The following is a 144,179-nucleotide window of genomic DNA, read 5'->3' as shown; positions in this document are numbered from 1 at the left end:
TTCCATATCGCTAAGTACAAGTTGACCTAAGGAAAACATTTTGGTAGGTTTATGACATGTGTGACATTTTCTAGGAGCACTATAATGAATTCAACCTAGATTTTTTTGAATGCCCTCAACAACTAGTTTTCAAAACCGAAGTTGTGATACTGATAACTTGCAAATCAGCTACAAAATTTGTGTGTGTGGGTAGCTATATACGGGTTTTCAAACCCCCATTTTTATAATTTTCACCTCCATGAATAGTTCTTATAAATATTATTGTGTGTATCTTGTATTCATAAATTCTAGATTTTTTATCTAGAATGTAAAAAGCTATGAAATCCTAAGAATCTACTCTATGAGTGAAATCCTAACATGTAAGTGTAAATGTGTCTACGATATGAAGAAACATACCAATCTCCCAAGACTAAATTTCTCTACCCATATTCATGATCCCCTTGCATCTCCATGATGTCATGCAGTGCTCAAAAGCTTGAATTGATTAATATAAATGGAAACATGTACTTGACAATGAATGAATGGGATCCAACCCTTTGCTTCCACCTTAAAATTGCTCTATATCATATCAGGGTTTCCATATGTGCTTGTATTATGCTTCCATTTATGTCAAATGAGGCCAAATTTCTGTCTTTTATAATAAATGTCTAAGATTACCCCTATTGGAGCTAACTACAATAGGCAAGAAATCACTTAAGTTTTGAATTAGAATTGGGGCCCAAGATTTAGAACCCTAGGAGTAAAGTTTATGGTTCACCTATACCTTGAGATACCAAATTCTTAGGGAGATACCCCAAGATAATATGACTATAGAAGGTATAGATGTAATGTGTATTGGGTACTGAGAAATTGAGACCAAAATTAGGAAATTGGACCTCAAAAGAGAAGGATGCATAGAAATTATCATACCTTGGTCCCTAAATGAAAAGAAAGAGGAAAATCAAGAAGGATGTGTTACTATGTTAATTTAACCTAGGAGAGAGAAAGAGAAAGAAAATGTATGTGCTCTAAGTGCAAGTGTACAATGAAAACACACCAAAGATGAGCTAAAAGGTCATAAATTGAAGTGCTTCCGATTTAAGATAGTATAATTAGTTCAATTAAAATATATGTGGAATAGAAGTACACCCTTAAAACTCAATGAAAAAGTCTATAAGTAGAAGTAGTCACACCATTATGTAGATAAATCTATATAAGCAAGAAGAGGATCATGATTGGAAATTTCTTAATCTATAATAAAAAACCAAGATCTTATTGAAGAAAACCATTCCTAACGACATAAATTATTACATATTCACATGTGCATCAAATAAAAAATACCAAATATAATGATTTTTATCCATTTTCCTATAACTTGTTATAATGTTTTCACTTAATACATTATGTGACAACAACACTCATCTACCATAACTCTCTCACAACAAGGGTTGCAAACATAACTACATTCCAAATTACAATAGCCCCTTCATACATTAGGATTCAGGCTCTTTTAGTATGGTATTAAATAGAGTGACCATCCCTTTCTTTGTTCTAATTAACTTCTTATATGAGGTCTTCCCTTCACTCTAACAAATAGTGATACTCTTATGAATTATGAACATTAATGAAGAGATTAAAAAGTGGGTTTTCAAAAAATTCAAGAATGCCATGTGGACAAAATAACCTAGTATGAAAAAAGTATATTATGTCAAATAATGTAATCCCTATCTAGAAACATGATGATAAAGACTATTTAAGATTTACAAAAAAAGTAAGGCCAAAATTCTACTTGTACAACTAAGCACTAACTCTCATCATTTGATATGTAAATTTGGTAGATGGATAGTACTTAAAGAGTTGTGGGAGAAAAGAATATATATTTTTTGCATCAAAATGGTGGTGGAAATGGAATGCCCTTTTATAAAAGAACATGGATATTTATTGTCAATACAAAAATAACTTAAAGATGAACATTCTAAATGAACTTTTTGAAAAGACTAGATTGTAGAAAATTGAAGTTTCTTACTTTAGATCCACAACAGAAAAGTCAACATGCAGAAATTTCAACTGCATATTATTGTTATCACCTGACTCTTTAGACTACTAATCTCATAAATATTATTCAGTCAATCACTCAACTCTCCCACGTCAAGGAATTTTAAAACTGAATGTGCCAAATTCCGCAACCTCTTCCTAATTGTGCCAAAATGGAAGAAGCATAGGGGATGCAAATACCATGGTAGACATGCCTATAGAAATTATTTGGTGTAGAGTTTCTTAGTGTAGAGCCAGATTTTGACATTTTCCAGTATTCTCCCTACCTCTACAAATTGGGTGAGTGGAACAAAGAATAAAATGAGTGGGGAGAAGATTGAGTGGCATCATACCTTCTTCAGGAAAGAATGGCATGAGATGACCAAGACTATGGAAAGCTATGCATAGGTAATGTCCTAGTGCTTTTTAAATTTTCCTACGTGTTAATCAACACTTAATTATATAGTAAATTAATTTAATGTTGTGGTTTTTTTTCTTTTTAGATGAAATTTTTTTTTTTTTTTCTAAATTGTTAATAGTTATACATTCAAATTGAGTATGTATGTAATATTAAAAATAAATAATTTGTTATCTAGCTAATGATTTTTATCTAATCAAACAATAAGATATCTAAACAATGACATAATATGGATAAATTGGCATTTAATTATATAGATAAATTAATTTTTAGCTAACTAATGTAAAACATAAATTGATCTTTTAAAAGATTATTCAATTATTATATGTTTTTGTAATCAATTATTATATTTTTTTGTGATCATACTTTTGAATTTTCAATCATGTAGATAAAGAAACCTCATTTTAGGAAGGTGCATAATGATTTCTTAGCTACAATAGAGATCTCGATTTACATATTTTATTGGGTTATTTTCATCTAAATAGACACATGTGCATTCTCCATTTATTCACCTCTAAGATTATTACCTTAGCACTCATGCACACACATATAATTTCTACTTGATAATAGTTTTGATTGTTCCAATTATGTAAACTTTTATATAGAAGTGTCTATGCATTTGTCCATATCTACACCTTTTCAAACAAAATATGTTAGATAAATATATAATTAGGTGATACCATTATCGCAAAAGTAAGCATAGCATCCACTCTACAAATAATTGTGGTTGAGCTTCATATTTTGCAATTATAGTTTTAAATATTAGCATAGGTATTAATCATCAAGGTATGAAAACCTGTAAAATGATAGACATGATAACTTGGAATTTATCTTTCTATCACAATGGGTAGACTCATGATACTTATTAGTTCATGATAACCTATTTTAAGTATTGTATAATGCTACAATTATGAGGAAATTGTGTATAGGTTGATTTATTATATGTACATTAGTAGGAAACTTAAGGAATTCTCACTTATGATCAATATAATATAGGTAAAGAAATATATGTTGCATGCTTATCAAGGTACAACTGGGTAAATGTAAGGAGTTGAGTACCAAGACCAAAAGTCTTTAAGGAAAAACCTATCACTAGAAATAGGTATCGATTTTAGCCCTAGGTGCTCGATCCTAAATACAAAAAATGGGTACCCATTATTGTCCAAATTGGTACTTGTTTCTAAAAAAAAAGTTTTAAAAATAAATTTTGGTGCCTAAAATTCATTTTTACCCACTTTTAGAAATGGGTACCTATTTGAAATGTGTACCCATTTCTTTAAATTTGATTTTCAAAAGACACAAATTGTATTGGGTTTTGTCTTGGGATAGGCTTGGTAAGACCAAGTTTGTGCTTGTGCTAGCAAAAATTTGGCTAAGACACAGGAACATAAAATTTTTGAATTGTCATAAATTTTCGGAGGACTTTTTGAATGAATTTTTTGACAAAACAAAAGCCCAATGTAGTACTCTTTGTCTAGATTCTAAAAATATAATTTTAATAGTGATATAATTTATTTTGGTAATTAGCAATATTTATTAAGCCAAAGTGGTAGCTAAACTTTAAATCGTATGGTTAACTCAAATTTTAATAAATTTTTTTGATTTTACATGTTTTGAAAATTAAATTATATTCCATCAATCTATGTTGATTGTACTTCATTATAAAAATAAAAATAAAATATTTTTAAAAAGTGAAGTGTTCATCAAATTATGGTGGTCGTACACTAAAGGTTTTCAAAATCTACTTTATGCTCAAATAAAAATTAATATAAAAAACATTCAATAAAAAAATAATATTAAATATTCTCATCAATCTTTGGTGTGTTAACTACATTTACCCAAAAGGAATAACACAAATTCATTTTCTGCTCCAAAAAAGGGTGGTCATACACATGTGGTATGGTCCTGAAATAGGTATTTTGAAAAAGTGGTTTTTGAACATGTCTACCACAACATAATTTATACCATATTGGTATTCTAAAAAATTACATATTTGAAAACTAGACTCTGAACACTACATTTTCTATTAGTTGATTTTTTTGATATTTAATCTTGAAGTGTCTCAAATTTTGACAAGTGACAAGAAATTTTAAAAAATAAGGAAAAACACTTCCACTTTTTACCCAAAAGTAGGACTCAACTTCTTGCACCCATCCAATTGATATAAATAAATTTGATATAACATAGTTATTGTAAATGTTGTAACTGTATATTAATATAACTAAAAAAATCTAATATAGGTTTATAGAGTACTTAATCTCATCTTGGACAATTGAAACCTACCTAGACGAGTTTAGTTGTTGGTGACCCACTCCACTAAATGTACCTTGAATACAAATTGATATATTCAATAATAGTTTAATTTAATGATAAATTATAAGGTATTTTTACTATAATAATCCTAACATTTGAACTATCAAGGGAAACAAGGGATGTTTAATATAGTTACACTAGATCATGGCAACATTAAATAGAAGGAAACTATTACTTGATTGAATGAGAACACTTCATGGCATAAACCATATTTATTCATGTGGTATGGCCAGTCCTACTATATTATTATTGCTTACTAAGATAAGTGGAAAAAGTGAATGTTATGTATATTCAAAGAATCAAAACTGATACTTTGCTCTCATTACTTCAAGATAAACCTCATAAACATTTGATGGTCAAAAGTTGAGTCAAAGAATGAAATAATAGTTCTCATTATTGTGAAAGTCTATAATAAATAAAATGTGTTATTTAGGTTGATTTAACTAATCCATTTCATTATGGAATTGGATTTGCATGAATTAGGACTATTGTGAATTGAGTAACAAGCCTAATATATATGTTGGTAAGATGAAACTTATGATGTTCAAGCTAGATTGTGAATGCTAATGGGTGGAGTTTGACCAAGGACCTTTGTAACTTTAACTTAAGTGGAATAGTAAAGGTTGATAAGTAGTGTTCGAATCCCTTATTTATTGTTAATTGTCAATGACTATTGGGAATTTCAAAGGAGATATTGATTATGAGAACATGTGTATAGGTTTTTCTTTAAAAAATCTTTCAAGATGAACTATGCATAATTTTGACCCATTTGGAATTAGGAATGTCGACAATCCTTTGGTGAAGAATAACCTTGTAACATCAAGTCCATAGGGGGAGGATTCAAGGGTAAGTAAAGGTATTGGATTTGTTATGAGTTTATATGACCTTCCACCTTTGTAGGCTTTAGAGGAGGTCATATTGTGTTGGTTTTATGTGTTTGTTATGTGTTCGAAATGCTTAACCCCTAACTTATAAAACTTTGTGCATATGCTTATCCATTTGTTTAGTACTATGATTTTTTGTTGTATGACCCTTACAAGTTTGAATCACTGGAACATTTACGTAGTGATAAGAAGTCATTAGACCATGTCAATGATAGATGTCCATGCTACTGCAAGGGAATAGTTGCAACCACCTAGTTCATGGAGGTGAAATTACCAAGGTTTTCCTAGACATTATACAATAATAGTTTGCAAGTTGTCACCAGACCATGCCAATGGTGGATTTGTATAGCTACTCTTGTATCTTTTGGATTACCCAATATTCAATAGGTTCATAGAGGTGAATGATTATTAAGGGCTATATGACATTTTATATAATAATGGTTACATGGGTAGTTTCCTTAGCATGTAGGTAGTGGTAACTATAGCTAGTTGTTGTATTAGGAGGGTTTTGATTGAAAATCATGTATAGTATGGGCATGATTAATGTCAACTATTTCTTGGGATTGTGAAGAAAATAGTTGATAATATCACTAAAGTCACCAAGTGGTATGTGTTAAAAGATACTTCTTCCTAGTTTGATAGACATGTCGCTAGTGGCCTATAGGCAATTGTAGTTGGTATCCACCAAACTAGGTCATTTTTATACTTGTAGATATCCTTGGGATTAAGGATAGACCCATGATCTAGCATGGGATGCACCAAATCCTCTTCTCGATTGTTTGATGGTATACTTGATCTTACTAGGTTGAGACAATCTCCTAGTATGAGATGCATTAAGTCCACTTCCCATGTACCCACTAGTGAAAATGACCAACGAAAGGAATGAGGCCCAAAATATAGTGTTTCATGTACCAACAATCCCTCTCTTTGGGATGCACTACGAATGGGGATTGGTTATCCATCGTACATGAGTCAATAACAAATTTATTTGTAATGCTTGTATGACCCATTAAGTATTGGCTTTGTAATTCATGGATTATCCAATAATTATGCTATTCATGATGCTTGTAGGAGCCAATAACTATTGTCTATGTGATTAATGGATGATCCATTCATTATGTTATTCATGATTTTTGTATGAGCCAACCACTATTGTCTTTTTGATTTATTTATGGCATAATAATTATCATCTTTGTGATGTATGTTTCAGCTACTCATGTTGAATATGATGTATGGTAAAGCTATCCATCTTGTGTACATGTGATGTGTATGAGCTAGTCCTTTTTGTATATATGATTTATGTTAGAGATAAGAATATGTGGTGCATGAGGTACACGAGGCATTAGCTTACTGTTTGTAAGTGGGAAACCTCTAGGTTAAATTTATTGACCTAGACCTAGATTTGTATCTTACCATTAGAGGATACAATATCTTAGTATATAGATACGTTACCCCAAGTCCCAAGGATAGGGACAAAAAGGCATAGAGGGATGTATTTTGAGGAAGGGGATGGGAGGGAGTCATCTTTTGCAGATGACTATTAAAATCAGGGATTTTTTTAAAAGGATATAAAATATTTCCAAATATTCATATGATAGCATTAAAAAGGAAAATATCATATACATAATTAAACCTTAACACATAATATTAGAGTTAAATTGATATTTTCATATATCTAAACACAAACCTTAAGCAAGCCTTTTATTTTCAAATATTGAGCAATATTGAAAAGTCATACTCAGTTACCTATTTAAATTATAAATGAGTACCATCATGCACCCATCCTTCAAGTCACTTAATAGCTTGCATTTGAAAGTCGATGATCATAAAAATTGTCTCATAGTTTTTTTTCATAGTAGCAGGTATGTACTCTTCATTCATTCACTTACAAGGGCTTCTTGTAGTCACTTATTCTTATATTATTTTTCCCCATCTTTGATTCCTTCATGATCCTCTTTACTCAAATATCACTTCTTTAAATAAGCTTAGACCATTGGGTGTCTTAACATTTTATCAACGTTGTTTGTTCCAATTTTTGGTTTTTGTTCTAATTCTTATTTGAAATTTTGATATACCAGTTTGGCTAAGGTTTTGTATTTATAGCCTAGAATTACATTGATTTAAGATTAGAATATCACATAGCATCATATAAACAAAAAACCTACCATATTCATATAAATTTCAAAATGTGCACATTAAATAATTTTTGCTCCAATCTCAAGTTCAATATCAAAATGAAAACATCAAATTTCAACAATTAATTTTTAATTTTAATCATCAAATGGATTCTCTACATCATAGTTGAAAAATCCAGACTTGAGAATAACTTGGTCAGCCCAAAAATATTAGAAAACTTAGTCTCTCTAAAAATAGTGTAAAAATACATAATTTTACTAAACATTTGAAAATATATAATTTCTTAAAATATTCTTCAAACACACACACATATACACAAATTTGTCAAATGCATATTGATTTGAGATTTTTATCATGTATTAATCAAAGGTTTGAGTTAAATAATACATAGAATTTAGACCTTAGCAAATTAAAATAGAAACATATACCTAAAAAAAAGTGCAACATTTAAATAAAACTGATTTCAATACATATTGTTGTTGTTAGACAATAGATTGGTAAGCTAAATACCTTAGTAATAAAGGATTGGACATTCTTCTACATTGACTCCATGACTAAACAGAATCATGTATTTTCCTAAGAATAACATATTGACTTCATTTAATTTGTCAACCTGTGAGTATAATCTTGAGAGGGTGGCTGCAAAGTATATGCTTTGATTTCTCTTTAAGTCATTACAACTACAACAGAAAAGGAATGCTAAAGGAAACTAAGCTAGGAATTGAAATGACATTTTCCTTAAAGCTTAGAGTAATGTTGTAAATAGTAAATCTATTTAAACACCTACGTTGTAGGAATAGTTCAATTATTCTATTACCAATGGTTGCAAGAATAGAAGAAGTCTACTTTGCAAAGAAATAAACTAAGAAAGGAAATATATTCTAACAAAGTAGTTCACTCACCAAGTGGGCCCTGTTGGATGAGTGAACAGAAAACAATCAAGTCTGAAGGTGGAAACTTGAACTCTATATTGTATTCATTCATAATAAGAAATTACATTTGAAAACAAAATTCTACTTTTCTAAACAAAGCAATCTACTCTATTTCCTTTTGGTCAAACCAAGAAAAGATCAAAATCAAAAAATCCCTTTTCAAGGTTATAGCGGAAATTATTTAAAATAAAACTTCAACAACTTCCTACTCCCATAATCACTCCATTAATGAGGATCAATTACAAATCATAAAGTTAACTATAGAAACACTATTAACTACATCTTAACTCTCCCAGGAATATAGCAAGTTGAGGAAGCTATCTTTGTGCACAACCATAACAGAATTCGCACCATAATCTACTTACATGATGATTCATTAATCATCTGGTTGGTTGTGACATAGCACTAAAATTGTTGGAAATATAAGAGGAGCAACTGAGAAGGGAGTGGTGAATCAGTTGCCACAAAAATAAATCCCAAATCCCTTAGATACCAGTACAAAATAAACTCTGAAAACTAAATATAGCTAATGCTCAGAAAACACACATAAAATGGTGTAACTTGGTAAACACTGAATATGCTCAGTAAGTACTTGACATGCAAATATTTAAATGTTATCTATGATTAGCATTACTTTAATTTAGTTTCAAATACATAAAAGAAAATAGCATGAACACATTTGACACCAGGATTTTAATGTGAAAACCCAATTTGGGAAAAACCACTAATTACAATTAGTTACTATTTTCACTCTTTTGAAGTGAGCCCTATTAGGAGCCAACCCTATTAAAGGTTACAAAACACATCGTTAAGTGTGACCTTATTAGCGAATTTAATCACTCTATTAGAAGTGGCCTTGTTAGAGATCTTTAGACAATTTGATAGAACTGCCACCTTATTAGAGGATTTACAAATAGCTATTAAGCCAACTCTGTTAAGAGATTTAGATCACCATTACAATGGTTAGAGAGTAACAATGAGATGACCTAATTTGTTATGCAACTAAATTACTGATTACATATCTCTATTATGGCTTGTACTTGATCCTTTCTAATTGAATATATCTTTTCAACTCCATAAGGATATTTTTCTTATCCTTCTAATTCGCTTCCTCTCTTCATCATTAAATCTTCAATACATTCACAACTTATTTTTACATTTTAACCCACAACTTGACCTTATAATTACATCATCCATATTGTTAAGTCAGCTAAAATACAACTTAGAATAACTTATATTCAGCTTCTTAGTCGACTAGAACCAATAGATAAATCAATTAAATTCAATATGCCAAAACAAGAAAATCCTTAGTTGGTTAACCTTGCTCAGTAGACACTAACTCAAAGAAAAAAAAATTGTGTTAACCAAATGAACTCAGTTAACATTGCATATTCAGAAAGTTCCTTTGGTAACTAAGTGAGCTCAGTTAACACTAGTTCCATCCAACATTTACTTCATTAACCAAGTGCAGACTTTCCTTAGGCACTCAAGTGAACTCGATAGACATAGAAAACTATCTTCACTACCCAAGTGAGCTTGGCATGCACTAACTAATAATGATATTGCATTTGTGTAACATCAAAGACAATACACAATTAATCAAATTGTATCCAACAATCTCCCTCTTTGGCATTGATGGCAACACAGCGTGTCATATCACAATAAAAATTTTGGAACAAGAATAAAGTAAGGAACATATTCTTAGTTTTATTCATGAGAACTCCCTTTCTTAGTGTGAACTTTTTCTCCCTTCAATTTCTCCCTCTGTTAGAAAACTTTTGTCAACAATTTTTGCCAAGTTCATTCTCCCTCTTTTGACATCTTTATGATAGCACACTTCTCTCTCTTATAACAAACTTCTTCTTCTTTATAATAAAAATTTCTTACGAGATATGATAGTAAACTTCTCCTTCTTTGACAACACATGCCAAAGACAACAACTCTATTAATATCAATGTACCTTAAGTATTGATTTGTTTGCAATATGCCCTTATCAATTTTGTACTAACTGATTGATCTTCAACTTTCTCTAGTTGATGCATCACTAAACTTCATTTAGTGAGCTTCAAATAGGGGAATGACCCCTATCTTACCTCTTAGATATAGCAACCTATCCTTAGGTAATGGCTTGGTGAAGATGTTTTGCAATCTATTCTTTTATATTTACATATTCTAATTTGACTTCTTTATCTTGCACCAATTCTCTTAAGAAGTGATATTTTATAGCAATGTGTTTTTTTTTGGTATGCATCACTATATTTTTTGATATATTGATTGCACTGGTGTTATCACAGTATATGCCTACTGGATCTTTGATCTCTATCTTCATTCCTTCCAATAGTTGTTTGAACCAAATAATGTTAGAACAATTAACTATTGCTGCCACATATTTTGTCTTTGTTGTGGACCAAGAAATATAATTTTGTTTCTTGCTTGTCCAAGACACTAGTCTTTTACCAAGAAAGAATGCTCCACCACTAGTGGTTTTTCTAGCATCAAGACTTCCTGCCCAATCAACATCAGTGAACACCTTCAAGTCCAAATTGCCTCCAAGTTTATACCATAAGCCATAGTTTTTAGTATCTTTCAAATATTTCATGATTCTCTTAATTACCATCATGTGATTTCTTCTACGATTTGTTGAGAATCTTGCCACCATACCAGCTATTAATGCGATATCAAGCCTTGTATGCACTACACGCTACAATTTTTCAATCATTGATTTGTGTGTGGTCTAATCTACTTCTTTAAAATCATCATTCTCGAAAAGTTTATGTCTAGTAGACATAGTGGTTCCAACTAGTGTTGAATCTTCCATTCCAAACTTCTTTAGTATCTCCTTGATATACTTAGATTAAGTAATGTAGATAACATCTTTCTTCTATTGAATCTGTAGTCCAACAAATAATTTTATCTCACCAAACATGGACATTTCAAATTGTTTATGCATTTCTTCTAAAAATGTTTTGCACAAGTCATCATTCTCTATGAATAAAGTATCATCAACAAATATTTCTCCCAACACAATCTTCTTGTCTGGTCCTTCTTTGATATACAAACTACTATAATCATTTGTTCTTTGAAATCCAATCTGTATCAAGTAATTATGAAGTCTTTCATACCAAGCTCTGGGAGCTTGCTTGAGACCATACAATGCCTTGTGTTGTTTTTGGACCATGTCATTTTTGCTAAGAACTACAAAACCTTCTAGTTGATCAATATAGTCTTCCTTATCAAGAATTCCATTCAAGAATGTATATTTAACATTCGTTTGATACACTTTAAATATTTTGTGTTGCATAACCTAGTAGAGTTATAATAGCTTCTAGTCTTGTAATAGGAGAAAAAGTTTCACCATAATCAATACCTTCTTCTTGAGAATAGCCTTTACATGCCAATCTTACTTTATTTCTGAAAACTTCTCCATCTTCATTTAGCTTTTTTTTGAACACCCACTTTGTGTCAATTAAATTTTTTTGCTTGGGTCTAGGAACAAGAGTCTAGGCTTTTTTCTTCTCTATATATTATATTTCTTCATTCATTGCTTCAACCCAACTTTCATTATTCAATGCATCCTTAATATTTCTTGGTTCAAATTCAGCAAGTAAACATGTACCTTTCAATTTGTTTCTTGTCATTGTTTCCTCATATTTATCTCCAATGATCTAATTAGGTGCATGATCCCTTCTAACATATCTTTCTAACACAGGTTCTTTGGATTTGGAATGAGTTTCTAATTTCATCATGAACTCCAGTATCAGGCTCGGGTCCCACTATCTATGATTTAGTTCTTTCAGATTGTGACTAGGGTTGCACTATCTATAACTCGATAACTATTGGAGATTTTGGAGACTTGGGAGGTGAAGCCTCATTTCTTTCAAATAGGTTTGGCAAGGTATCAGGTACATAGTAAACAAATCTTTTGTAATCCTTTGGCTCTTTGTTGCTTTCTTCTTCACTCTTTTCTGCAACCTCATCAATTCTCACATGTGCACTTTCTATGATTTTATCAATCGACAAATTCAAACATTTGTATGCTTTACTTCTATAGGAGTATTCTAGAAATATGCTTTCATCACCTTTGACATCAAATTTTCCTTTTCTAGATTCTTTCAAAATATAAAATTTTCTACAAATACTTTCAAGTAACTTACATTAGGTGTTTAGCCATACCACAGTTCATAAAGAGTTTGATTTGAATCTTTCTTCAACTAAACTCTATTCAAGGTATGAGTTGCAATGTTGATAGCTTCCTTCCAGTATTTGATTGCAACATTCTTTTCTATCATTAATGTTCTTGCACAATTCATGATGGATATGTTCCTTCTTTTAGCTATACCATTATGTTGAGGTGTACTAGGGATTGATATTTATCTTTTAATTCCTCTTTCAATGCAAAAATTATTGAATTCATTAGAGATGAATTCGCCACCTCTGTTTGATCTTAAACATTTCAATCTCTTTACAATTTCTTTTTCTACTCTTGTCAAATACCACATGAACTTTTGAAAAGCTTCTAATTTTTCTTTTAGATACATTATAGTCATCATTCTAGAATAATCATCAACAAAAAGAATGAAAAACTTTTCTCCACTATAACTCTTTATTCCAATAGGTCCACATAAGTCAGTATGCATAATTTCTAAGACTTCTTCTGACTGATAGTTCTTTCTTTTGAAACTAGTCATTCCCATCTTACCAATTTGGTAATTCTCGCATAAACCCATTTCAAGTTTCTTCAAACTAGGAAAACATCTTACTCTTCTATGTTTTCTTATCTTAACTAGATTATCAAATTTTACATGACATAGTCTTTTATGTCATAACTAGCTTTCTTATACTTGAGCAATAAAACATTAACTTTCACTGAGATCAAGATAAAATAGATTACCTTTTGTTTTCTTGCTAGATCCAACCAAATTTCCTTTTCCATCTAGTAGTTTGGCCTTTCCATCCATGAATTCTACCTTAAATCCAATGTTATTCAATTGTACCACACTCAATAGATTATGCTTCAATCCTTCAACCCAATAAGCATTGTCACATACAAGTTCCTTTGTCAAAGAAATACATCCTTTTCCTTTTATGTTACAAGGTTCATTGTTTTCAAATCTCACACTACCTCCATAATAATATTTCATGTGCTCAAATTTTGTTTTATCTCCAGTCATATGATGTGAACAACCACTATCAATAATCCATGTATCATTTTTGCTAACATGAGAGATAAGTTTCATCTTATCTCCTTCATGATTAGATTCATCCTTTACAGCAATATATACCATTTCATCTTCACTATTATCAAAAAAATTAGCCATAAAACAAGATTTCTTACCTTTGTCCTTGAAGTTCTTGAAGTTCTTGAAATCCTTCTTGCCTTTGTGCTTATTGCTTTTCTTTTTATCTTTCTTTTCTCTATTTGGACACCTTTCAGCAATGTGACCAACTTCTTCACAAGAAAAACATATCAAAGGAACTTTACCTTTGTACTTTCCTCTACCTTTGGAATACTTCCTTGCAAGTAGGGCTTCAAAAACTTCAAGATCATTGTCTTAACTCTCTTTTGATTCTTATTCTTCACTTCTTGATTGACTAGACTTTGATTTCTTACTCTTTTTCTTGAGTGGGAGTTTAGCTTCAAATGCAAACGTAATAACTTTTGAACTAGGAACATTGTTATCAAAGTCATCTAACTCAAAAGTTGTCAATCTTCCAACTAGAGCATCCAAAGATATTTTATTATTTAGATCACATCTCATCTCTTCAATAGTAGACACTCTATTGCATAAATAGGAAGAAGAGTTCTAAGTACCTTGTTACAACTATTCTATCTTCAATGTCTCCTCTAGATGCTTTGATTGCACTTACACTTGCTTTGATTATTTCCACATATTTTGCAATGTTCTCATCTTCTCTCATTTTCATCTAATCAAAATGGCCTCTAAGAATTTCAACCTTAGCTCTTCTTAAATTTTCATCTCCTTCATAAATGTCTTTTAGTTTGGTCCACATTCCATGAGTTGTTTTGTAGTCTTCAACTTCATCAAATTTAGCATAACTGAGAGCAAATGTAATATCAATCATCATGATGTTATTATTCTTCTTTTCAGAAATATCTTCAATTGATAATGTTCTAATAGGAGTCTTGTATTTGGCATCAAGATATTTGCAACCTAAATCACTTATAGTTGCCAGATGTAGTCTCATAAGTCCTTGCCATGCTGCAAAATTGTCTCTAGTCAGCTTGGGAATCTCTCTTCTATAAGACATCCAGAACTTTAGCTTAGGTACTTGAAACCTTCTTTGTAAGCACCAAAATCTTTGATACCAATTCTTGTAAATATAAGAGGAGTAACTAAGAGGGGAGGGGTGAATCAGGTACTACAAAAATAAATCCCAGATCCCCTAGATGTCAAGACAAAATAAACTCTAAAATCTTAATACTAATCCAATGAGTGCTAAGTGTTTCATTTATTCTCATGAGAGATGGATTCATTTTGAATAACTACTCATGAAACATGGATCAATGATTTTGACTCAAAATACACAGTTAAATCCTAATAGCAATAGCACGACTAAATATTGTTGATGCCTGAAAAACACATATAAAATGTTGTAACTCAATAAATATTGAATGTGCTTCGTAAGTACTTGACATGCAAATATTTAGATGTTATCTATGATTTCCATTACTTTGATTTAGTTGAAAACACATAAAAGAAAACAACATGAACACATTTGACACCAAGATTTTCATGTGGAAACCCAATTTGGGAAAAACCACCAATTGCAACTAGTTATTGTTTTCACTCATCTAAATTGAGCCCTGTTAGGAGCCAACCTTATTAAAGGTTAAAAACACATCATTAGGTGTGACTCTATTAGAGGATTTAATCACCCTGTCAGGAGTGGCCTTGTTAGAGGTCTTTAGAAAACAATAGATTTTCCACCTTGTTACAGGATTTACAAATAGTTGTTAAGTCAACTCTATTAAGAGATTAGATCACTACTACAATGGTTAGAGAGTAACAATGAGATGAACTAATTTCTGATGCAACTAAATTGCTGATTACAGATCTTTGTTCTAGCTTGTACTTGATCCTTTTTGATTGAATATATCTTTTCAGCTTCGCAAGGATATTCTTCTAATTCACTTCCTCTCTTCATCATTAAATCTTCAATACATTCACAACTTTTTTTTCACATTTTAACCCACAACTTGACCTTATACTTAAATCATCCATATTGTCAAGTTGGCTAAAATACAACTTAGAATAACTTATATTCATCTTCTCGGTTAGCTAGAACCAATAGATAAATCAATTAAATTCAATATACCAAAACAAGAAAATCCTTCGTTAGTCAACCTTGCTCAGTAGACACTAATTCAAAGATGATTTTCCTATGTTAACCAAGTGAACTCATTTAACACTACATATTTGCAAAGTTTCTTTAGTAACAAAGTGAGCTCAGTTAACATTAGTTCCATCCAACATTTCCTTCATTAACTGAGTGAGCTCGGTTAACACTTATCTTTTGCTAACTTTCCTTTTGGCGCAAGAGTGAACGTGGTAGACATAGAAAACTATCTTCACTACCCAAGTGAGCTCGGCATGCACTAACTAATAATGATATGAAATTTGTGTAACATCAAAGATAATACACAATTAATCAATTCTATCCAACAAAAATATTATCTTCAATATGTGCGGCAACATCTACAAAGCATTAAACGCAACAAATTCTACATACATGCATTCATTTCATCATCAATGTTACAAAAGGTATAATGTTCAAATTATCACTCTTGCAAATCCTATGGCTACAGAAAAAGGAGCCTACCCAAACATAGGATAGAGTAGGAAATGTTTATTAGCATGTAATATCCTTCATTAAACCATAAAAAACCATAGATTCAAGCAAAAACAGTATAACTATTCAATCTATACTTCAATCTTCATGTCTTAGCATATACATAGCATATTCATAAAACATAAGTTCTTTTTCTTAAACCATAGAGTCATAAATTGTTTCTTGCAAGATAACTATTGAAAAACAAGATAAAAAGTTCTCAAAATAATGGCCTTTTAGAGGCTCATCATTCCCCCCAACTAAACTATTGCTAGCACCCAGCAATCATAAAATTCAAGAACCTAGCCCACACTCTCTAGTCACTAGGTGTTCTTTAACCTAGTTCACTCCTCACATAGTCAAAGTAACCATAATTTTACTTGAGCCTCTTTCAGTGCCAAACTTTAGTAGTCATTTCATGATCTTCTGCATTATAATTTATTGCTAGTAGTGGCTACAAGAGAATTGGGGGTTGATACCTTAATGGTAACCAATGTTTGCAATGATTTCTCCCCAAGTCGATATACCAAGGAATCCTTATTGTAGCAAGAGTCAAATTTTGTAGCAAGTGGGGTTATCTTATTTTTAGATCATGTGGCATTCTAACCCATTTGTGTCTTGAGGCAATGATTTTTGCTTCAATATTCTGAGATAAATGTTGTTCCTAGTCTATAAAAGCCCACTCTCTGACTGTACTCACCTTACCATGTCCTGCAGGATTGTCCAAAATAGAAATCCAATCCAGATTTTTTTGTCTAGAATGTTGGACTTTTGGCCTCATGAACAAGGGTGTTGTCATCTCACTTTCCCTGTAGGGTGCAACTTGATGTTCTCTACTTATTTTATTTTGCATCCATGACATTGCTACCCTTAACTGCACATCCCCTATATATAGGACTGGGTTCCATTCAAGGTCATTAGGCACCACCAAATTGTGAAGATACAATTCACACAGTAAATTTTTCAAGGCCATAGGAACATATCAAAATGCATCATAAAATTCATGTGTGTAGAGACAAAAGGGTTTAAGACCTCCTACAATTTTAGTTAACTTATAATTTGCAAATTGTTCTTTAAGAAATAGAGCATATAGTGGCGATGGTGACCTACATTTCATTAACTCAGGAATCAATCCTATAATTTGCTCAATTCTCCTCTTCAGAACTTCATTCGGATCTAAACTTTGTTTCAACTAGCAACTCTTCTCATCAATAACATGCAATAATTTTCTTTTCTCCAAGTTCCATTAAGCTCTTTCCCATAATAGTTGTTAAAACAAATTAATTCCTACAGACAAAGGTGTGGATAAATCTAGTGGTGGCAATGGCTCATGATGAAAGAAGTCTATCCATTTAGGCGCCAAATGATGAGTTTTGTTGACATTATGTGGTGTGGAACTCCCTCTTTTTCTTATGATAACAATTGTTTCCTCTTTTTCTTACTTACTAGATTCTATGGTTGTTAGCTAATGTGTATAACCCTTCTTGATCCAATTTTTCCAATACTTCTTTAACAATTTTAGGTTTAAATTCAAGATAATTTTCTAAAGGGATTTCTACAAAAATTTCACTAATGACTTGCATAATAGGGTTTTCTTCAAATTCCTCAAATATTTCAATCTCATCAAATTCCTTATTGCTATTGATAAGCACATAACTAATACTACACTCAACTTCAGGTGGCAAATTTTGAGTTTTTCTCTCATTTTCACAGGCTTCAATTTGTGGCAGTTTTTCCCCTGAAGAGAACTCCTTTTTCACTTTCAAACACTTCATGGGTAATTATGGGAATAGAGGCCTCTGGAACCCTACTCTCAGAGATTTTTGCACTTCACCTCATGGGTAGTGTTGATAGGGATGTGGAACTTTTTCGTTTCTACTTGCTTATAGGTGTTTCTACCATGGGTGCTTCAAGAGGTTTTTGTAGGTCTTCCTCCACACGAGAGTGCAAGAGTTCATTAGGATATATTACTCTCCTCATCTTATTGTTCTAGCCTTTCTATTTCAGGTTCTAAAATTTTACCTTTTTCCTTCTCAGTGGAAGACCTAGTTTTAATAGATGATGGGGCTTTGGGAGCACTAGCAATTTCTACCTCTTTACTTTTCTTATTGCTAAAAATGGAGGATTTAGCCTTGTAAATCTATTTCCTAATTGGTTTAAGACTAGAGGGAGAGACTTTAGGAGCATTTTCAGCTCTAGGGACAACTTTAAGAATATTATAGACATTCTTTCCCTTCATCCTACACCCTGGCCTCTAGGGCCAACCAACCTAGGTTCCACCTCTTTTAACTGCAAGAATTCCTCCCATGACCCAATTTTTTTTTTTTTTTAATTCTCTATCTACAATTAACTTTATCAAACTATGATGAGAGATCAACTGATTACTTCTTGACTGCACTAGAGAAGCTTGCTTCTTAATAATGTTAAGCAGGAAGTTAGGAATTTTTGCCTATCTATAATCATGTCGTAGGTGATCCAATAGCTTTAAATGTAGGGCATGTAAATATTTATATCATCCCTCACACATGAAATATTGAATGATAAATGCAACAAGTTGAATAAACTTCATTGGCAAGGATGGCCTCAAAGTTCCTTGTTTCTTATCAATGTCCAATGGTGGGTCCTAGTGTATGGTGAATTATGCCCTCGTCATCTTTAAGTCAAACTCTTTCTCCTAGTTTTTCCCCTCCTCGGGCAACCCAGTGACTTTGGCTATCACTTTCTCTAAGAACTCAATTCTCAGACCTTTAATCATTGCAACTCCATCTCTTAAGGTGGTCATAAATTTAAGGGCTACATCTTCATTAAATTCGTTCAAACTAAGGAAATAATCTAGCCATCCCCTTCTCCTAAACATTTCATAGCTAGCTACATCTCCTAAAAGAAATCAATGATCAATAGGCTCATTCCTCTATATACCTCCGCCCATGGTTGATTACAGCTGAATTGTGGAAAAACTCTAATGTTCAAAGCTTAGGAAATCAAGGCTTACAACATTGGCTCTGGTTTTTCAAAAAATAGCATGTACTTGAGAAGTTAAATGCACCATATCTCATAATATCCTTTTGCATCAAATTTCATGATTTTCATGTGTGTACATGTCCGTCACCCAAACATGTTGCAAATCATCATTAAAAGTTAAATAACTACTTTTAATGTTCATAATTGCATAATGACGCAATTGTAGAAGGACAAGTCACCAACATGTGATATTAAATATGCACTTATTTCCAGTCATCTCAATGCACTTTGAAGGTACATGAGATTTTTGAAAAATTCTTTTAAAAAGAAAATCAAACATCCATTTGAATGTTTCCCTCCCCCAAACTAAATGAAAGCATGGGTCCCACTAGGCCTAGATAAGAAAGAGTGAATAAATATAAACAATACCAAATCATAAAAAAGCATGAATAAAATAAAATGCATGCAAAGTTATGTGGAAGGTACCTGGCAACTACTGCAGGAAAGATTTTCTGAAATGATCATTGGAATTGATAGAGTGATGGGATGGAATGGTAAGATGGAAGAGAGAAAAGTGGAAGTGGAATAGATGTGAAGAAAGTACTTAAAAAAGAAGTGTTTATTATGAATTTCTTGATCAGAGTCAAGAACTAGCAGGAGTTAGGGTAGAAGACCTAAACTCAGTGGCTACAAGAACAATGATACCCTCATTGTGCTAGAATTGTTGCAAGAACTCTTCACGACTAGCTAGTTTATGGTAAAGCTTGATGTGGTGCCCATTGACAAATAGTTTGAAGTGAATGGGATCAATGGTAGATAACTAAATGACACCATTTGGAAATATGAAAACAATCTCATAGGGTCCTAACCAGCGTGTTTGGAACTTTCCTAGATTATGTTGGTATCTTGAGTCATAAAGAAGTGCCCAATCACCTACAAAAAACATTTTCTATTTGATAAACTTATCATGCCACTTTTTCCTTTAGTGTTGAATGAGCTCAGTATTTTTTAATGAAAATTTCCTCCATTTATCAAGATTGTTTAAACTTAGGATTTTTTCCTATTGGGAAATATTGAGTTCTATTCCAAGCTCTAATGCAGTCTTCAATGTTTTATATTTGAATTCAATAGGCATTAAAAATGACTTACCATAAACAAGTTCAAATGGACTAAAACCAATTGTGGATTTCTAGGTGGTTCTATAAGCCTAGAGAGCTTTAGGAAGGCATGTTGCCTAGTCCTTCCTATGAAATGTTATAGTCTTGGTGAGAATAGATTCTAGCTCCCTATTAGTAACTTCAACTTGACCATTAGCTTGAGGATGATAAGGTGATGATTTTCCATCCCTAATAGTATACTCCTTCATAAGAATAGTTATCAAATTTGATGTAAATTGAGTCCCTTTATCAAATGTCAATTTCCTAGGAACACCAAACCATGTAAAGATGGATTCATACAAAAAAAAATCCACATTGATATCCCTTGGGTGCTTCATGGGTTTAGCTTCCACTCATTTAGCAACATAGTCAATGGACACCAAAATGTAGGATTTGCCTTGTGAAATAGGCTCAATAGGTCCTACAAAGTCAATTCCCCATTTGTCAAAGGGTGTGACAAATACTTGAGGCTACAAGAGCATTTCATCTGACTTAGTGGAGCTTCCCATTTGTTGACACTTGTCACATTTCTTTGTATATTTGGCTACATCCTTATGTAGGCTTGGCCAATATTACCTAGTTGTTAAGATTTTGAAGGCTATTCTTTTGGCTGCAAAGTGACCTCTATAGGGTTCATCATTATAGGCCTTCAGGACATCATAAGTTTCATCTTCTCTTAGACACCTACACATGACTTGATTAGGACCAATATAGAACATAAACCCAGTAATATATGAATAATTAAAGCTCCTTTCTACTAGTAGCTTTCTAGCTTGAGTAGAGAAGTATATTGGCATTTTTCCTGTGGTGAGGTAGTTAGCAATATCTGCATACCAAGGGTTTTATGCGGCTAATAGAAAAAGGTGCTCATCTGGAAAACTATCATCAATGGTTATAGGATTGTCAAGGAGATGTAACCAGGAGAGAAAGTTAGCTACCACATTGGCTTTACCAGTTTATCAACTATGGTGATGTTGAATTCTCGCATGAGCAATAGCCATTGAGCAATCTCCCTGAAATTGTAGGTTTGTTCACCAAATATTTTATAGTAGAAGGGTCAACATGAACAAATATCTCATATCCAATGATGTAATGCCTGAATTTATTAAGAACATAAATGACCACAAGTAGTTTCTTTTCAGTGATTGTGTAAGTAAATTCTACACCTTGCAAATTCTTACTAATGAAATAAACGGCATGTTTAACATAGTCCATTTTTTGTCCTAGCGTGGCACAGATAGCATAGTTTGAGGCATCCATATGAATGTGAAAAGGTAAGCCCCAATTGGTTCCTCTCAAAATAGGCACTATGGTAAGAACATCCTTAAGCTATAGGAAGGGTGTTGCATAGTCAAAATCCCAAACAAATTCAAAATCCTTTTTGAGCAAGTTGTAGAATGGTTCTGCAAGTTGACAAAAGTTTTTAATAAATCTTCTGTAATATCTAGTGTGTCCCAAAAAATTGTGTACCTCCTTTTGCTTTTCTGGTGTCGACGAGGTATTGATAACTTCAATCTTTGTTGGATCTACTTGGATGCCCTTTGATGAAATGAAATGGCCTAGAACTACCCCTTCCTCCATCATCATAAAATATTTCTCACTATTTAAAGATGGATTATAGTCTTGACATCTTTTAAATATTGTTTCTAAATTTTCTTTTGCTTCTTCAAAAGTAACACCATAAATAGTGAAATCATCCATATAGATCTCTATACAATCAGCAAAAATATCTTTAAAAATACTGATGACAACTCGTTGAAATGTGATTGGGGCATTGCACAAGCCAAAAGGTAATATTGAATAAGAAAACATTCCCCATGGTTAGGTAAAAGTTTTTTTTCTCTTTATCTTCTTAGGCTATTTGAATTTGATTGTAACCACTCAAACCATCCAAAAAAGAAAAATACTTTTTACTAGCTAAGTTGTCAAGGACTTTGTCTATAAATGGTAATGAAAAATGGTCCTTCTTAGTGGCTGAATTAAGCTCCCTATAATTTACACAAACTTGACATTTTCCTCCCTTCTTGGGTACTATGACCAAGGGTGAAAGCCATTGACTATCAGAGATGGGGTATATAAAACTAGCACCTAATAGTTTCTACAATTCATTCTTAACAATACCTTTTAAGATCGGATTAACTCTCCTCTAAGGTTGTCTAACAAATTTGAAGTCAAGGTTGATATAAATTTTGTGAGTAGAGCATAGGATCTAATCCTTTCATGTTTGTGTAATCCCAAGAAAATGCACTTTGATTCTCTTGTAGTAGCTACAACATAGCTTCTTGTTGGGAGTGTGATAAGGCATTGTTTACATTCAGTTCCTTACCTAGACCAATTTCCATCTTAATAACCTTATCTACCATGAATATTTGAGCAATGGGAGAAGAATCCATTTCATGAGGTAGTAATGAACAGAGAAAGTTTGAAGCTTCTAAATGATCGAATGAATTTAAAGGTGGTACAATGGTTTCTAAGATGCATTCAACTTGAGGACATATTGGAGATTGTGTTCCATATTCACTATGAATAATAGATGAAATTATTTCATCTTCTTCTCAGTCAACTATGAATTATTCTCTTCCTATCATCATCAACTAATGGATGGAATTGGCTTCAAGATCATCATCACCCAAGTCTAGCCAAACTACTTGGCCATCTAGTAACAATGGTTTTGCAGGGGAGTATAAAGTTAGGTTCTTGGTATGAACTCCATTGGATGTTGTCATCTTCCTAGATCAGCAAGCTATATAAGAATCTTTAGTGGCTAACCATGGCCTACCTAAGATTAAAGGATATCCTCCCATACTATCTTTTGGGGAGAGAACAACAAAATCAACCGAATACTCCCAAGAATTTAGGGTGACTATAACATCTTCTATCATCCCATCTGGTTTAATGGTAGAGCAATCAGCAAGTTAAAGGATGGTGGGTGTCTCTTTGAGGCCAACAATATGGAACCGAGATAATACCTCCTTTGTCATGACATTAATAGATGCTCCTAGGTCAACCAAAGCATTTTTAACTTGAATACCATGAATAGTAATTATAACTATAGGATTCCCAAGGTCGGAGTATTTAGGTATAGCTAATTTCTCCAGCATTAAGTCAGACAATTGTCCTAGGACATGAATGGTTTTTGGATCTTTCCTCTTCCTTCTTGGCTTCTTACTGCATGCTTCCTTAATAGCTTTAGTATAGGTAGGGACTTCTTTAATAGCATCTCTTAATGGTATTTTTACTCTCATTTGTTTTAGTTGATTAAGAAAATCAATGATTGCATGGTTCTCCTTAGACTGGCCTTGTTTTATCAACCTATGGGAAAATGGAGGTTCTTTAGCTATAGGAGAGGTATGCTGATTTGATTCATCTATATGCTCAGTCAAATGATCCTCAATTTTAGTTATTAAAGGTTTTTGGGGTGTAGGAAGAGTAGTGTCTGATCTTAAGTGAATATCATTCAATGAGATGGCATAGCTTTGTTGTTGAGGCTGATGTTTAGTATTATTTGGATTTGGGTTAGGTTGAACTGGTAGTTGAGTTTACTTTGAAGGAGTACTAGTGGCTACAAGAGGAGGCATTAGAGCTTATCATTGAGTTGGTGGCAATACGGTTGGTTGACTAAATTGGGGACTCCAATTCTAAGGTTAAAGCCAACCCTGTTGAGGGTGTTGCCAACCCTGCTGAGGTTGTTGCCAACTATGATTCCACTAAAACTAGTATTTTGAAAAAATTTCCATTAATTTTTATTATGATAACTTTGAAGAGGATCTTGTGGCATGCCTTTTCTTTGATCCCATGGCCTTCTTTGAGTGACATAGAGTACCTCTCCATTTTCATCAATGGCTTTAAACTTAGTTGGCATTGGTTGTGTCTCCATAATTGCAACAGACTTACATATACAGTGCTTTTTCTTTTCTCTACAATGTGGACAGTATTCGATCAACATGGCATCAGCTTCATCTTCCTTTCTTTGAGCTTGCATGGTGTCCAATTGAGTGGCTACATTTTTAATGATGTCTTGCTTGAAGTTTGATAACAAATTAGATAACTCCATCTTGGACACTCTTGAACTACCATTGGACTTATGTGGTAGGTCTCTAAGTCCCCTACCTTTCTTCACAAAAGCTCTGAAATAGTTCAAGCATATGCTATGTATCTCAGTCCAAGTCTTTTGAATAATGTCCCCTCTTTCCATAAGATTTAGAGCTTCAATGCTTCCTTCATTTACACCTCTCAAAAAAAGATGTTTCTTTGACTCCTCATTTAATTGATGTTGTGTTTTTCGCTACAAGTTGAACATAAACTAGGAAACATAGTCTTCTAGTGTTTCATCATCCTTTTGGGACATTTTGAAAATGTTATGCCCCTTTAAATCTCAACCCTTGTAATATTCCTTATACTTTGCGAGAAACAGATTGCTCATTACAAGCCAATCTACTACAGCGTTGGCACCTAACCCCATGAACCATCTCATAGTAGCTTATTTGAGAGTAGAAGGAAATAACTTCAATTTGTGGCATTAGTTGTATAGTCATAGCTTCTACATAGTATGTCAAACTCAAAGATAAAGGTTTTAGGGTCTTCGATGATCAAGCCATAAAACTTGGGAAGAGCAGTAGCAGTATATTTTTCAAATTTTGGTTACCTTGCTGAGGAGGGATAGGAAAGAGAAATGTTGGTTGAGGCTGAGGTTGAGCCATTCCTAGAGGAGGTACTATTAATGGTGCTTGATATATGAAAAGAGTAAGTGGATTATCTTGGTATTCAAGTTCAGCAAAGAGATCATTTAGATGCAAGGATTCATCAAAGGATGAGGGTATTCATTCTTGAGCAATAGTGAATGGATTTTCAAAAGGTTCTTCTTCATTCTCATTGTGTGGTTCTTTAGGTTCAACATTAAAAATGTCTTCCTGAATATTACAGGGAAGAAATCTCCCAAAGGGGTCTCTTCTTCTATGCATACAAAATAATACAAAATCTAATCTAACATAATGATTTCAGGGTTGAATTAGATTGACACCTTCCCCAGCACTAGTGCCAAAAATGGTCAATCAACTAAATACCTTAGTAATAAAGGATTGGGCATCCTTCTATGTTGACTCCATGACTAAAAAAAATCATTTATTTTCCTAAGAATAACACACTAACTTTATTTTATTTGTCAACCCAAGAGCATAAGCTTGAGAGGGTGGCTACAAAGTATATGCTCTGATTCCTCTTTAAGTCATTACAACTACAACAGAAAAGGAATGTTGAAGGAAACTAAGCTAGGAACTAAAACAACATTTTCCTTCAAGCTTAAAGTAATGCTACAAATAGTAAATCTATTTAAACACCTTTGTTGTAGGAACAGTTCAATGATTCTATTATCAATGGCTGCAAGAATAGTAGAGGTCTACTTTGCAAAGAAATAAACTAAGAAAGGAAATATATTCTAGCAAAGCAGTTCACTCACCAAGTGGGCCCCCTTGGATGAGTGAACAAAAAATAATCAAATCTAAAGGTTGAAACTTGAACTCTATGTTCTATTCATTCATAATAAGAAATTACATTTGAAAACTAGATTCTACTCTACTGAATAGAACAATCTACTCTATTTCCTTCTAGTCAAACCAGGAAAAGATCGAAATGAAAAAATCCCTTTTCAAGGTTACAACAAGAATTATTTAAAGGAAAACTTCAACAACTTCCTACTCATATGATCACTCCATCAATGAGGATCAATTACAGATCATAAAGTTTACAACAAAAACATTATTAACTGCATCTTAACTCTCCTAGGAATGTAGCAAGTTGAGGAAGCTATCTTCATGTGCCACCATAACAGAATTTGTACCATGATCTACTTACATGGTGATTCATTAATCATCTAGTCGGGTTTGACTCAGCACTAAAATGTTGTCTTCAATATGTGTGGCAACATCTGCAAAGCATTAAGCACAACAACTTCTACATACATGCATTCATTTCATCATCAATGTTAGAAAAGGTATAATGTTTAGATTATCACTCTTGAGAATCCTATGGCTGCAAGAAAGGAGCCTACCCAAACATAGCATAGAGGAGGAAATGTTTATCAGCATGTAATATCTTTCATTAAACCATAAAAACCCATAGATTCAAGAAAACATAGCATAACTGATCAATCTATACTTCAATCTTCATGTCTTAACATATAGATAGCATATTCATAAATCATAAGTTCTTTTGCTTAAACCATAGAGTCATAAACTATTTCTTGCAAGATAATTGTTAAAAAATAAGATAAAAGGTTCTCAAAATAATGGCCTTTTAGAGGCTCATCAACAACTAAGAGAGGAGGGGTGAATTAGTTATCCTCAGGTTCTTTATAACTTTTCAATAACTTCAATACTTTATACTTTCAATACATCAACTTGGTAATAGATCTAAAATTCATAGTAACATCCAATTTGATCATTACTAATAAACTTTTAACTTTGTTAACTTCATCTATTGAGTATCAAAGCAATAATCTATGTGTGTATACCAAGTTCCAGCATGAAATAGTAAATATGAAATAACATGCAACACAATCAACATCCACATATTTAAACACAAGTATTTTAATGTGGAAACCATGTTAAGGGAAAAACCACCTAGGAACCAACAACTCAAACTTTTCACTTTTCTAAAGAGAGCTCTATTAGGAGTCAACCTTGTCAAAGGTTCCATACACATTGTTAGATGTGATCTTATTAGGAGATTTGCACCAAAGATCATCTAGACCTTATCGCTCCTCATTTGATTAGCCTTCTCTAAAGGGCTTACAAGCATTCACAAAAATATTACGAGATAAATGGATTTACAAATAAGATTGTTAAGTCTACTCGGTTAAGAGATTTTTTGCTACAATAGTTAGAGAGTAGCAGTGAAATGATATGATAAGTAATGCAACTATCTTTGTTATTTTAGATCTCCATTTCACTCATTTTTCTTCTTCTATTCATCCTCTTCCTTCCTTTTGACTTATACTCTTACATACATATCAGTTTTGCACTTCATTTACCTGATTTCACAATGCAATTCTTGGTTTCATCTTCTATCTTCTTCTTAAATTACAACTTGGTTAGCAACAATAAACAACTCGTTCATCCCTTACATAGACAACTTATTACCTCTTCACCAGATTCTCCAATTTTTTTTCACTTAATCACAATCATCTAGTCTTCATCCAATTCAGATTCATTGAAACTAGACACTCGAGTATCATGCTTTGACCTTGAACTTTGTGCTTCATTTCAAATCATTAAATCTCCTTCATCATATCTTCTTTGATTTTCTTTAGCCATAGATCTCATTACAAACTTTTTCATTTTATTAGAAAATTCTCAATCAATCCCTATTTTCATCAAATGTTAGCCTCAAATTGGTTCTTCTAGGAACTATTCAACTTTGTCTTTTTTGGCTAACACTTTACTCATTTGGTCAATATTGTGATCAGTTACTACTATTCTTGCATAGTTAATACTACTCATCCTTCATGTGTTATCTTGTGCTCGATTACTACTTTGAATGCTTGGTGAATACTAGGCCTTCCTTTAGCAACCACATTTGTCTAGCTCAGTGTAACTTATTGATTCCTTGTCTTCTCAATTTATAGCTACTTTCCTTTTTTTTCAACCTACATATTGTGCTTATACATGATCTTGACACTTAACCAAATCATGTAAAATAATCAAACCAACTTTATACTATCAAAGTCTAACTAATTAGGTGCTCATTGAAATCCACACACTAATCAACACTTTCTTCATCATTATACTTTCTTCAAATCATGGCACTCTATTGAATTAGCATAATGTCTTACCAATTTAGGCTTGACATCAATGACAATATATCTGTTATTATGATTCTTTCACATACATTATCTCCCTATCTTCAACATTAGTAGTTGGTTCTAATAGTCTCTCCATTTGTGATTGATGGTAATAAATTATCACATATTATTACATTATGAAAAAAACCATATAATTAAGTTATGTCTTCAGTGGGTTCTTTGCATAAGGAAACTCAGGTGCGGAAACAGCTTCCTACACTAATCTCTTAAGAGAAGTATGGTGCAAATCCTATTAAAATATTTTACACTTATAGATTCAATATCATGTAAACAATGATATTTCAGCCAACCAAGCATAAAGAAAATAGATAGAGAAAGAAACACATAACACAAAGATTTGTCGATGGGGAAAAACCTTTCGGTAAAACAACCCCACCCCTCCAAAACTTGCACAATGTATTATCTTCAACACAAGGTTACAATACACTTGCAATGCAAATTCAAGAACAACAACAGAAGACTCCAGTAGCAACTCACAGTACCAACAATACACTTTCTCGCATCCCACCTCTTTACAACCCTAAAAATGCTTATAACATGTGCTTCACTTTTAGGGCTACTCCCAAAGGTAACCGTATTAGGGAACCCCTTGCCACATGTCTTCACCTGTCATTGAATCTTCCTGACATAGCTCTTACATGACATAGGAATCTGTCATAACCGTTTTAGCGATGATCTCCTTATATACAATTCAAGATGCCCACACATCAACATTATCTGCAAGAAATACATTTTACAAAACAAATAATAAGAATAGGAATTATCCAAGGTTGAGACACCTTATTCCTAACACTTTGCAACCTCAGGTTCTCTACTCTTCATCAGGTTTTCTATTCTTCATTAGCAACTACTCCCCCTTAGGATATACTTCATTGTTTAGCAACTTATCATACTCATTCTCTTTCTTTTTCCTTATTCACTGAATCACTTCCATCTACAACATGTTTCATATTATCTCCTCCCTATTGTACAACTTGTTTCTCAGATTTCAACATTCCCTTTACTTATTTTGAGTCTTTGATGAATTTTTTTATGTCTTGACCTTACACCATTAATCCTTGTGTACAACTTCATACTCGCACATCACATATTTAATACTTCTCCTCCTTTTGTACAACTTCATACTCATCATCCCAAATTCAATACTTCTCCCCCTTTAGTAATCTAATCTTCTCCCCCTTTTGATAGCAATACCAAAGGTAACTATAAGAAGTAATGAGAAAATTATAAAACCTTATAGTACCTTATACCTTTCTTTTATTGATTACATCTTTTGCATCAAAAATGTTTTCACAACTCTAGGACAATTGCCAAAGTATGAACTCCTACATCAAATCCATAAATATATTCTAATCAACCATGAATCGATGCAACATGCATCTTCGCTTAGTGAAAATTGGATAAGGGTAGGACCCCTTGTTTACCTCTACGATCCTCAAAAGAATCCTTAGGTAATGGCTTAGTGAATATATCTTCTAATTTCTCCTTTGAATTCACACTCCAATCTGGATTTTTTTTCTTTAACTTGCTCTCAAGTAGTAATACTAAATAGATATGTTCTTTGTCTTTGCATACATCATAGGGTTCTTTGACATATTAATGGAACTTGTATTGTCACAATAGATAATTACAAGTTGTGTGACTTCCTCTTGTATGTCTTTTAACACTTGTTTTATCCATACAATATTTGAACAATTGATTGCAGTACCTACATATTCAGCTTCAATAGTGGGTTGTGAGATACAACTCTATTTCTTGCTTATCCATGTCACATGTCTTTCTTCTAAAAATAAATCTCCACTATTGGTTCTCTTCATGTCATCACTATTTTCTTCCCAATCACCATAAGTGTAGACTCTTAACTCAAAATCTCCTTTTTTCTTGTACCATAATCCATAATCTTCAATTCCTTTCAAATATCTAAAGATTCCTTTTATTGCAGTCATATGTGTCTCCTTAGGATTGGTTGAGACTCTAGCAACTATTCCAACAGCATGTACAATATCAAGTTTTCTTTGAGCAACATATCGCAGCTTTCCAATCATAAATCTATACAATTTCTCATTCACTTCAACTAATTGTCCTCTTTAGACAGTTTACATCCAATGACCCTAGGTGTACTCACTAGTCTTGACTCATCTGTGCCAAAAAAAATTAATATGTCCTTTATGTATTTGGACTGAGTAATGTATATTCCTCCTTTAGTTTGATGAACTTGTAAACCAATAAATAATTTTATCTCACAAAACATTGACATTTCAAACTCTTTCCTCATTTCATCGAAAAATGACTTACATATCGACTCATTTCCTCCAAATATAATGTCATCAACAAATATTTTAGATATTAGGACCTTGTTTTCAACTTTACTTTTCAAGTATAGAATATTGTTGTCACTAGTTCTAACAAAACTAATTCTCATCAAATAGGAATGTATCTTTCATACTATCATCAAATTTATTTCTTCAATCCATACAAAGCTTTGTGCAGTTTACATACCATGTTCCTCTAATCTCGGTCAACAAATCCTTCACGTTGTTCAATTTAAACCTCTTTCTCTAAAATTCCATTTTAAAATGCATCATATTTAACTTTTAGAAACATTAATGCTATCATTCTTGAATAATCATTAACTAATATAATGAATTATTAATCACCAAAGCTTTCAACTTTCAAAGGTCAATATGAAACAAATCCAATATATCATTAGATAAATGTGATTTGCTTGAGAAACTTGACTTAGCCATTTTACCAAGTTGATATTCTTTACACATAGCATTTTTGGGCTTATGCAAACTCAGTAAACCTCTTACTTTATTTCTCCTACTAATTTTAGTCATACTATCAAAGTTTACATGTCTGGGCCTCTTATACCACAACCAAACCTCTTCAACACTAGCAAACAAGAATGTATTTGTAGTGGAATCCAAATAGACTAAGTTACTTTTTATTTGATCACCAATTCCAATCAATTGCACATTACTATTAAATATTTTCACCTTTATGTCCTTGAATTCCAGTCAGTGACTTGTGTTATTCAATTGTACAAAACTAAACAATTTGTATTTCAAACTTGGAACCCAATAAGCATCATCACATATAATCTAATCATTCAACATCAGTGAACCCCGTCATTTCATAGGATATGGAACATCATTTCCAAGTTTAAAAAATCCACCATCATACTCTTCTAGTTTATCAAAATTATCTATATAATTAGTCATGTTGTAAGAAATCACTATCAATAATCCAAGTATCATTCCTACTAACATGAGATATAAGGGATTTTTCTTCTTCATATCTTTCCTCCTCTAAATCTTCTTTCATAGCAACATAAACAACTTCCTCACCTCTATTTTGATCATCAAATCTTGAATCAGTGTGTTCTTCCTCAACTAGATAACAAGACTCATTTCCCTTGTCTTTATAATCTTTATTCCTTCAATATTCATTCTCTCTCTTGTCACTCTTGCCATTCCTATTCTTTTTAGGACATCTAGATGCAATATGATCAACTTCATTACACTTGAAACAAATTAGAAGTAGTTTACCTTTGAACTTTCCTTTTACTCTTGGCAACCTTCTAGCCAATAGTTCTTCAAGCTCTTCTTGATCTTCCTCATCACAATCATAGTCACTTTCATCTTTTCTATTGTGAATATTATTATCTTCCCTTGAACTTCCAATCGTTAGATGACTTGAAAGAACTTTCAATCTTAGGAAAACTATTATCAAGTTATTCAACTCAAAAGAAGTTAATCTACCAACCAAAGCATCAAGAGTAAGGTTATTAATAGGAATAGCTCTCAGTTCTAAAAATAGAAAAAAATCTACTAGCATAAATAGGCAACAAAGTTCTGAATACTCTACTTAAAAATCTTCATTACTTGTGAATCCTCTAGCATCTTTAATGGCACTGACCTATTCATTAATTCAATTATGGTGTGTACAATGGTCTCTCCTTCTCTCATCCTCATATCATCAAATTTAACTCATAGACTTTTAGCTTTTTCCCTTAGCACATTCTGATATCCTTCATGAACAAGTACAAGATTATCCCACATTTCTTTTGCAGTAGCACAATCCCAAATATCATCAAATTTAGCATCATTAAAAGAATATGCAATCTCTATCAACAAGATATTGTGTTATTTTGTTTCCTTCATCTTCTCAACTATCATAGGAGGTGGCCAGGGTGTGTACTCATTATCCAAATAATACAATGCATAGTCTCCAATACCAGATAGATAAAATCCCATCCTTCTTTTGCATAAAGAAAAGTTGTCTTTGTTCAGCTTAGGTACCTCTCTCTTGTACATCTTCATATCTTCAACTTAAATTCATTTAAACTTTCTCCTTGAAACACTTTTCTCTTATACCAATTTTTAGATAATTGAGAGGAGAGGAGTGAATCAGTTATCTTCATGTCCTTTATAAATTTTCAATAACTTGACACTTAATACTTTTAATACATCATCTCAGTAACATATCTAAACTTCACAATAACATCCAACTTAATCATTACCAATAAAATATTAACTTCCTTAACTTCATCTACCGAGTACTAGAGTAATAATCTATGTTTGTATACTGAGTTGCAACATGAAATAGTAAACATGGAATAACATACAACACAACCAACACCCACACATCTTGACAGAAGTATTTTAACGTGGAAGCCCATTAAGGGAAAATTTACCTTGGAACTGGCAACCCAAAAATTTCACTCTTCTAAAGTCAGCTCTATTAGGAGCCAACCTTGTTAAAGGTTACATACAATTAAATCCTACCAACAATATCACAATTTGACTTCTTGTGCAAATTATTTCCTACTTATAAATTGATGAGCTTAAGGGGCTTTATAATGAATGGTTCATAAGGCACAACACTTGGTGAAGTTTTTACTAATGGGGTTGCAAGTAGAGTGGGTTTAACCATGGAGGGAACTCTATAGCTAAGCGCACTCGAGATGGAGTAGTATTGAGATGGGTGACCTCCTAGGAAGTCTTTGTATTTCACCTCTGTGAGAATCACTTAGATCCAATGAGTGCTAAGTGTTCTATTTATTCTCATGAGAGATGGATTCATTTTGAATCACTGCTCATAAAATATGGGTCAATGAGTTTGACTCAAAAACTACACAATTAAATCCTGATAGTAATATCACAATTTGACTTGTGGAAATTATCTCCTACTTATTAATTGATGAGCTTAAGGGGCTTTGTAATGAATGGTTCATAAGGCACAACACTTGGTGAAGGTTTTGCAAATGGGGTTGCAAGTAGAGTGGGTTTAACCATGGAGGGAACTCCGTAGTTAAGTGCACTCAAGCTGGAGTAGCACTGGGATGGGTGACCTCCCATGAAGTCTCAGTGCTTTACCTCTATGAGCATCACCTAGATCAAATGATTGCTAAGTGTTCCATTTATTCTCATGAGAGATGGATTCATGTTGAATCACTACTCATGAAATATGGGTCAATGAGTTAGACTCAAAAACTACACAGTTAAATCTTGATAGCAATATCACAATTTGACTTGTTGTGGAAATTATCTCCTACTTATCAATTGATGAGCCTAAGGAGCTTTCTAATGAATGGTTCATAAGGCACAACACTAGGTGAAGGTTTTGCAAATGGGGTTGCAAGAAGAGTGGGTTTAACCATGGAGGGAACTCCGTAGTTAAGTGCACTCAAGCTAGAGTAGTACTAGGATGAGTGACCTCCCATGAAGTCCTGGTGATTCACCTCTATGAGAATCACCTAGATCCAATGAGTGCTAAGTGTTCCATTTATTCTCGTGGGAGATGGATTCATGTTGAATAACTACTTATGAAATATGGGTCAATGAGTTTGACTCATAAACTACATAGTTAAATCTTGATAGCAATATCACAATTTGACTTGTGGAAATTATCTCCTACTTATCAATTGATGAGCTTAAGGGGTTTTCCAATGAATGATTCATAAGACACAACACTTGGTGAAGTTTTTGCAAATGGGTTGCAAGCAGAGTGGGTTTAACCACGAAGGGAATTGCATAGTTAAGTGCACTCAAGCTAGAGTAGTATTGGGATGGGTGACCTCCCAAGAACTCTTCGTGCTTCACCTTTGTGAGCATCACCTAGATCCAATGAGTGCTAAGTGTTCCATTTATTATCATTAGAGATGGATTCATGTTGAATCGCTACTCATGAAATATGGGTCAATGAGTTTAACACAAAAACTACACAATTAAATCCTGATAGCAATATCACAATTTGAATTGTTGTGGAAATTATATCCTACTTATCTAAATACACATTGTCAAATGTGACCCTATTAGGGAATTTATACCAAAGATCATCTAGATCTTATCACTCCTCATTTGAGTGGCCTTTTCTAAATGTCTTACAAACATTCAAAGGAATGTTACCACACAAATGAACTTACAAATAAGACTATTAAGTCCACTCAGTTAAGAGAGTTTCTGCTACAATAGTTAAAGAGTAACATCAAAATGATTTGATAAGTAATGCACATACCTTTTCTATTTTACATCTCAATTTTTCTCATCTTTCCTCTTATGTTCTTCCTCTTTGTTCCTTCTGACTGATGCTCTCACATACACATCAATTTTGCACTTCACTTACTTGATTTCATAATGTAGTTATGCTCAGTTTCATCTTCTATCTTCTTCTTCTTCACTTACAAATTGATCAATACTAGATCAGCAACAATGAGCAACTTGCTCATTCCTTACATAGACAACTTATTGTTGCTTTGTTGTATTCTCCAATGTTTTGCAACTTAATCGCAACTGGTTGATCTTCATCTAGTTCAAATTCATTGAAAATAGACACTCAGACATCATGCTTTGACCTTGAACTTTGTGCTCCATTTGAAATCATTAAATTTCCTTCGTTAGATCTTCTTTGGTTTTCTCCTATCGTAGATCTCATAAAAAACTTTGTCCTTATCTTAGAAACTTCTCGATCAATCCATATTTTCATTAAATTTCATCCTTAATTTGATTCTTCTAGAAAGTGTTCATCTTTGTCTTGCTTAGTTAACACTATACTCACTCAATCAATACTTTTCTTGGTTAAGACTATACTTGCTCGGTCAATACTTTGTTCGATTACCATTTTTCTTGCTCGATTAATACTACTCATGCTTCACTTGTTTATCTTGTGGTTGGTTACTACTTTGAATGCCTGATGAATACTAGTCATTTTACTAACCACATTTGTCTAGCTTGGTGCAACTTACTACTTTCTTGTCTTCTCACTTCATAACTTCTTTCCTTCTTCGTCAACCTACATATCGTGCTCATATGTGATCTCAACACTTAAGGAAATCATATAAAACAATCAAACGAACATTATACTATCAAATGCTAACTCATCATATGCCCATTGCAATGCATACACTTATCAACACTTTCTTCATCATTATACTTTCTTCAAATCCTCTTTATCAATCAAATGGTATGCCACTCTACTAGATTAGCATAATGTTTTACCAATTCAAGCTTGACATCAATCACAACATAACAACTGATATGACTCTTTCACATACCTTATCTCCCTATCTTCAACATTATCAGTTGGGTCTAACAAATCTCAAACTCCATGACACAGCTATCACTTTTGAATACATATTAAGTTCAAGTTTTAGTTTCAATGAGAACTAGAAATGAAAATCATAAATTGCATCAATGACTAAAGACCAAAAGGTATTTTTTTTCACAACTTTCATAGCCTTCTCTTCTTTAGGCTTCTTGGCATAAGGACTCTCTAACCATCTCTCACTCACAAACAACTACTTCAAGTTGGGCAATGTGGCTAATATGCTATACAAGGTGAGAAAATTAGTAGCAAAGTGTATGACCATTGATCACATGAGATCCTTACCATCAATGTGCTCTCTCATAAGACTTAGGACCCATGTATGGTTGTAGATATACTTGTGATTTTTCTTCCATCTTCAACCACCTTCTCTACCCAACTCAATTTCCATAAGCCCTCAAAGAGAAAATCGAGACAACGGGCAACAAAAGAGGTCCAAAACTATGTGGGATGTCTATCAATCAAAAACTTACTAGTTGCTACATATGTAGCTACATTACCAATCACAATATGGATGACATTACCCACTTGTTCTTCTAGCACCACCTAACCCAACATGTTGCACAAAGTCTCTAGATTTTCCAATCAAACAAAGATATATCTAATTTTTAGAAATACTAACTGCCTCCCTAAAGAAGGTAGAAAGTTGATGAATGTCCTATTCTTTCTATTAGTCCACCTCTCGAATATAATGGTCCATCTTTTCTGTTCCCAAATCCTTATTTTCTCTTCCACAAGTTGATGAGTGTTTTGGACCTCATCCTACAACAACACACTCACCTCATAAAGATTTGGGGTTGTCAACCCCTTACCAATCATAGTCATTGTATTTTTTAATTGATCCCAATATGGACTAGATAAAGCATTGAAGGGAATATTGTTGTAGTATAGAATCCTTGCAACTACCACACTTATTTGCTTATGCACCCTCTTATTTTGTGCAGTGCCTTGTAATTTGGTTTGAACATAATGAGTATTATGTAGAATCTATAAGTCTAATAAATGTCCACCCACATTTCTCTATCCTCGTATGTGTGGCACAATGGAAGAAGTAGTCATCGCACCTATTTGTGACCCTATAGAACTAAAATTTCTCATTGGGGCTTCCATGGCCTCTATTGTCCTCTTTCTTCCTAACTTCTTTTGTGCATATTCCTCAAGACTTGCTAAAGCCTTTCACATAGCCTCTTTGGGACATTTTTCATATAGTATAATATCATGTCATTCAATCTTTGCAAGGTGATATTTGAGTCGACTTGTGCTCCCAATAATCTGTTTAGTGCAATGGATACAAATCACATCTTGATTTGCTCTTGGTGTCCCATGTTTCCATAATTTTCCCCTTGTTTTGCCACCAATCATTTTCTAGAACTATAGTTTTGCAAGTCCAAGGATAAAGAATTAGATATTAGATAAGTCTAAGATTAAATACTAGCCAAGTCTAGTGAGTATGAAGTTATGAACAATGAAGTAGATAATATCAAAATTTATCAAACTTCTAAAGAAAGTAGTTGCCAAATAACTATTAAGTCTGAGATCATATATTAGCTTAGTCAATGAAGTAACTAAAATCAAAATCTATCAAACTTTTAAAAGAGGGTAGTCATGAAAAATACAAATAATTGTCTAAGTTTGAGATCAACTATTAGTTAACTCTATGTAGTAGCGAAGATTAAAATTTATCAAACTTCTAAAGAGGGGAGTCACTAAATAGTTGTCCAAGTCTAAATAAAATATAAAGTTACAATGATCAAGATTTATTGGACTTTTAAAAAGGGCAATCACCAAATAATTGTCCAAGATCAAATATTAGTAAAGAACAATAAATAAGAATTTTATTTATATTTAATTTATTTCCATCTAAAAGGTTTTGGATAATATTTATTTTAATTTAATATTTATTTTTCTTTACTAATATTTGATCTTTGCAAATATTCGATCTCAAACTTCGACAATATTTGATCTCACACTTAGACAAACATTTCTTCCATTAATCTTTGTTAATATTAATCTTTAAGAATATTTGATCTCATACTTAGACATATATGAATATTTGACCTGTAGACAAATATTTGCAAAAGTACCCTCTTTAAAAAGAAGTAAATTTTGAAAACAATCTTTGTTCTATATTTACAATTGTATCTCAGAACTTATGCTTTACAATTGTAATGGTTTTATCTTTATTCTATAGTAGCTTTTAAAGTTCTATATTATTATGGTGGTCCATATCCGAGATATCATATTATTGCCATAATGTTCCCGTTAGGCAAGCCCCCTACCAATCGTATTAATTTTCAAAAAGTTTGGTAGACATGTCGCATAAGTGCTTTCAAATTAAATGGGTGCAGGTATGAAGTGGATACATTTTTTATCAATAGTTTACTATTGTAGCTAGCCACTTGTATGATTTTTGAAAAATATAGTTCACGATTATTATTTTAATTTTAATTATATAATATAGTTTTGTTTTGTTTCAATGTGGATTCATTTATTTTTAATTTGAAAATACAATTTTCCTAATTTATTAAAGTTTACATTGTCAATATATTATTTTATTAATTTAAAACTATTTTAAAATTAACTGAGTATATTGTATTATAATTTTTAACAAAAAAATTCACAATAAAAAGTGAAATTATACTTAAATATAATCACATTGTTTCCATCTTCATCAAGTTAACTTATTTTACACTTATATCCAAGTCCACAAAGATTCAGTCTACACGCTTAAAAATTGAATCTATCTCAACTCATAAGCCATTTTTTTGCAAAACAACTGATTCTTCTCTTTCCCAAAAGGCAGTGACTATAGCTTGGCTAGAGCTCTTGTTAAGGCCAAAAGACTAGACCCTTATCTCACACAATTGTTTAGTGTTTGCAGTTACCTATGGCTTTGCAAGTGCAAGGCACGCAAATTTTCTCTACTCTTCACCATCACTATTAAGTCCTCACTGTAATGGTGCCCTAGAAGTTAGAACAAAACATAATTAAAAAAACCGTAAGTTGCAGCAGTTTACAACTTTTTTTCAGATTTTTTACTTTATTTTGTGCCAAGATATATCCATGAATCACACACTGTATTGCAATTATTTTGCAAAAACAACCACGACATGAAATACCCAGCAGCAATATTATTTGCTATTAAACCCCATTCCTTTGTATCGTGATGTATTGCAATTTTACGATATTGTCACACAATTTTCCACCATGTTCTACATTATTGTCATCATTCTTTAATATGAAAAAAATTACCATCATCATTGACATTAGATGATGTAGGAATATTAGATGAACCACAAGTAGTTCTAAAGCCACTTGCACTACAAGCGTGCTTGCTTTTTTGACTCCATAAGTGCAATATGGAAGCATCCAAGTAAGCATGCTCTAGCTCTATATGGCAGCATCCAAGTCAGCATACTCTAGCTCTATATGGCAGCATCCAAGTCAGCATACTCTAGCTCTATATCCCAAATCATCATCTCCCCTTGCTTGTGCTCGTATTGTTTATGTAAAAGGAGACGCAAGTTGGAATAATGTAAAAGGAGACACAAGTTGGAATGCACATGTACCAAGGTCACCTTTTTTAGTGTTTTGGAAGTCGCCCTTAGGATTAAGAGGGTGCCAGGTCAAAGCGGGTCTCAAAAAAAAATGCAAAAACCTTTCAAAAGCTCGTAGTTGAGCATCCTTTTGAAGCTTGGGTCCCATTGGGTTCACTCGAGTTCTTTTTGAGTTGACTGACTTGAGTTCCCCCAGGATCAATAGGATGTCATTTTCACACACCCTACCCGCACTGGACCAGACCTGGATCCAGCAGATCAGAGTGTGAACCTGGTAACCTTGCATTTTATTAATAAGATACAAATTCAAAACATAAAGTAGGTTAAGGTGAGAAGAAAAGGAAAAAGACCACTACATAAAACTAAAAATGCAAAACCAGAAGGCGTGTCTTATTCTCAATGATGATCAAAGAACTATATCAAAATTTATGCATCAACGTGCATGCTCAAGTCTGAAGAAGAATTAAAAAACTTAAACTAAATAAAGTAATAAGCTGGATCTTCCCGAAAGTTAAACTTATGCATTTTGCTAATGGAATTTTATAATGCAAATTTGTCGTGGGATGAGAACAATGTGACTGTAACAGCTTGATGGATAAGTAAGAAAAACATGCATTTCAATTTTTTGGTATCCAGTTCTTGAAGCACATCATGACTCTAGTTGCAAACCGTAGAAGGAATTAACATGGTTTAGTGTTTTTGTGTACATCTACAGCATTGCTTGGTAATGCACCATGAAAATCCAAGTGACTTTCAGATGGAAATGAACATGTTGCATTTGGAAATTATGCACTTGAAATAAGTCATATGCTTGAGTTTGATTTGGAAATATCCATGATAGTATACACGAGGCTCTCAAAATATAGCTTCAATGGTTGTCTGAATCTCCTCGGAAAGAATTTCTCTTGGGTAAGAGAAAACTTACGAATGGATTCACTAATGTTTTTCACTCGGTATTTTGTGCTCATGAGCCTGGCAGAAATTTCTTAAGCAGAACTGGTATGAGTTGGAGCAGAATTTCTACCACATGAATTTCAAACAATGTTTCTTCTTTATATTTGAAGTTTGTAGGGTCTCTACTGAGCTTGAGTCCATTCAGCCTCTGTCTGCTATTAAAGTTTAGATAATTTAATATGGTATAAAATAGAACGGGGAGCTTTAAGGGTAGATTAAAAACTTGCAATCGTAAGATAATGGTGTCTGATGAGAATTGTTTTATGTTATGATGACAATAACAAGATGCCTATGCTCCAATCTGATTAGTTGACAGTTTCAAACTGTTTTTACAGCATTTGCAATATTCTAACATGACACTGTTTTTGGTTGTTACTTCAACTAATGAGAGATCATTGGCCTTGGTGTACGAGAGTTCATAGAATATGTTCTTTGTGGCATGCACATGATCACTCATCCAATCCTGCTTAATCCTAGCTATTCCCTATGGATAGCATGAGATCTTATCAACTATTTAACAATGTCTAACCGTTAGTGGATCATTTCCTCAGATTGGGGCAGCCACCACCTCCAATTGAGGTCTACGTTCTTTTTGGAATGGCCTGTTCTTTCATTTGATTCTTTTTTTCAATTTTTACTAGAAAACACTTTTTCCTTAAAAATTTTGGAGACTATTATAGGCGCATTATCTTAATGATTATACTCTTTCATCTATTCTTGTGTTTTTGGCTTGCAGCCTGTTTTCAGGGCTATCTTTCACTCAGCCTGTTTTCAGGGCTATCTTTCACTCCCTCGTGGTATACATGCTTTACTTCAGAGTCACGTGTCCTGTTTTGTAGCCGCTCTTTGCTTCCTCGCAATATGTAGAAATGCCATACTTTTGAGTCCTTGACCTATTTTGGTCATATGTACTTTCTTCTTTTTCTTACTGTAATTGAAGCATACATAATTAAAGAAAAATCACTTAACGACTATACCAATATTCACAAATTGCAGAGGCATGAACTTCAATATAGTTTTCATGAAGGGTACAGACTACAGATATTAAAGGTGACATCATTTTTAAGAACTATATAACAACTTTATACAACCATGCCATGGCCTGAAAAGGAAACAATGGCAGTCGACTTCAAGGATAAAGAACTGCCTTAGCAGATTATTATTATTTTTCAGAAATTTCCAATTACTACTCTTCAAAAGCACATTACCAAAAGCTTGAAGAGGCTTTCTTATAATGGACAACAGTGCATTCTTATCAAGGATTCTGGCTTAATGCCATGGACAAATTGTAATACTTTTCAACTGACTTTGTAACAGCATTTCTACAATTCTGTAGTAATTTATAAGAAGAGATTAAATTCAGTAGCATGTAATTATCCCTTGCAAGAACAACACCACAGTGTGTGCGCATTGATCCTTTCAAGCCAAATTAAAGAACTTATTGGCTGAGATGTCAAAATTGTACCCTAACAAATCATCACAGTATTTGCAGGTATAGCTTGATAATGTTCATCATTTCACTTCCTTGAAAACGACCTAGGCACCCCTTAGCTGCAGCTATCTCATCAAATTTAACAACAGAATCGCCAGAAATAGGTTTACACCCATGCAAATCAGTATTACCATCTTCACAGTTCAAAGAAGTTTCCTTTTCACCCTCACTATGGTCACCAACAGAAGGAAGATTGAATGAATCAAGTGGGATCTCCATGATAACTGACTTGCCACCTCTTGCATTGACAAAGTCCTTCAGATGACATATTGTAAATGGTACAGGTTCGTAACTGTGGTCACCATATTCAACAGGAGTTGAATGATCTCCTGTGATACACAGAGAATAGCAGGCAACACCATCACATTCTGCCTGCCAAAGTAGCCGAACCAACTGACCAACTGCTTTATCCACAGCTTCAAAAGCTTTTACTTTCAGCAAAGTTGCCTTGTCATGCCCAGCATCATCAATAGCCTGCATAGTCCAAGAAACAGTACTACACAATGAATAACTTAATATTAATGAAGTACATGCAGATGGAGAAGTGAAAGGAAACAGAGTGGAGAGTACCTTTATGTGCAGGAATCCAAAGTCATAACCTTTACTACGACCAGGCTTACAGGCCTCCTTTCCAGGCACAAAAATGTTAGGTGGAGGCTCCAATGGAGCAGAAAGCGCCTTGGCTATAGCTTTTACCTTTGATGTCAGAAGGGTACGATAATCTCCAGTGGCTCCAGGTGCCTCTAGAATGTCAATGCCCAGAGATAGCCCAAGTCCAGCAATGATTTTGGTAGGAGCTACCATACATGACCAAAGGTTATGCTTTTGTTCAAAAGATGGTACCTAAATAGAAAGCCAGATAAAAGCAATAAGTCGCAGCAAGACAATTTAGAAGTTTTGCATAATTTCACATAACAAATTTATGTGGAAGAACTCAAGAATCTAGACTAACCTCAATGCAAATACCACAACCACGCAAAAGCACCACATTAGCTATGTTCTTTCCCTGTAAAGACCGTTCCTTATTCAGTGGATGTGAAGTCAGAATCCTCGACATCTCCTTTGACAGTTCATTTACAACTACTGCTGTATGCTTTGCTTCCTCTGTGTCATCTAAAGGGGCTGCCTCCAGCAATAGTCGATTATCCTTTAGGGGATCCGTGCCAGAAATGTTCCCACTTAATTTTGGCCCTTTAACAACCACACCACACCTGTGTTCTGTTGCATATCTGAAATAACATAGTACCTGATTTGTTAGAAATTCTAGTAAAGAAAGTGACCACACAGTCCTCTCTATGTTTGACCTGTGCATCATGCTTCTAATTCAAATGTTTCAAAGGAAAATGACGTCTGCGCACACCTCACTCTAATTTCATATTCTGGAAAGGAAGGTAGTTTCATTCCATCCAATGCTGCACAAAATATTGGACCCTCCTCCTCAAAATGTCTATCTGCCCTCCTGCTTGTTACAATCCTTGTTTTCTCATCCCAGGTTGCAAAATTACTCTGTTGGAGGTAGTAAACGGTTTAGATGGCAAAAAGTTAAAAATAGCACATTGTAAAAGGCCAAAGCCACCATCTAAAAAATGATTAGCAGAGTTAACATTATTTACAAGACTTTGTCCATGAAGGAATTTCCCATGATACTCAACTTTTACGACACCTGTAGCCCCATTGTAGCCTGGAATAGGGAGGAAACTTGATAAATTTGTTGTTTGTTTTGGATTGAATGTGCTTGCATTGACATCTATATGTTTTTATTAGTATTTTTATTAATAATTTTGGTTTAAGTTGCAATAAGTATGCATATAACTAACCACCCACTAATCTATATTTAGTATGTTGTGTGCAAAGAACAGATTTATCTTGCAGGTGCCGTGCTGATGAAGATTTTGTGGCTTTCTTGAAGAGAAAAAATTTAGTTTCTAACTGATCTTGCACCCATCTAGATGTATGTCACCTCCAATTTTTTCTGAATACTTGTGGCTCTTAGAAATAATTATGTCTAGTCTGTTAGGACTAGGAGGGGTTCTGTCAGTATGTAATCTCATACACATAATACGAGATTACAATAGAATAAATTTGCTATAATATTACAGTTTAATATAATGTTTTAACATTGTAATTAACCTATTAATGAATAGTTTATAGAAAGAAATCACATATATATGCCTAAGTTCACATAGCAGTAACCCTGTATCATTTAACTGAATTAAATTTCATATTCAGAATAGCAAGGTCTTAAGCATCCAGTGAAGTCACAGCTTAATTATTATAGATTAATTTATTATTATAGATCAATTTAATATAATGTTACAACTTTAAGGAACCAATTAATAACCAATTACAAAGTTCATATATATCACCATCCCTTGATCATTTTGATTTCTTAGAATAGATCAATTTAATATAACGTTTTATAGGTAAAAAATTAATAATTAATTATGAAGTTCACACATATTGCCATCCCTTGAACATTTAAATTGAAGGAATTTTAATATAGTGGAAAAACTCGGGCTCGCCAGACCAAAATATTGGACTCGGACTCCACCTTCAAAAAGACTCAGGAAAAGAAAAATGCCACAATTTTAAATAAAAGCAAAAATAAATTAATGCATTTAGAGAACATTAGAGCCATAATTGATACATTACATGTCATATGAATCTCAAACACTCAATATTTGAAATTTCATCAAAGACGGCATGAGTTTAATAGTGTTTACAAAATCAGATATAATGATATGTCCGTATGTTAAAAACAGCAAACTAGAAACTATATCTTCCTCTTCCTTCTCCTGAAATAACTCCATTTTTCAGGCCTTAAACTAGCAGGTGTTGAGGCATTTAAAGGAGTAAAATCTTCTTCAAAATCAAAGTCCTTGTCTTTGTCATCCTCCACCTCATTGGAATCATCTAGTGCTGCTGGTCTCTAAATCTGCAATATCTTCTTCAGTAAGGAGGATATCATCACCATCATCTTGTTCACTGATGGTCCAATCACCAGATGGATAAGTTCTGTACTTGGATGTATTTTGCTGATTTAAAGTTGATTGTTCAACTTCTCCACACCCTAAAACCCAATTATGACCAAGAGAAAACAGCAAATGAATGAAAAAGAAAACAAATCACTTCATAAACTGACTAGGTGTGTTCTCTGGGAAGCGAAAGCCCTTGCTGCAGACTCGTGAGTCCTAATGTCTAACTCGGGCGAGTCTAGTCAAGTTTGTGACAAGTCTAGCAATTTTTTAACTATTGAAGGAAAAGCTTTATCCACAATAGCAAGGTATTAAGCAACAAGAGAATCAAATAAAACTTGGTTGACAATTAATATATATGGAAAAAGTTTAATACCCATTACCGGCCAACAATGTATTTATATGGGCATGGGTGGCAACACCTACAAATTAATATGAAATTTTAAGACTATCTTGCATAAAATGTTATTCCACCAATATTCGTAAGGTGTGGCACCACTAGCAAATTAAAAACAAATTGATACAAGTTTCCTCTGACATGGACGTGCTTGAATTTGACATGGTATATAGGGGAGTAAAGTAATTTAAAAGATAAATAAATCTTTAAAGGAGTTGCTCATTGAGTTAAAGGTAGCAGCTGGAGATAGAGAGTGGATATTTTGGAACCACATAAGAAAGGGAGGATGCTAACAGAAGCAAGTACAAAGAGGTGGACAAAGAGGGAGCAGCTGGAGAAAATAGATTGAAAGAGAGGAAGAGTACAACTACAAATCAAAGGAGGAGATCATTGTTCGTGGCTACTGAGAAGCCAAGCCATTAGTAAGGATTGGCTATATGTTTATAAACTCATTTAACACAACCTGAGAAACTCTGTAAATGGTAGTTTCATGCTTATGCCTATGCATAGGAAGTCAGTGATATTGTAATCTACAGTTGAGTAATGAACCTGATGATGTCCATTGTCACCATAGCAATATTTTCTTTACCATGAGGCTTACAGGAGTAGATTACCTATTAGAGATCAAAAAGATATATTAATGTTATAATGAATCATAGAACTCATATCTTTCAATGTGTATTGACTCAGAGCCCATTCGGTCATGGAAATGCCCAGAAATGCTGCAAAAACTCTATTTACAAGACTAATAGTCGTATGTAGTGTTTGTTTAAATTAGTATATATCATAAGGTGGAGGGGCAGAGAGATTGCCCATGCCCCCTCCGATGAAGACACTGCAGTTTGCACCTCCCACAGCGGCACTGAGTACTAGGATAAAGCTCACCTGGCCCCTTCATCAAACCTGAATTTGCTTTACAGTGATTGGTTTCTGGATTAGATTGTGTTAAGATTTTTACCATCAACGTTTCAAATCACTCTATGCGATCCATCATCAGGATGAAAGAGAGCAAGAGATGCAAAACAAAGTGTGTGTATGTCACAGTTAAAACATCAGATCATGTGTGTGTATGCCACTGTTAAAACACCATATTGCCTGTGTGAAGTTTCATATGCATCTGATTTAGATTCAGATACATGTGAGATAGATTGCGTCTGCATATAATTTGATTCTAGACAAATTTTGCTATATGTGTGTGTGTGTGTGTGTGTATATCCCTCTGTGCATTTGTATTTGTGTGTGTATCATACTTCCAAGAATCACGGCAATTCATGCGATTCAGCGATTCAATTCAAGCCAAATGATTTTTTGTGAATCGGTGAATCGAATCAGCGATAAACGGTTTATGAAATAAGTTGCTCACTAAATTTCAAGGGTTTTTTAAATTTGTTGATTTGTGGGCGATTCGATTCCGATTCATGGCCGATTCACGATTCGATTCGACCTTGCCGATTCCGATTTGATTCTGATTCTTGTTACTTTGGTATATATGTATGTATGTATGTGTGTATGCATATCCCTTCATCAAACCTGAATTTGCTTTACAGTTATTGGTTTTTGGATTAGATTGTGTTAAGATTTTTACCATCAATGTTTTGAATCACACTACGTGATCCATCATCAAGATGAAAGAGAGCAAGAGATGCAAAAAAAAGTGTGTATGCCACTATTTAAACATCAAATAATGTATGTATGCCACTTTTAAAACACCATATTGTGTGTGTGAGGTTTCATATGTATGTGATTTTGATTCAGATACAAGTGAGATAGATCTCTTATGCATATAATTTGATTCTAGACAAATTTTTCTATATATTTAATTCAAGCTTCCACTATATGTGTGTGTGTATCATAGTAACAAGACTCGTCGCGAGTCAAACAAATCGTCCAAGTCGGCAAGTCAAGTTACCTTGACCGAGTCAAAATGACCCTTGACCCTGACTTGACGGGTCAACTGGGGTGACTCGCCCGACGCGGCTGACTCGACTGACTCATCTTACTCATCTAATTTTTCATTTTTGTTTTCAGAATTTTCTTAATACATCTAAAATTTACCTTTGTACTTATGTAATCGATATATGTTATGTATGTGATCAAATTACCTTCTATTTCATGATGTTATTGTGTCTTTAAGCTTTATTCAATTATGGGCGTATGGAATTTCTTTAAATTCTAAAAAGTCTCTAAATTTCAAGGGTTTTGTCACTTGTCAAGTTGCTGCCAAGTCACGGGCGAGTCCAAGCCAGGTCACGAGTCGAGTTACCCTTGTTGAGTCCGGCCAGGTCCGAGTCTCATTACTTCAATATATGTAGATATAGATGTATACATATATGTATGTATAGATATAGGTGTATACATATGCATATACATATACATACATGTACATACATGCATACATATAAATATATATATGTATGTATGTATATATATCGGCTTGTGTGCATTTGTGTCTATAGGTGTTAGTTAAATTGAAAGTATATACTAGCACTTGCACTAGATGACCTGCAATGGTTTAGCAGATAGTAAAATATACTAAAAATTTTCTAAATAAATATTTAAAAATATTCAACTATTTGCAGATTCTTGCTTTATTTGGGTTGATGCTTAACAATGGTATTCTTTGTATGTGAAACCTAAAATAAATTGATAATAATAAGATGATCAAACCCATCAATATCACTCTTAAGATCAAAGAGTTGTTCTATTTTTGGTTTTGCACATTAGCTTCTCAATTTTAGTTCCATGGTATCCAAGCTAGCTTTGGACGTAAAATGGACTGAGAGTATCTTGTTGAGCCACATATGTTTTTAAAAGCATTATGAAGGAATTCTTAATGAAGAAACTGCCATTTGAAAAGATGTAATTGTATGAACTACTAATGCTCACTATCAATTGTATGTATTAAATTTTGACCAGATTATCTGTATTCGTTAAAGAAGAGATCACACACAAAGCCTTGAGCCATTCAGCAGCAAACAAATGGCAACAGGATTGTCACCTGGCGGGAAAGTGAGACATTAGACCTACCACACAAAGTACACCATTGTGAGTTAGTGCACATGGCTGCTGTCAGTTTTGGATCCAAGGTTTTCTAATTGTGTAGAAATGAAAGGGTTCTAAAGGGTTCTGTTTTAGAGTAGTGCTAAAGTTAGAGGGAGTTTTAGTGGGGAAATTGGAGAAAGACATGTTGTGTGAACGTGTGCAACATGAGGGGTTTGCAGCTATTTTGCTGGATATGTTTCAGTTCTCCTGGGGAGATTAACTTATTCTAAATATATAATTCCTGCACCCTGTCATGCACTTTCCTATGCTTGTGCTTGTTCTTGTTTGTTCCCTCTCTGGTAGTGGTTTTTACAATTCATTTCGTTGTTGCTGACTTTGTATGAAGTGTGATGGGGGAGAACTGAGGAAGCGAGGGTTCGAATTTGAGCGCTTTGGTGAAGAATTCTCTATAGAATGTCAGGGAAAAGTATGTGATTGGAGTCGAATTGTTCAAATGAGAAGATTATTCAAGAGTCTGAGTGTGAAATGCCTAAGTGTTGCTTTGTTTGTCTCCGCCTACAAAGAAAAAGGTTGTACGCAGGTCTTGAGATCCTTCTCTTGGTGGCTATTTTAACCCTCTAGAGCTTGAATTGATATTTGCCAAGGCGAATGGAAGGGCTTCCTATGTGTGAGGGGTTACTAAAGCAGTGTATTGTGCAATGTTATGATTTATTGTTGTGAATAAGAGGTTGTGGCTCTTGGTTGTACATTGTCATCTGTTGTACTTTCAAATTGTGCAATCTTGCATTTAACTTTAAGAAATTTGGATTTTTGGCAAGTTATTGTAGTGTTTTTTCATTGAATAAATTAGTGTGAGGGCTACTATTATCAAAACAAATGCTTCAATTGATTTACAAATCTCCTGTAAGGAAAGCATCCAATGATCCCCTTTAAAATTGGTCTCTATTCAAAGACTCTCGAGGCACTAAGCACCTTCTAATAAAACTACTATTTGTGCACCCTTGAGCCATCAAAAATGTTTGAGATGCAGAGACACATGCTTCTCCACGGTTTTAAATGCCCATTCCAATTTGACATTGTTGTTCCAACAAGATTGTGAAAGTGGTGGCCGAAAAATACACAACCCAATAGTTTCTAGAGCTTCCAAATTCACGCGGTATGTGCTCAACCAATACTCTCGTGACACTCTCGGCTCACTGGATAGATGAATTATTAAGTCTTCTATTAAAGAGGATGATGTCCATGGCAGTAAAAGAGGGAGAGCCATCATATGAGCCACCAAGTGACCGCAAGTTGAAGACCACAATGTTGGATAGAGCCTATGACAAGGTTGGGTTTTTGATGGAGCAGATGAAGGCGTGTTGAATGGATTTAGGCTGCAACATTGTCATGGATGGGTGGATGGACATTAGTCATCATCCACTCGTCAACATTATGGTCACATGTATCGAGGGCCCATACTTTTTGAAGGTAGTTGATTGTTCAGGGCATCGCAAAGATGCTAATTTTTTGTTTCATATGCTTAGGGAAACCATTGAGGAGGTTGGGCCACAAAATGTGGTCCAAGTTGTCACAGATGCAGCACGTGTGCAAAGCTGCAGGGAGGCTTGTTGAGGCAGCCTATAGGCAGACTCCATGTTGTGTGCATGCCATGAACAATGCATTCAAAAACATGAGGAAAATTGACTGGATTAGACAGGTGATTAATGATGGGAGAGAGGTGCAGATGTTTATCTGCAACCACCATACATCACATGCACTTTTCAGGAGCTTCGCAAAGAAGCAATTCCTGAAACCAGTTGAGACTAGATACACATCATATTATATTCTCTTGGAGAGAATGATTGAGTTGCAAAAGCCATTGTAATTCATGGTTATGACATAAGAATGGAATCGATGACCTGAGTCTTGAACAAAGCAGGGGAAGAGGGTAAAGGAGACAATGAAGAGTGATCAGTTTTGGAGTGACGCAAAATACATAGTCTCCATCATTAGTCCAATGTTTCAGGTGATTAGATATGGAGATGCAGATTCACCTAGCCTTGGAAAGGTTTATGAGTGCATTGATTCCATGCTTGAGCAGATGAGGGTTGTTGTACATGTGAGAGACCCACTCTAGCATTTTATACGAAGCACATTGAGCCTATCATTCACCACAAGCGGGAGAAGCTGAACGCTCCTTTGCACAAGGTTGCCTGTGCATTTAACCTAAAGTGGTACATACCTAGGCTTGGTAGAGTCACACCACTTCAGGATGATGAGGTGAAGAATGGGTTCTTTCGGTCCATTGCCAGGATGTATGATACTGAGACGGCTAGTGAGATTCGCACCGAATGGTTTGAATTCACTAGTCGTTCAGGTAATCCTTAAATCTTGATTTAGTGCTCTAAACTCTTTATATTATTATAAGTTCTTTTAATTGTTTCTTATAAGTTATTACTTTATAAGTTATTTTAATATTATGTTGTAAACTTGTAACTTGTTACTTGTAGGATACTCAGATAGGGCAAAGGTGGATCTCAAAACTATGGCACAAAAGAATCCCATTTTGTGATGGAAATGTCATGGGTCACAGAAGTCAAAGATCACCTCACTAGCCATTCAACTACTTTCTTAGGTTTGTAGTTCCACCCCTTTATAATCTTAACTTTAAGAGTTTTACTTTAATGATTTATGATTCATTGATTCAATGATTTATCATTAATAATTTGTTACAAATTGTATGAACATTTGTGTGTAAGTTGTAACTTTCAACTTTGTTATCTCAAGTTTCTAGCTCCTCGGCTACAGAGAGGAACTAGGTACCTATAGCTTCATCCACTATGTTAAGAGGAACAGACTTACCTCTAAGAAAGCAGAAAAGTTTGTTGATGTGCATGGTTTCTTGCGGCTCAAAGATCACAAGACATGCGAGTACAAGGAGAGCCCAACAGTACAATGGAATGTGGATCCAGAGGATCCAACTTAGATTGATGAGGATGGCGATGGAGCACAAGCCAATGTAGGACTAGTTGGTGTTCCTTTGGAGGATCAGGAACCCATGAGGAGTCTAGTACTTCTAGTGACGAGGACTTCGGTATAGGGGATGATTAGAGAGCACTTGGGATGATTTCATTCTCATCATTGACATTTTGTCATTTTGTTAATTGTACTCACTTTAATATGGCTATGATACATTATTTTATTTCACTATTTCATGCTACTCGGCTCATTGTCATCATGAGCATCTTTATGATATATGATATTCATACTTGAACAATGAACTTTGAATCTTTTATCTTTGTCATTTGATAAATTGATGTCAATGGTTGACTTACATGGTACTATGTGTGGTTTAAATTTTTCATTTATATTTTACCAAGTTCAATGGTCATTGATAATGGTTATGAAGTTTCAAGTTTCAAGTTTGAACTTATGGTTCATGAATTGCATTTCAATTTTCTATATTCAACTGTATTTGGTATGTTATATTGAAGTATCATTTCAGAATTAGCATTTTCAGTCATATATATACTATGCAAACCCCTCCCCCCGCTCCACCCACCATCCCCAAATTTGAGGCCATTTTTTTTCCTGAACCCGAAACTTGTCCCAACGTCACCTTGCACTACTACGCCCCCTAGTCGGTGTAACACTGGGTTTTCCTTCACTTTCAGCAACTTGCATGGCATCCAAGTCTCAAAATTCACCTTTCAAGAGTCCAAACTTCAATTACAACTCACCATAATTGTCTCATGTTCTGATTTTCCTCTAGAGGCTGGGAGAACTTGGAAGTTGGGTATTGAGCCCAACAAAAGATGGAATTCCAACCTTGCTTGGGCTCCAGAGCTCCACAAGTGGAACTCCGCCCTTTGTCTTCCCTTAACACACTAAATGTTAACTCCCCTTTTATATCTTGTTCATGCCTCCAACCTTCATTGGTCCACTCAATTTTGTCTCCCACTTCATTGTTGTCTTCAAATTTTTACTCTCTTCGAGTTTTCAATTTGCATACAAGCCTCAGACTCACATTTCACACATATACCCTTTTTATGGTAGTCTTCACTTTGAACTCCTAGGCTTGACTAGCTCTTGAATCCTAAATGGGCAGAGATTCTCAAACTCATCTCTTAGACCTGGAGACTTAGAAAATTGCCACAAAGTTAGGACTAGCTAAGACTGAAGATTCTTCTTCATTGAATAGCATAGGCAAGACTAGTTCTTCATCAAGAGAGGGACATGTATTGGTACTAGGTTTATTGCTAACAACAGCATTGACATTTGAATTGGCCCTATTACTAGTTTCTCCTTTGCAATAGTCGACTAGCTTTTGCGACTTAGCAAGATTAGATTTTAAGTGCTCTAGAGGAGAAACTTGAATACAAGCATCTTTGCAATAGTGAATAATGTCAAATAAGGAATTGGGCTTACCACTTACCTTTTTTTTTTATTGTTCTCTCCTTGAAGTAGAAGGGGTAGAGGTACTAGCCATGACTGGTGAAGCAATAGGTGCACTGTTCCAAACAGGGACTGACCTTGTCGAAGCTTTGTTCTTCTGACTTCTTGTTGTTATGGTCATTTGCACTCCATCCAACATAGTGAAACAGTCACCTGCTTTTTCCAAATCTGATTCATACTCCAAATAAAATGTTCCAGAGTCGCCAGGATTAGAATTATCTTCACTTTTTGAATATTCCACTGTTAGCTCATTACTTGCATTCATTTTCTTATATCTATTCATTTCAGGGAAAGAGTCACCATCATGATCTGCTCTCAAGTGGAATATGCACATGTTCTGCTTCTTAGGAGCTACCTCAATGGCAAGCTTTTGTTGAGTAGGTGGTAATTGTAAGGCCTTTCCTTCATGTTGTTTTTTGGATATGTCTTGATAAGGTTGTTGAAATGAAGGAGTTGGCTTACCCATTTGCCTTTTCATGGCAATCATCTCATTTGACAACCTTTGAAGCATTGCTTATGTGTTGTTGGTAGTGTTAGTAGCAATGCCTGCAGAAATTCCACTCTAAATGTCTCTCTTCCATTTCTCGATTGCTATCAAATCATCTTCTAATTCTATAGCCAGACTCTGGGCAGCTTGGAGATTCGCCACATGCGCTCTTCTGATTAGAAAACTAATTTCTAGAGGCATAGAGCTGATGAAGAACATCTTTTGATTCTCTGCAGTTAGCCTACTTGCAGTAGGAATTTTGTTAAGTAATTTGTTAAACTTTACAATGAAATCCCTCATGGGAATACTTGGTTCCTTGATCTAAGTTAGTTGAGACAACAATGTATGATCATCTTTTGTGCTTTTGTAGTAGGCTTCAAATCGATTTTGCATATCATCCCAAGTCGTAATGCATCCAACAGGAAAATGTTGGAACCAATCAGCCGCATTCTCAACTAGTGTTTCAACAAACATTCTCACGGCTACATCTTCCTGTTGAGGGGACACAACACTACAAGCTGCAAAGAAAGCAGCAATTTGTTCATCCACAAAAACCTTTCCCATCACCATAAAACTTGGGGAAGTTCTTCCGAGAGGCTCTTGGTAGATCGTTATTAGTGGCAAGGTGCAAAGGACCAATAGCCTTACCCCAAGGTATTGCCATTGATGTGGGTAGAATCACTGGGATTGGCTGAAAAGTGATAGTGGTTGGGGCTACAACCCCATGTAAAGTGAGCATTACACAATGACAGAGTTTGTGTTCGAAAAAATAGGTGGTCTTCTAATATGGGAAAATCGGCTTTCCTAAGCTCTTCGAACATTGGATCAATTTGACCTCGATCACGAACACTCCTGGTATACTTAGGATCTAGGAAAAACTAGCTTAATCATGATAAATGCTTTTAGGCTTGCCTCAACCTTCTCTTCTAAAGCACACCTTCCCAGTACTCAATGTTGGCTTCTTCTCGTTCAGTACAAAACTGACTCTTCTATACTCGTATATGGATTTTCTACTTTTCCAGGTGAGTGTATTCAGCTGGTTGATTATGTCTTCTTGTTCGTCTTGGAAACCAAGGTTGGGTTGTATTACTAGGATTTGATCTTCATGAGGAAGCACCAATTTTCCTCATGGGTCAATAGATATGACTCAAACAAATGTATGAGTCCCAGATTAGAGTTATTTCAATGAAGTTACAGACAGACTTATTGAGAATACTTATGCAATGAATAATAGACACTAGAGATGGCTATCTCTCTCATAATTTCAGGTATTGGGAAAATAACAATAGAGACTCTTTTATGTTGTGAATTTAAGATCTTTTACATTCGTGTCCCTAGCAGAGTCGCCAAAAACTATAGGTTAGCAGTTTGTCCTCCTTGTTTTGCTTTACACCCTAACTCTTAATGTGCCCAATGTGGTGAAAGACAAAGTCGTTAGCAACCGAATGGGTCAGTGAAGGTGTTCTATCAAGGACCCTTGAATTGAAAGGTACAGCGCCCTTATGTGCAAAGATTTGCAATGAATATTTTTTTTAGTAGATTAGCAAGATTTAGGGGTATGCTCTTAACCAAAGAGCAGAAGAGGTATGACCAAATTGCCCAACACTTCAAACAATCCATGCAGGTTTCAGATGATGACTCACAAACTCCACAATTATGAATGCATGAGTCACTTTTAAGCTCTGCTAACACCTAAATGCAATCTATTTAAACTACCAAATGCAAGATGGTAAAATGCAAGATTTATCTACTGATGCACACTGCATAAGAAGAGAGAAAGTGACCAACTAAACAATACCCGGATTGCCCCCAAGTCACTGAGATTTCACAAAAAATTGCTTGCTTCTTACTTAGTACTTTATATTAACCATATCCCAAGCCTTTTGCACAACAATGAAAATGCATATGAAACTATCCTGCATAAAACAGAGGAAATGAGGAAATACTATAAATGATGGTAATATATCATACAACCACTAAAGGAAGGTAACAAATCACAGTTTATTTTCAATTCCACTGTTTTCATTAACAGCACATTTCACTTCAAAAACATGCAAGAGCTAAAACTAAACTAACATGAACGACAGAATCAAAATATGGACACAGAGTCTCGCACAGTAATCCAAGCTATAGGGGTTTGCCCACATCAAATTTTGCTGATCTTATTTACTTCTCAAAAGGTTACATTTATAGGCCCTTTAGAATTGGCCAATTACATTCCATGATTACCATACAACGCATCTTTGAACACATGTATTCTAAAAATAGGATTGATTGATCAATCATTTGTTACAAAGCCTCAACCTATGAGGAAAATGCCAAATATGGCTACAATATTAGAAAGTGAGAGAAAGAGGGTGACACTTGTCACATCTTGCAAGGAGAATGTAACACTTTTGACAAAGCGTTAGTTCTTCTTTGGAGTTACGGATTTAGCTCTATAGGCCTTCATTGCATCAGTTATATCCTTCAGCTCCAAGACACTTGGAATGAGGGTATTGTCAGCTTTGATCATCCAATAGTCATGCATTTATGTCAATTCTTCAACTCTAAAGATCCTGGATTGGAGCTTCTCCGTTGCACACTCCAGAACACAATCCATTGTTGTGACTTCTGAAATCTTTGCCACTTGGAAGTTTTTCGGGTCAGTAGCTTCTTCAATGAATGTCAGAAACTTAGTCTTCATTTGTTCAATATCTACCAGCCCATTGTTGGTGACATATGATTCAGTGTGCAAAACCTTTAAGTATTCAAATGTCTTATCCATTACTTTCTTCACTAAATCATAGACACATTTTAGTTCATGCTCAAACTTCTTTGAGCTCTCAATTTTGAACTCCAACGATTGCTTCTAATGAAGCAATGGTTCTTGGCCTAACTTAAGTATTCCATGTGTCACAGCAACATTTGTCTTCATGTCGATCACCTCTTGTAATAGGGCCAATTGCTCTGTTAGGCTTTCCGATACTTTCTTCATTGAGGTCTGGTGATTAACATTGCTTCGCTCAATTTATTTGTGTCTAGCAAAAGATTTCCAAGGTTCTCAATAATAGGGGGACCTTGGACCTTCAATTCATCTATCTAGGCACGATCAACTTGACCAAATTGCCTCTCTTGCTGAAGCTTGAGCAATAAATTCTTGTTCTCCTCTGCACTTGTGTCAAATGTACTTGTAGATGTGCTTCCAAGTGCAGCTCTAATGTACTCCACTAATTCTTTATTTGAAGCTTTCAATACCTCTTTCTTTGACCTTAACTCCTCCAATTTGTCTCCGATCTTTACATTTGTTGATTTCCAAATGTCCATAGAACCATGCACTGGAATGCCTATGTCAATCATTCTAATCTGAAAATCATTAGAAGTTAACTCATGAAATTTTCCCTCCTACAGGTTCTACAATTTCTACTAGCATGTGACCGATAGAAGAATCTGTTGCCAATGCTAGTGTCTTCTGCTTCTTCACCTTCTCTGACACTAGCTGAGATTGAGTTGCATGTACAATCAGGTTTTTAGATGGAGCACCTTCCTCACATCTCCTCTTCTTTCTATCAATGGTCTCTTCCAACCAAGATTGAGTTGAAAAGACATTGAGTGTTGGTTGCAGGGTTGTTGGATCAAAGAGCTTCCTTGCAACTGGGGGAATCACCTTGCTTTGACTAGCAAATGTAAAGATTGTTGCTTTAATAACAGAGGCGGCTAGAGTATCACCTTGCTGAGATGCTTCCTTGCTCTTGACCGTCTAGAGGGTTATTGTCACTATCAAGGTTGATGACTGGTACAGGGGAGGAGTCCTTGACCACTGATTTCTCCTCCATTTCTTTATCTTTCTCTGCCTCTTTTTCTCCAACTTTTTCGGTATCTGGCAAAGAGCTTCCTCCATAGGTTGGAGGGACTTGTATATTCTTCTCAGGAGGCTAGTCTCCCCCTCCACCAACAGATTGAGTTGGTCCAGCTGATGTTGATGTAGCAGCAGTAGTGGAAGTAGCAGCAAATGACTGAGTTGTTCTAGAAGCTACTCCACTAGCAGAACTTGCGGCTCCAGCTCTAGTTCACTCTACTCATTTGTTTGTCCTCTTGATGATACCACTCATGAGGACTTCCATTGTATCAATAATAGGACCATCAAGCAGAATTGACACTATAGGAGTGTCCTTGATTTGCTCATAGGTTGAGGACCACATATAAGAGCCATCATCTGTAAGATCGCTAACATCAACAATGTCATTATACAACTTTATCTCACCAAGTGTCAACCTAGACCAATACCTCTCTCTGGTTTGGTACTCATTGTGACATTCGGCTCAATAATCTTCAATACCTGGAACATGCCTATAAGCATAGCCAAGCTTCAGATGATCTTTGACAAAGTTAACAGGATCATACTAGGGTCCTATATAACTTCATAATCAATCAATTTAACTCTATTCTCAAAAGCTTTAACTAATTTCTGGGCAGCAGATCTTGAGGCACAAGAATAAGGACCTACCACGATTGGAAATGGAATCCCGGCTATCTTCTTCACATTAGAACACAAGGTATTCACTTCTAGTATTTGTCTACATAATTCAACAACTATCTTATCTTCAGGATATTTGAGGAGTCTCTTCGGGAAACCATCGAATGCACCAATCCTTAGGTAGGAGAAAGATGGAAACTAGATGAAACAGCATCCAAACTGGCTGACTGATGATATGGCTTCGGGTGAAAACCTCTGCTCAAGGCACCCTTGCAATTCTTGGTATAGCCTAATTGTAAAGGTATCATTATTCCTTAAATATTCTTCAAAACTCTTTTGCATTTGTAGGTAAGGATAAAATTCATATACCTTGGTGTTCTCATCAATGTCTTCAATACTAGGTAGGCCAAGCCATAGATGATGCATGGCTAGGGCGTATATCAAATATGAAGACATAAAGAACTGTTTGAATGCCTTCGCCGAATTTAGCCAAGAAGCAAGCTCTTCACATATAATTTGAGCCCAATCAATTTGTCGTCCTTCAGCATAGACGGGCCTGGACCAAGTAGAAGTGATGCTCAATGAAATCTAGTATCCCTTCCTTACCCTTTAGTCTCAGCAACAAAGCCAAGATACCCACGATTTCCTTCTTCAAATTGGTTCTGAAGAGAGTCCTCGACATTCTGCTCTTTTTCCCTCGAGGAGTCTGAAACCATGTTTTCTACATATCTTCTCTTCTCAAAGTCTTTTTCTCATTAAATATTGATGCAAATGATGAAGAATCAATGTCACAAAACTCTTCCTTCACTGGAACCCCGAAGGCAGATCGCATCAACTCCTTATTCACAGAAAGCTATAAAGATTGGTCGAGCAACAAATTTTGCTGTCTCTGGATTATATCTATCAATGCATTCCTTCACCAACTCTAGTGCCTGCACAGCCATGGGAAAGTCAGCAACCTCAACCAATCCGCTATCCTTCAATTTCGGTGTGATTGGATGGATGGGTTGGGTATTTAGTCTTCTGTGCAAATCACCTAGGTTGAAAAACTTGAAATAAGTATCAGAAAAGTTCTTTAACTCACTCTCTAATCCAGACGATCATACCCAACAGCTTTGATTGCCATTAGCTTGTAATTTTACATAGAGAAAGCAATTACTTGAACAAAATAGTTGTTACGAAGTGAGGAACTTCTTTTGGTAGAAATCCAGTGATATAGACTCGGAATTTCGAACATTGGCGATACACGAACGAAATAACTCACAACTAACGATTGTAATGGTTGGATTTGCAATAAATTGAGCAAACTAACGGCTCTTTAAAACATTTTACATCTACCCATATGATAACCCATAAATCCAACAATATAAAACTTACTTTAATCTCGTATAGAAGCAGGATCATTTCCTTTCCAAATAGCTTTAGCTTAAGCTTATTGGAAGCTACCCGTTAACTTTGAAATATGGCACAAGGGCTTGCACTACAATTCTTTAAGCGCAGGGAAGGAGGCATTAACTTGTTTCTCTATAAGCTTGCCATTACCTATTCTTTCATTTGATTCAGGAGTGCATCGTGAGGACTACTCCTTTGGTGCCTTGCATACTTTATTATTTTCTTTTCTACTCAAGGCTTTTCCTCTTTATTTACCACTTACTTGGAGAAGCCACGAAATGAACTTTTCTGCCTTGAGCACTTGGATGATTATTTCCTTTGTATTGGGCTCGCACTTAACAAATTATTCCTATCAAAGACAATGTAATGTTCCCTTTTGGGACATTAGAAATATTGAAATCTTATTCTATATAATATTAAAATTGACTCTGAGACATAGATTCCAAATATTAAAAGGTCAATTTAATGTTATACAAAGGACAAAGGGGCAAGAGGGAACAAGAGGAAATGCCTTAAGGAAGTTGAAGAGCCACAAGGGAATAAGAGGAAAGCAAGAGGGGAGTCGAAAGAGACTTAGTTTGTGTATTAAAAGGGGAAAGTGGCTCATTGTTGGTATGCTTGATTTATGATTCAATTCAGTTTTCTCTCTTATGAGAGTTTGCAGAAAGCTTCAGCTTTCAGCTAGTTTGAGGACGTAGCCCCTCGTGCTGGCAGAGAGCGGACGCAAACCCATTGTCCTGGGAAACATCAGTGCAGGTGTTTCACTTGCGCTTACAGATTCTTATTCTAGTATTCTAATCTGACTGTTAATCTATATTTAAGATTGGGTTTTTGTGTACTATTATTGTATTGTTGTGGTATAATGCAATAACCTAATTTTTAAGGCATTATAAGAGTTGCTGGTTTGACCTTACTGTTTTGTATCACATGGTTATATGCTCGACATCTTCGATGTTATTGTGAAATAATGGGTTATAATCTTGTGGAGAATTATTCGGGTTTTATTATAGTATTGTATACCATTTGCCTATATTAGAGTTTGCAAGTTATATTCAAGAAGTTGGTCAAATATCTATGGTAATTTTCTACTGGATTCCATTGTGCCAAAATATTTCTGCCATGTTTTAGTTTTGATTATGTTGTTAAAAGAGAAATCAGCAAATATCAGGTTAGGAATATTACATTGGTATCAGAGCTTCAAGCCTGCCATCCTGTCAGGTACAATCGGAATGTTTAATCAAGAACAAGGTTTCAGATTTTCAAAGAGTTTTCTTTAAACAGGTTGGAAAAATCTACAGGCACAAGCAAGAGTTCATATGTAATGTCCCACTTTCTAATTAGGTTCAAATGTTGTAACCTGCAACCATTTATTAGTACAATATCAAAAAAACATATTAGCAATATTAGATTTTAGTAAACACTAATCTAAATGCTACCCCAGCTACCCTTCCTAATCCTTTGGAAGAGATCCTTTCTCCAATCACTTAACCCTCTGGTGAGAACTACGTCTCGATTAGGTAATTGTCATTGAAAGAGATTCTCCCTTAGGCCTCTTTGGGATCTTAGATAACACTACTTGGTAGAGATCCCACCTCTACCAAGTCTTTGTCTCTGACATATGCATATGTTTGACCACTACAATATATATTGTCCCTAAGAGATTCTCTACAAATCTCTCTCTAGATTCCAATTTGGAATCTCAACATTCACAAGGAATGCACTCTAATCCTTGTGAGTACTCTCACGAGGAAATCGACATTCATGGTGAATGCCCTCTACAAGATTTACTTAGTCTCTAGGAGAACTACAAGTTCTCATTCCATTTCTTATTATTAATTCTTGATTTGTACTCTCTTGTCATATGAGACACATGAGTATCTAAAGAAATGTACTTTTGGTTGCCTTTAAACTTGCTATTGTATTCTCTTATCAATAATACTAATTGATTCTGCAATATAGTTCCTATAATATCTCATTTTCCATCCAATATATGATTATCATCACTTCCTAATGTATGCCTTTATAATGTTCCTTATTGACTGTCCCCTATTAATAACTATCATTATGCTTTGACGTTTTTATCTTGTTTGATATATTTTTTGATGCTATAAAAATGACGATTCTCTGATTTCCTGGTTGCTGTGACCCTTCCTTGTTATTACATGGACTTTATACTCAAGTATTACTTGTTGCTCATCGTTTCTGTGCTTCCTTCATTTATCAATCTTCCTTTAGATACTATTGTCTTCTATCTATTTGTATTCTGCAAGCGTTGAAAGGAGACGATCTTGGGTGTTGTGACATCCATGCTGAGGTGTAAATAAGTTTCTTCATACTCCCAAATAGCCACTGTCCTGTCTTATATTACTGCCTATCTAAGGATTTTGGATGTGTCTGATTCTCGTCTTCTTATTTGAGTTGGTATGAAGTGGGCTACTGTTCTATATTTCTCAGGATGATGATCTGCCCGATATCCATTTCAGAATATTTGCTTACTTGTGTTATTTCGCTATTTGTATTTTCAGTGTATCACATAAATGGTTGATGCTCAATGGAAATTCGCTGGAGATTTTCGGCTTTATTTTCTCTTGGTCATCGGCTTATATTTAAGTGGACATCAGTATTTCCTTTTCTGACCCAAATGTTTAGTATCCACTTCGGCTCATTATTTGTCTATTTCTTCCACCAACGCTGATAAGACTTGATATTGTTTGTGGTCCTATCATGTTGCAGATTTGTGAATCGGATCTTATATCCCTCTGACCTATGCAAAACCTTCTCCATTTATTAATTCATCCTGAAGACTCTCCCTTTCCCTTTCCCAAGCTATGTTGCTGACGATGAGGATCAGCCAGAAGTACATGTTAGAGTGTGTTGGTTTGTGTCTGCCCTCCATTCCTTTCCCTTTTTCCCTTTGTATGATTATGTTATATATTATTTCTAAGTTTCTCTAATAGTCATGTCTCTGCAAGATCCATCATTATCTTTACTTAACTAAATAATATATCATATTTAGTTATAGAATTTTATTAATATTTCCATGATATGAAAATTATATTGACTCATTTAATTTTTTCATTCTTTATAATATTTATAATGTATTTAATAAGAATTTATATGATTATTATTATTATATTTTACTATTTTATTAGGATTAATTAATCATTCAATTATATTATATTTAAACTATTTCTTCATATTTTAAATCATAATTTAATATAATTATATATGATTATCTTGGGAGAGGGGATATTACATCATAGGATTGGCTAGAAACACGATATTCTAGTATTGTGTTGGAAACGGGTCAGACTGTAGAAGAAAGTTTGTTTCAGTGACTCTACACTCAAAAGTAAGTCTGTGGAGTATGAGTAGGCTTCTGTGATTTTTAATACAAGTGGAAACCGTAGGCAAAATCTTCAGTATATACGGCAGTGTTCTATAGCTATTAGCAACATGTTGTGAAGTGAGGGTGTTGGCACGTAACGGGGAGGAATGTAGTCACTGTTGCATTCATCCAATTTCTAATTGTTTTCAACACCGGTGGATTTGACGTCCTCTTAGAAAGTGAGCACCCTACATATGTATCGGTCCCAGACAAGATGCAGATTGAGAAGCTGTTATTCTTCTTTCCCCAGGACGTAGTGTGAGGATTGGGAGTGACATTGTTGAACGCCCTGATCTCGAGAGGAGAGGAAATCAAAAACCAACTCCGCAAAGAAGAGTACCTCGGGCAGGCATAGCAAGTAAGCCACACCTTCACTATAGTTGCATCGTATTGACCTGTATCAGATGATAGTGAGGGAAGGCGACAACTCTGAAACAGTTGGGCGATTACTTTGCCTTTGTCGTGACTGTACAAAGAAGTGGAAATAATGGAATAAAGTCGGGAGTTCTTCTGTGGGCACTACTAAATGACTGGTGTATGATCTATATTTATAATATGACAGCAATTATTAAGACAACAATTTCCTTCGTAAATCTTCTTCACTCAAGAACGAGAAGGGAGCTTGTCAAAATGCCACTAAAGTGAATCATTACAGACAGCTTTAATATATAAAAACACCGTGAAATTTGGTGCCATCTGCAGATATATAACAGCAGAATTGGAATGTAACTGAACAAGAAGACTCTTCCTCAGGTGCAGATTTCACTCGTGCAGATTTCACCCATCGATGTCCGAGGAAAGTGGGCAACAAAGTTTTGAAAAGATCGAGATTTAAAATTTGAAGATAGGTATCTTCAAACACCTTTGAATATAAGGCGGAACAATTATCATACCATTGTCAACATGTCGTATATGGAGAGGAGTCGTTACCATGGAATATGAGAGGGTGTGGTGAATAAGTTGTGATGACGACAACAGAAGGAAACTTATTTAATACCATGAAAAATTATATCAGCTTGGTTTGCATTATTTAACAAACGGTGGATTAAAAATGTTTAGCCAAGCTAAAGATTTATGCTCAAAGTCTTTTCATTTGGTCTTCGAGTGCAAAATTGGCGAGAACATTATCGGGCTGAAAGCTCAAAAGGCACAAGCAGCTATATGTTACACTTGGGAGGTTCATGGAGTTAAGGAACCATTGATCTCTAACTTCATCAAAGATTCGAATCAACTCCAATACATCATATTCAAGCTAGTATAACGCCATCTACGGAAGGGGTCAAAGAGTAACCGCTGGATGATTAGTAACATAAAATTTAATGCATGTCTGCCAAGTTGCCTATAAGCCGAGTTTGAATTAGTGAATGATCTCACTCTCACGATGGTATGTGGTTCGTGACACTTTTCAAGGTCAATGCGAATCTCGTTGAGAGAATGAATGCTCATTTGAAACTATCGCCGATTCCCTGTCTAGACTTTATTTTGTTGCATGGGACTATGTACTCTGAGGTGTTTGCACTTACACCATCATTGTCATTGTTGTGGGAGGAATTTGTGTAATGAACACTCATCAAAGCAAATTCCATTGCCATAGTTTGGGATACATTCTACTGTTAGAGTATGCAACGACTATTTCAACAATTCTACACGGTCATCAAATGTAAATATAGAGACTGTTTCCAATGAAATTCATGTAGTGGCCTCTAGTGACGTTACAAAATCATTCAATAACATTGATACAAATGCAAGTAACTTTTCCAAATTAGACTTGAATGAGGATAATATTAAAGACTCCAAAGCCTAGAATATTTCTCAGCCCGTTGAATGCAAATGTGGTATGCCATTATGCATATGTCAAGCTACACCTCTTCCCCAAGTGCAGGCAATAGTGCCCCAACATCTAATTATCAGCATCCCAAAAAAGGTTTCTAATGTCCAACAGGGTTCATCTAATTCTAGCTCAAAGTCATCTGCAAGCTCTTCTGGAAACAATTTCTCGAAATAGTTAGCCCAAAAGTCTGAAGCCGACATTAGAGCAAAAATCCTTGACATTTTTGGAGAGTACGAAGAACTTCTTATCAAAATTCAGAATAAGTTATCATTCAATGATTACTTGGATTTTCATTTAGAGCACCAAAATAGGACTGACATGACAAAAAGGAAGTATTTTGAATTAGCTCAAGATCTCCTTGCAAAAGACCAGTGCAAAACTATGTATATGAATGTTCCACAGATCAAAGTAATCAAATTGAGGTTTTTGAAGTAGAAGAGCAGTCAACTACCATTGACTTACAGCTTTACAGCGACCACCTAGAATATGTCACCCAGGGTACAAGTTTCTATGTTGGTGAATTGGAGGTTAGTGTTGACAAACAGGCAAATGAGGATGGTTGCACACAAGTTAATAACAGATTGGAAATTTTATGTGATGAACCATATAATACCTACACTCATGACAGAAATTCAGAGGAACAATCCAAGATGACACTACAAGACGATGAGCTGTATCAACATGATAAGGAAATGCATGCATTTAGAAACCAGTTGAAGGCTAATGAAGAAATGGTTCCGACATCTTTGGTACACTACAACAATACTCACAAGGTGATTGAGGATCTCTACAGGAAGGTTCAAAAGGGAGTGGAAGCACAATGGCTTATTTCTAATTTGCAAGTGATCAAAACAGGCCTTGAAACTATGAAATCAGAATACTTGTATTTGCTTTCCAACGGGGATAACATTCTTAAGTTTGCTGAAACATTTGTTGATCAGTTGAATAAAGAGAGGCATGAGAGTAAGGAGCTCAATAGAGAGCTTAGGGGAACACAGGAGGCACTGAATGATGTTCGGACTTCCCTTCAAGAAGCAGAAAATCAGACTAGGATCATGAATCACTCTTAGGAACATAAGGGTAAGGCGAGGCAAGAGTTTTTCAAAGAAGTCATTGTTAAGCTTGATAGCATTCAACAAACTTATGACTTGGATAGTTGCCCTAAAAGACCCAATACCAAAGTTTTAAATTACATTCAGTTTATCGATAATCCCATGTTTGAAGTAGATGCTGATTGGATTTCCGATAATCCTCTTTTTGAGGTAAACAAGGACTCTCCTTTTGATTATCATGACGAAGATGATTCTGATTTCAAGATATGGACTCCTGATACGATTCCTAGCAAGGAATATGGGTCACAGGATGGAAATGGTGATTTGACTATGGTTGTGCGTCATGGGAACAGTCCACTTTGGGTTCCTAATGTCACACCATATAGAAGTTGATTGGATTATTTACATCAGCCTTTGGATAGCTTCTAGTGCAGTTTTGAAGAGAGTTATACATTGATCATAGGGAATGCTCTTTCAGCTCCATTCTCATTCATAGTACCTATGTACTCGAAGATTCTCTAGATTGAAGATGATAGTTTGGTATTTGTTGCGCCCAGGGTGTTACACTCAATTTTTGAGCGACTTGTTTATTACATCATCTACTTGGGGCAAGTTGTCATCATCTTCTAGGTTATACATGGTGCACAGATAAATTTCTATCTTATCACGTCGACTGGGTATGACAAGAAGCTTTGGGATCCAGGTGTTGATCATATGTATTCATGGCTTGTTAAAGACCTTGTTGTAATTCTTATCAGTTTGAGGTCAGACTCAGTGGTCTTAGTGATAATCAAAGTTGTTCAATTTATAGGTGCTGAGTTTTTTCAATGAGTTATATGGGACCCAAGGATCCAGTTGAGATAGAGATTACAAAGAGTCATCTGGCTTCGCAATGTGGCCAGAATTGTTTTCAATTTGGACTACAGGGCTGCTTGCAAACTCGTATGGGATCCTGGTACTGATTGCTTGAGGACAAGCAATTTTAAGGAGGGTAGATTTGTAATGTTCCCTTTTGGGACATTAGAAATATTGAAGTCTTATTTTATATAATATTAAAATTGACTCTAAGACATAGATTCCAAATATTAAAAGATCAATTTAATGTTATACAAAGGACAAAGGTGCAAGAAGGAACAAGACGAAATGTCTTAAGGAAGTTGAAGAGCCACAAGGTAATAACACAAAAGCCAAATGGGAGTCAAAGAGACTTAGTTTGTGTATTAAAAGCGGAAGGTGGCTCATTGCTAGTATTCTTGATTTATGATTCAATTCAGTTTTCTCTCTTATGAGAGTTTGTAGAAAGCTTCAGCTTTCAACTAGTTTGAGGACGTAGCCCCTCGTGCTGGCAGACCGTGGACGCAAACCCATTGTCCTGGGAAACATCAGTGCAAGTGCTTCATTTGCACTTACAAGTTCTTATTCTAGTATTCCATTCTGACTGTTAATCTCTATTTAAGATTGGGTTTTTGTGTACTGTTATTGTATTGCTATTGTATAATGCAATAACGTAATTTTTAAGGCATTATAAGAGTTGCTCGTCTGATCTTACTGGTTTGTATCACATGGTTATATGTTCGACATCTCGGATATTATTGTGAAATAACGGGTTATATTCTTGTGGAGAATTATTCGAGTTTTATTATAGTATTGTATACCATTTGCCTATATCTGAGTTTGCAAGTTATATTCAAGCTATTGTGATTTTCTACTGGATTCCATTGTGCCGAAATATTTCTGCCATGTTTTAGTTTTAATTATGTTGTTAAAAGAGAAATCAGCAAATATCCGGTTAGGGACATTACAGACAACTTTGTGGCATCTCCAAAGAATGTCTTCGCATACAGGTTCAGCATTTCTTTATATCTTCCAGGATAGAAGCTTTATATTTTCCTTTTAAACGAAAAGTACCCTCGAGACATATGTTTTCCGAAGAATTAAACAACTAGAAACATTTACATTGATTTGGTCATTTTTCATCTTCATTTCTCATCTTTGCTTCGAAAACTAAGCTTGAAGACGCTCACTTCAAAAGGGGAAGCATCCAAATTGATGGAACTCTATTTGTCTGCACAAAAAATGAATTCTAACTTCGGATCTTCACCCTGAGAGTTCCATAGCTTTAGATCCTTGTTAATCTAATCTTCTCATCATGAAATCAATCTTCAAATACACCTGGAGATGTTGTCAATGTTTTACTCTTCGGAATCTTGCCTGATGAAGTGTGCTAACAACAGAAATCCAACAACAGGGGGCAAAATCTGGAAAAACACCTTGTTAAAGATAGAAACACATTGCAAAACCAAGATAGACTCTCTTCTCATCAGGAAGATGCTCGTACAACAACCTACCCACACCTAGATCACCTAAGACCATGATGCTAAGAAAAAGGGAGAATCCCGCATAGAGGTATAGGGGAAGCAGAACAAGTAAAACCTGGAAAGAACACATAAGGGAAGCCTTAAGGATGTTTGATGAGAAGAGAGCCACCAAGGACTTAAACATCTAATGCACTAAAAACCAACCAGGCTAGAAGCTTAAAATGGATGGACTAAAAGTCTGGCAACACTAACATATTGCAATAGTCCACATAATGATAAAAAACCTTAAAACAAATTATGTGAAATTTTAACAAATACACCAACAAGCATAACCCTAGCTGGATCAGCCCTCGGACTTTTGAAACCCCCCTTTTTGCCTAGAGTGGAATCACCACCAAGAAACAAAGAGAAAAATCAGGGTGCAAATAACATCATTACCATCGTAGATGAGTATATAAGACTTGATCCAAAGGCCAGAAGGATAATTCCACTTGATCTCTTCATTAGTGCCAAATCAAGAGGTGGATTGAGAAGTGATAAGAGACCGCTTATGCAGAAATTGAATAAAGATCTTCAACACAAAGTGAGCAAACTTACGCTTCTTAGTTTTGATGGCTTTCAAAATTTACTACATGGGCTTGGGTTGAAAAACTAGATACATATCATTTGCTCAATCTTGTGACAAAAGATGAAGCTATCAAGTTTCCCAATCTACATTTAAAGTGTGGCTCATGAATTGTGGCATCTTAGTTTGATAAAATAAAGACTTAACAACATTGTAACATGCATTGGTTTCACACAAATGCTCATAGACCAATTTGACTAAAGTAATCCAGAGTGGTATTTCAAGGAGTTGACACTTTAAGGTAGCATGATTTAGTGGAGTATGTAAGAAAATTTCAAAAGCTTTCAATCACGGTTCTAGATGTGACAGATAAGAAACACATTACCTAATTCATCAGACTTTATCAGTCATTTTGTGGTTTGGTGAGAGCTTTTGAGCCATGTATCTTGGAGGATGTCGTACGAAGAGAAAGTCCTCCAACAATACGCAAGTAGGTCAATAGAGGAAGCCATTTCATAAGAACAACTCTCAACCCAAGAACTTACCTTCAAAGCCTAGCAAGGTGGACGAAACTTAAAAAGAGTTAAGGAAAAACTATGTTTCGCCTATAGAGAGCCATGGGAATTAGGTCATAGATGTTGGGGAAAAGGACAAATCTGCTATAAAGAGGTTTTTTATGAAGATTCTTAGGAAGGAGAATTTAAGCACGACTATACTATAGATGATGTTGAGCATAAAGAGAAGGTTAGGGGAGAGCATTCTAGAGGCATACTTGCAGCACTTTTAGGAGCATTTAAATGTCACTTCTTTGCATTAGAGGAGTCCTACTAGGACAAAAGGTGACAATTTTGATTAATTGTGGAGCCAAACATAATTTCATTGATGAAAGACTAGTGGCTAAGATGGGTCTAAGGATAGAATACTTTAAAGGGCTTAATGTCATAATGGTGGACACATTTAGTATTCCATAAAACCAACGATTCAACCATAGGAGTTGACATTAGGACACAACTCCTATGTGATTGGCATTGGTGAAAGAAAGTTGGTATTGGGGATGTAATGCTTGCACTCACTTGACGAATACACATTGAATTACCAAACACTGGAGTTGAAGTTCAAATCTAATGGTAAGCAAGTAGTTATTATGGTATTAATAATGAAGAACCTAAGATTATTTCAACCAAAAAGATGGAGCGATCTTTTCATAGAGATTGGTTGGATGGGCGGCACAATGCTTGATTACAAATACAAGTCCATCCAAGGATGGGAGGTCCTACCATGTTGATATGCAATTCATCTTGGACAACGATAGACATAATAGGTTATTCAGCGAAATTCCTCACTTTACCATCATTGAGCTTGACAAGGGAGGAAAACCCATCATCACTACTTATTGGCAACCAAAGAGAGACAAGGAAGAGAATGAGAACTCAATTAAGGAGCTATTGGGCATGGAGCACATATGACCTAGTTCCAACACATTTACTTCGTTTATGGTGTTGATGAACAAAATGGATGGAAATATGAGCATGTGCATCCACTATAAAGCCCTTGACAAAAGACAATAAAAAATCATGACTCCACATCTAGGATCAATGAGTTGATGAATGAGCTTCATAGCACTAAGTACTTCCCCAAGATAGACTTGTGATTGAGGTATCAACAGATAAGGGTTTAAAGCACCTAATGGTCCTCTTTACGTTATTGCTAGGGTTGCTGATATTCCTTCTTATGGCTCCTTGGTTGATCCTTCTTCATTTGTGAATCTTATTACTCAAGAGCATCTTTCTAACAAAGGGTTGCAAAAGAATACCTACGATAGATCTAGTGAATGAATTCAAACCAATAATGGTTTTCTATATCGACCTCAAGGTTCCATCAATCTTTCTGTCAACCTTTCCGATAGGGTCGTCCATACTACCTTTGTTGTCATTCCTACTTCCGATCAATTACAAGTTAAGCTTGGTCTTCCATGGATTTCGTCCATGTAAGTTGTAACTTCTCCCATTCATAAATGCATTAAATTTCTCCATAATGGAGAAGTTGTCATGATAAATCATTCTCTTTATAAACCTTTGCGTCCTCAAGATTATGCTGAGATTGATTTTTACCGGCCATCTCTCCCCGAAAAAACACCTACTTGTCTTGATCATCGTTATTGATCTTATCAACGATTTAAGGCAAAGAAGATTTTGGAGTTTAGCCTTCTTAAGGTTGATCCTTCTACTTTACTTACCTCGTCTATTCCTTTAGCTACTACTTCACTACACGCATTTTAGCCTTTCATTAAACTTAATTAACTTGAAATTCTATTATATATTATTATTTCTTTACTTATATTTTTTATTTTTTATTACTATTTATTATTAAATACTATTTCAGAAAGGGGACATCTAATATTAGAGCTATCTTGATGCAAAAAAAACACCCTATAGCATTTTGAGAGAATAAACTCGAGGAGGCGGGAAAGCTTAGATGGACAAATCGCCGAATACTCAACAAGTTTTAAACACTCGCCGAGTTTTTTAGCTCAGCAAGTTTTTCACCACTTAACTCGCGAATTCAAAAACTCAACTAGAAACAATTAATCATTGATTACTCGGCGAGTAATCGGCAAGTTTTTTCAAAAAACTCGCGGTTTGCCTGGCCCATGGCCTGTGACGGCTTAAAAAGGAAAAAACTCATTTTTTTCTTATTGTTTGTTGCATTTGTGTTCTTTAGAGCCTTGAGGTGTGAAGAGAAGAAGGTTTGGAGGCATTCTTAGCTAATTGCAAGTGATTCAAGGCAGATTTGAGTGGATTTTAGAGGATTCTAACCGGTTTTACAAGACAAATTTCTTTCCAGGTATGTTCATTTTATCATAGTTTGAAAACTATTTATAGTTTTAACAAATGTTCTATTGTTTTTGTTGTTGTTTGTAAATGATTTCAAATCATTTAAAAGCATTTTAGCTCTATGTTTGAATCATTTGAAAGCCATTCAGCTCTATATTTCACAATTTTTTTAGACTAATATGTAAGATTTTCTAAAAACAAACCCTAGTTGTTATAACTTTGTTTATTCATTTTTTTATAAATTTATGTGTAGGGCAGCGGTCAAGCATTAAAAAAATAACAAACCCACAAGAAGAGTAGCCACAAACACCATACCCATCTAGATATATAGGCACTCGGTCTAAAAATGCAAGAGGTAAGGCATGGTGGTATGCCTATGAAGTCCCAAATGATGTTGGGAAGGTGATATGCATTCCATGTGAGAGACTTATTTCTGGAGGCATAACACGCTTCAAATACCACCTTGCAAGCATAAAAAAACATGATTCAAATCCTTGTCTCAAGGTAAGTGAAGAAGAAAAAAGATTCATCAATACCCTACTTACAGCTGCTAAAGAGAAAAAATTGAATAGGGAGAGGGCGAAATTAGCTATGAGGGCAGCCATAGCTAAATCTCAAGGAGCTCCTTTTGATATGCAAGAAGAAAAAGAACCACTTGAGAACATATCAGGATCGCTTCGTGGCCCACGGATCCACAAACAAAATCTCTCTTTTGCCAGTTTCACTTCTTCTGCAAGTCCTAGTTCTTCATCACCATCCACATCAGGGATAGGGAGTTATTTTGTGCCCAAGAACACAGCTGGATCACAACCATCATTAGAGGGCATTGGATGGTTCAAGAAAGTGCATGAGCAAACTGATATTTCAGCAGCTGATTTTTGGTTTTTCAACAATATCTCAATGAATGCGGCTGATAGTCCCTATTGGGTCAATATGGTGAATGCAATTTCAATATCAGGCAAAGGGTACAAGCCGCCTAATGCAAGGATATGAGTGGAAGGTTAGTATTTTATTATTTAGTAATTGTAAATAATTGTGATTCACTTCAGTTCATTGTTATAGTTTAAATCTTAATTGTTTCTTTCTATTTTTTACTAACACTTTATTACACATAAATTTTGTAGATTGCTTGACAATGCGATTGGTAGGGCAAGAGTATTGATAGAAGACCAAAAGAAAGAGTGGAAGAAATATGGCTACACCATTTTATCTAATGGATGGACAGATGGAAGAAGTAGAACCATTATTAATTTCTTAGTTGCTTGCAAAGATGATGTGGTGTTTTGGAAATCTATTAACACCTCCAACAAAGTGAAAAATGCACACACATTGGCTTTAATGTTGGAGAATGTTGTCATGGAGGTGGGAGTAGAGAATGTGGTGCAAATAATCCCAGATAATGCAGCAACATATGTGGCAGTAGGTAAATTTATATTTTTATGTTCAATATGAATCATGAATCTAATGCTATGGTATTATTCAATTTAGATTTGATGTAAATAGTAATACTAAATATGGAAAGTTTGTAACTATTTATTGATTTTTTACTAATCTTTTAGGTAGAATCCTCCAAGAGAGATATCCCACACTTTTTTGGTCACCTTGTGCAGCACATGTCATTGACCTTCTTTTAAAGGACATAGGAAAACTTGATTGGGTGAGTCCAGTTGTGGAAGATGCTAGGTGAGTCACCAAATATATCTATAATCACCCATGGGTTCTCAGTTTGATGAGAAAGACCACTAAAGGCAAAGATTTGGTGAGACCCGCTATGACAAAGTTTGCAATGGTGTTATTGACATTGCAAAGTATTCTCGACCACATATTGGCTCTGAAACAAATGTTTGTGTGTGCTGATTGGGTTGCTTCATCTTACTCAAATAAGCCCGAAGGAGAGGCTGTGGCTCGTATAGTCTTTGAAGATAGTTTTTTTGCAAAGGCTAAGGAGATTGTGGAGGTCACTTCGAGAATTAAAACATTATATTTTTAGTTGATTCAAGTTTCATTATTAATTCATAACTTACTATGTTATTAACTAATTTGTATTTTTCAAACTTCAAATGTAGATGTCTATGCCCCTGGTTAGAGTCTTGCGCATATGTAATGGGCAACAATCCCCAATGGGAGGTCTTTATGAGGCCATGGATAGGGCCAAAGAGGCTGTTAGGAATTACTTTCATGGGGACAGACATAGATTTGACTCCATTTGGGAAATAATTGATAGTAGGTGGAACAATATGCTCCACCAACCCATTCATGCAGCAGGCTACTTCCTCAACCCCATATTCAGGTACTATGATTGTCATTGAAGTTGAGATTTTACTAAGACTTTATTTTACTTTACTTTTTAAAGTCATGTAGTAAGACTTGATATCATTTTCTATTTGTTTTAGGGCTGATGATTCCTACTCAGATCCTAACGGAGAGGTCATGGAAGGTCTCTCTAAATGCATTGAGAAAATGATATACAATGAAGCGGAGAGAGACCTTATTGTGACCGAACAACAAGTCTATGTGGAATCGAGGAGTAATTTGTTCTCTTCTATGCTAGCAAAAACAGCAAGATCTACTCAAGCACCAGGTAAAGCGTCAAACTTTAAAACTTTTGCAAATTGACAAGTTGTGTTTCTAATTATCTTTTTTCATTGCTTTATAACTTTTTATATTTTGTTTTGCAGATTCTTGATGGGCAAGTTGGGGTGGCAATACCCCCAATTTAAAGAATTTTGCTCTTAGAGTCCTATGCCAACCTTGTAGCTCATCCCATTGTGAGCGCAATTGGAGCTTATTTGAGTCCATCCACACAAAGAAAAGAAATAGAATGACTCAAAAACAGCTTAATGACCTTGTTTATGTGCACTATAATTTTAAGTTGCACATAAAAAAGGAACAGAGTTCAGCACTACCTAATCCACTTGATCTAGATGAGATGGATCCTTATTCTGATTGGACAGCACAGGAACCAGGTCCATTGTTTACACCAAATGAGATCGCTGATTTGGAGAGGCCGGTCATGGAGGGGGATGTTGGAACTGATTGTCATTTCACAATGGATGACATTGAGGACAAGGACGAGGACGGTGATGATTCAAGCTCAGAGGACAAGGCATTACCAATGCCACATATAGCAGGAGATACATCCTCTTCCAGGATGTCGAGCCAGTCATTAGGGATGTCGAGCGAGGAGGCACAACCACAGAGTTCACAGTCACGCAGCTCACGCCCTATCCCAGTGCGGGGCACTTTTTTGAGGACTAGACCCCCTTGCTTTCCTGCTAGTGCAGCTGGAAAGAGGAAGATGTGATTGTATTGATGTATTTAGACTTTTAGTATTTACATTTAGTTTGACAAATTGAAACTATTTATTACTTTGCTTCCTGCCATGAGCATTCTGCACGAGAATGCAATTTTGTACGCACTATGTATTTATATATATCTAAACTATGCTTGTTTCTTTTGTATTCTCTTTAATTAACTTATTAGATGCATCTTCTCATTAAATTTTGCAAAATAAATGTATTTTTAATTAAATTTCAGCAGTTTTTTTAGGTTCCCGAGTTTTTTTTTTAAATCACCGAGTTTTTCCCGATTAAACTTTTGGGGGGCTTGGCGAGTTTTCCAACCATGCGGGAAAGGACTTCTTTATTTATGAAAAGAAGATGCTAGCCATCATACATGCACTAGCCAAATACTAGCAATATTTCTTCTACTAAAAGTTTGTGGTAAAAAAATATCACAACTCTTGTAATTTCTTCCTAATTCGAAGGATTCAAATAATAGACAACAAAAATGGGTTAGTAAAGCCTATGATTTTGACATCAAAAATGTTAAGAGAGAATAATGAGTGGTTGATGATCTCTAAAGGAAGCCTTCTTTCTTCTCTCTGACTGATATATTTGCTGATTGAAAGACTTTATTATATATGAATATGCCATTAACACTCTAGTATTGACGTTTTGCATGGAAGTTGCAAGATGACAGGTACAAGTTGGTTGATCACATGCAAGTCTAGGTACGGATACAAATACAATGAGGAATTTACAATTACTCAAGCTGATAATTTGAAACCCTTGTCTCAATTTCTTCTCCACAAAAATTATCAAAAGCAAATGTCAAAAGCATAAACAATATATTGAAAAAGAACTAATGTGACTCTTCTATAGCTTTTGTAGGAGAACTCACACTTCTCCAAGCAATGTGGGATAAATAGATATACTTTTTAACTTTAATAATTCATTTACCCCAATACCTTGGCTTAAGCTTCGATGAATTAATTGAATAAATGGCCCCTTCCAATGATGATCCCTCAAATTAAGTGAAATTATAAAGTCAACTTATATCTTTATAGATTGCAAGCCCACCAAGCAATCTCCTAGTTTCCCAAGCCTCAGCTACTAGCCCTTCTCAAATTTCGCTCCTCTAATTCATCCTCTTCTCCAAGTTGGATGATTATCTGACTAAAGACTCCACAATACCCCTCACTTATACCCAACTAAGCCACAGGTCAGCCTAGCAATTACAAATTAAATAAACCCTTACATTAAATGCACATTTTAAGCCACAAGTTGGCTTACAACAAAAATTAAATACAACCAAATTAAATGCCAAGTTGGCTCACAATAGCGACTAACTCCCAGACAACTCAAGCGACACAAAAACCGAGTGTCAGTAAAACCTCTGAGCATCAGCAAAACCAAAAGCATTGTTGAGCTCCACTAACTGTCAAGTAACCAAACCCCTTAATTGACCAAGCTACTCGAGCAATACTGCAATTCAAACCCAGTAGTACAAGCCGAGCACAACCAGCATTACCGAGCTCCTTTCAATGACCAAGCTCCACCATGATCATCAAGTCCATTTATCCACCGAGTTCATCGGTGAGGCCACATTCCTTCCAACCAAGAACTGTCCAAAGATGACCAAGCTCCTTCAGTCACCAAGCATGAATCAAAGCTTAACCGAGCACACTCAGTAAACACACAAATTTCCTCCAAAGTAATAAACGAGCATTCCTCCAAAGTAGTCACCGAGCAAACCCGAGATGCTCCTGCATCAGACTCCCTAGGTAAATAGAAAAGTGTGTCCCACACTTTGATGCCTAAAGAAAGATCCAATCCAATCTTCATCTTCACTAAAGGCTTCCATTGCATTAGGGACAAGAAAACCAATCTACACATCATCCAGATCTGCTTCAGCCATCCAAACATCAGAAGCATCTTAATCACCACTAACCAATCAGCATGCAACTTATCACATCCATCCATATCAGCAACAAGTGCATCCAACTCTACATCCATAATGACAACATGTAGATCCAAGGCCGAATCCGCATCAACAACAATATGTAACTTCTCAGCAACACATGCCAAACTCTCAATGCCAGCAATCTCATTGCTCATAACAAGATGCTCTACAACATATAACTCATCACCCACAACAACCTAATTATCCACGACCAAATGCTCTGCAATTTCCATGTCAGACTCAACCAACTAATCATGAGAACCAATCTCTATCCCAGCATCAACAAGGTTAGGAACCTTTTTAGCAGCAACCACAAGTTGCTCTATGGGTTTCACATCAAACTTCACAAACTAATCAACAAAACCAACCTCTTCCTCGACCTGGCCATATTGTCTTCCTTCTTGAACAAGTCTTGTAACCGGCCAAACAACTCTCTTCTGGATTGGTAGACTCCAGCTCCAAACATCTCCGAAATTCAACCATCCCTTCCTTAACTCAATCAGTCAATCTAGCTTCAAACCAAGCAGACATCTCAGAAAGCCTCTTCTCCACCACATCACGAAGATTCGCAATCATCCCAAGGTCCAATCTTCTCGACAACATCTTCCAAGATCTTCGCAAACCCTCTGCAACAAATCCTTCCCACACTCCTTGTGACAAACCCAAATTGTTTGCAACTCACATCGTAATCTGCCACCTCACACAAACAACCAGGAACAAATCACAAGTCCAGGAACATGGATTTGCAATACACATCACACAAACTCTCTGCGATCATGCTCCAACAAGATCAACCTTCCATTTTCACATCCATCGATCCATCTGTAAGTCCTCTACAATTGTAAGTCAGAACCACGATATGCCACCTCAAAACCAATATATCTAGGACTCCAAAAAGAACAATCCACCACAATATTAACCAAATCAAGATCTTCTCAGATCAACTTCTCCAACCCAAGCTCCCGGTGCAAACTGCCTCAACTTCAGTGATTTGTCTACACACTCAGGAACAACTATGCTCTGATACCATCTGACGCAATACAAGGCAAAAGAATCCCCAAAGGAGATGTCCTAGCCCCCAGCAAATAACCACACAACAGAAACACAACAATGCGAGATCTAATACCAATTCACAACACTTCATTCATAAAATAATTGATTACATGCAATGTGTCAGACTCTAAGGCCTTCCCAGTTACGGCCAAACACAAAGCAAGTAATAGTTCTGCAAGATCCCTCCAGATTCAATCCAAACCCTAGCTAGTCCAGATCCACACTTTGGTAGAAACCTCCAAGGAAGATCTAAAGTTGTGCTCGCAAGCCCACCAAAGCAATCTCCTGGTTTCCCAAGCCTCAGCTACTAGCCCTTCTCAAATTTTGCTCCTCTACTTCATCCTCTTCTCCAAGCTAAATAATTATCGGACTAAAGACTCTACAAGACCCCTTACTTATACCCAACTAAGCCACAGGTCGGCCTAGCAATTACAAATTAAATAAACACTTACGTTAAATGCACATTTTAAGCCACAAGTCGGCTTACAACTGAAATTAAATACAACCAAATTAAATGCCAAGTCTGCTCACAATAGCAACCAACTCCCAGACAACTCGGGCAACACAGAAACCGAGTGTTAGTACAACCTTTGAGCATTAGCATAACCACAAGCATCGTCGAGCTCCACGAACTATCGAGTAACCAAACCCCTTTATTGACCGAGTTACTCGGGCAATACGGCTATCTGAACCTAGCAGTACAAGCCAAGCACAACTAGCATTACTGAGCTCCTTTCCATGACCGAGCTCCACCAAGATCGTAGAGTACATTCATCCACCCAGCTCGTCGGTGAGGCCACATTCCTTCCAACCAAGCACTATCTAAAGACGACAGAGGTCCTTCAGTCACCGAGCATGAATCAAAGCTTAACCGAGCACACTCAGTAAACACACAAATTACCTCCAAAGTAACTACCAAGCATTCTTCCAAAGTAGTCACCAAGCAAACCCGAGATGCTCCTGCATCATAAAAGAAACAAATTGACTCAAAAACGGCTCAATGACCTTGTTTATGTGCACTATAATCTTAAGTTGCACATAAAAAGGGCACAGAGTTCAGCAATAGTTGGTCTACTTGATCTAGAAAAGGTAGATCCTTATTCTGATTGGAGGGCATAGGAGTCAAATCCATTGTTTTCAGCATATGAGATCGCTAAGTTGGAGAGGCTCGCCATGGAGGGGAGGGTTGGGCCTGAAACACATTTTCATTTCACAATGGATGACACTAAGGACAAGGACGATGAGGATTCAGACTCAAGGGAGGATTACCACTACCACATATAGGAGGAGATTCATCCACTTCCAAGACACAAAGCTAGTCAATTGGGATGCCAAGCGAGGAGGCACAGCCACAGACTTCACGCTCACGCGGCTTATGCCCACTCCTAGTGCAGGGCACCTCTTAGAGGCCTGGACCCCCTCTCTTTTCTACTAGTAAAGCTAGGAAGAGGAAGATGTGATTGTATTGATGTATTTAGCATTTACTTCTAGTTTGACATAAACTATTTACTATTTTGCTTCCTGCCATCAGCATTCCACAAGAGAATGTGATTTTGCACCAACTATGCATTTATATATATCTAAACTCTATTTGTTTTTTTGATGTTCTCTTTAATTAGCTCATTACATGCATCTTCTCATTGAAATTTGCAAAAAAAAAAAAAAAAAAAATTTAATTAAATTTTAGCGATTTTTAGTTTCTCAAGTTTTTGTGAAAAAATGGTCATTTTTTTCCCAAATAAACTTTTTGGGGCTTGGCGAGTTGTTGCCAACTAAGAGTTTTCCAACGATGCTTATAAGGATGAGGAATATATCAACCATTTGGGAGCACTTAATTAATTGTTTAGATAAGTATGTTTAAAAAATGTTGTTATGAAAAGTTGTATCTTTTTGTAATCAGTTGTGATCCATGTCTATATAGGTGGACACATTGTGTACTAAGAAGAAGCAATATTTTAGAATGGATCATTTTTAAAAGATGCATACAGCAATCTATTGTGAAGGAATGAAGGATCTCTGATAGAGTAACAAAATGAATGATTCTAATATTGCCCAATTGAAAGTCTGATATGTATAACTGTATGTTCAAATCTGATATTGACTGTGATTATTTAGTACTAATTTAATTGCTCAAAATTAATACCAAGATGTACATGAAGACCTTCAGTTAAGATTGTAACTTAAAGCAAGGTATATACTATAGATCGAATGCAGATATATTAATCTGTTATTCGTTGCAGAGAATACTAGTCATTGCCATTGATAGATTGATCTTCCTCTTCAGCAGCGATCAATATAAATAGAGGGACAATAGTCATGTTCTCATAGAGACATAACTCTACGTGGCTATTGCCACACAGTGTCATGTCTCCGTGGACAAGAATGCCCAGTCAAACAAGACACGATCTTAATTAGTTAAGGAGCCTGATCATATACAAGATGCCAATGGAAAAATATGCAAGATGCCTGATTATTATGAAGGGTGCCCGATCATAGCAGGAATAATATCACGTGAGTTTAAGAAAGAGATTGAACTGTTATGTAATGCAGGAGTAAATTGTGTAAGTATATATATATATATATATATATATATATATATATATCAGTGTTACCGGGACATGTGTCTCTCCCCCTCTGAGATGCATCTTGGAGACAAAGATGCGTCTCCAAGACTTTTGAAGTTTCCAAAGACTTTGAAACGGGTGGGAGACTTCATGAAGGAGTCTCCAAAAGTCTTTGCGTCTCCAAACCAAATAAATGGAGTCTCCCTCATCTCCACCTTAAAAATAGATTTAAAACATAGTATTATCATCATACGAGATACTAGATAGATTATGATTTTTGTTTACAGTTCAGTTTTTTGTTTGCATATCAGCAATTTAGCATCAAACTATATATTTTTGAATTTCAAATTTCAATATGTAATGAATCTGATGATAATCTCAGCCATCATTAACCTGATACGATGATGATCATACGCAATATTTAGAAATTAGATATGACTATGAGATATGAAATGTGTTTTTTGAAATGTGCAAACGTTGAATGTTAATATTTATAACTTTTGAATGTTCATTATTCTTGCTTTTAAAGCACTATCTTATGAATCAATGGTATTTCATAGGAATTTAAAATTATATTTAAAAAAAATTGACGTCTCCAAAAGTACTCCCATCTCCTATTTGAAAAATAGCCATACTGGTGTACCAGTTCCAGTACTGAAGACCTCCAAGTCTCTCTGTCTCCCAGTAACCTTGGCATATATATGTATGTATATATATAATATGTACAAATATACATATACATTATATTGATTTACTACTGGCTTCAATTCGACTGAAGCTACATACTTTAACACTCCCTCTTAGCGAGGGAGAATGAATCATCAATATTCTCACACTGTAGTAATATTCTCTTGATATGTACATTGGCATCAAAATTGTTAATACCTCTCAGGAGAATAAGTTATCTAATTTCCGGCACTCCGGAACATCAACTTAATGTAGTCTAACAGATAACAAGTAATTGGAATGTCGTGATCTTTATCATGACAAGTATCATGATCTCTGACACTCTAGGACAACAATTTAATGTAGTTTATTATGATACATTCGTTATCATGACTTCCAACACTTTGGACAACAACTTAATGAGTTTGTCATAATAACAAATCAAGCTATTGTTAAGGTCGTCACCTTACAATAGCAACCTTACAAATATATCAATGAAAGATCATCACCTTTCATGACATAATCTACATATGAAAGACGGTAACTCTTTTAACATCAAAAATTTAAATGAATATGTATATATACAATTTAAATACAACTCAAATTTATCCTCAAGAGTTACAATCACATTTTAATTATACCAATTTTACCTCTAAAGTGTTCCACTTTTGATTTAAAGAGAGGTCTAGTGAATATATCAGCAGTTTTCTCATCAGTGCTGATATATACCAATTTGATGACGTTTATGTCCACCATATCTCCGATGTAGTGCTAGGGAATCTCGGTGTGCTTTGATCAAGAGTTTAGACACTTCCCAAATAATCCACCTAGTAACTTCCTTTACCATACTGCTTCTCTGGCTCCCATAGAGGCTGCTATATATTTGGCTTCAATGGAACTCTAAGAAACTATTGACTGCTTCCTGCTAAACCAAGATATCATAGCAGATCCAAGGCTAATACAAAATCCTATAGTACTTTTACAGTTGATGGAACTGTTGGCCCAATCAGAATCTGAATACCCTTGTAGTTGAATCTCAACATGATCATATTTTAGACTAAATCCAATGGTACCGCACAAGTATCTCAAGATGTGTTTAAATGCCATGAGATTAATCTTCTTAGGTTCACACGTGAATTGACTTAAAGCATTTGTTGCATAACAAATATCAAGGCAAGTATTCACCAAGTACATTAGGAATCTAATTATTTATCTATAGTATGTAGGATCTATTTCAGATTCAACTGAATCATTTTTAAGCTTACGAAGATTTGTTTCCATTAGTGTAGATAAAGGCTTGCAGTCCATCATTCCAAATTTTGTCAAGATGTCAATAGTGTATTTTCCTTGATTTAGGAAAATGTAGTTCTCCTTTTGCCATACTTCTAGGCCCAAAAAATAGTGCAAGAGTCCAAGATCTTTCATATCAAACTCAGAGGCAAGATCATATTTGCATTTTACAATAAGATAATTTTCCCTTATTAGTAGTACGTCATTAACATATAAAACAAGAATTACCATATCACCATCTGATATTTTGAAATATATTAAGATCAACTTCATTTTTGGAGTGTCCTAGTTTGGTAAGATAGCAGTCTATCTTTCGTACCATGCCCTGGGGACTTGTTTAAGGTCATAGAGGGCCTTCTTTAATTTACACACATAGGAGTTCCTTGTCATGAGTGACAAAACCTTCTGGTTGTTTTAGATATACTTCCTTATCAATAACAACATTCAAAAAGGCAATCTTGATGTTCATTTGACGAATCTTCCATCCTTTGGATGCTGCAATAGCAATAATGGTTCTGACAACCGAAGCAAATATCTCTTCATAATCAATTCCAGCCTTTTGAGAGAATCCCCTGATAACGAATCTGGCTTTGTGTTTGTCAATAGTACCATCAGGTGCACATTTGATTTTGAATAACCATTTACAGGAGACAATTGATGATTCAGATTTCATGAGTTTAGAGATAAGAGCAACACAACATGAATGACTTCTAGTTTTCTTAATTCTCTAAAGATTTCATCAAGTTCTACATTGTTTTCTTCAATCATCTTTCTTGCCCATAGTGGCCTTTTCTTGTTGTTAGAAATTTCAACATTTCTAGTAGTTGATGATAAGTGTTCATGATCTTCTAAGAAATTCTCTCTCTGATTCTCAACTATAAGGTTTTCATCTAATTTTGTAGTTGGTTCCTCATTTAATTCTTCAATGTTTTTAGAGAGGTTATATGTAGTATCTTCTTCAAATTTAACATCTCTGCTGATTTCAATAGTTCTTTATCCTGGAATGTAGACTCAGTAACCTTTGGAGGATTCACTATACCCAACAAATATACCTTTCTTCCCAGAGGGTTCTAGTTTGGATCTCTTTTCTTTAGGGACGTGTATATATATAGGACAGCCAAAGATTCTCAAGTGACTTAAATCAGGCTTGTTTCCTGTAAAGGCTTCTTCAGGCGTTATATTTTCTAAAATTGAATGAGGACATCTAGTTTGGATGTATATTGTTGTATTTGAGGCTTTAGCCCAAAATGACATGTGAAGATTTTGATCATGCATCATAGCTTTAACAAATTCAATAATAGTTATGTTTTTCCTTTTTGTCATTTCATTCTATTGTAGATTATAAGGTACCATATACTCCCTCTTAATCCCAATAGAAGTGCATAATTCTTTAAAGTTCTTAGAAATGTATTCACCCCCATTGTCAAATCTTAGAGTTTTGATTTTCTTCCCAGTTTGATTTTTGACTACTGCTTTAAACTCTTTGAACTTTGATAATACTTCATTTGACTGTTTGAGTTTTAGGATATAAATCCAGGTATTCCTGGAGAAGTCATCAATAAAAATTACATAATACAAGAACCCACTTAGTGAAGGTATTGACATAGGACCACACAAGTCGGCATAAATAAGTTCAAATACAGTTTTGTATTTATGTTCGCTATGAGGAAAAGATCCTTCTGTATTTTTTCCTAAAGCACATCCCTTGCAGGTTACAACATGATCAGATTTTAGACTAGGTAGGCCTATGACAATCTTTTCCATAGAGGGTAGAGCACGAAAATGAAGGTGCCCTAGCCTTCTGTGCCAAATTTCATTGGAGTTTGAAACTTCACGATTTATGGCTAGGTTTTGAGGGTTGCATAGTTTTATATAGATATCCATCCTAAAACCTATAGTAATTGCATTCTTAATGTTGGAATCCTTAGGCCAAGATAGAACTCTATCTTCTTGAAAGGTGACATGATATCCTTGGTCTGCTAAACCAAAAATGGAGACCAAATTCCTTTTGATGCCAAATACATATAGTACATCTTTTAGTTGTAGAGTAACTCTGGTTTTCAATTGTATTGAGCATGTCCCGATTCCTTTTATTGGATAGGTGAAGTTATCCCCTATTGTGACTTCTTTAGTAGAGTGACCTTCAAAGGTTTCGAATTGGTCTCTAAATCAAATTATGCATCAAGATGCTCCACTATCTATTATGCTAGTATTCTTATTAGTGTTTAGTTCACTTGATAAGGCTAAAAAGAATAGTGAGTTTTCTTCCTTGACTTCAGCTAGGGCAGCTTAAATTTTTTTTCTTTCCTGGCAGTATTTGTGACTGTGTCCAAATTTATCACACTTGTAGCATTGAACTTTAGACATGTCTCTTTTCTTGTATGTTTGATTATTCTTACCCCTTCTTCGTTTGAAGTATATTTTCTTTCCTTTATTGTTTGTGTTAGCTTGAAGGGCTTGTATTTCTCCCTCTTGATTTGGACTGATTCCTCTTGTAGTCAATCTTGATTCCTCTTGTGTACAGTCATTCTTATGTTGGTCAAAAATTGGCAATTCAGGTTGAGCACTAATTCCTCGAATAAAGGACTCCCAAGACATAGGTGAGCCTTTAAGAGCTTTTAAGGATAATTCCTTGTCATCTACCTTATTTCCAATGGTTGAATGTTGATCTTTTAATTCTGCAATTCTCATGAAATAAGAAGTAATAGTCTCTTCTTTATTTGTCTTGATGTACAGTAGTTGTTGTTTCAAAGTGAGTAGTCTGCTGGTATTATCAATTTCAAATGTGATTTGAATAGTCATGAACATCTCATAGGCGGTCTTTAGATTTGATATGGATGGGAGTATGTGATCTTTGACAAAATCTATGATACTTTTCATAGCTTTCTTATTATGCCTTTTTCAAATTGTTTTATCTGGCTCTTTTCGGGCATTATTTTATTTTCTTCCATGTATGCTTCTAATTCAAGTTCTCAAAGGATGATCATAATTTGAATTTTCCATGACACGAAGTTTGTAGCACCTTCAAGTCTGTCCTCAAGCCTTACGTGGTTCACTATGGTTGCAACTTAGAAATTAATTTAAATAGGTTTGAAATTTGAGTGGTAAACAATTATTTAAACTCTATCAACTAGGTTCTGATACCATGTGAAGTAATGAAGGATCTCTGACAGAGTAACAAAATGAGTGCTTCTAGTACTGCCCAGTTGAAAGTCTGAAATGTATAACTGTATGTTCAAATCTGATATCGGCTGTGACTCTTTAGTACTATCTTAAATGCTCAGAATTAATACCAAGATGTATATGAAGATATTCAGATAACACAGCAACTTAAAGCAAGGTATATACTTCAGACCGAATGCAGATATATTAATGTGTTATTCGCTGCACAGAATACTAGTCATTGCCATTGATTGATTGATCTTCCTCTTCAGCAGTGATCAATATAAATAGAGAGGCAATAGTCATGTTCACATAGAGACATGACTCTACAAGGCTATTGCCACATAGGGTCATGTCCCTACATGGACATGACTGCCCAGTCAAACAAGACATAATCTTAATTAGTTGAGGAGATCGATCATATACAAGATGCTGATGGAGACATATGCAAGATGCCTGATTACTATGAAGGGTGCACGATCATAGTAGGAATAATATTGGATAAGTTTAAGAAAGAGATCGAACTGTTATGTAATGCAGTAGTAACCTGTGTAAGTCTCTCTCTCTCTCTCTCTCTCTCTCTCTCTCTCTCTCTCTCTCTCTCTCTCTCTCTATATATATATATATATATGTACATATATATTATGTACAAATATACATATACACTTTTCTGATTTACTACTGGCTTCAATTTGACTGAAGCTACATACTTTAACACTGAAGTATTTTCAATATTTGTAAAAGACTTTTTTCACAATTAATGATCAGTTACCTTTGCTTCCAAGGTTTCAGTGTTTTTTTTATTGTCTCTTCTGTAATTTCTATTTCCAGCAAGTAGAAACATCTTTGAGTCTTTTTGCATAGACATTCTCGACTTATATTTTCAGTTTGAATATCAGAATTTTATGAGAATTCCTTTCCATATGAATTTTGTTCTATTGGTCTTTTCCAGTAAAAGTTAAATTCAATAGAACTAATTGGAATCATGTTCAACAATCAAAGGCATTAATAAAGATCGAGATAGCTTAAAGGGTTGTCCCAGAGGCAATCTTAAAAGTTGTCTCACAGAGGTTATACCTTAAAATTTAAAAAACCACTGACCTATAACCAAACAGAAGGAAGGCACTGGTCATATTATTCAATCAATCAATCGAATAACCAATTCAATAAAAGATAGATAAAAATCAAGTAAAGAAGAATACAATCAGCAGTAAGCAATAAAAGCACTTAGAAGAAGCAATACCAAAAGGTCAAAGATTCAAGCAACACAAACCACTTGTCTGAAGATACATGCCACATTAAAATTAGCGATAAAAGGGAATAGTGTATACATCTGCTGCAAAAAGTTTCAACTTAAAAGAGTTGGAATAAAGACCTACCCGCCTTGGTTCTGCAGAGCCAAAAGTGCAAGAATTCAATCTCTTGGAAGATAGAATTCATTAGATGGTCAGATCACTTGGAAGGTTTGATAACAAAACTTAGCATAATTTGAGAACTTCCCAATCTATCGATTTGTAAACCAACAATGTACTTGCCTAATCAATGAAAATATTGACAATCTGGAACAATGTGGTTTTAAATGTAGAACAAGCTCCGAAGACAAATCGACAACCAAATATAAGTAATCAAAAAACAGGCAGATTGACCTACTTAATGGCAAAAGCAGCTCGATTAAGCTGCTCCACGAAAAACCAGGCAAATTGACTTGCTCCACTGCTATGGAATGATTCGCTGATATGAAGCCTAACCAATGAAAAAAGGGAGCCAGATTAAGCTCTAGAACAGATTGACCCTTGGTCCAATACACGACCACCTACAAAGAATGTGCAAAGGTTTCTCAGAATTGAAAACTGTTTTAGCACCTAGGGGCCCCAGCCCCTAGATGCCAAGATGACCCACAATGCTAATGAGAGGGGGGAATAAATGGGGCCCGGTGGCCAAGTATTGATGGGTTGGCCGGAATTTTTGGAGTCACCTCCAGATGATTAAATCAACTGATCCACTCACAGCAATGTCAAGATCTACAATCAACACCACACATAACACTACGAGCATTGGAGAGCACTGCTAGCTGCACACAAGTACTTCCAATAAATGTGTGAGCAAAGAGCCACAACAAGAGGTGTGAGTTTTGTTGTTGGTAAATTCTATATTGTAGCCGACGGGTAGAATAGTATCCAAAAGGGCACGTGATGGTTGAGTCACCCCTTCAAGAAGGTATATGTACACCATCCGGAATGGACTTGGTAATGATCATCATCATCGTGATGAGTCACCCCTTCGGGAAGGTATATGTACTCAATGCTTACAATCGGATTACAATGATGATGATCATTATCAAGTCCATTCTGGATGGTGTACATATACCTTCCCGAAGGGGTGACTCAACCATCACGTGCCCTTTCGGATACTATTCTACCCATCGGCTACAATATAGAATTTAATGACAACAAGTTTATACTCGCAATATATAGGATCATCAATCGGCCATATGAAGCTCTTAAAATGCCTCTGCAGCAGAAATGTGACACAAATAATGTCCCTCAAATTACCATATGTAATGTCCCCATTTTAGCAGTTGACCAAGTGTGTGTGCGTTAGCCTTGTTCTACATGGTCCCGAGGGCAAACGAAGGGTTTAATGGGATCCTGGAGTGTTTTGACCTAGTCATTTCCAGTTTGGGCCAAAACGAAGTTGATTTACTCAGTTTCAGGCATACTTAATATTTTTAGTAAGTCGGCAGGACACAGTGCAGGTCAATTTTGATGATTGGATTCGATACTCCTCGGTGAGAGCTTTCCGATGAGCTATCACTCGCATTATTCGGAGTCCGATTGCTAATACATTTTAATGCCTGAAGTTTTATTAAAGTAACGTCTAATTTAATTGTAAAATATTAAAGTGTTACGTTAATATTTATTTTTTGGTAATGTGTACCCAAGGGAGACATAAGGGGTGTTTTAATATATGTTTTATATATTACACATCTTTTATCCCACATTGCCCATATGAGTTGAGCGGACCCTTGGAAATAGAATAAAAGGAAGCATTTGTGGCTTCATTAGGCAGGTTGAATATGAGAAGAAATTTGTGTGTGAGTTGTGTTGATGCGAGTTTTGTGTCACTACATAACATATTAGTAATTGGATGCTTGATACAGAATATCAAATACACAATTCCTCTCTTGAAAAGTTATCTCTCATGGGACATGAGTATAACTCCAATGTTCCTTACACCGTTGGATACTCGCTCAGTTTTATCAATGTGATTTGCTGGTAATCACGTAGGCGGCCTTACGTTTTCCTGTTTGAGAAAAATTTGGATCTTGGTGAGAAAATGGAGATGGTGGTTCGGTGTGAATGCTAGATGATGTTGATGGCGCGATGATGGCAATGTAGGGTGAATGGCGATGGAAGGTGAGAATGCCGATGTTTTGGTTTACTTCTCTAACTAACCTCTTCTAAGCATGAAATTTGGCTACTCAACTACTCCTACTCCTAAGAATGGAAGGTTAGCAGATGGACGGGGATCGAATCCAATGAAGGCTAACCAGCGGCCCTACCTCCATAGATGCAACGCTTCAAAGGTAAGTAAACTAGATCACCACACAAAGCCTCCCAACCAGCCGCTAGGATGCTAGTGGCCTAGTGTTGACCCCTATCAAACATCTACCAAAGCTACCATGCAACTATCCATTTTATTTTACTCTTACTCTAACAACTTGAAATGAAATTGCTTCAACTTGAAAAGAAAATTTAACTATGTGGAAGTAGAAAACATGCAATAACACCCAATGTTCTTAGTCAACATGCAATGAAAAAGAGAGCACTTTGGTATTATTTTCGCAACAATTTCTCCAACCCCCCCTTTTACAAATGAGAGCCAATGGCCTTATATAGAGGTCCAAAATACAATGGACGGTAGAGATCAAAACAAGATCGACGATCCAGATTGGATCCAAAAACCCTAATTAGGGTTGCCACCCCATCGGCCAATGAGAAGATGCCACCTCATCAATGGACCAATGAAAAAAGTGCAAAAGTGGCAACCAATGAGAAGGCACCAAAATGGTGGCCAATCAGAAACAAACACTTGTCCTATTCTAGAAGAAAGAGAAAGTTGCCACTTGGGCTTACATAAGATGATCTTCTAATATAATTCTTCCTTTTTCTTTTGTTCTTTTAGCTAAGGCAATGAACTTAGCTAGCCTTTCGTTAACTTCTTCCATAGGAGGACAAGGTGTGTGCTTCGCTCGGAGTTCTGCTGACTTTGCCACGCTGTTTGCTGCTTGTAGTATCCTTTCGTGATCCTTCTCATATTCCTTTGCAAACCCAATAAAAGCATCGAGTGAGGAAAGGGTGTTCAGATGTTTCCTTTTGACGACAGCCTTTCCTAACTCATCCAATCTCGATCCAAATCCTGTCTCACTGACATCCTCCTCTCTAATACCCTCAAAATCAAACGCCACCCCAACGTCGCTCATCATGGTCGAAATGGAAGTGTCGACGCTTGGGCCGTGTTGTGCAATCTCATCATGAATTTCTTCAAGTGTTCTGAATCTGGTAGTCAATGCGACATACCAAGATTCAACTATGCTCAATCCTCTCTCATCAACCAACCGGGCTCTTTCCAAATATGCCTCCGGTAGCCTAATGAATGCCTGCAGCCTAGGAATAACCAAATCCTTGATGGGAAGAAAATTCTTCCATTCCTCTTCAAATAATCTGAATTTGTTTCTAACAGTCACCAATGACTGGAATGTTGAGATGAAGGAGGGCAAGAAATTTCGCCCATCCTGGATTGTATCATAGATCCAACCCCTTACTTCATGTAACTGAGCTGATACCTCTTCTGAATTGCTCCCGCTGTCTTGAGGAAGGGTTGCCTGATGCAGCTGTTGGATTGGCTGGCAATCTCTCCAATATTTGTTTTCGGCCTCCAACTTTACTACCCTTTCGTTTGCCTTCCTCAATCTTTCTCTGATTGATGCTATGCCTTCCTGAACCTCCTCACATTCCATATCATCTGTATTTCTTCCCAAATTATGTTCTACTATTTCGTACTCCTGGGCTGCAATCTCATCCGCTGCCTTATTGACTGTTGGTATAGCAATCTGAACCCTTCGGTGACCATCACTGTCGCTTCTGATTACCCTTGCCACCGTATTTGCCATCTGTTTTTGGTTCTCGCTATCATCCTTTTCTATTAGTCCTTGGATATCATCAACTGCGTGAGCCATTACCACCTCGCCTCTCGGCATAAGCATTTGCCTTAACCATAGTGGTGCAGTGCATCTCCCCAAATCCGGATTCGGTTCGACCAACAAAGCATCACCAACGGCCTTAGACGCCTGACTTATCTCTTCAATATCAATCGGCCCATCTTCTTCTCTACTAGTTTCTGCCATATTTCCTTGCTGGTTCTCTGAGAGAGGGGAGTACTCCGTACTTTCACTGTAGCCACTTGATTCCGAATCAGAGCTCACCTCCACTGCGGCCCCTTTATCACTCGAATTGACCTCTTGGCTTCTAGCCTTAGTTATACTCTCCCTTGACGACGCTGCCCGCTGTCTCTTGGCTGGAGGTTCCGAACGTTCTTGGCTTTTCTCTACCTCCAAAGCCCTCTTCTTGCTATTTCTAACTGTCTCCGATTGCCGGCCACTTCCTTCACCCTTCTGTCCGATTGATTCTACTAGACCTTCCTTCGGTTTCATCATCTCATAAGTAAGGAGAACCTTTTGTCTTTGTAGTTTTCTCAACTTGGCATTATACCACGACTCGGTATGCAAATCTACTGTCCTTGTGACTGCCTCCAAGGAAGGATCCTGATGATCGTCCCAATCCACTGGATTCAACTCTGTTCCAACTACTGTCTCATAGTCTTCTCTCAACACACTACGATCATCCTCCAATTGATCGGGAATATCAAGGCCTCTCCATCTGATATCTCTCATCATGTTCACCGACAATCTCGAGAAAGCTAGCTTTCTCACGTGAAAATCATCCTTTGCATTGGCCCAAAAGTCCTCTATAGTGGGAACATGCTTAAATTCGCTTTCATGAGATGCCTTGATAAGACCAACAGGGTCGAATCCTTGCCTTGCTCTGTACCATCCTAGATGATACCACTCCAATTCCTTTTCCGCAGCCTCAAAGGCGGCCCAATTTGGGCAACTATCATTGCCAATTATAATTGAGAAGGAAACGCCTGTTTTCCCCTCATTCCTCATTACTCTATCATAGTGCTCAAGCTGCCTAACCAATTCCATCAAAACTACCTTGTCGGGCGGGTATCTTGGAAGCCTCTTGGGACAAACTGTACTTCCTGCCACTCTAATGTATGTGAATTGCGGGAATTGGATGAACCAACTCCCAAACTTCTTAATCCTTGCTTCTGCTTCCGATGAAAGTCTCTTAGCAGGCGCCCCTTGTAATACCCTTACTATCTTCATGGCGAATGCATCGCAAAACATCTTGTAATCCTTGTTATTGTGCAAATGAAGCTGCGGATAGCATTCATGCACCAAATATTGCCCCGGCCCATTACCAATCTCTCCTAAGGCCCTAAGTCCCGGACTCTCATACAATCTACCAATTAAGTAAAACAGATAGGATCCCATATAGAATTGCCTTTGGTTTTGAATTGTTCTAAGTTGCAACTCTAAATTTTCACTTATGATCCTAGCCCAATCAAATTTTCCTTTTCCCTTTTCAATTTCATCAATGAAGAAGTACATCCAGTTTTCGAATTGCATAGCTTGAGCTAGGCCCATGATCCGGCTGAGAAGAACAATGAGATCGCCATATTCCGGCTTGAAATCTGCCACTGTAAGCCTTGTTGATTTGTTAACTCCTTTCCTTCCTTCGTGTATCCAATTCCGCTTTAGATGTGAGAAGTAGGCCTCTTGGTTACCTTGAAATGATTTGGCCGCCTGATCCACCATTACAATTGTCATGCCCTTGCTCTGGGGAATATTAAATGTCTCTTCAATTGCTTGTTCGCCAATGTTGGCCAACACTCTCTTCCCTTCGCCAAAAATGATGGATTTACTGTCTAGATCAAATCTGGATGCACACTCCATAATCAATTCTGGACAAGGCAAAGTAGGAGGAAAAGCTGCTGCATGTACAATTCCGCTCTTGTATATCCTCTTTGCCAAGGGGGATTGTCCTTCCTTTAGTCTGTCCCTCATCCGTATCATGTCCACTGTAGCGATATTAGTATCGGTTATTTTCTTCATTTTCGAGAAGAAGGAAGTTTTGGGCGTCATATCCTCTTTGTCTTTCTTAGCGTTTGCCCGCTTGGGATTCTTACTTGCACTATCATCCTCCATGCTCGTCGCCCTATTACGGGATGGTAGAGTGGTGGACCAAAAGGCAAGAAGAACCAAGTAGTGCAATTCTTAGAAAAGAGCGAAAGAATGGATGTCAGCTTAAGCACTCCTTGCAACTCTAGATGATGACTTTCACCTTAACTAATAATCTTACAGCAACTTTTCGGAACCCGGGATATGACATCAAAGAATTACGAATCCCTTTGCAAATTAGAAAACAAAGCCTCTAAGCTTATCCAACACTTGCCTTCTATGCAAAAATCAAACTTTCATATGTATCTCTTCTCCCAACAAAATTGCCCAAATCTGATATAAAAAATTGCAGCCCCTCTAGAAAATCAGAATTTTGTCTTCCACAAATTTCGGCCCCCACAAAATTCGGCTTCCACAAAATTCGGCTAAGCATGAAAAAAAAATCTGCCCTTCCACAAAATTCGCCCAAGCAAAGAAGGAGCAAAATCTGTAAAATCTGCCACCTAGGGCACAAATCGCAGCCCACAAAGTGGAGCAAAAATCCCCAAAAACGCAAAAAATCTGGCCCTTAGACAAATCGCCCAACAATGGCAATGGAGAAATTGCCCAAAAATCGCCAAAAAACTGCCTTCCACCAATTTCGCCCAAGTCTAGAAATCTGCCCTTGCTTCAAATTCGCCCAAGCATGAGGAGCAAATGAATTGATGAAAATGAAATGGGAGGGGACTCCCTTTATAGCAGCTTTCACCTTCCTCCCAGGCTGGCCGACTTGGTCCCATAGAGGAAAAAAAACCAAAATTAAAGCTAAGTTAGTGGCCCACTTTAAATACTTTGCCAAAATTTTAATTTTCTAAAATGAAAACTGCACTTTTAATTTACTAATTAACCACAAATTGCAAAACGAAATTGAATGGTGCCTTGGGGATGCTAAAAATTTCTATTTAATGAGGGTTTGCTAATTAATACATCCTTGAAATTGAATTTTGGCTAACCAAAAGCCATTTCTTAATATTAATTTACCAATTTCATTAAATACCAAAAGCTTTCAAGGCAAATTTAATCTATTAAAGCCAATTTTTGCAATTTTTCTCTAAATCGATTTTGCTAAATAATTAAAATTTTATGACAAAAAATAAAATTGCCTCTAGAGTAAAAATCGATTTTGCAATTTAACTTCATCTTACAAAATTAAATTCTATTTCACCAAAAAAATAAGATTTTCCAAGAACCTAAGTCTAACGAAAAATTTCCTTATTTGAAAATCATTCAAATTTACAATTAAATCCAAATTTTCAAAAGAAATCGTCTAAGTACAAAATTCACAATCTTATCCTGCCAAGTTGAAATCAATTTTGAACTTATTTGGCCTAAGGATAGAACTGATAGCTCTGGAAAATCAAGTTGAAACCGGGTGAAAAATACATCTAACCTTCTCCACTGGCCCTAAAGGCGATCAAAAAGGGGGTCCCCAAGATTTTGGGGCGATGTGTGAAAACCTCACAACAAGTTGTAGCTCCGTTCTTGGCATTTGAGGACGTTTATCCTCTCTTGTAACATTCTAGACGTCATTCCCTTGGGGTTTGGCCTTTGGAATTCTTTGTTATCGGCTTCATTATCAGGCAGTTTAGTTACATTTCCAGCTACAGGCGGATTTGGTATTTTGCTCATATCTTCTTCACTACTTGTCCGACGCTTATGCCGCTTTGAGGGAACGATATTACGAAGGTAGTGGACTGATTGAAGGACAAAGTACTATAGCAACAAGTTCGAAAGCATGGGTCGGAGTATTATGTCAATGATGCTGAAGTAATTAGTGAGTTGATAAATCTGCCATGTATTTGGTTTTATGAATTCTGAAAATAACATTTATTTGGCTGTAGTTCATTTCCACTTTGCATATTATTGTAGTTTCTTTCTTGTTTATGTTGTATGATACCAATTCCATGCACAAAACACAACAAACAAATAAACGTTTGATTTCTGGAGTTATAAGGGGTTTAAAACATTAAACAGAGAAATAAGAGGTTGAATGCAAACTGTTTGACATAATTCCTTTCAGCAATTTGATTTAGTTTTTGGGGCATTCAGGGGTGCCCATTACAGTGGTATCAGAGCTATAAGTCCTGCCATCCTGTGGACGTCTTATAGGGAATTTGGAACGGCCGGATAGAGGAAAAGTGTTTGACGAAATGTCAAAACACTAAAATCAGAAATAAGAAAAAAACACAGGCTAAGCATTGAGCATGCGACAGGGGCCTTATAATTTCCGCGATACCAGAGCAAGACAAAATAGGATTTCAGACTTGCAAAGCAAACAGTCTAGTACATCTGTGCAGGGGAACATTGAATCCAGCCATACAGACACAGAGGAGATATTCTTTGATCCGGGCAACAATATGGGTGATCGAGATGACAGGAATACAGGATTAGGCGGAGGCGGGAAAGCCGGTCTAGATCAGGGGGACGTAATGTTCAGACAATTACTGGATACATTAGAGCAGGGGCAGCGTATGCAACAGGAGCAGAATAGGCGAATGGACATGATGTTGCAGCTCATGGCTAGACAGATGGGTGTCAATATTAATCCAAGTGATGCCAACAACAGAAACAATAACAATGAGGGAAACAATAACAATGGGGGAAACAATAACCATGGAGGCCAAGGCAACAACAATGGTCCTGAGAATAACATTAATGGTAATAATGGACACGGCAACAATGGGAATGAGGCTGATAACTTTAGACACGTTGCACACCCAGCGCGGACTGCGAGCTCGAGACCTCTTCTACCCACTTTCCCACCCAGAGATCTGGTTCAACCAGTAAACGAACCGCAGATTACCGAGTTACAGGATCAGTTCAGGAGGGACTGGGAGGCTAGTGGACCGGAGTTTCAGGCGGATATTTCTCTTAGAGATTATATGGACTTGAGGATGAGACACATGCCTAAAGCAGGAGGGAGGAATCAAAACTTTGAGCTGAGGAAGAAAGTTGGAAAACTTTCTTTACCTTATTATGATGCTTCAGGGAAGATGACTGCACGAGCTTGGGTGCAGAAGGTAGATACATACTTGCAGCTAAATCCTATGCCTGAGGAGGAGGCTATCAAGTATGCGGCTATGCACTTGGATGGCGTTGCACATGAATGGTGGCATCATGGCATGGTGACTTTGGGGCATAATCAGATTACATCCTATGAGGAATTCACCGAAACATTGATTGAGAGATTTGACACTAAGGATCCCGAGTTACATTTCAAGGAGCTAGCACAGTTAAAACAGTCAGGTTCTGTGGATGCTTACATTGCCGAGTTTCAGCGCTTGTCTGTACTTGTTACTGATATCTCTCCTAGGAGATTGGTGGTGTTATTTTGTGATGGTCTTGCTGATCCATTACGAGGTTGGGTGAAGGGACATGATCCACTCACCTTAGCTGAAGCAACTAAAAAGGCACGAGATTTAGCCCCTTCGGTATACAAAGGAAAAAACCATTCAACAGATTCTTCCTACCGCAAGGACAAAGACAAAAAACCGTTTCAAAAAGAGTATAGCAAACCCAAAGAAGGATCAAAAGGACTAGACAATGAAACCTTGAATGAACTTCGAAAGAAGAAGCTGTGCTTCCATTGTAGAGAGCCTTGGGACTTATCGCATAAATGTTCTCTCAAGGCTAAGGCAAATCAAATGGAGTATTTTTCAGCAGAAGAGTCAGAGTCAGAAGGGGAGGATCAGCACTCCGATTCAGATGAGGGTAACACTATAAAGGAGAGCAACATTCCTAAGGATGATAGATCGTTGGCACGCTTGACAGGGGCCCAAAAGGCAATCACATTTAAGGTCAGGGGTACTATCCAGGGGCAGAAAGTGATATCTCTTATTGACACTGGGGCTACACATAACTTCATAGATGCACAGTTGGTAGCCAGGAGAGGGTTACAGACAGAGGAGCATGATGGGTTTAGAGTCATGGTGGCTAACGGTGATAAGTTATTATGCACTCGGAAGATATCTAATCTTTGCATCAGGTTTGGAGATGGTTACGAGTTGGAGGATGAGTTCTATGTTGTGGACATGGGAGATTATGATGTCATCCTCGGCATGACATGGATGGCTTCACTAGTTGAGTTCACACTCAATCTAGCGAAATTGGAGATGAGATTCCAGCATGAGGGCAGAACTGTGGTACTTAGAGGACTTTCAGATGGAGGTTGCAAAGTAGTGTCCTTGAGGAGAATGCAGAGACTTTTTCGTCATGATGACATAGAGTGGGCGGCAGAGTGCTACATTATGCCAACTTCACCAGAGCCACAAGAAAAGAGTCATCCACCAGATATCCAGAAGATAATTGATAGACACGCTAAAGTATTTAGCGATATTCCTCATGGGGTTCCTCCTGACAGAGGGATGGAACATGTTATTGAGCTCGAGGAGGGAGCCAAACCAGTTATGATTACTCCCTATCATCATCCTAAGAAACACAAGGATGAGATAGAGAAGGCGATTAAGGATTTGTTGGAGATGGGGCATATCAGGCCCAGTAAGAGCCCCTTTGCTTCAGCAGTAGTATTGGTAAAGAAGAAGGATGAGACAATGCGCATGTGCATTGATTACAGGGCACTGAATAAGAAAACAATTAAAAACAAGTATCCCATTCCTAGGATTGATGAGCTGATTGATGAGTTGCATGGGGCATGCTTCTTCACCAAAATTGATTTGCGATCCGGATACCATCAGATCAAGATGAGAGCAAAGGACATTGAGAAAACAGCCTTCCAATGTCACTATGGCCACTTTGAGTTCATGGTTATGCCATTTGGTCTAACCAATGCACCTGCTACATTTCAAAGTTGTATGAACCAGGTATTCAGGAAGCAGCTGAGGAGATTTGTCTTGATCTTCTTTGATGACATCTTGGTCTTCAGTAAGACCTGGGAGGAGCACTTACATCATCTGGAGGAGGTGTTATCTATTCTAGAGAGAGAGTCATTGTATGCCAAGGAATCTAAATGTGAGTTTGGCATGACTGAGCTCCTTTACCTTGGGCATATTATTAGTGCAGATGGCGTTCGGGTTGATCCCGAAAAGATTAGAGCTATTGTAGAGTGGCCTACTCCCACAAACCTTACACAGCTTAAGGGATTCTTTGGTTTATGTGGTTTTTATAGGAGGTTTGTTAAGGGATTCTCACAGATTGCTACACCCTTGACAGATCTTACCAGGAAAGGAGCCTTCGTGTGGACAGGGGCAGCACAGAGGTGTTTTGAGCATTTCAAGCGGGTAATGTCTTCATGTCCAGTTCTAGCTCTACCGGATTTCACGAAGCCTTTTGAGCTTCATTGTGATGCATCAGGTGATGGGATTGGAGCAGTATTGATGCAGGAGAAGCATCCCATTGCATTCGAGAGTAGGAAGCTCCGAGGAGTTGAGAAAAGTTATTCTGTCTATGACCGGGAGATGTTGGCCATAATGCATGCATTGGCCAAATTTCGATCATATTTGGTAGGTGGACGTTTTGTGATCAAGACTGATCACAACAGTATTAAATACTTCATGAGCCAGCGTGATCTTAATGACCGGCAACAAAAATGGGTGACTAAATTGCAGGCTTATGACTTTGACATAGAGTTTGTCAAAGGTAAGAAAAATGTGGTGGCTGATGCCTTATCTCGGAGACCTCACTTATGTGCTCTGGCAGAGATTTCAAGAGATTGGAGAGATCGGATTATAGCAGAGTATGTCGAAGATGCTTGGGCTTCTAGATTGATTTCAGGTACCTGTAATGACCCTTACTATAAAGGCCACTGAAACCCTCAAACTGGACTTAGGAATTTTGTCAAACAGTTGGCATGTAACCGAATAAGGCTGCAATATTACTAATTGTTGTACAACGAAACCTCAATATATGATGCCAATAATGTGTGAGCAACAATTCCAGATTATAACACTACCAATCTAAGAGATAGATGACAATATGAAACTCAAATATGAAGTCCAATGCAATTCTAATTTTATGACAGCAAATAGAACTGATTACAATGAGAGACTGTCACAACTATGCACTTCTAATACATCAAGCTCTTGACAATGCAATGTTATGACATGAACAATAACCCAGTTCAGATTTGGAATGCAAATGACGAAACTTTTACAACAGTTATTAATGACTGGAAATAACTATTTATGCAATGACAGTGCTGAGTGTTCTAATCCATAACATGCAATATTTTGGCAATCAAAACTTCAGTTTGTGCACCTGGAATAGCTCCAATTTTGCCGGATATGAATGCTGAATTAATGCCACACGAAGACCTCACAATCTGCCCCAAACCGACTCACAAAATTGCTGTTGCTGCCCAACTGACAGGGCCGTACAGGTACGGCCTGGTACGGCTGCTAGATAAAAAATATTGCAGCGTTTTTTTGTCACTCCAAAAGCAGTAAATCTGGGCGCCTAGGGTTGCTAAATACCCCCTAAAATATGAAATTCATCCGTCAAGCCAATTAGGAGTTATGAGCAAAAACGTGGGTCCAAACCCTGGACTGGCAGTCTGAAAATAATGCACAATTGTGTCTTCAAACCCTGTTAATCAATCCACAAATGCTAGGGCATAACTGAAACCCTTATTCCAACCAAAGTAAACCCTTATAACTGAATCTCAATGAAGTCCAAATGAGATGGCTGAATTACCAACTCCTCAAATGCAACAATTCAGGTGATATTTCACACCCTCAAAGTCGTCAATCCAAGGGAGTGATTCGTTCCCAAAGATCAAATAATAATTTGCAGACCCAAGAGACTACAAATTTGCTCCACAATGGAAGAAGTAGAAGAAATCTCAAATCCAAGCATGTCCAAAATGAGAGGCCCAGCCCTCTATTTATTCACTTTTCTAAAAAGTTGCTAGAACTTCTAGAAACATCCTTTATAAAATCTCATTATAATGCACTTTTTCTAGAACTTCTAGAAACATCCTTTATAAAATCTCATTATAATGCACTTTTTATAATAAAGTAATTTTATAAAATAAAAAGTGCAACTCAACTTAAAATTATAACATGTAGGCCCCAATAACACATAATAATAAAATATAACCTCTTAACACTTCTTCAAGAGCAAGATATGACCATCTGATCTGCAAAATTGACTCTCTCTCCACACCATTTGCCTACGAGAGTCTGGAATAGCCAAAATCCATGATCAATGTCATGTCGAACTAAAGAGGGGACATTACAGTACCATACAGGATGATCACTATGAGGTGATAGATGGATTGATCAGAGTTCAGGACAGGGTTTATTTGATTCCGTCATCACATTTGAGAGAGGCGATACTGAAGGCATTTCATGATGCACCCACAGCTGGACATCCGGGGGTCTTCAAGACCTACAGGCAGATCCGAGAGCGGTTTTCATGGAAAGGGCTCAAGGATGATGTTCAGAGGTATGTCAAGGAGTGTGTGGTTTGCCAACAGAATAAGGGAGAGCACACATTTCCTGCAGGTTTATTACAACCCTTGCCCATTCCTGATAGGAAATGGGAAAGTATTTCGATGGACTTCATCACTGGTTTACCACGAGTGCAGGGAAGGGATTGCATCTATGTGGTGGTGGACCGCTTGACGAAGTTTGCTCACTTCTTTGCTATTCCATCCACTTACACAGCAGTACAGGTGGCAGATCTTCTCTTTAGAGAGATATTCAGGTTACATGGGCTGCCCAGATTCATTGTCAGCGACCGGGATAGTAAGTTTATGAGTGTTTTTTGGCAAGAGTTGTTTAGGTTGCGTGGTACAGATCTTACACCTAGCACTAGTTATCATCCACAAACAGATGGGCAAACAGAGATTGTGAATAAATGGGTGGAAGGATATTTGAGGAACTATGTAACTGCACAACAAAAGGCTTGGATCAGATGGTTGCATATGGGAGAGTATTGTTATAACACCACTTATCATATGTCCATCAAGATGACTCCTTTCATGGCACTCTATGGCTATGAAGCACCTAGCTTCATGGATTTAGTTTTGGGGGACAGTAGAGTGCCCAAAGCCAAAAACTTATTGCAGGATAGTCAGGACATCCTGAAAGTGCTCAAAGAGAATATACAACAGGCCCAGAATCAACAGAAATTGTATGCTGATCAGCACCGAATAGAGCGTAGCTTCGAGGTAGGGGATATGGTTTACTTGAGGCTACAACCATATAGACAGTCATCGCTCAAAAAGCGGGGAGCTGAAAAGTTGAAACCTAGATTTTATGGTCCCTACAGGGTGATTTGCAAAGTGGGCAAAGTCGCCTATGAGCTTGAGCTTCCAGAGGGCAATCGAGTGCACAATGTGTTTCATGTGTCTAGGCTTAAGAAAGCCATTGGTCAGAGTGTAATGCCTTCTGCAGATTTACCCCATTTAGATGAGGAGGGGAAGCTTGTGTTAGTACCCGAGGCTATTCTGGACACCAAAGAGAGGAAGCTTAGAAACAGGATAGTGAAGGAGTATTTGGTCAGATGGAAAGACCTGCCAGAGGAAGATTCTACATGGGAGAGTGAGCAGGTTATTCAGCAGGCTGGACTGAGATTGCTTGAGGACAAGCAATTTCAAGGGGGGCGGACTGTAATGTCCCCATTTTAGCAATTGACCAAGTGTGTGTGTGTTAGCCTTGTTCTACATGGTCCCGAGGGCTAACGAAGGGTTTAATGGGATCCTGGAGTGTTTTGACCTAGTCATTTCCAGTTTGGGCCAAAACAAAGTTGATTTACTCAGTTTCAAGCATACTTACTATTTTTAGTAAGTCGGCAGGACAGTGCAGGTCAATTTTGGTGATTGGATTCGATACTCCTCGGTGAGAGCTTTCCGATGAGCTATCACTCACATTATTCGGTGTCCGATTGCTAATACATTTTAATGCCTGAAGTTTTATTAAAGTAACGTCTAATTTAATTGTAAAATATTAAAGTGTTACTTTAATATTTATTTTTTGGTGATGTGTACCCAAGGGAGACATAAGGGGTATTTTAATATATGTTTTATATATTACACATCTTTTATCCCACGTTGCCCATATGAGTTGAGCGGACCCTTGGAAATAGAATAAAAGGAAGCATTTGTGGCTTCATTAGGCAGGTTGAATATGAGAAGAAATTGGTGTGTGAGTTGCAGCTCCGTTCTTGGCATTTGAAGATGTTTATCCTCTCTTGTAACATTCTAGACGTCATTCCCTTGGGGTTTGGCCTTTAGAATTCTTTGTTATCGGCTTCATTATCAGGCAGTTTAGTTACATTTCCGGCTACAGGCGGATTTGGTATTTTGCTCATATCTTCTTCACTACTTGTCCGACGCTTATGCCGCTTTGAGGGAACGATATTACGAAGGTAGTGGACTGATTGAAGGACAAAGTACTGTAGCAGCAAGTTCGAAAGCATGGGCTGGAGTATTATGTCAATGATGCTGAAGTAATTAGTGAGTTGATAAATCTGCCATGTATTTGATTTTATGAATTCTGAAAATAACATTTATTTGGCTGTAGTTCATTTCCACTTTGCATATTATTGTAGTTTCTTTCTTGTTTATGTTGTATGATACCAATTCCATGCACAAAACACAACAAACAAATAAACGTTTGATTTCTGGAGTTATAAGGGGTTTAAAACATTAAACGGAGAAATAAGAGGTTGAATGCAAACTGTTTGACATAATTCCTTTCAGCAATTTGGTTTAGTTTTTGGGGCATTCAGGGGTGCCCATTACACCATATACTGCTGCTGCACACAAATTTGGGCCCACCACACAACAATCCTAAATGCAGTTATATGGTGAAACAGTAAAGTATGCAATCAATAGATAATCTTTGCCAAAGAAAATTATATGTTCTTAGAGTATTATGGCAGCCAAACAAAGCTGTGCTGCTCCCTAAAGGATCAAGATATCACTGCATGTATATGCTGTCGCTGGTGAAGAAATTAGCAGCCAATCCTCTTGTGTGCAAAACAAGGGCTTCGATCTGGCAAACACAATATGATGTAGGGGCAAAGAACAAATCTGAATGCAATGGATTTGTACAAGCCAACAGAGCCTACGCAGTGATCGAAGTAAATAGGAGACTTCTCCAAAGGATATTGCTCCAAACCATATTGCCACTTATCATTTCTAAAACAAACTCTCCAATCGAATGCTTCGGTTGATGAAATCACAGCAATTCTCCCAAAATATATCACAGGCCCAGATACAAACAGCCTACCCTTGATAGATCGCCTTGGCAAGAGAATGAAAAAGCATAACCCAAGAAGGGACACCCAATCCAAGGCAACAGAAATGCATTCAATCTCTGCAAACCAAGGATTGTGTACAATGTGTATGTGAGTTTTGACTCTCCAAAGCAATAATAAATGATGTGACTTTTTGAATTTGAGAAATAAGAAACCCCAAAAGAATCGATCTGAACAGGCCTGGTGAATGTTTCAGACTGGAATGCATAGATGATCAACAAGCTCTGATACCATGTTGGAGCAATGCTCCCAAGCTGCCAGAATCACCAATGCAAACACTTCAACAGAAAAGGAGAGATAAATTCATCAAGGAATATAAAATGATACTGAGATACTAAATAATGTACAAAACCTTGCTAGGCAAGGATAGAGCAGGTAGGGAGAAATAACTGAACAACTGCTAAAAACTAAATGCGCCAAATTCTTGACGCCTAAGAAAACTTAAGCACAAGAGTAAATGATAAAATACTCCAACAGAAACAACTGCTGATCATGAAACGGCACGAAGTTCCCAGAATTAGTGATCAGCATGGGGTATATAGATCAATAAAGACGGGAAGTTGGAGCAGTCCTCATGAGGTTAAAAAGAACATATACATATTATAAAGAGAACATATGAACACTCTTTTGGAGGTTTGGGACTTCCTAGGAGTCCTATTATCTAGCTAAAGTAAAGAGAAAGCCAAAAGGAAAAGAATCGTATAAATGTCGACAAATTAAAGTCAGTCTATGGGATTTAAGGTTACCGCCAAATTAAAGAATACAAGTACTAGGACTTTTTAAAAAAAACTGGAATACGAAGAGCAGCTAAAGAAGGAAACACTGTAATATGCCTAGAGAGAACAATGCCGCAGGAGAATGAAAATAAAGTCTCATAAGTAGTGAAAGCCACGAAGCAGAGAGTCGTAGAAAAATCCATGAAAGGCATGTCTACACTTTCCAGAATTCCATCTCTCTTTACTTGGCATCTTGCCAGTGATAAGAGCGCCCTAGTTGAGAAAATAAAAATGTTAAAAGTTTCAAAAAAATTGTATGTTTCTTAAATTTCTCGGGAATGGATTAAGGTTCTCGACCCTCTGTTGATAAAGGACTGTCAAGCGTTGGCAGAATTTGTGTGATGAAATTTCTGTAGCACTATCATCATGTTTTTAGTTAGTTAGGACAGATTATCCAAAAATCTCACAAATCAACACAACCATGTAATCCAAAATAGAGATGCAAATGAAAGATAAGCCCAATCAATTTTCTGCTCAACTAGGACATATTATCCAGAAATAAAAATCAACATGACCTTGTAATCCAAAACGATACAAGATAAACCCTACATAAAATCATAAAGTATACTGGAAAACAGAACTAACAATTGTGAATCAAGCAAGAATGGTATTGATATTAACCTTGAATGCAATGTCCCCTGGTGACATGACAAGACCTGCTCCCATAGACTCAAATGCGCCCCTGCCTCTGTAGTAAACTCTTGGATCATAACCCAACAAGGAAAGATGTGCAGTGTCACTCCCACACGCCAAGCCTGGTTCCACTGGATCCATCAGCCCACTCACACCTGCACAAGCCATTGCATCCAAATTGGGTGTGCGTGCAGCTTGCAAAGGAGTGAGAAATCCCAGCGATGGTATTGCCACATCCCCTATTCCATCGACAAGAATAAATGCCACTCTTCTCTTCTGAGACACACCTTCTCCTGTTTCCAGAACCATTTTATGGTATGGAATTGATGCTTTTATGAATTTGAGAAATCCCCCAAAAAAATAAAGCAATCGGGTCAGGAGATCAAGAATACCAGCGTCAACCGTTATAGCCAATACCACAAAAAGAGACTGAAATCATCATAAGACTTTGTCCAATGCGTCCATCTATTTTTTTTTTTTTTCCATTTTCTTTTTTCGCTCTTTGAGTTTGTACCCTTTTGTTCCACTGTAATCAATCTTGCAAGTGAAACTGGAATAGCTTTTGAAGAATATTCTGAAATCTGCGATGGAATCGGACAAATAACAATCTTCTTACTTCCAAAGAATCAAGTTAATCGTCATCAAGAAACTTCATACAAGTGTTAAAATGCCCTCAAAGGAAACCACTCAGATTGAATCTTCTTCCGCAGGAACGTAGAAAGTCATCACAACCAAACTGATGTTTCTATTTGCTCTTTTTATTTCAAAACTTTCGTTTGGTTTCCTTTGTCAATCGCCAGTGATCTAATCATAATAAAATTGCAGAAATTTTTTAACGGTTACCCCGAATGATCAATTCGTGATATGAAGTGAGTATTTTTAATTTATGATACAAGTATTGCATAAATTATTAGCTGTTTTATGGGAGGTAATTATTATATCTATTAGAAAGCAAGAGAGTTTATAGTATAATAGTAATAGTAATTTGTCATTTTTTATATGGGAGGTCTTGGTTCAAATTTCAAGTGGGGGATTTTTGGTTTAAATTCATGTAGGAAATCTTAGGTTCGAATCTACTTGAACTTAAACACATATTAATAACTAGCACTTGCACCAAAAGGTGCAATGTGTATGCCGATAGAAGCATATGCTATATTTTATTATTTGTACTTTTTTTATATCATCATGACTAGATTTTTTAAACATGATCATGGATGTGACGAGGGAAAGAAAATAATTAACCATGCATAATAAAACACACGCAATAAACAACTTTGGCCAATTTTTTCACCAAATTATTGATAGATAGATAATACATCAAATAATGCATATAGTTCTACACTCCTCTAAATCCCCACATCCACCACCCCTCCAACTAAACTTTCTCCTCACCGAAGCTAATGTAGAGACCCTAAAGACCTAACCCAAAATCAAAGTGCACAAGGTTAAAAGATGGTCAAGGGGATCTACATCATGAGGAAAAACACCCAAATGATCATATTTGATCAACTCCCCCATAGACTTCAAGGTTTCAAAACAAAAGAGGAAAATCAGTTTTACTGTTCCACTTTCTAGACTCGTACTTAGTCATTAATAACTTTAAACCCAGATATTATTTGGACAATCCAACGGTTGAAACTGTAGAAAACTAGGTTTACTAAAACATATATCAAAATTAGAAAGATTCAACGGTGCATTAAAAAGTTATTACCTTTGCACCAAGACCATTTTTTACTGTCATAAATAAGTCACATCAATATACTTGACAACTTTGTTTCGACCATTATTCTATCCACACTCATTGGGTCCTAACTTCCCACACCCAAAAAGAGACCTCCTCACACCTTCTACACAAGGTCTACAATTCCCTTAAATACTCCACCAATCTTCATGGTGAACAAAGCCCACTTTACTCGACTGTCTCACTTAAATCTGTGTTTTGATTGTCATAACAGTCACTATTCTTGCATCCACATGTGCAAAACTCTCTCCCCTGCACCAATGAATAAGAAATGAATATCAGTCCATTGAAGAATTCAAAATAATAGATTTCAAACTATCAAAATGCTGCAATTTTGGAAATGCACATGGAAAATAAACTTTATTGCTTCAAAACTCACAAATTCGACCAAACTCCAATATCACCCCCTAAAAATGATTGATTTCAATGTATTTATATCCCTCAGTACCTTATAGGTCAAAATCCCACCTAAAACTAACTTATAACTACCAAAATGCAACTTTGACAACTTTTTATGACAAGAAAAGTTGCAAAACTCAACCCTAACCATTCTATCACCTCCAACATATCAATATGGTCATAAAATAACCTTAAAAACTCATTCTATTCATAAAACATCTATTTTATTCATTTTCACCCCCTAGACTCATTTCTAGCCCTTCTAGGCCTAGTTTGTCAAAAGTGACAATTTTACAAATTTTGATCTTTCTATCACATTTCATTTCATAGTTTGTCTCTATTGGTCATATTACAATGTTTTTGGACCTCATAGGTCAAATTAACAATCATATTCCAAGGATCCATGTTTGATCGCCATTGTAGGTTACTTAAGTGCTCAGGCGCCTTGCACGAGAAGCATATAAAAGAAACAAACTCATGGTAAAATAATGGTAATATGAAGGACAACTCATACAAATTTACACCATTATTTGCAGCCACAATGACCCAAGAAGACACATCAGATGTGCAATGTAATCATTTTCTACTTCAACATTATAACTATTTTCCTCTTGAACACTTAAAGGCATTAAACATTGCTAAGCTTCATATAGAAGGCATTTCATAATTTAATTTTAACTACCACACCATAGTCACAATTTCCCTCTAAAATCTAATGTTTATCTTTTGCATCACCATTTGTTAAAAGATTGCAATTTATCAACCTACTATAAATTGATGGTTCATTGTAGATAACTTGACATCTATGGATAACTAAATTCAGGTGAAGCATAGTAATTAGTCTTTTGTTCAATCTGCAAATAACATTTTAATGATTTGAGATCACACAACATTGTTTCTACTCAATATAGCAGAGAGAATCTAAGTATAGCATACATAGTTAGGCAAAAGATACCTCTAATTTTCAACATATTGCTTGTTCCTTTAATCACAATATTGGTTTACATATTTTGCAACTCAATAGAGGAATAGTGTTTTACATTAGAGAAGTCATATTCTAAATTAATTCGATAATTGTGTTGATATGTATCCATCGTTTGGACTTCTCACTATCAACTATAACTAAATCCATTGGTGGTTCATAGCCAAGGTAATTAACTATTTATAGGACACCATGTTACAATGTTACAGGAAATAATAGATTGAGAAGTGGATAGGAAAATACTTTTCTACATACATTGATGCTTCATTAAAAGATCATTTTAAACTAGGATGGAGAGAAATGATACTCCATAATGAAAGTTCAATTCATCTACCCAAAAATGTATAAACATCCATCCTAAAATGTATAAACAATCAAAGAATTTCCAAAAGAGACCAAACTACAAAAGGGGTGAATGTGATTATGTAGATAGCGATGGTTTGGAGGCATTCACAATCATTCCTATATAAGGTGACAGGGGTATTGATAAATCTAAAAGATAAATTACACACAAAGAAGTAAAACTAAACCAGTATCTACCTTCTTTTTTTTTTGTTGAGAAACTCCTGTTTGAAGACATTTTCCCTCTGTCATATCTACTGCATAATCTCCTCTTTATAACCCCATATTTCTTTATTCTTTTCAACAGCCTTCCTCATCCAATGACATATATCTCCCACCTCACCCTCACCCTAGCTCCCTTCTTACTCTTTTTCTATTGTGTTGCCCACATAATTTCTTTTGAATTGCAAAGACAAGTATCAATGTTGCATTTGGCGTACATCTAAGTTTCACCATTTTATTCCAAACTTGGCTTAGGCCCTTCACTCAACTTCACTATATTATAGATATATGCAATAGTTTGGTCCGATGTACAACTGTCAACCTCCAAGACTCTTCATCTCCTTGGATAGGAAGATAACAATGCTCTCCTTGAAAATCTTTAAAAGTTGAAGATACTCAACTATAGTGGTTCTAGAAGTGTTGCAATGTGTGGCATTCTCTGAGAACAAAAACAACATGGCATCTCCATAGGATCAGATGGTCCTTCTTCTCTTTGTTAAAATTTTCCATTTGCTCATTTAAAAAACTGAGGCTAGCATCAACAGGATAATGCTTTCTATAGGAGGCCTCACAAAACAAAGAATCCACTACCTTTTTCTTATTTTCATAAGTGTCATATTTACTAAGAAGCTTGAGATTGTAAGATGCACTATAAATCTTGTGAGCGAACTAGTTCTACTGAGTTACAAAAGAATGTTAAGCTTGGAGAACTTTGAATGCTAATTGCAAATTTTCAATCAAAAACTATGTACAAGCCTTCAAAGTCATCTAATACTAAAGAAATATAACACCAAAATTATTACAAACACAATAATAAGCAGTAGCTGTCAAAAAGAACCTGACAGTTTTCTCCCTGACTTCCTAAAATAGTTTGTCCTTTCTTTTCCCAAAATGTTCACGTTTAGCTTCAAAGGCTTGGCAATTTTCCCAAGTTCCTATAATAGTTTGTACTTTTCTTTTCCCAAAATTTTCACTTTTAGCTTCGAAGGCTTAGCAATTTTCCCAGGAATGACTGAGAGCTAGAATAGAAACTACACGCATATTTGAATGAGACAATTACTTCCTCATAATTCAAACAAGACAGGCCAAGAAAAGACACAGTCGGAGAAAGATCATTGTAATAAAGTAACATTCAGACAATTTGTTGAAACTACAACTACCATTCCCCTATTCTATGATTAAGATTTATTACTATTCCCTAAGACATTCCCATAATTGTTTCTCTTTGTATAAGAAAGTCTATCATTCTCAGGAATCCCATAATGTCTTTGTTGGAGGAGTGGTTGTTTTCTTTTGAAGAGAAATAATTGTCTTCCTAATTGTTTCTTGGCATGTTTTGACCATTCTTCATTTACTCTATTATTGGTGAAATATAAAATTAGATTTCACAATGTATTATTATGCAAACATTAAAATGTGTTTCGATGGTTGAATTTTTTAGGCAATGACAATTTTTTGGCATCCAACACTTTTCTAATATATTTGTTGGTCATTGTGTGCCACAATAAAAAGCATATCATCTTAATTAACTTTGTCAAATAATAAGAATTAATATATTTTAAAATTTAAAATAATGTTGATTATCTATAATTCTATAGGTTGTGAGCAAAAAGGGCAATGAGAAAATTGGAATATATTGAAATCAATAAAATTATGCTCCAGTTGTGTAAGGGTTCGTACAAAATCTATTAATGTGTATGCAAGTTTTTATTAATTATTTATTGTATTTGCTTGTGGAGATTATATATCAATACTATTTGGAGTTTCAATTACCATTTCTTATATTTTAGATAGTTTAAAAGGTTCATGTCTGCACGTATTTGGATATTGTGAGTCACCTTTGAAAAATATTCCTTGGCTTATTAGGGTTTGTTCAAAAAACAATCAATTCAATTAGGTTGATGTTATATTTTAAAGACTATTTTTACCAAATTGTTCTATCTTGTTCTGATTTAAAACCTTAACTATGAATCTCCATTGCTTTTCATAAGATTTCATATTGGGGTATTTTGTCAAATAGTTTGGAGATCTTGGCACATATGTTGGAATCGACACAACTTGTGAGACTACGTGCCTTTAAGGAATAGTGAACATTTTGGTGTTTCCTATATGCATGATGTTACGCCCTGCCAAGGGATCCAAAAGAATTAACCTAAAGTTTTACTAAGTTTGCCAACATTTTTTTTTAACAAGAACAAGAAAGATAATCATACATATACATCAAACACATAGTAGCGGAAGCAATAACATGTAATCATCAACAAACATACATAACAGGTTACATTCCTTAAGGATCCCAAGACGTTGAGTCACATTTAAATTTAATTAATTCTAAGTCTAATAACTACCACATCCACATGAAAGAATAATAAGAAAGTCCAATGTCCATTTAATATACATTTGTTCCAAATGCCTCTTGGCAAATTAATTTGGAATGCTCAATCATCCACTGTACATGTCACAGGGTATGAAAGGCTTAAAAGAATATACATAAGTAGAGATAAAGATACATCATCCCCCAAGAATTCATGATACAAAGTATAGTAAAATAAATGAAACCATATACCATACATGATACATCCATCCATCATAAAATATATAAACATCCAACATGAAATACAACTATCCATCTATCATAAAACACAACTATTCTAAGTGTGTGGTTCCTCCCAACCGTCAATAGCATCATTAGACCATCGTGGGCCCTAGCCATCCCCCACGCATAACATCCCAAGCCACTGAAGAGGTCATCGGTACTATTATAATAGGGATGTTACACCTAAAACATGCTACAACATATGCATAAAGAAATCTATCATACTAGAATAAAGCATAAGTAAACAACATCATCTAAATATGATAAACAAGCATACCAAGAAGCTCCAGCCACGGTGTCTACAGACGGATCTCAAAGGTAAGAGTGAAAAGCACTACCACCCGACTGCGTGGAACCTAAATGGTCCACTCCCACCGTGCTAAGGAGATAGTCCCAAGTCCCAAACATGATATCAAATCACATAACACAAGTACTCTCTAAGTCCAGGAAATCCTAAAAGTATACTAACTCAAAGGTTCCAACACATAGATCGACATCTAGACCCAGAGGCACCACAAAGACACGTAGGAAATCTACTATGTAAGTGGGCAAGTGTCATCACACAAATCACGTTGGAAGTTACTTGAGCAATCCCCTAGGAATCTCGGGTCCCCTGTGTTCTTGCGGCCACTGGTATCCTCTCATACTGACGAGGCATACTACGAAATGCAAGGTCACAACCAAGCATTCTCTGTACCCCATCCTAGTTTGTACTAGCACTCAAGGCATGGGAGAGAACATACAATTATCTTGTTAGGTTCATTTTAATCCCCATTTAGTGTAAATGTTATCACTTATTAAAAACAACTTACAATGGGTTTCTCCAGGCAGCCGCTTAGGGCCTCGACCCCCATTGCAAGCCACTTCTTGACACTACACATAGATAACCTACCCTAAGCTTATGAAATCACAAATCAAAGAATCATAAAAAAATCACCTCAGTCCTATACAAGCAACTGAAAGCATCATAAATATAATCCACAATAACCACATCAGTTCTCCACGAGAAACTGGAAAGCATCAAATAATAATCATAATGATCACAACAGTTCTCTATCAGCAACTGAAGGCATCAATGATAAATCACAATATCCATTGGTTCTCCAAAGAGCAACCAAAAAGTATCCCAATAATAAATCACAAAACTAATCGAAGACTCCAAAATGGTCAAGTCAAAACATGTCACAACATGAGATCATCAAGAGCAAACCAATCCAAACATCTCAGTCCTCTCAAAGCGACGAGAAAGCAAATCAATTATAATTGATCGATGACTCAAAAATGGTTAAGTCAAGTATCTCATAAACATACACCTCAACTTCACACAAGAAGACTGAATAAGCAATAACAATCAATAATCCACACACATCATAGAGCATGCCATCGCATTACCATGGCTGGGTATAAAAGATCGAATCAAATCAACATGACATCACAATCACATAACCCCCGAGCCTCTGGTAACAACCTAAACTAGTCAACATCTAACCAACCCCAAAATACAGAGAACACATAGAAAACATCATAGTCTCGCAGTTTGGATTTGATTTGAAAATACAAATTTGAGAAGAACAATAAAGTTTAAGTTTTCCAGTGTAACTATGAGTTCCTCAGATAACCCGTTTAATTAAACCCTATCTCGTTCTGATAAAAGAAATTGCATCATGACTTAAAAGTATTGATAATCATTTATTAAAATAATAATAATTGATTATTAAATTAAATTAACCCCAATTTTATTAATAATTGAATTTTTAAATAATCAATATAATTATCATGATTTAATTATTAGTTCCAATTAATTCCAATATCCGCTTTCCTTTCTAAATTAATAATTAATAATTATTTAATAATTAATCATTAATAAATATTCAATATCTATTAACAAGATTCTTTAATAAATAGTATATGTTAATCATTAATTAATCATATTTATTAATTATTAAATTTATTAAATAAATAATAGTAAATTAATTAATAAATATTAATAAATTATTAATAAACTTTATTAATAAACATTATAAATTAAAATAATACTTAAAATATATATAAAACTATTAACAAATTTCTTTAATTACAATATTAATAAAAGTCTATAAAACTTTAAACGTATCTTTTAATAAAATAGACTTTAAACATAACTTTTAATAAAAGTTTAATAAATAGGTCGTCGGCTTTACTTTCATATAGTCGTGCGGCCATTTAATTCTTGCAAGTATGATCACAGGTATAGCAGGTAAGAGTGGTAAGTTTTATATATTTTATATATATAAATATGTTTTTTTTTTAATTTTCTTTTTAATATAAAAACTTTATAAGATGTCTTCTTATTATATATTGTTTTCTAGAATTAAAATAACAACCCAAACGACCCTCCATAATTTATCTACTTTTTAATTTTTAATTAGATTAAATTATAGTTAATTCAATGTTATATTTTACTTTAAATTTTAAACCTCCTTGAATTCTAATTTAATATAATTAAGTTCAATATATTTAAATCTAAGTTTTATTAAAAGCTAATAAAATTAAATCTAAACATTTTTTAAAACTTTTTTATTTTTTAAAATTTTCTTTAATAATAATTTATTTTTTTCAATATTAATCTGATAGGAAATTACAAACAACCTTTTTAATTTCCAATCTAGAATTTTCTTTTTAATCTCAAAACTCTCCTCAATTAATTCTCTTTATTCCATTTTAATTCAACCCAAAACTCGATTTAATTCTAATTCCTTTCACCTACAGAACGATGTTTTTCGATTACTTTACTAATCACCACGTGTGTAGAAGATAATGTCATGTTTTTCAGTAGTTATCGCAGAAAAATTTGGATTTACAATCGAGAGTCACGAAGAAGACAAAATTATTTAAATAACATAATTAGCTGTGCGATTCAAAACATAAGAACCTACCTAGTTCTGATGCTAAAATTGCAACACCCATAAGATTTGTGGGAGAATTTGCTTCTATCCAAGAACTTCTTTCTAACAGTCTTTCCCAAAATTTCCCTTTTCAAAATTTGCGTCCAAATTTGTCTCCAAATTTGTGTCCATCAAAAATGAACCCTCTCATTGTGATAAAAAGTTATCTCCTTAAATCAAGGCACTGATTGTGCGTTGACCCAGGAGGACTCCTTGCTCACTAGACTCAAACTCTCCATTAACTTTTATTAATCCTTCTTTTATATTTTCATGCACGTTAAGTGAATTATTAAATTACTTTATTTAATTTTCTCTTGATTTCTATTTTTAATTACTTTATTACTTTTAATCCCATGTGCACTTTATGAAATTAAAATAACATTATTATTTTCACTTATTTTATCGTTTAATTAATTTCTTTTTATTTAATCTCATGCACATATCATGCGATCTAGAATCTTTTTAATAATTTAATATCTTTTTCACATTTAATTTATTTTAGAAACTTAATTGATAAAATATCTATTAACTTAAATAACAATAATATTTAACATTTATTTAAAAATGAACTCTAAATATATTATTATTAAATTAAATTAATATTATCACGTTCTAAATTTATCCTTAAACTTTTATCTCCAAATTTAATTCTTTTTATTTAATTAATTTCTCAATTAATTAAATATAATTAAACATTAAAATCTCATAATAATTTTTCATTAATTTAAATCATTAATTTAATCTTTTAATTAGACTTAATTAATAGAAAATCATTAAGGACTCATAAACAACGTACGAAAACCCACCATAGAAGAACACATACAAAATCAAACTAAAGGGTTATAATCACGAATTAACATCATTTGATGCATTCTGAGGGCACTCAACTCAGATACTTGTCCTAATTATCAATTAGGACAAATGGCTAAAGGGTTTAGGATTTGGACTTAAGATTTATCTTCCCTCTCTTACCATTGAGATAATGCGATAGGGTACGCTCATCCTGGCAATTCAGGGAAGTCGATACCCGGTACCTGCAACCTACATAAAATCCATGCATGTACAGACACAATATTCTAAGCTAAACAAGCAATGGCAGGAAGTGGTGCATTGTGTAGATTTCGACTAGCAGGTGACTACGACTCCCTTCCTTAACCACATCAGAAGTGCCATACATAAAGAAAACAAACACGCACACCATACACATGCAGTATGGGGTAAGTATCCATAAGAAGACACATAATAATCCATCTAACTAATCATCATCAATAATTGAAAACACTGAATAATCGTCATACATACATGAAATATAGAGTACCAAGTAATCTCACTATATAATAAACTTAATGTAAAACAATATCTGATAATCCTAAAACAATACTACTAATCATCAAACATAAAACTGGCCTAGTTTGGCAATGATAGCAAAAATGTAACTTAGGGGTAGGCACTACACATGACACAGATGTTTTTATCTAACGATCAATATTTTTTATTGAAATATTATTGGTTTTGTAAGAATATGAAATGTTTTATTAAACATTGTTGCTTATGCCCTAAATACTAGTTGTTTTTAACAAAATCTTCATTGCTTATCTATGATTTTACTTTATGGATGGTCATTTAGATGAAAAACATGTCTGACATAGAGTTTTGTAGGTCATGTCACTACTTATAAGGTTTTGCAGTGCCATTTTTTTGGATAATAGTCTTTGTATTTTATTTTTGTGCATTTCTTCTCCATATTTATAGATGGCTAGGGTTTAGAGGCATTTTTTAATTTCATAGACATTTTTTATTAAATCTTTGAGATTCACAATAAAATTTCAAAAAAACATGGCTTGGGCTCTATAATTTTTGCATATAGTTTGTTGGGACCATTTTGTCACATAAAGTTTGGAGATGCAAAGATAATGATATTTGGCAACTTTTTTCCCAAGGTTAGTAAGCACACAACAAAGCCCTAGAATTTCTATAGTACAAGAGTTTGTTTTCCAATTCCCTCCAAGTGTAAAATAGGATAGTACATTCAATAGATAACAGAAAGTGGACCCTATCCATTAGGCATAAATGAGTTAAAATTTATAATATACCATTGTAAACATAACATATGAGACCCTATTTTATTTTATTTTATGAAGAAATTATTTTTAGGAAGAAAGAGTCAATCAATCACAAATAAACCTTAAGTGTTGATATTTTGTGAATAGTTTATTTGTTGTCTTAAATATACATAGCTCCTAATAAATTATGTAGAGAGAAAAATCAAACCAAAAAGGTAACTTAGAATGATTCAAGGGAACTTTCAAGGATGATAAAAATGGGAAGTAAAGTCTAGTTTCAAGAAAAATAAACATATGGTTGCATCATAATGAAACTTGGAAATGAGAATTTAAAGAATGCAAAACCCCAAAAATACATGAGAATAATTAAATTTGGAATAGGGCACTCACATAAATTTATCACATCATAAATCCTAAAACTCAAAAATAGAGCATTACATTATGAAAACTATAACCAGAAAAACTAAAGAGGGGTTAGCCTTTAAGCATGCGAATAGATTTGAATAGTGGTAGACAAATATTTAGATCTCAACAAAGATGGGCATCACAATGTAGGAGAGGATTACAAATTAATCAAACATTTAAATAGTCAAATAGAAGGCAATTTTGTAGTAAAAAATAGTGCAAAATATATATCGAAAAAGAAGATAATTTGATTATAATAATGAATTAACAATGGTTTTAATCAAAAAAGAAAAAAATAAAATAATTCATCGAATAGTATATCAGCTAACAATAAGAAGCCAAGCAGTGTGTTCGATCTAATGTTCCAGACCAAAATCACTGAAGAATCTCAACATCAAACTATATCAAGTCATGCCCCTGCTAGCAACAAAACTTAAGATACGTAGGTCAAAACTGAGAATTATTGAGCTCATGTCTTGAAGGCAGGGATAAAACACACCTAGCTTGATCCAAAACATGATTGTTCAATACAAAATCTATAGTGGTCCCAATGACACCTATAGAAAACTAGATATAATAAATTGTTTGATATTTTTGGTCCTCTCTGAACAATATGTTGATGGGATCATGTGGTGTCACTATGTAACTCTAATTACATTATAAGCTTGGAATCACGGTGATTCTTGTTTATCAAGAGGAACATTTGGATTGTTGGGTAACAATGTTTAGTTGTTTGGTTCCATAAACAAATCGATCATATCAAATATTCAATACTTTTGATAAGGCTAGTGGTTAGTGTAGCCACCAAGTAGGAGCCTGTGTAGTTAATACTTATTTTAAATAATTTTTTTGACATCAAATTGATTTTATTGGGAGTAGTATAAAAATAGTTTTGATGATTATGGGGCTTGCATATGTTAATAAAAATAAATATATTTTTTCCTTTCAATGTAAACAATTGAATGTAAGAGAATGTCTAGGTTGTAAATGTATATAATTTCAACTAATTTTTTAATGCAACAAAATAACAATAAATGCAACAAATAAAAGAATTGAATAGGAATTTAGTTATAATAAATTATGTTTCTAGATTTGATTGTTTATGTTTTTTTAGTATTAGCATTTCTGATCACACTCCATGATCCATCACCAACATGAGAGAAGCAAGAATGGAATAGCAAAATGTGTAGACCCAGCCTCAACAAGAAGGAATAAAAGAAGGGGGGGAAAGCATAAAAAACAAGGGAGGGAAGGAAATAATAATAAAATAATGGAGTCAAAAGAAAAACAAAAGAAAGCAAAATATAATCAACTAAGCTAAAAAGACTAAAAAATAAATATGAAAAAACAACCAAATGAGTAACCAAAGAGGCCCAAAATACATAGCTCACAAAAGAAATGTGTCTATCAAGTTTATATGTGTGTGTTATTTATAGATTAAATATATATGCATGTATATGTTGAAACTATAAATAATTAAAAATAAAACCTATAAGGACAGGAAACCACTACCATTGAAATTTGACCACGAGATTAAAAACCAGAAATCATAAAAATAATAACAAAATAAAATGAAATGAAATGAAATATAAAATATAAAAATAAAATAAATTTCAAATTTAAAAATCAAAAGAGCACCTAAATATTATTAAACAAAAGAAAACATACCAAAGATATATATATATACACATGTACATATATATATGTATATATATATATATATATATATATATATATATATATAATACACACACACATAAGAAACCACTACTATACATGTACGTGTGTGTAATGTGTATATGTATATATAATACACACACATAAGAAACACCTACTATATATAAATGAGAAAGCGCTATATATAGTTATTCTTACCTATACGACACTCTCTCGCTATCTCTATATGTGTGTGTGTGGGTGTGTGTGTGTGTGTGTATCTTTGTGTGTTTGTGTATGTATGTATCTATTTATGTACAATTATATACATACACATATGTATAAATATGTGTGTGTATATATGTGTACACACACACACACATACTACATATAGACACCTAAATTTGATTACATTGTTAAGTAATCTTATTTAGTCATCTTCTAGGACATTATTGATTAAATATTTTATATTTAATTAATTTATCGTTATCTCCTAGTTAATTAATTAATTTAATTAACTATAGTCCAATTGATAAAATCAAAAGATAACCTATAATCAAATTATCAATTAAATCTCTATTCCTCTATTAAATTGAATAAATGCATAAATCTATTTATTTTAATCTCTCATCTCCCTTTTAGTAAAATAAATCATTTTAAATCAATCCCAAAGCCCTAAACCATCCCTAAACCCTATCATTAACTAAATCCAACCCATTCACCCATACTAACCCCGCTTAGCCAACTAACTAACTCATCCCTTTAATGTCAAACTACTTACCTCCTAACCCCCTCCTAAGCTAAGCCTAATTCCCCTCCTAAACATGTGCAAAGCATGGGTTAAGACTTTCTAACCCAAACCAAAGTCAAAGGTCTTCCCTCACCCTCTTACATTCCTATCCAAGAACATTAATGGCTCTTACATGCCTTAATGACCCTTAAATGCCTCTTATGTCCCTCTTCCACACTCCTCCTCACTCATAACTCCCTTTGACCCTCCACTTTGACCATCCAATCCCCTTGTGACACTTGTCACAAGGCTAGGGCTTTGAAGAAGCACAATCTATGTGCTCCCCCTTTCTTGCATCCTAGCCCTTCCTCATCAATCTTTCATCCTTGCATCTTGACCCTCCATCTCACTACCCCTTGGCCTATAAATTAGACCCCTCCCCTCTCACAAATCATCCAACTTCCATGCAAACTTATAATGTCCCTTTGGAGAAAAAATCATTGAATCATACCCTTGCTATTCGAGAATCCTCACTCACCCCATACACCATATTTTGTCCATTTGAAGACTCTTATCCATTGAAGGCTTGAAGAAAACTTGAGCACACATCCATCCTTAATCAGACACATCAAAGCATCAAGGTTGCACTCGAGGAGCTTACCATTCTTGGTTTCTTTGCCTCTAAAGTGTTCTCTTTGTCTCATCATAAGTATTGCTAATTTATTTAGTTTGTGAATGTTAGACTAGTTTTTTATGTTCTTATCACATAATCCATTCTCTCCTCTTCTACTCAAGATTGGGGCAACCCTGTTGCCATAAAAATCTTCTTCGCATCTTTATATTCGAACTTCTTTGAAATAGTGTTGTCCCAAAACTATGTCAAAGAAGGGCAAAATGTAGACATGTAAATCTAATTACATCACTAAGTAATCTTATTTAGTCATCTTCTAGGACATTATTGATTAGATATTTTATATTTAATTAATTTATCATTATCCACTAGTTTATTTATTTATTTAATTAGCTATAGACCAATTGATAAAATCAAAAGACAACCTATAATCAAATTATCAATTAAATCACTATTCCTCTATCAAATTGAATAAATGCATAAATCTATTTAATTTAATCTCCCATCCCCCTTTTATTAAAATAAATCATTTTCAATCAATCTCAAAGCCCTAAACCTTATCATTAGCTAAATCCAACCCATTCACCCATACCAACCCCGCTTAGCTAACTAACTAACCCATTCCTTTAATTTCAAACCACTTACCTCCTAACCCCCTCTAAAGATAAGCCCAATTCCCCTCCTAAACATGTGCACAACTTTAAGCATGGGTTAAGACTTTCTAACCCAAACCAAAGTCAAAGGTCTTCCTTCACCCTCTAATATTCCTATCCAAGAGCATTAATGGCTATTGCATGTCTTAATGGCCCTTAAATGCCTCTTACATCCCTCTTCCACACTCCTCCTCCCTCATAACTCCCTTTGACCATCCAATCCCCTTTTGACACTTGTTACAAGGCTAGGGCTTTGAAGAAGCGCAATCCATGTGCTCCCCTTTCTTGAATCCTAGCCCTTCCTCATCAAACATCCATCCTTGCATCTTGATCCTTCACCTCAATAACCCTTGGCCTATAAATTGGACCCATCCCCTCTCACATATCATCCAACTTCCATGCAAACTTATAATGTCCCTTTGGAGAACAAATCATTGAATCATACCCTTGACATGTAGGAATCCTCACTCACCCCATTCACCATATTTTGTCCATTTGAAGGCTCTTATCCATTGAAGACTTGAAGCATGCTTGAGCATACATCCATACTTACTCAGACACATTGAAGCATCAAGGTCGCACTCAAGGAGCTTACCATTCTTGGTTTGTCTACCTCTAAAGTGTTCCCTTTGTCTCATCATAAGTATTGCTAGTTTGTTTATTTTGTGAATGTTAAACTAGTTTTTGATGTTCTTATCACACAATGAATTCTCTCCTCTTCTACTCTAGACTGGGGCAACCCTATTGTTGTAAAAATCTTCTTCACGTCGTTTATATTCAAACTTCTTTAAAATAGTGTTGTCCCAACACTATGTCAAAGAGGGGAAAAATGTAGATACCTAAATCTAATTACATCACTAAATAATCTTATTTAGTCATCTTCTAGGACATTTAAATATTTTATATTTAATTAATTTATCATCATCCCCTAGTTTATTTATTTATTTAATTAACTATAGTCTAATAGGTAAAATCAAAAGACAACCTATAATCAAATTATCAATTAAATCATTATTCCTCTATTAAATTGAATAAATGCATAAATCTATTTAATTTAATCTTCCATCTCCCTTTTATTAATATTAATCATTTTAAATCAATCCCAAAGCCCTAAACCATCACTAAACCCTATCATTAGCTAAATAAAACCCATTCACCCATACTAACCCGCTTAGCCAACTAACTAATGTAGAAGTTGATAAATCCAACTTCACATATCCTCAAGAACACCTACATGCAAATATCTTGCAATGAAGAGAAGCCAGAAAATGAAAAAAGTAGAGCTTAGAAGTTTTCAAAAATGTGAGAGCAAAAATGTATTCTAAGTTATGAAAACAAAATACAAAAGCTCAACCTTTTAAGGTGAACAAAACCCTAAATGAAAGAAAGCTAGGTTTGCACATTATAATTAATATAAAATATTAATTATATGCACCTAAGAGAGATAAAGCACCTAGAGTAATAAATAACTTACTCTAACACTCCTCCTTAAGCAAAGCTTAGGAGGAAGCTAACCTAGCAAAGCTATGAAAGTAGGAAAATGGGTCCTGGCAACAAGGCCTGATCAGGTACCCAAAACAAGGAAATCTTTGTAAACTAGAGACAAAGGAGAAAACCTAGTGGAAAAAACCCCTCTCCAAAAAGAGATAGAACAAACATGCTAAAAAAACATGAAGGAAGGAAGGCCTCAAGAAGACCCCCCAAGGACAACTTCCATAATCCCAAGCATAGACTATAATTGAAGATAGCGAGGCGATGCAAATGACTTGGTGAAGATGTCAGCAACCTATGCATTAGTGGAAATGTACTACAAAGAGAGAACACCATCCTAGATCAAATGATGAATGAAATGCATATGAAGCTCAATGTGTTTGGTGTGTTGATGCTCCATCGGGTTGCAAGATATATGAACAGCACTCTGATTATCGCACTACAGAACAGTGGGACGATCAGGAGGAAAACCAAACTCATTCATCAACTGTCAAAGCCATAAAATCTCCTGACTAGCAAGCACTGCGGCTCGATACTCAGCCTCTGTAGATGAAAGTGCATGAGCCTACTGCTTCTTGCACAACCATGTGATAGGACCAGAGCCAAGATAGAAAACAAAGCCAGAAGTAGACTTCCAATCATCGACATCACCAGCCCAATCCGAATCAATGTAGCCAACAATGTGAGGAGTCCCTACTGTGTAATGAATGCCATACATCAAGGTGCCCTGAATGTATCTCAAAATATGCTTGGCAACTTGCCAATGACTCTCATGAGGCTCATGTGAAAACTGAGAGACAAGACCCATTGTGAAGGAGAGATCAAGACAAGTGTGTGTCAGGTACAACAAGCTACCAACCAACTACCGATATAATGTGGGATCCAGTGAAGGTGAAGTGCAAGAGGTAGACAAAGTAACACCTAACTAAAAAGGTGTAGGAGCAGGCTTGCAATCAAGCATGTCAAAGCGTCGAAGAATGTCAAGAGCATACTTCTGTTGGTAAACAAAGATTCTAGCAAGGGACTGAACAATCTAGAGACTAAGAAAATAGTGTAGCAGGCCAAGATCAATTGTCTCAAACTGTTCCATCAATGCTCTCTGAACATCCTTAATCATAGAGGACGAGCTACTTGTGAGAAGAAGATCATCAACATATAGCACAAGAATCAAAACCTTAGCCTCAAGATGTTGAATTTAGAATGTAGGATCAAAATGGCAGTTGGTGAAGCCTATAGAAAGCCAAAAAGAGTCCATCTTCTCATACCAAGCCCGAGGGGCCTGTTTGAGACCATACAATGAGCATCGAAGTTTGCAAACCAAGGTGGAATCCTACACAAATCCCTGAGGCTGCTCCATGTAAATCTCCTCAATAAGATCACTATGCAAGAAGGCACTCTTCACATGCATCTAAACAATGGGCCATCCCTGTGAAGCTGCGAGGGATAAGACAAGGTGAATAAAGTTCATCTTGGTGACAGGGGAAAATGTCTCAGTGTAATCAATACCCTCAACCTGTGAAAAACCTTTTGCAACAAGATGGGCCTTGCGCTTATCAATGGAACCATCAGCAACAAACTTAGTATGATACAACCATTTGCATCGCACAACCTTTCTTCCCTTAGGAAGAGAACAAAGATCGCAAGTATGATTCTTCATCAAAGAAGAATACTCCTCCTCCATTGCATTGTCCCACTTAGGATTTCCTGTCATTGCTGCAAAAGTTTGAGGGCCATCAAAAATAACATGATTGAGAAGACTAGAACCTACAATATGTGAACGCGTGTGACGGGAAGTGATAGGGTCACCAGCTAGTGATCCTACAACCTCAACTGTAGCTTGAGTCCATTTAGGCATCTAGGGAGGATCCTGTGGTAAGGGTAAATGGGGATCAACATGATCATCATCCTCATCATCTGAAAAAGAGACTGGAAAGGATGAGGGAGTGGTGTTAAGTGAAGTAGACTTTGGATGCGAGGTATCTATTGCAGGAAGCCTCTCATTAAACTGGACATCCCATTGAAATAGGACCTCGAGGGAATTAGAATCAAATAATTTGTAGGCCTTAGCATCCTCGCAGTAGCCAACAAACATGAGGTGTCGGCTCTTTCACTCCATTGCTCTCCTCTGAGCATCTGGTATAAATGCCCATGCTTTACTACCAAAAACTCAGGATGAAGATACATCAGGCTTGACATGAGACCAAGCCTCCTCAGGGGTCATATTTTGAACTACCTTGCGAGGCATATGATTCTGAATGTAGTTGGCACAATTGATGGCCTTTGCCCAAAAACACAAATCCATGGACCTGGATTGAATCATACAATGAGCCATCTCTCAAAGGGTTATGTTCTTCCTCTCGGCCACACCATTCTGCTGAGGGGTGTAGGGCACTAAAAACAAATGCTGAAGACCATGTTCAGAGAAAAAATCCCTGAAAGCTTGGTTCACATACTCCCCCCCATTATCTGTGCATATCTGCCAAATAGAAAGACTAGAATGCTTCTCAAAAAATGTCTTGAAGACTCAAAATGAATTGAAGACATCAGACTTGTACTTTAAAAAGTACACCCATGCACGTTTAGAGAAGTCATCAATGAAAGTAAGCACATATCTAGCACCTGAAAAAGAAGGAGTGGGAAATGACATGAGGTCACTATGAATCAACTCTAGTGGTGCCAAAGCACGAGTGGCTCCTCCATGTGGAAAAGTATCACTATGTTGTTTTCCAAGAGAAAAACCCTGACAAACACCATTTGTACATGAAATCTGGGGAAGCCCAAGAACAAGTGCCTGTGTGCTCATCTGTTGAAGATATCTGTAATTGACATGGCCAAAACGCTCATGCCAAAGTCTACTTACTGAATTTGCATGTGCAACAATACATGAACCTATGTCATCAGAAGACTCAAATCCATTAAATTTGTAGAGGCGAGATGCAGAATCAACACTCCTAGTAGCCACAATCATCTCAGAATCGTGTAAGTCTCGAATAACCACATTGTCATGCCCAAACTACGAGGGCAAAAACACAATTTTTTTGAATAATAATTAATAATTAAGCATGCTCTAAGTTGAAATGATAGATAAAAGTTTTAGTACAGGTTCTCTACATTAACCTTCAACAATAAGAAACAATTAATTTAAATGACAATGTAATGTATTCGAGTTTAGATTAATTGAAAGTATCTAATCAACATCAACAAAAAAAAAATCTCTTAGACAATTATCGATTGACAATCTTAATCGATATAGGAAAGTCACTCTAAGAAAACAATTAACTAAAATCAAAACTGAATATATATATATATATATATATATATATATATATATATATATATATATATCTAAAATTTATTAATTTAAACATTCCGACTATTTTAACGTAAAAATCAACTATCATAAACTTACTAATTTTAAATTTAATCCACTAACAACTAAATAAATTCTAACTAATTAAGAAATTTAAAGCTTCCGAAAAATAATTAAACAATCAAAACAAATCCAAAAACCTAAACTATCTAAATCTAATATCTATACTTAAATAAATTAAAACTGATTTCCCTTAAATTCATTTGAATAATCAAAACAAGAACTCATTAAAAGACATATCGCATCTACCCATACCCCTATATAAACTATACTTAATTTTATTCCGATCATAATTTTATAAAAAACAAATAAAACATTTATAATATAATGACCATATGAATTTAAATTAAGATAATAAAAATATTTCATGAAACGTTATCTACAATCTTTAACAATACTTTAACAAAACTAAAACATTATTAGCTATAATTTTAGAGCAATCATTCTGAATATCATTTTAATTAAGTTTATTAATTAACCAATCATTAATTTAAAACTTTATAAAATAGTAAAACAACTAAATTGATTTAAAACTAAACTAACTCCAATTGAATTCTATCTTAATTTTTTTATACAAAACTAAACTAAACTATATTTTAAAATACGAGCTAAATTAAATCTAAACTAAGCCAATTTAACTAATATAAAACAATCTAAACTAACTTAATTTAATACTAATAAAATAACTTAACTAAATAACTTAACATTTAAGAGGAAAGCAAATATCTTTTAACAAATAACAATTAATCAACAAAATTAAAACTTTAAAAACTTAAATGAAAATCAAAACTAAATCTAAAACATGCTAGCAACTAAGTTAATAATTAACTTTAAACATTTAAACAAAATTTATAACAACTTTTTAATAATCACTTACTAACTAAAGTTAACATAAACTAACTAACATATACTAAACTTTACTAAAACTAAACTAATCTAACTAACCTCTACTAATCCCTTATCATTCTAACTTAATTAAAACATTTAATAAAACATAACTAAATTAATTCAAACAAACAAACCTACATCCTATACACCTAAGACCCTACACCCTACCCCAACCCCCACTAACCCCACACGCTTTCCAAGCGCTGCGCTTGGGACAGCGCGCTGCCCAAGTGGAGGGGGCAGGGTACAAACCAAGCCTGCCATAAAAAGATGGCATCCAAGCCAAGGTGAAAGGAATTAAACTAAAACAATTGTTAATGTCCTTCCTTTAAACAATGCAAGAGGGGTAATAACCATGGAGGTGACAGGGTGATGTCACCCATGTGATTCAAAAAAAAAGCAACATAAACATTTTTAAACAAAAAAACTGCTTTTATAAACTGACATGCATGGAGAGAACACATGCATTGATGAAATAAAGTTATATAGGTAAGAAAGATATTTAGAAGATATGCAATATAGATATATATTTTTTTGAAATTTTAATTGTTATTTTAAACATTTACATCTATGTTTTATTTCTATTACTATTTTTTTAATGTAAAAATAATAATAATTTACAATAAAGCAAAAGGGATATTTATGGAATCACTTTGATTCTCTGTTACCAAAGGTCATTCAATTTGTTTCACTCATACAAATTCCAGAGACTTATTTGGCTCTAGGATAAATTTTTTTTTTTTGTCTTATTTCTCTAAGTGTGGAATTGCAAGCAAAAGTAATATATTTTTTTTAAAGGTGTATAATTGAATAGATTTAAAATATTGATACCATAATCAGTTGATCTCTTAAATGACTTAAATTGGAAAAATCTGACCTTTGTCATCATTTCTTTTTAAGGCAAATCTATAAGGACTTGATACAACCATAACATACCAAGAATTTGAATTATTCGTTTTGTTCAATAATGCAATAATTGTTTGATTCTAGTAATCATGAAAACTGAATCTACATACATGATCATAATTTTCGTTTCAACATATAAGAAAACTTGAAATTTTGCCAAATTAAATCGACAACAATTCCATCCTATATTGATATGCATCCATCCAATTTAAAATTTACGATTAAATCACATGACAAACAATTATACTTAACAACAATTTTATTGACCAACCTGATTCAAAGGCTCAGCCAGGAAAGAATCAGGAAGAAAACCCGGCTTTGTTTCCAATCCAACAAAGTTTTGAGATACAATTTACATAGGATTCAATCCTGAATTACAACACTTAAATGAAATTTCCTTCATGACCCTCAACAAGGGTTCCATATCCAATTATGCAACACATTTCTAGAACCATGGAGGGAACAAAATCTGATCGAGTGACAACCAAGCATAACCAAGAGACAATCAGCATACAAACTCATACATGGTTTACACAATAGAATTCGCAATGAATCAAAACTAGGGAAAGGTGGATTCTTCCAACCAGGAGAAGTCAAGCACAACACCAAATAGATGCCCAATCGAGGCTATATACCAAGAACTTCCATTCTTCCATTTCGACATACCATAATCATACAAGGTTTGTGCTAACAGGTAGGGGCCCATAACACTCTACCCTTTCTCCCTCTTCTCATCCTGAGAAGAGACTCTACACTGGTTGGAGTCCGACTAAACAGACCTTTCCCAAAATTGGTCACTTCTGCCCTCTCCAAGGGTGAGTAATACCAAAACACCCATGCAAGAAAAACTCAAAATTTCAAACATAAACATGAAAGGAAATCATCCAAAATAACATGGTTTTGAAAGCTTCCCAACATACCCACAAACATACAAACATTGAAACAACAACACGGTAGCATAAGCATGAAACAAACATGAAATCTGAACAAGGGAGATGAGAATTCCTACCTGCACAAAGAGGTAACGGCAAATGAACAAGTTTGAGTAGAGCTTTTCCCTTCCTTGCTTCAATCTTCCAAGAATCCTCTCTAAATGTAGAGATTGGGTAACAACCTCCACAAGTCCAAGAAGGGCCTCTAAATAAGCCTCAAACTCAACCACCAAAAGAGGCAATAACTATTTCCACCCACTAGCAATTCTAGAAACTCGTAACTCAACCTACACTATGGTTAAATCCTAAGTGGAGATGAGGTAATGAAACTCATGGTAACCACTTGCAATTTTCGCACAAAGGTAAAATGAGACTTTTTGAGTGATCTCCAAAGTCAACAAAAGGGGCTTAGGGGTTGGAAAAGACCCCCAACCCATACCCATACCCTTTGGGTATAATTATTTCATGTTTTAAAGCCTTAGGAATAGGTTTAGAGCCACACAAAGGCTAAGAAATAATTAAGACCAACTAACAACTCTTAACAAGCATATTAAGCACTAATCTAGATTAGGGATGACTAACCTCGATTAAGAATCCAATTAGCAAACTGACACTAACTTAAACCAACTTGGGTCCAAAGGTTACACAACTAACCCTAACTAGCACGCTAAAGGGCACAAACAATTCACGAGTGTCAAGCGACACTAAAAGAACGTAGTTACGAACATTTACATTCACTGAACACAGAAAGATACATACATACATCTCACAATACAATACTTGAATTATGAACAACAAAGTTTCCAAAATTAGCACATAGAGATCAGTTCTGTTCCTCCATCGGTTTCCTCGGCTAAAATTATCTGCACACTCATTACACACATCAATAGTCCCAAAAATCACATGCACATATATACGTAGTAGAAACTCACATAAATTGAAACATACATCAATCAGGATTTCTTTCATCCTACTTAATTCTTAACCAATTAAAATATCCTAAACCAAAATATCAATCCTACATTATTGATTTCATCAACATACATATATATGAAACATTAAATGACAATCATCAAATATATCTGAAAATAACATCACACAACATGAAATAATAAAGTATGTTCTAAGCATCAGATAATGTCTCGACATCTCGAGTCATGAGTATCAAAATGATAAAGTAACAACTAAGGCTACGAAGGGTCGGGGTGAGGCCTCACACACATCATGTGGTGAGAACTCAACTTTCTTACCAGAGCTAGAGTGGAAAATCTGATATATAGACAATAGGTTCGTTGAAATGTCAAGGACAAGAAGAACATCCTGAAGAGAGCCTCCAACTAATGTAATAGAAGTAGAACCCATGACGAAAAGATGTGATGACCCAATAGAAATCTGGGTAGTAGGAGAAGGGGCAAGTGAGGTGACCAACTGTTGAGTGTCTGTGATATGGTGAGAGGCATTGGAATCAAGAATCCAAGTAGGCCTAGAAGTCATAGCTCGTGCAGTAAGAGTGCGACCTTTCCTTGTAGTGGGGGATGCAAACTTAGGAGCTGAAATGTGATGCTCTTGCATGGTTTCCTCTAAAGCTTCCAAACATTTCCAACACCTAGAAACGAGATGTCCATCCTTTCCACAAAAATTGCAGGTCTCAGTTGATTTCTTCTTAGTCTTGGAGGTAGACTTAGTAGACTTCAAAGCAGATTTACCCTTGCAAGGGTTAGATGGAGGTTTGGCATAAGTTTTTAGTGCATCTTTCTTCGGTTTGGCTTTTTGTTTTGGTTTCCCCTGAGAAGTTTGAGCAACCAATGCTTGGCTGGAAGAGCTAGAGACATCCACCTATTGGATCTTAGCCTGTTCCCATGTCAACTGATCACAAAATATCTCAAATGAGGGCATCTGACTATCAGAGATGTTTAGTGCAATCAGTCCCATGGCTTCATCCATTTTGTTTCTTTGCTAAAGAACCTCATAAGGGTGCTACAGAGTAGGTTGATTCACATCTAGGCATGACCATAAGCCTCTTGACATGAGAAGCCAAGTCATCTGTGTCTTCCAGGTGTGATAGTTGTATGACATGAGCCAAATCATAGAAGGATCTGACATTGAGAGAAAGAAAAGATGAAAGTAGAAGGGTCTGATTCTGAAGCAAATTAAAAAATAGAAAATGCTCCCCCCACAACAAATAAAAATATCCCCCAAAACCAAAGCAACAACTATGGAAAAACACAAAAACTGAGAAAAGAACTTGGAATTCAGATGTAGAGAAGATGAAAATAGAAGCCTCTACTTCAATGCCAAATTTGAAAGCACAAATGAACACAAAATCAAATGAAACCAACACCATTATCTCCATCTCTAAGTCAGCTTTTCGAATCTTCTTTCAGATCACAAAAATATGTCAGTATGCTCAAGTTATGAGCAAAAAATTGACTATAGGTCTAGAAAAAGAACTCTCTGGAAAATTACAGAGATAGGCTTAAATTTGATGCTTGTACGACTATCATAGGCTGTCGCTGGCAAAAAAATTATGTTGCCAAGAAATGACATCAATGGTCAGATAGTGATGTCATCTTACAAAGAATTGATGTCAGCAGTTGCCGAAAAAAATTATCGTGAAGTGCTGTCAGCAGTCGAGTTTTTAGCGTTAGCTAGCATAAATGTACTACAGTGGTGCTTGGGAGGAGAACCTAGCGGTGCGCTCTGGCTGAGGCAGAGCCTAGGTGGCCAACTGGTGGTGGTGGGGCATTGGCTGCACCATTGGTGCTATGTCGGTTACGGCTGAGCGCAAGCCAGGTGTGAGCAGCGCTTTGGTGGCCTTGGGGTGGAGCTTGGGTGGCTTGTGGGCGAAATGCCCAAAATTGAGTTTTTTTTTTTTTTAATTTCTTGAAAAACATGTTCTATGGCCTCCCGAGGGGCTAAATTTTTTTCCCAAATGCTCGGAGGCAAAAAAAAACAAGTTTTTTTAATTTATTTTGACTGCAAACAGCCTTCTAGATCCAATGGCGGTGTCTGTTTCAGCCCAAAGTGCCCCAAAAATTTTCCCTTCACCCTTTTGAAGAAAAAAATTCGAAAAAGCTGGAGTTTCTGACTACGAATCATCCCTTCAAGAATCTTTAGACGAGGAAGCAGTAGGTCTACTTTGATACCATGTAGAAGTTGAGAAATCCAACTTCACAGATCCTTAAGAAAACCTACATGCAAATATCCTGCAATGAAGAGAAGCCCAAAAATGAAAAAAGCAGAGCTTAGAAGTTCTCAAAAATGTGAGAGCAAAAATGTATTCTAAGTTATGAAAATAAAATACAAAAATTTCAACCTTTTAAGGTGAATGAAACCCTAAAGGAAAGAAAGCTAGAGGTTTGCACATTATAATTAATATAAAATATTAATTAAATGCACCTAAGAGAGCTAAACCACCTAGAGTAATAAATAACTTACTCTAACAAACAAACTAACCCATCCCTTTAATGTCAAACTACTTACCTCCTAACCCCCTCATAAGCTAAGCCTAATTCCTCTCCTAAACATGTGCACAACTTTAAGCATGGGCTAAGACTTTCTAACCCAAACCAAAGTCAAAGGTCTTCCCTCGCCCTCTTACATTCTTAACCAAGAGCATTAATGGCTCTTAAATTCCTTAATGACCCTTAAATGCCTCTTACATCTCTCTTCTACACTCTTCCCTCATAACTCCTTTTGACCCTCCAATTTGACCATCCAATCCCCTTGTGACACTTGTCACAAGGCTAGGGCTTTGAAGAAGCACAATCCATATGCTCCCCCTTTCTTGCATCCTAGCCCTTCCTCATCAAACTTTCATCCTTGCATCTTTACCCTCCATCTCACTACCCCTTGGCCTATAAATTAGATCCCTCCCCTCTCACAAATCATCCAACTTCCATGCAAACTTATAATGTCCCTTTGGAGAACAAATCACTGAATCATACCCTTCTCATGCAAGAATCCTCACTCACCCCATACACCATATTTTGTCCATTTGAAGACTCTTATCCATTGAAGGCTTGAAGCATGCTTGAGCACACATCCATCCTTATTCAAACACATTGAAGCATCAAGGTCACACTTGGGGAGCTTACCATTCTTAGTTTGTCTGCCTCTAAAGTGTTCCCTTTGTCTCATCATAAGTATTGCAAAATTATTTAGTTTGTGAATGTTAGACTAGTTTTTATTGTTCTTATCACACAGTCCATTCTCTCCTCTTCTACTTGAGAGTGGGGCAACCCTATTGCCATAAAAAAAAATTTCATGTCATTTATATTTAAACTTCTTTGAAATAGTGTTGTCCCAACATTATCTTAAAGAGGGGCAAAATGTAGACCCCTAAATTTGATTACATCACTAAGTAATCTTATTTAGTCATCTTCTAGAACATTATTGATTGAATATTTTATATTTACTTTAATTTATCATCATCCCCTAGCTAATTTATTTATTTAATTAACTATCATCATCCCATAGGCCTAGTTTGAGACCATATAATGACCACCAAAGTTTGTGAACTACAAATTTGTCTTGCATAAAACCTTGAGGCTTCTCCATATAGATATGTAGGTCTCCATGAAAGAAGCCACTCTTTAAATTCATCTAAAACAATGTCCATCCCTAGGAAGCTACAAGATAGAGTATAAGACAAATAGAGCTCATCTTGGTGGCATTAGAAAAGGTCTCAAAGTAATCAATACACTCCACCTGTGAGAACCCCTTTGCAACAAGAAATGCCTTGTATCTATTGATAATATTAAGATAAAAGGTGTTGCACACATTGCATAATATTTTTATATTGTATTTTTTAAAAATGTAATGTTGTACCTAGGAGCACATAGATGGACATGCAAAATGTAGAGATTCCCATGGAATATTCTTGATGAGTTGTATTATAACATTGTGATAATATTTGATGTAATTATTTAATATTGGAGAAGAAATATTAAATATCCAATATTAAATGTGGGTCAATAGGGGTTTGGTAGCACATGGTTTTAGTGCACAGTTTATGTAATACCACTTGGTGGTTTATGGAACTTGCTACTATAGAAGAAACCACAAGGGTAGTTGTAGAGGCAAGGGGAAAAAAGGTAAAATGAAAAAAAAAGGAAAGTGGAGCAAGACAAGGTCTTAATAGGTTAGCCAGGGGTGCATTTGTGAAGGGTGGAAGCATGGCATGAGATGTGTGGATCCTTGCTTGTTCACATGGATTGTTTTGTGGTGGCTATGGCTTTGAAGGCTTCCATGGTTGTATTGCAATGATATTTTTCTAAAAAATACATGGTTATGGATGCTTTTGGATGTTGGGGTTTTCCCTCGATGAGAAGGCTTTCCCAAGATATATTTTGTGTCACATTTTTTATGGGTATGTTGTGTACTTTCTTGCATGTGGATTTTAAGTACTTATTTATTTCAAATCTATTATGGGTTATGTGGAAAAATTTTTATGGTTACAAGTTTCCTTATAGATTAAACCATTTTCAACCTACTTGGTAGAGTACACCCACTTGCACCAAACCAACTTTCTTCTTTTTGGAAGAGAACAAAGATCCCAAGTGTTATTTTTCATCAAAGAAGAATAATCCTCATCAATGGTCCTATCCCACTCAACGTGTTATGTTGCCTCTAAGAACTTTTAAGGATGAACTAAAATGGCTTAACTCAAAAGACTAGTATGAGATGTGTGAGCACAAATGTGACGAGTAATATCTGAAGGATCACCTACCAAAGTACCATATTCCTTGAATATAAAATGGGAACAACTGGAAAAATAAAATGTATTTGGTGGTTGTGGTAAAGGAGGTGCATCATCTATATCATCCTTAGATGATATGGAATCCACAATAAGTGAAGATGATGTAGTAGACAATGAGGTAGAAGTTGGTGTAGGAGATTCTATCTAAGGAAAGGACTAATCAAAGTGGACATCTTGCCTAAATAAGACCTCTCTAGAATAAAAATAACATAGCCTATACACATTTATATTCTAATAATAGCCAAAAAATATCAGTGATCATCTCTTCTTGATCTCCATAGCTTTCCTCTAAGCATTAGGAATAAATACCTAGGCCACACTGCAAAAAATGCCAAATGTAGAAACATCAAGATTGACATGGGACCAAGTCTACTTAGGAGTCATATGTTTTCATGCTTTATGAAGATTCTAATTATTAAAATTGTTGGGACTATTCAATAGCTTATGCAAAAAAAACACTGCATAGCTTGAGACTCTATTGTATAATTTTCCTCCTATAAGGTTTTGTTCTTTTAGCAACACCATTATATTGAGGAGTGTAGGGTACTATCAATTAACACAACAAACCATGCTTAGTGCAAAAACCTCTGAAATATTTATTCACATACTCCCCCTATTATTTGTGTGTATCATGCTAATATAAAGTTTGGATTGCTTCTCAACAAATTTCTTAAAGATTCAAAATTAATCAAAGTCATCAGACTTGTACTTAATAAAGCACATGCAGATACATTTGGAGAAGTCATCTATGAATGTGAGTACACATCGGGCCCTAGAAAAAAGGAGGACATGAGATCTCTATGGACCAACTCCAAGGGTGCCTTAGCACATGTGGCTACACTTGTAGGAAAGGGATCCCGATGATTCTTGCCAAGAACACATCCACAAAAAATACCATCTGTATAAGAAATCTATGGTAACCCAATTAGTAGTGTTTGTATACTCATCTTTTATAAATATCTATAGTTGGGATGACCAAAACACTCATGTCAATGTCTTCTCACCAAGTATACATGTGCAACAAGACAAACACCTAAGCTATACAAACTCTCAAAGCCATAAAACATGTATAACTGATACTCTATAATAAACACTCCTAGTAGAAACAACTAAATCAATCAAGTCTCAAATAACCACATCATGTGGTGAGAACTCAACTATTTTTACCAAAGCTAGAATGAAAAATATGATAAATGGAAAGGTGGTTTGTAGAAATATTAGGTACCAAAAGAACATCCTAAAGAGAACTACCTTCCAAAGAAATAGAACTAGAACTTGTAATTGAAAGTTGTGCAGAGTCACCAACTTTAATATGTGAAGCATCACCATGGGAAAGTGAGGTGACCATATCATGTGATTGTGTTATATGGTGTAAAGCATCAAAATAAATGATCCACGAAGCAGTAGAAGAAAGAGCTTGTGCATAAAGAGAATGTCCCTTTCTTATGGAAGCAGGAGGTGGCTTTAGAGAGTAAATATGGTATTATTTCATGACCTCCTCTAAAGCTTCTAAATATTTCCAAAACATAGAAACTAGATGCCCTTCCTTTCCATAAAAACTACATGGATCACCTATATACTTATTAGTCTTGGAGAAAAAATTACTAGACTTAGAAGATATGCCTTTCATACTAGGTATTTTGGAATCTAATTTTAGAGATGTTTAGAAGGAACTCTTAGTGCCAACTAAATCTATTTTGGGCTTTGGCTTCTACCTCTACTTCCCTTTTGATGATTGAGAAACCAACACTTGGTTCTTTGATCCTATTAGAGAGTCCAATTGTGAAAGTTTGGCATGATTTTCAGTCAACCATCACAAAAACCCTCAAATGTAGGCATGACCAATTTAGGATCCAAAGCATCCATAGTGGAATGAAAGGTAGATGAGATAATCTGAAAATTCTCATCAAGCTTTGACAAAATCAAGAAAATACACTCTTTATTAGTCTTAGTCTTTCTACAACCATTTAGCAATGATATATGTTGTTTAAATTTCATCCAAAAGTCCTCAATAGAAGGAAAATAATTAGGTACAATTAAAGTAAGTTGAACCTCAATCTAAAGTTCTTTGATATCATTAATGGTTCCAAATAAAATATGAAACTTGGTCCACATGTCAAAAGTATTGTTGCACGTATCAAGATGAAATAATAAATTGTCTAAAAAATGTAAGTAAATCAAACCCACAACAACATCCATCTTATTTCTATGTTTCATAACCTCAAATGGTCATGTCAATATTGGTTGAATGACATCTAAACATGACCATAACCCCTTGATTTGAGAAGTAGTGTAATGAAGGATTTCCATGTTTAGTAGTTGTGTGGTGTAAGAAGGTTATGAGAAGAAGTTGTATCGATCATTTTGGATTGTTTTGAATGTGATACAATTCTAGCTTTCTGAAGTAAATGATAGAAAATAAGTAAAAAACTCCCCCCATAAAGAAATAAACCAAACCCTAGTAGTGATTTCTATAGTGAAGACTAGAAAAAACACAAAATAGCTTTAGATATGATTGTGTGTATTGTTGAACTGTCATTTTGCATATTGCTTAACGGTAGGAATCCCTTCAAACTCCTCTCTTGAAAAGTTGATCTAGGATCAACTCCAAGGTTCCAAGTGATCTTGCAACCTACCGAAATCCACTCAGTCTAAGATAAATGTGAGTGTTCACAAGACCTTTTCTAGTTCTGACCAATTTTGGATAAAATGTTGAATCTGCTTGCTATTTCAAAAAAAAGTAACCATACAAAAAGAACTATATTTTTGTATTTTTTTGTTTTATAGCAAATGCACTTTTAACTATGCAACTATATGAATTCCTAAATTAACCAAGTGTTTGTAAAAGAAAATAATGAAGATAGGGTAACAAGAAGTTTAAGAAAATGATTTGAAAAATAAATCCCTACTAGACATAAGCCATGGAAATAGCACATATGCGAGTTAAGATTTTGAAAAGATTGGTAGATAACCAATGAAAATATGAGCAACACTTCCTTAATTTCATTGATACAATTGTCGATGGGAATTTAGTAACCATAGGATGTTTCACTTTTAATCAAATCACAAGGCCATGGAAAGTGCACTCATGCGAGACAAAAAGCTATGCAAGAACAATAAGGTGATATCTTCTCCAACTAAGTACGTTAGCAGAATTTGTAAACATGTGGCAAACACTAGAATTAAAAGATCACTCAATCAAAATAACACAAAAAAACTATTGGCTCCATTACACTCCATGGACATACATTCACAAAATATAACACGCTCAAGCAATAATAACTACACTCCGAATGAGAGCACCAATAACATTTATTATTGCGTCAAAATAATGACTTGGAATACATATTTAATTCCTTAATTTATAGGAAATCATCTCCTCAATTTGTGTTGAGAGTGAGAGATATCTTCATGCAAATATATGCTTAAAACTAATAAAACTAATCTATTTATGTTAAACTAACTCTCTAAATAAATCTATTTATGTCAAACTGACTCTCTAATGGTGCTAAGTAGGACTCCACCCTTGTTTATATCATTTGATGGGTGCATGAGCCTTTACATGTCTTAAAACAAAGAAATAATGAGAAAATAAGAAGAAGAAAACCATCAGATGATGTAGGAGTCTCTGTAGATGCCAAAAATAGAAGCTCAATATTCTTTGGAATTTTGTAGGAGTTGAACTACCTTTAGAATGCATTTCTGGTGCATGGAAAGCTCTAATTTGGAACTAGTAGTTAATTTTCAGTGCACCTCTAACTTCTTAAAAAACTTTTGGCACACCTTTGGAGAAGTGCACCTTTAGAGAAATTTGTGCAAGGTGCTCAATCCACCAAAAAATCAAAGTTCTCAGTTTTGAAAATAATTTCTGGGTTTTTCTCATAAAAGGTCTAGGAGCACTCCATTGTACTTATTTTGCCCTTTTTTGATGATTTATACCCTCTTTATAGCTAAAAAATTTCATAGATTTGAACTCCTTTTGCTTCTTCTATTTGAAATTCCAAGGCATCTATGTTGAATCTTGTCATTAATAGTTGCATAAGATGAGGAACCTATTATGGTTCATGTGTCCAACCTTTGTATCTTTGATCTTTAGTGCAAATTACTCAATTTTTTTCTTATCTCCATCTACCCAATCCTTCCTGGTTAGAGACCAGGTGATCCAGATTATCTAGAACAATCAAATGTTTGAAACTTTTTCATATTTTTAAAGAAGATTTTCTAGTCATTTTTAACTAGCTTTTTCAGAGGTCTTCTACTCAAAATTTCAATTTGAAACTTTCATCAGTCCCTAAAATTAGGTAGCCAAAGGCTCGTAGTTTTAGGGACTAAAATTAGATTTTTAGATCTTCTTTCCAAACAGTGTAAACGGTTTTGAATTTTGAGCTTTAGGTCAAAAGTTATGACCCCAACAAGTTAAGGATACCTTCTTCTTTGCATAAAGAAGTAAACATTAGTTATCTCATGTTGGAAAACCAAAAAAAAACCCAATCTGATAAAAAAACCTAGCCCAAAACACTAAAAAATAATCATAATAGTTAAATTCCCCCCCACAAAGCCTAGAATTCAAAATAGTGCATCGAGTGCACCCTTACAGGTGCATAAGGTGTTGGATAAAATTGTTCAATTGTGTGTTGTCTTTGATGTTACACAATTGTCATATAAGTCATTAGATAGAGTCTATCAAGATCAGTTGGTCAGTAAGGCATAAGACAGAGTTTATCGAGCTCAGAAAGTTTGCAAGAAGATTTACAACATCTATCGAGCATTCTCAGACTTTACCTTGTGCAGACAGTTGTTACCAAGCTTTCAAGGTTAGCAAAGAAAATTTAGTTGTTACTGAGCTCACTTGGTCATAAAAGGAAAATAGTGTAGAAAATAATTCTTACCGAGCTCTCATGGTCAGCGAAGGAAATTCAATTCTTACAGAGTTTGCTTGGCAGCCAAAGGATTTTGCAGTGTTAACCAAGTTGAGATGGTTAACTCAGGAAATTATTTCTAGAAGCAGTGCTTACTGAGTAGGGTTGACCAATAAAGGATTTCATTATTTTGTGAAATAAAGTTTATTTTTTTAGTGTAATATTTGTAGCTGATTGATGTATGGTTTATTGGTAAATGTAACTTGTGAATGAGCCGACTTGATGATCTGAATGGTATATATAAGAGGTCAAGTTGTGAATTCTAAGTGTGTGATGGATTTGATGTGATATGAGTGTGAAGGAGGACTAATTATTGTGAGAGCAAATTTTGAAGGATGATCAAAGATCATTGAAGAGCAACAAAGCTATATTTGATCAAGGAGGATCTACTGATGTAGAATAGAGATCTGTAATCAGCAAATTTAGTTGCATCATATTCAGGTCAATTCATTGTTACTTTCTAACCATTATAGCAGTGATTTCAAAATCTCTTAACAGAGTTGGTTTAAAAGTCATTTTGTAAATCCTCTAACAAGGTGATAGTTCAGTTGAATTGTTCTAAAGACCTCTAGCAAGGCCACTCCTAATAGGGTGATTAAATCCTCTAACAGGGTTACACCTAACAGTGTGTATTGTAACCTTTAACAGGGTTGGCTCCTAATAGGGCTCACTTCAGAAGAGTGAAAATTGGTAGCTAGTTACTTGGTGGTTTTTCTCATATTGCGTTTCCACGTTAAATATGGTGTCTCTTGTATACTTATTATTTACTTTTGCATGCATGCTAATAATTATAAATGCTTAAAGATTAGTAACAAGTTAATCTACCAAGTTATAACATTTTTGTGAAGTGTTTACTGAGTGACAGAAGTAACTAGTTATTTAAGACATCTAAGGGATCAAGATTTGTTTTTGTGGTAACTGATTCACCCCCCCTCTCAGTTACTTCATCTATAATTCCAACAATTGGTATCAGAGCTTCTGGTTCTTGTAGGAAAAGATTTCAAGGATCTAAGCTAAAGATTAGGATGTCTTACAAGAGGGAAATTCCAAGACTTAACAGAGACAATTTCTGAGCATGGCAGGGATTGATGAGACTTCATCTAGCTTCTATTGGTGATTCAGGGCTGAAGTACCTCGATGAAAAATATGTAGAACTTGCTGGTACATTATTTGTCAATGATATTGCTGAAAAAAAGACTCACAATAATATGATGATAGATATTGCATCTACCCTAAGTTATGAAGAATTTGATGACATCAAGGATTACAAAACTGCCTTTGAAATGTGGAACAAACTAAAAGAGATCTATGGAGGTGATGATAATGTAAGAAGAGCCAAAGATGAAAGTTTGAGAGGATAATTTGATCAGATAGGGATGAGAGAAGATGAAAACATAGCAAAATATGTTGAAAGAGTTAAAGCAAGTGTTAGTGCAATCAAAGCATCTAGAGGAGATATCAAGGAGGAAATGGTTATGAGTAAAGTTCTTAGAACTCTACTTCCTATTTATGTAATTAGAGTTTCTACAATTCAAGAAAGAAGATGTGAAGCAAATCGTAAGATAAATTTAGAGGCCATAGTTGGAAGATTGACTACATTCAAGCTAGATAACTATGATAATTCTGTTCTGGCTACCAAGAACATTGAATTAGCATTTGAAGCCAAGCTTTCATTCAAGGAGAAAGGCAAGAAGATAAAGGATTCTCAGTCAGATCATGATGAAGAATCAAAACAGAGTTCAGATAGTGATCTTGAGGTGGTTGAAGCTCTGCTAGCAAGAAAATATTCAATGGAAATACAAAGGTAAGGTTCCTCTAATCTATTTTTCTTGTGAAGAAATTGGACATATTGCTGCTAGGTGCCCAAATAAGCAGAACAAGGATGAGAAGAAAGGTCACAAGTGCAATGGCAAGAAAGACTTCAAATCATTTAGGGATAAAGGTAAGAAAACATGTTTCATGGCTAAGGATTCTAATGACTTTGATGATGAAGAAGAAGATGAAATTGTTTATATTACTATAAAGGATGAATCTGATAATGATGAAGAAATGGCACTCATTTCTCATGTGAGCAAAAATGATACATGGATTATAGATAGTGGTTGTTCTCATCACATGACTGGTGATAAAACTAAGTTTGAACATTTTGAAGACTATGATGGTGGTAGTGTGAGATTTGGTAATAATGAACTTTGTTGCATAAAAGGAAAAGGAAGAATCTCTCTAACTAAAGAACTTGTATGTGATAATGCATATTGGGTAGAAGGACTAAAACACAATTTGTTAATTGTGGCATAACTACTCAATAATGGATTCAAAGTGAAATTCATGCATGGAAAAGCAAGATTGCTGGATGGCAAAGGAAAGCTGATTGGCTCAGGCACTCAAACAAAAAGGTAACTTGTTGTATCTTGAACTTGGTGAATGTTCATGTTTTATTGCTCAAGTTGAAGAAAGTTGGTTATGGCATAGGAGGTTCTGTCATGTAAACTTTGATAACTTGGTAAAAATAAGTAATTTCAGGAAAGTAAGAGGCATTCCTAACATAAAGAAACTTGAGGTTGGTCTATGCAAGAATTGTCAAATTGGAAAGATGGGAAAGATAGTTTTAAAAGCAAGAACTATCAATCTGAAAAAAATTTAGAAATTGTGCATACTGATTTGTGTGGACTTATTGGAATTGAAATTTATATTGGTGAAAAGTTCTTCATTCTTTTTGTTGATGATTAGTCAAGAATGATATCTGTCATGTACCTAAGAGAGAAATCAGAAGCATTTGAGAAGCAAATGGTATTTGGCCAGAGTAGAAAAGGAAACAGGCAAAAGACTGAAATGTTTGAGGTTAGACAGAGGTGGTGAATTCATTTCATGAGTTCTTTAACTTTTGCATTAAAAGGGGAATCAAAAGACAGGTTTTAGCACCTGGAACTCTTGAACAAAATAGAATAGCTGAAAGAAGGAACAGATCTATCATGGACTATGCAAGAACCTTAATGATTGAAAAGAGCATTGCTATCAAATACTGGAAGGAAGCTATCAACACTGCATTTCATACCTTGAACCGAGTACAGCTGAAGAAGGACTCATTCAAAACCCCCTATGAGTTATGGTATGGCTACAAACCCAATGTAAGTTACCTAAAAGTATTTGGAAGCAAATGTTACATTTTGAAAGAATTTAGAAAAGGTAAATTTTATGCGAAGGGTGATGAAGGAATATTTTTGGGTATTCTTGCAAAAGTAAAGCATATAGATGTTTGAATTTGTCTCCTCACAAAATCTTAGAAAGTGCACATGTAAAAGTTGACGAATTCGCAAAAAGAACTGAAGAAGAAAGCAAAAGGGAACCTGAAGACTATAGGAAATTGTTTTTATTGAACCTGATACAATGCTAGGTACACCTATCAATCAAAAATCTTCTACTCTAGAATCTTCTGTAACCGAGTTGCAAGAAGTTCAAATCAAGTCAATACCTACTAAGTTGCAAGAACCCGAGTTGCAAATAGAAGTTACCGAATCAATAGCTACCGAGACCAAGCAACCAGAACTAGAAGTTGAAACACAAAAGGATAAAAATGCAAGTCATTCAAAAGGAAAGGAGCTTGTGCTAGCCAAGTATGTCAGGAAGCATCATGCACCAAATCAGATCATTGGAGATAAATCTGAAGGAATAATGACAAGAAGTAAGTTGAAAGGAACTTGTTTACTTGCTGATTTTGAACCTATAAATGTCAAAGATGCATTAGAAAATGAAAGTTGGATTGAAGCTATGAGTGAAGAGATAGAATAGATAGAGAAAAACAAAACATGGACTCTTGTACCTAGGCCTAAAGACAAAAATGTGATTGGAACTAAGTGGGTATTCAAAAACAAATTAAATGAAGATGGTAAGGTGTCAAGAAACAAAGCTAGACTGGTATGCAAAGGATACTCTCAAGAAGAAGGTGTAGACTATGGAGAAACTTTTGCTCCTGTTGCAAGATTGGAAGGTGTCACAACCTTACTTGCATATGTTGGATACAAGGGATTCAAAGTTTATCAGATGGATGTCAAGTTTGCATTTCTCAATGGTAAACTGGATGAAGAGGTTTACATTGAACATCCTAAAGGTTTTGTTGATCCAGACAAGGACATGGTCTGAAAATTACATAAAGCATTATATGGTCTAAAACAAGCCCCTAGAGCATGGTATGAAAGACTGTATAACTATCTTATTCAGATTGGTTTTCAAAGAACTAATGATAATAGTAGCTTGTACATCAAGGAAGGACCAGATAATAAGATTGTTTTGGCAGAAATATTTGTAGATGATACTTTGTTTATAGAAAATGATGATCTTTGCAATGAATTTTTAGAAAAAATGAACAAGGAATTTGAATTGTCAATGTTTGGTGAGATCAAATTCTTTGTTGGTCTTCAAATTCATCAGAGTAAGAATGACATCTACATCACTCAATCTAAATACATCAAGGAGATACTCAAAAAAATTTGTATAGAAGACTGCAAACTAGTTGGGACTCCTATGTGTACTGGATTGAAACTTACCAAGGATGATGAATCAAAGGAAGTGGATCAAACATTATATAGATCTATGATTGAAAAGTTGTAGTATGTAGTGCACACAAGACTAGACATTATCCTTGAAGTAGGAATTGTAGCAAGATTCTCAACAAAACCAAAAGAAAATCACATGATGGTAATCAAAAGGATCATGAGATATGTGAAAGGAACTGAAGATTATGGATTATGGTATAAACTTGGAGGAAATTTGGATTTAAAAGTATTCATTGATGTAGATTGGGCAGGGAACATTGATGAAAAAAAGATTACAAGTGGAGGAGCTTTCTTTCTTGGAAAGAGGTTGGTCTCTTGGACAAGTAAAAAGCAAAACTGTACATCCCAGTTCACAACAGAGGCTGAATATGTTGCAACAATAGTAAACTGTTTAAACATTGTTTGGTTTAAACAGTTATTGGAAGGTATGAAGTAAAAAATTAAAGAACCTGTTGTTATGTTTTGTGACAATACAAGTGTAATTAACATATCTAAGAATCTAGTGATGCATTCAAAAACCAAGCATATTGCTATAAAGTATCACTTTGTTAGAGAATTGGTGCAGGATAAGGAGATCAGATTGAAATATGTCCATAAAAAGGAACAAATTGCTAACATATTTACAAAGCCTTTAACTAAGGATGCATTCTTGTATCAAAGAGGTAAGTTAGGGGTCATTCCCCTATCTGAAGCTCACTAAAATATAGGTTTAGTGATGCATCGACAAGAACAGAATTGAAAATCTATCAGTTGATGTAGCAAAGTAATGAAGACATTGCATATGAATCAGTACTTAAGGTACAATAAAATTCATTTTGAAGTTCTGTTGTCTTTGGCATGTGTTGTCAAAGAGTGAGAGTTTACTGTCATATCTTTCTAAAATTTGCAAGAAAAAGAGAGTTTATGTAAGAGAGAGAGATTACTATGAAAGAGGGAGATTACTGTAATGAAATATAAGAAGCATTCTGTCAGAAAAGACTAGTTCTCAAATTTGATTCTGCTATGACATGTTGTGTTGCCATCAATGCCAAAGAGAGAGATTGTTGGATATAATTTTTCAATTGTGTGTTGTCTTTGATGTTACACAAATATCATATCAGTCATCAGATAGGGTCTACCGAGCTTAGTTGGTCATCAAGGCATAAGACATAGTCTACCAAGCTTAGAAGGTTTGCAAGAAGATTTACAGCATCTATTAAGCATTCTTAGACTTTACTTGTGCAGATAGTTTTTACTGAGCTTTCAAGGTTAGCAAAGAAAATTTAGTTATTACCGAGCTCACTCGGTCATCAAAGGAAAGTAATGTAAAAAATAGTTCTTACCAACTCTCATGGTCAATGAAGGAAATTCAATTCTTACCGAGTTCACTCGACAGCCAAAGGATTTTGTAGATTTTGTAGTGTTAACCGAGTTGAGATGGTTAATTTAGGAAATTGTTTCTAGAAGCAGTGCTTACAGAGTAGGGTCGGCCAATGAAGGATTTCATTGTTTTGTGAAATAAAGTTTATTTGTTTAATGTAATATTTGTAGTCGACTGATGTATGGTTTATTGGTAAATGTAAATTGTGAATGAGTGGACTTGATAATCTAAATGGTATATATAAGAGGTCAAGTTGTGAATTCTAAGTGTGTGATGGATTTGATGTGATATGAGTGCGAAGGAGGACTGATTATTGTGAGAGTGAATTTTGAAGGATGATCAGAGATCATTGAGGAGCAACAAAGCTATATTTGATCAAGGAGGATCTAATGGTGCAAAATAGGGATCTGTAATCAGAAAATTCAGTTGCAT

General features: G+C 35.3%; 1 protein-coding gene across 1 annotated transcript; it reads right to left on the bottom strand.

Annotated features, from left to right (window-relative positions):
• Window positions 1-41,778: 41,778 nt before the first annotated feature.
• LOC149566196 (uncharacterized) lies at window positions 41,779-104,952 on the bottom strand. The gene is made up of 5 exons (XM_089819619.1): window positions 104,212-104,952; window positions 43,495-43,640; window positions 43,087-43,363; window positions 42,705-42,977; window positions 41,779-42,608 (listed from the first exon to the last, which is right to left on the bottom strand). The coding sequence occupies exons 1-5, from the start codon at window positions 104,530-104,532 to the stop codon at window positions 42,120-42,122; spliced, it is 1,506 nt and encodes a 501-aa protein (XP_089675745.1). The 5' UTR covers window positions 104,533-104,952; the 3' UTR covers window positions 41,779-42,119.
• Window positions 104,953-144,179: the final 39,227 nt, after the last annotated feature.

Source organism: Cupressus sempervirens, chromosome 3 (assembly GCF_028749045.1).
Source record: "Cupressus sempervirens isolate cs-2001-9-10 chromosome 3, ASM2874904v1, whole genome shotgun sequence".
NCBI lineage: Eukaryota > Viridiplantae > Streptophyta > Pinopsida > Cupressales > Cupressaceae > Cupressus > Cupressus sempervirens.
This window is presented reverse-complemented; position numbering and strand designations above follow the sequence as displayed.

Bases quoted from the DNA above. Each gene is read 5' to 3' on its own strand.
- LOC149566196 (XM_089819619.1), bottom strand. From the start codon at position 104,532: ATGGTTCTGGAAACAGGAGAAGGTGTGTCTCAGAAGAGAAGAGTGGCA. The intron at 43,641-104,211 runs GTTAATATCAAT...TACCTCCAACAG, and splicing joins CAGGGGACATTGCATTCAAG to AGTAATTTTGCAACCTGGGA. The intron at 43,364-43,494 runs GTGTGCGCAGAC...ATGTTATTTCAG, and splicing joins GAATATGAAATTAGAGTGAG to ATATGCAACAGAACACAGGT.